The sequence below is a fragment of the Chelonoidis abingdonii genome, chromosome 6, assembly GCF_003597395.2.
Source record: "Chelonoidis abingdonii isolate Lonesome George chromosome 6, CheloAbing_2.0, whole genome shotgun sequence".
NCBI classification, from domain to species: domain Eukaryota; kingdom Metazoa; phylum Chordata; order Testudines; family Testudinidae; genus Chelonoidis; species Chelonoidis abingdonii.
The window spans coordinates 59,870,678-60,014,856 of NC_133774.1; the positions used below are offsets into that span (position 1 = coordinate 59,870,678).

Genomic DNA, 144,179 nt, shown 5'->3' on the forward strand with positions numbered 1-144,179 from the left:
CCTCTGTTCGTCAGAGGATGGAGATGAATGGTAGGAGAGAGATCACTTGATCATTGCCTGTTAGGTTCACTCCCTCTGAGGCACCTGGCATTGGCCATTGTCGGGAGACAGATACTGGGCTAGATGGCACTTTGGGTCTGACCAATACGGCCGTTCTTATGTCTTATGAAGTTGCCTCTATATGATTTTATAAATATATGCTAATGAGTGATAGAATGTAACTGGGTCTGGGTTTGCAGCAAGCTAGCAAGTTTCTCAAACCAGGCAGGGCACTGAAGCCCTAAGCTGACAGGGCAGGAGCAGGGGCAGAAGTAGCCTTAGCACATCAGGTGGCAGCTCCCAGGGAGGTTCTGTGACCCAACCCGTCACAATACCTTCTCTCATTCAGTCACACTAAAGCATTTTTCAATCTTTTCTCCATAGTCACGAGGGCTACTTACTGGTTTTTAAAGGAAAGCTGTGATTGTTATCACTTTTGACTCCAGGAGGCGAGCTTTTTAATAATAAAACAAACCAAATGCCGCAAAAAAGTTGTATGCTTTTACATGGTACAGTTGACTGACTGAACACCTTTTATACTGTTATAACTGGGCCAACATTAAGGGGATTGCACTAATTTAACCAGATCCATGTTTTTTTAGTGATTTAGTCAAATGTGGTACAAATCGTGGGTACACAAGCCTTTTAGGATAAACACCCCACCTTCCTCCACTTGTTTTCTATTCTAGCTGGCATGTCCTCATTATCCATATACATGTCTAATCCTTCTCTGAGGGTAACGTCTACACTGCACAATTAATTTCGAATTAGCTTAAACCGAATATTACAAAAAGATCTAATAAATCGGTTTAGCGCGTCCACAGTGGGATCCTGAAATCGATTGTTTGCGTCCATGGTCCAAAGCTACCATCGATTTCAGGAGCGGTGCACTGTGGGTAGCTGTTCCTCAGCTATCCATAGTTCCCACTTCCGTGTTGAGAGCACAGTGCTGACGGGCAGAAAACATTCCCCGGGTGGGTGCGGGTACAGCCTCACCCCTCCCTTTGTGAAGCGCAGACAACCCTTTGCGCTTTTTCGCAGAGTGCATTGAGCAAACGCCATTAGCACAGCAACTTTCCCTTTTTTTTCACGTGGTGGGGGTGGGAAAATAAACTGAGGAGCTGTTCCCTGAACCACGCCAGACACTGTGTTTGAACCTACAGACATTGGGAGCTCAGCCAAGAACGCAAATAATTTTCAGAGACTGCTGTGGACGTGCGATAGCTGGAGTCCTCAGTACCCCCTCCCTCCCTTACATGAGCGTCCATTTGAGTCTCTGGCTTCCCGTTACGCTTGTCACGCAGCGCTGTGTTCCTGGAGTTTTTTATTCAAACGCTTTGGCATTCGTGTTCTGTAACGGAGCTAGTTACAACAGATTTGTCTCCCCCATACAGCGATCAGACCTAGTATCTCCCGTACGGTCTTGCTGGAGCTCTTTTTCGATTTTCGGACTGACTACCAGCCGTGCTGATCAGAGCTCCAAACTGGGCAAGCAGGACAATGTAATTCAAAATTCGCGGGGCTTTTCCTGTTTACCTGCCTGCTGCATCCAAGTTCAGATTGTGTCCAGAGCGGTCCAGTGCTGCACTCTGGGATCGCCCCGCCCGAGGCCAATACGTCGATTTCCGTCCACACGAACCCTAATCCGAGTCTATCGCTATAAATTTAGCGCTACTCCTCTCGTTTGGGAGGAGTTCCGAAATCGATTTAAGGAGCCGTTTAACTCGATATTAATGACGACGTCATGTGAACGGATACAGCGTTAAATCGGTATATCGGCCATTAAACCGATTTAAAGTCGCAGTGTAGACCTGGCCTGATTCAGACTAAGCTCTTAGTCTCAATGGTATCTCAAATTCAAAAGGCGAATTGTGTATTATATAAACAGATAATTTCTTATGAGTTTTAAAGTTCTTTTTCACTATTGGGTATATCCACCCCTAAAATTCAAAATGAAGCTCATGGGATCACATTGAAACTGCTGATTTTTTTGCATAATTCTGGGACTAACATACCGTTTCTTGATCTCTGTTCTAAGTGTGTCCTTAGCTCAGTTCCATGAGCAATGTGTTAAAGCGTTAGAACAAGTAAAACCAAAAGGGAAGAAAACTCACCATACTTTCAATCCAGTTCTTCTGAAAGGAAAGCTGTTATCTCACTGCCTTTCAGTGCTGCATTTGGAAAAGATTAATTCAAAACTGTGAAATTAAAATGTGATGAGTGACAGTTCCCAGAAAAACAGCTGCTGCATTAGATTTTCATCATTGCAAGACTGATCAGCTCAACTTCTGGCCACTTTTTTCCACTGGCACTGAGCCTCAAGGATAAGAATTATTGTTTTTCTACTAGCTATTTCCAACCCACCTGCTGACTTCATGAGTTAAGAGATTTAATGGAGTACAAATGGGGGAATATTCTTAGGCCATTTTTAGTAAAATTCTGCTCTCAATAATACCTAGTCCATTGATGAGGGGCTATATGTGATGTAGTGAACCCAGGTAATAACAGCCATTCTAGAAACTACCCCTACTCTGCTGAAAACTTGTTCCACTGTGTTCTCAGTTTTTAAATAATGTTTCACTAATGTAACATGGAGCTCACAAAACCCTCTATGCAGACTAAAACTGTGACAATAATGTTTGTGGTGGCAGCATCTGCAGGTTGTTGAGCAGATATTTTTAGACCTTTGTTTTGTAATCAGTTGGGCATTAAATCAAACTTTTTTCATTATTGACTATGATAAGAAGCTGCTTAGAATTCATTCCATGCAGCTGGGCGACTCAGCAGGTTACCAGTAATATGCTAAGCAGATGACCACATAATGAATTATGGTGTACATGAGAAGTAGTAAGAGCTTGTACAAGGACTGGGAATTTAGTGGTCATGAAGGCAGGTGACAATAGTTAGTAAATAGGTGCTGTAAATACAGATTTTACCAGATAATTATGGGGCAGAAAATAAACCATGTAACACTGGACCAAATTCACGTACAATCCACTGGACACTACTTATATTCACTGAAAACGATTGATTTATACCTTATTTTTTATAGAGTACCACTTGTGTTGAGCACTGTACAAACCCAGGGACCGATCCTAAATGGCCCTTACACAAGCATCCCAACAGCAATGCATTCTGGCATGAGAGTTATCCTCAAGACTCGTGCTTGGAGATTACAAGCTAATGGCCCTATCCTGCAATCCCCACTCATGTGAGTCATCCCGTTGATTTGGGTGCTAAATTAGAAACAGATGATATAGTCTAAATATTAGACATTCCAAACTGGAAGGGCTACAGGCTTTTTGAAGCTATATTTAGGAAGTTGAAAATGATATATAAATGTGTATGCACTAGGCAGCCAAGGCAGCAGCACTGGAAGAACTGAATGTCTGTCTCTTGATGCTGGCACATGAAAGGCTCCTGACAATCCTGCCATCTCCATGTGCTTGATTAGCTCTTCAAGCACTGATACCTTGGCAGAGACACTAGACTTCATCATTCCAGGCCCTATGCACACTCTTATCCCTAGAACCTGGGGAATCCCTGTCAAGCTACTATTGGTCTTCTGCAAGCCCTCATGATCTCCTAAACCCCCACCCCTTTCTCTGTCCCCCAAGATCTCCCCTAGCTACTGAGAATCCCAATGAACTCTGTTTTATCCCACACCAAGTTCATAAGTGGTGAACAGAAAAGAGCTGATAAGGGAGGGAGGATGGCAGCATCAGAAAATAAAGGTAGCTGATGTGAGTGGGGCAGTCTGCTAATCCTCACGTAGCTCAAACAATTTATTCAGAATAAGGGAAATAACTTTGATGTGATTATTTCTTTTCCAAAAGTGGACTTTGGCCAAGATGCTTTTAAAGTTTGTCAGTTTGATATTTAGACTTTGTGGGCATAGTGGGGTTTCTAGCTAAAGGGAATCCCCCTGTCCCCCCAAATGTGCAGAAAACATGGCCATTATTTAAAGTAGTGTGACACTACAAAAATTGCACAGAAAATTCAATTGTCTGAAAAGTTATTGGGACAAATTTAGCAAATAAATACAGTGAGAAACAGGGAGATTTTAATCCTGTTTGGAGAAATGGATAGCAACTCTATAGTTAAGGTTATATTGAAATTTATGAGATAATTTGAGATCCATTGTTTTGACCTTTTTAATCTGTTCCAGACAACATAATGCATCTCAGTTTATTTAGCAGAAACCCAACTGCAAAATCCAAGGTGTAAATAATAATAATCATTAATCAGTATGTTACGTCTATTGTTGATCTGGCCAATACAGACTGTTGTTTTGTTTGTTCTTAAAGTTATGACACCGACATTGCAAAACCAAATCATTTGTTAAAAAAAAAAAAAGTTAAATTTCATTTTTCCTTTTTACCATTTTTTTTAAACAAAACAGCCATTTTTCTCCTAAAATTAAACCTAATGAAAAGGTTAAAATGGCAGTCTTTATAGTGCCAGTATACTCTCTAGGAGATAAGTCCTGAAATGAAGATGCTAACAGTGGTAATTTTACTTATTGCCAATCTAGGAATCCCCTCAGACTCTAAGTGTATGAATATGAGTCACCAGTCTGTTCTATATATAGATAACAGCAACAATCCCACACCATGAGAGATTGATTAATATTAGTTAGGCAGCAATTCCTTTGAAATAGTCCTATAACTTGGCTAGGGGAATGATTTTAGGAAGCCAAGAAAAGTGCAGTTTGTCTACGTTGTATCCAAAAGGTGATCAGTTTTAAGCTACATGTAACTCGGTATCTGAGTAGTGAATGGTATGGGAAAAAATTAAGTTATCCTCATATACGTGTTACAAGTGAATAATTACAACGTGCATTTTTGTACAAAATACTACATAATCCATCCATTAATGGAAAGTAGATCTAATGTAACACTTTAGTACCTTCCTTTAATTGTCTAATACCTCATATCTGGAGATGACAAGCTACCTAACAAATCCCTGTAACCTGCATTTACTCTCCCCTCAGAAGCTCTCATCCCTGTGGGCAAGCCAAACCGCTGCAATTTGACAGGATTGCCAAATGTGGTATTTCCAGATGTCATTATTTAACATTTATATTGTGGTGGTACCTAGAGGCCAGCCATGTCAGATGTCATTATGCCAGTCAGAGTGCAAACATATTGCAGTCCCTGCCCCAAAGAGCTAACTATCTTAAACTGATGCTTTTTTGAAAACTCATGTGAGGTAACTAGTTGCAATGAAGTTTACAAATGATCATTCTGGAGCAGGGAGGAATTAAGGCTAATCGTAGCATAAATTATTTAAAAACAAAGGGTCCCCAGATGACTTTTCAGGAAGAGTTGGTTGCTTCTGAAAACGGAAGAAATTAGTAAAATGAGCTGTGGGTAGGGGAGGGAAATGTGGAGCACAGAGGTGTGGCAATGCTGTTGGAAAGCAGTAGGGGAATGGAAGTAAGGAAAACAATCAATGTGATAGAGGTGCTGCTATGCAAAAATTGAAGGATTTAATATGTGTCAGTCCATCTGCTCACGCTTAAATTACATTTGATGGCAAAACTTTCATAAATGGAAACAACTCAAATGTGGCAGCCATTACTGTGGATACACAGAAGCATTTGTAGAAGAATAGATGCTCTAGCTGTGTGACTTCGAGCACTCTGTAATTGATGGTCTATAACTAAGTATATCCGTGTTTATTTTCCTCATGACAGAATGATGAATAAAATAGGACAGGAACAACACAATAAGAAGTGATACGCAATGGGGACTGGATAGCTTGGAGTGTGTAATGGGTTAGAGAAACATTCTGCTGTAAGGTCATCAACTCAAATCCAAGTCAGTAGTACCCAGAAGTGTTGCTACCATTAAATTGCTGTTCAGTGAATCAGACTGATTAGCCTTAGTCAAGTAGACAGTTGGTTAGTACACCAGCCCTATGCCAGGATAACTCCTTTGCCATGCCTCAGCTGTTTGGCTGGGGCAGCCTCTGGGTTTTGTGAATAAGGGGCTGCAGAAAACTAATAGAGCCCTATTACATTTCAATGTGGAGAAAGATATTTCTCTCTCCCACCCCAAACTGTCCAGTACTGATCCCCTCCCACTGTGTGAAACCGATTGTAATGATGAAGCAGTAGGGAAGCAGGCCTTGAAACTCCAATTCAGAGCACTTTGGTGGGGCAGCATTAGAAAGCTTGTACTGGTTCTGTAGATCAATAGGATTCAGTCTGGCACCTTTTATGAACAATCACCTTTTATTTTTTTTTTTAATTGCTGTTCTGTTGAGAGGGTCATTTGAGTCCAAAGTGCAACAACAAAGCACACAGTTTCCCAGTTTTGATGCCTTCTGGCAATTTGAGTTTCAAATGTCTAATCTGGAACAAAGGCGGTGCAGAAAAACAGGGTGACTCAGTGTCTGAGGCAGCATACGAGACAGCTAGTAAACAATAGCCAGCCAGCCTTATCTGGATTTTAGGAACCTGCACAATGATTTCACTGAGCATAGATTTCTTCTCCATGTGTGAACTTGCTGAAAATTGGAATCATTTAGTAATAATGGAAAATCTTTGTAATTTAATACTTTTTATTTCAGTTTTCAAAACTTTAGGCCCCAGATCACTGACAAATAATTTACATTAGTTCTAATTGGATCATGATCTACTACTATAACTTAATTTCATGAGAAGTATGTTCAATTTATTATTGAAAAATTATTGGTTTAGACCAAGGGTTCTCAAACTGGGGGTCTGGACCCCTCGGGGAGTCACGAGGTTATTATAGGGGGGGTTCACAAGTTGTCAGCTTCCACCCCAAATCCTGCTTTGCCTCCACCATTAATAGTGGTGTTATAAATTAAAAATACTTTTTTATGTATTTAAAGGCGTCACACTCAGACTTGCTATGGGAAAGGGGTCATCAGTACAAAAGTTTGAGAACCACTGGTTTAGACATAGCAGTCTCATATAAATGGCTTTTAGCTGTGAGGCATATACATCACCTAAATAGTCTCCACATTTCTATTGTCCTTATTGCTCTGCATTTATCATACAGCAGGTCTCAGTATTTAAGCTAGTGAGGTATATAACAGAGAATTAGAAAATGTCAAAGTGAATTGAATCTGACAAGAGAGAGGTTTTGATCTAGACAAGAAAATCCTACAGGTGTGTTAGAACTGAGACCATCACTAACATCAGTTAATTAGATGGATAGGTGGGGAATAGATGCATCTTATACATTAATACAAAATGTTCTTTGCTGTTTTACTTTGCCACTCAGCACCAGTGCACTGTGCCAAGTGCAGTTCTGATTTGCGTCACTACTAATGGAGACTAGTGCCAAAACTAATTAACAGAGGGATAGCAAAGATAACCTTATAATGCTGAGGCTTGTAACAAGGTGAGAGTTTATTGTAGTAGTATAATGTTCATTTTTCCTAGGCACAGTTTGGATACAAAGGTAATGACTGAAGTGATTTTTTATTGATTTGAAGTCTCTTCACTGAAGAAATTCAGCCAGCTGAATAACTTTAGCTTGTTCCTGAAAACAAGATGTCTTTTAAGAAAGCTAATCAATTCAGTGCTTAGATTACAAAACTGACTAGCTGTGAAAGTCATGCTGCCCTGCACATAGACACGGGCAGGGAAACTGGATAGAAGGAGATTTAGACTACACTTGAGGAGTGTTTTTTCAAGGCTGTGCTGATAGGCTGATGAAGAACAGCTGACAGACTGGGAAATCCATTGGCAGGGAATTCAGTGAGTCAGTGCTGAGTCACCTTCTGCCCTACGTGACAGGAAAAAGAGCACAGCAACAGTTGCTGGACTAGCGTGCAGTCTAAAGAAGTGATCAGAAACTTCCCCCTTTCAGAAAGGGCAGCCTTGTCTGGCAGTTGAATAATTGGACACGTGACACTGAAAACCTTGCGAAATTGGGAGTTTAACACTAGAAATGGCTAAATTTCACACAGTCACTTGGATAGTCTAAATTCATGAGCTGTCATCTTCCACAAGAACTTCATTTATTCTCACTCTTTTTATGGCTGCAGGCATTACTCTGACCTCTTTATTGTTTTCATTTATAAAAAGAATTACTGGAAGAATGGATTAATAAAACAAGCTAGAATTGAATAGTATGTACCAGAACTTCAGACTTTAATAGATGTGGCGTGTGTTAACAAACCCACCTCCCCAACATTCTAAAAGCCCTGTTAAAATCCCATCTTTTGATTTGCTTTGACGTCTATGGTACAGCAGTGTGGAAGACTTGCAGCCCAAAACTCTAAGCTATGCAACTCCCCTGGTTTGGGGTTTTGGTCTAAACCAAAATTCAAATCAGTTTGAGGAGTTAGTTGAACTTAACCTGGGGCAGTCTTTTGACTTCTGCATCAAAATCTTACAAAAATCACTACTTTTGTGTGTAAAATAAAATGTGGTTTGTCAAGCCCATCTGGATATCACTTATTTGTATGTGAACTGATTAAAATGTTTATGTAAACTGCTGGGGAGTGAAACTGCTGAGTTGAATATAACTCTGTTTGGAGGCATTATGTAAACTTCAGCTCCATGCCTTGTAGTAAACGTTTGAGAAAAGCCAGTTAACATAGTATTATTATTATTTGTATTAACACAGTGCCTACGAGCACCTGTCATGGACCAGGAACCAATTGTGCTAGTATGGTACAATATTTCAAAGCTCCCATCGTAAGGTCAAATTCTCCTCTCAGATACGCAGCACTCTCCAATTTTGTAAATAATTTATATCACTGAGAGGCTGAAATCAGCTACTTCTCAATATATGACAGTCCGTCTGATTGCACCTGGCTTCCAAAATTAATACATCTTCAGATCTTCCTGTTGTCCATAGTTGTTCTAAGTAACCTCTAAAGAGGCAGTTGTTAAGCATACTCGTTTATTTTATTTATGCTACTATCTTTACCAATCAGGCTTGGATATTTTTAGACAAGGTTAAGATTTTCAAAAAATGACTTGGGTTTAATATCTTTTTGAGGTGCCCAACTTGACACCATGTAAAATGAGAAGCTGATTTTTTCAGAAGCAGGTGCTCAACACTTCCTGAAAATAGGCTGTCTCAAGTTGAGCACCCAAAATATGAGCTACCTAAAATTACAGGTCACTTTTGACAATCGTGGCTGTATGTTACATATGAGTGAAGTGCTTCATAACTAATCTCTTTCTGAACTGAAACAAACATTCTTTAATGTGCAGAATCAGCAACTCCTCAGCCCCTTTCTTCTTTTGAATTCAATTCTCTGTGAAATTCCACATACCCACCAGCAGACTATCCTTCCACCATGCTTCCAGCTTCCCTCTGACCTGTCTGACCCCTCCCTCCTCTAGCCTTTTCTCCACTGGCCCATACAACCATTAAAGGATTTTTCTAATCATATATTACTTGGATTGTGTTGCCCAACTGTATCTTTCTCTGCCATGTTGAAACCTTTCTTGAGCTGTAGGACTAGATACATCTCAGATTTTACTGCACACCGGAAAAAGTAAAAATTGGAATGCCTCAGCAGAGAGACAGCTAAATGCACAATGTATTTTTAAAGACGTATATTATAGTGACCTGTATGACAGTGTATGGGAGAAATATCACAGAGGGCTGGATGTGAAGAGACAGAAGGGACAAAGGGCCTGCCTAGAGTGTGCAATGATAGGTCACAAAAGGCTGGACTAAGGAAGGGGGATGGAAAAAAAAGGTCTTCCTGACCTGATGAAGGAACGAGGAGAGAAGAGTTGCAGGTACTTGGATGTAAAGAAAAGGGAAATAGAGGTCTAACTAGGAGTGAGGAAAAAATGGGCACATGACCTAAACATTGTACTTTTGCAGATTTGCTAAAGCATTAGGTTCAAATAAAATAGCCCAGGAGTTCTCAGACTCTTTGATACTGTGGGCCACTTCTTAATAGAAATTGTCTTGCGGACAAGCTCCATCCCCAGTCACAGCCACACGGATTGCCTCACCTCACGTAACATGACATCCGTGAGGTAATTATAGAAATTGCTTACACAGAAAAGTACTACTAGTAAAGCATGTAATGAATTTTTGCTGTATTTAGTTTGCTTTATCAGCTGGATATAAGGAAAGCCAGCAGCCTGTCACCTGTTGTCTTCATGGACCAGCAAGTATTCCAAGACCAATAGCGATCCACTGGCCACAATCTATGAGCCTCTGAAAGAGTCAGTAACAACATAAACCCCACTCATTCCAAAATTAGATAAAGAGCAAGATTTTAATAGTATTTGCAATACCTAACTGATTTAGGAACCTACATCTTATTTTCAAATGAGTTTTAGGCACCTAGGAAACTAAATCCTATTGGCTTCCAAGTTGGGATTTTGGCTCTTAAGTGCCTAAATCCCTTTTGAAAATGAGACTTAGGCTCCTAAATCAGAAAGACATTGCAATGCTGAGTGCAGAAATGCCTAAATACCATTAAAATTCTAGGCCAAAGTGTTGACTTCTGCATTTATCAGTGCTAGCTAGGATCAGAAATGGCAATTTTTCCAGCATGGTGAAAACATTGACTGTCTCACTAACTGTGCACAGCATTAGCTGAATAATGACTAATAATTGACTGAAAATGCCACAATGTTAACCATCAATCCTATAGAACATTATTTTAGAGGGAACAATAAACAAGATTTTCCTGGTATTTTTTCTTCCTCCCTTTGCTGTAGTGTCCAGGATTTTCTGTTAGGATTAGGATTAACTGTTGGCACCACGTAGTTTCATCTGAACATTTGTTAATTGTTGGACAATGCTGTTTAGATGGCTATTCTGGAAATACAGAATGAGTTTCCTAGTTACGGTATTTCTTTGGTGAAAGGCAGGCTCTAGGAACAAAAGTGTTTAAAATGCAATTATGCTCTGAAAAGTGATTATGTAAAAATAGCTGCAAGGGGTCTTCTGTATATTACCTATCTACGATTTTCAGATTAAAATTGCCTGTTTGCAAGTAAAAATATGTTTCTAACTACCAGCCCTGCAAGTCAACCTGGGACCTGATATTCAAGCAAGGTTCTTTTCTTCTTGTGCATCACCAGCAATAATTGAGTTCCAGTTGCAGAATTCTTATATATTCTGTTGAGATATGTGTGAACCAGAACAGAGACTGCCTTATTCTTCTACTAAGAGAGGTGAAAACAGAGGTCTCAGGTCTGCTGGGTAAGAAGGTTCTGTTTTTATATAAGTGCATCAACACATTTTTTAAAAAGAAACTTCTAAGGGTATAAGTACGGAGAAAATAAATGACCTTATTGTTCTGGACTGAAATTCAAACATTGCATAAGATGACATATACATATACATCATACCTGCACCAGTGAGCAATATATATAGTTTGTATAAGATACTTGGACTGGTTTCTAGTTGAACAGGCATAACAAAGCTTCTATTGGCTTGGCTGGAAGAAGATTGTTTCTGACTCACCCTCATAAAAGTTGTTTCCTATGGTTTCAAGGCTCAGCTCCTATAAATATGGGATTAGCATAAAAGGGCCAAAAACTCTGACCTAAATTCAGCTTTCAGTTATATTCATGTACCCAAGGATTTCACTGAAGCCACAGGGGTCACTCCAGATACACACCAATTCGTCACTGAGTGGAATCTGGGCCACTAACTGACTTAAATTTAATTATACCAAGTAGCAAGTTTGGCCCAGTAAATTCAGCCATCAAACCAGGAGCCCTTCTAATTATTCCATTCAGTGTACTATTTTCCTCTAGCTTGTAGCCCAGTCAGTTTGTTACCGTTTCAAGACTGAGACTTAGGGCCATATCGCTTTCAAACCTGCTAATCCTACTCAGATTCTTTGCAGGGCCGCCTCCCAGGTTTTCAGAAGCCAGATCAGGTAAGGCTAGTTCTCTTTTTGTCATTGGCTGTTCAAATTATAGGGCTATGGAACTAGTGTTAAAGTGTAAGGGCCAAATTCTACTCTCACTTATTTGTTGAGAGTTATCAGGATGAGGTTGGCACAGGCAAGGAAAGACTTAACTGTTCTCTTACCCAGAAAGGGAGCCACTTGAGTATAAGGCTGGAAGCCCATTGCTGGAACTGTGAGATGCTGCACTGCTTTGTTGTGGTTCAACTTATCCTGTATCGGATAAGGACTGTCAGCCCAGCCTCTTCCACCAGTACTAAACTGGCTTAAAAATCAGTTGTAAATATATATGAATGTTCAACTGAAGTAAAATTAATCTGAAGTATAACCTTTTTAATCATGTGGAAGGTTTGGATTTGATTGGTGGATCAGCAGTTGATGTCAGCATCCTTCATAAAACAAATCTCACTTGTAAACAGTTGGGTGACTCAAACTCATTTCCTTGGCTAACAGGAATAAGATTTCATAAATGTATAGCAATCCCATTTTACATTAGCAACCAACTGTATGATATGATCATCAACTGATGTGGCATGGAGCCAGGATGGAGGGAGCTGCTCCTCACTCCCCTTTCTGGGAAGGGAGTGGATAAACGCAGTTGTTTTTGGAAAATCTAGCAAGCTTTGTTAGCATGTGGCCCCCTGGAACTGTGTATAATTTTTTAATATTGCTGTCTTTATATAATCTTGGCTTTGATGGACTGGCATATTTCCTTTACTATTCTATATGTGATCTCTTGGTGAATCTACGTGCTTTCCCTTTATAAGTTAATTCAACATGTTTAAATATGAGGTGCAAAAATAAAATGGTGAGAGATTCATTCAACAACTCAGAAGCTAAGTTAGAGACCATTCCTGCACCTGTACTATGCATCTATAGTGGGGTGGTGAGCGCCCTCAAATACTGCTTATTTCAGTGGAAACTTGAGGAAGCTCAGTTCTTGTAGGGGTCCTCAGCACCTCACTGGAGTGGGGCTTTATGTAGATAGACAAGTGCAGCAGACAGAGAGTTCTTCACTATACCATCACTGGGGCCCTATATATTCACAGTCCATTTTGGTCAATTTCGTGGTTATAGGATTTTAAAAATAGTAAATTTCATGATTTCAGCTATTAATCTGAAATTTCATAGTGTTGTAATTGTGTGGGGCCTGATCCAAAAAGGAGTTGTGGGGGTTGTAAAATTATTGTGTGTGGGGGGTGCGGTACTGCTACTCTTATTTCTGCACTGCTGCAGCTGGAGAGTGGTGGCTGCATAGCTCCACTGAAGTCAATGAAGATACTCTGATACACCAGCTGAGAATCTGGTTCTGTGTGTATCCTGTTGTTGTACTTTACATTTAAATCTTGAGCCTGAATGGAAACTCAGAATGTGGAAACAAACAATAGCATCCAGGAAAATTAATTAGGACAAAACCATTTCCCCATATGAATGAATAATACAAATCATAGTGTAATTCTCCATAACTGTTGTTATGCTTTGGAATTATAGTTGTAATTATTACTTATTATGCTAGACAGATTGTTAAACCTTCTGATTTTAATACGTCAGGGTCAGCCTGTGGTTTAAAGGCTGCCTGAACCAGGGGGAAGGAGGAGAGCTACAAAGTTAACCTGCAGCAAGGTCAGCCAGTCACACTTACACATAGGGGCTGGAACTATAAGTACTGGGGGTGCTGTCACATCCCCTGGCTTGAAGTGGTTTCCAGCATATACAGTTTGGTTTAATGGCTCTCAGTGTCCCTACTATAAAAATTGTTCCAGCATCCCTGCACTTACAATAGGGGCTGCACTGTCACATCGGAGAGTGTCACACTCCCCCCCTGCACTTTCATAGGGTACAGTGTGGGTTACCCTCCGAGCCAAATGAATATTGCTACTGGTAGTGGACTGGGAGCAAAACTATGGCTCATCCTTTATCTCATTCCCCCCATCTCCCTTCCTCCCCCATTTCCCTGTGACTAATCCCTAAATATGAGTGGAGCAAAAGGGGGAGAAGGCTCCTTGTGCCTTCTCCCACCCTCCTCTACTCCCACTGTTTGTGTGCCCATTCAGGGCTGTCACTATTTAGTCAACCTATGGCATTAGAAGTCTTGGTATCAGCAGAATACTCTGCAAGCTCATTGAGTGACTGCAACAGAGACCAGACAGTCAAGTACATTTTCCCAGCACACAGTAAGGGTATGATAATGTGTTGCATTACTATAACATCTGCCATCAGAGAATTCCAAGACATTTTACAAGGGTTAATTCAATAAACTCTAGAGCACTCCAGTGAGGTATAGAACATGATAAAGCCATGTTTTCTTTTTTCCTCTGCTTAGTTCTGATGACCTTACATTGGGATTTTTAAAGGGAGAGGGGGAGTTAAAATTAAAGTTGTGAGTAATTCAAAACCACTGAGTTTTTCAGTTTCATAATGTTAGCATTGTACTTTATTATTTATATTGAAGAAGTAATGCCTGTCAATTTCAACCGGGTCAAATCGCCATTGAGCTAAGCATTGTACATATACTAAATTATAATTCCTATACCAAAGACCAGATCTTTACTTTGGTTTCTTTCTGTGTAGACTTGCATATCTTGTGAGTCTGGGATTTGGATGAAATTGCTGTGTTTAACCTGGTTTCACACTGAAATTCTAAATTAGTACAGATGTGCTCAAAAGTAAACCCAGTTCACTTGAAACAATGGTGGTTTAGCAAGCCTCAGCGACAGTTTTTACAAATCTGGGCTGTTTCATATTTGTAACAATATCTGAAACCAGTTGTTTTACATGGATTCAAATTTCATAGCAAACATTTCACACTGCTTGTTAATATCCCAAGCTATAGTAGTTACATGGCTTCAAAATTTCTCTTCATTGCTCTCACAATATGTCTTTATTATGCAATGGGGTTGGGCAAACTCTTATTGAAGCTGGTGGTTGTAACTGCTGCCCTTTATACAGGATAAATGTAAGAAACAATCAAGCTCTTTCATGGAATCATGTAGTTGAAAAAAATAGGAGCCACCACCCAAAACATAGCCACATGGTAATGCTTGACTAAAAGCTGAACCATGTGGCCTAAGCAGTCTCCCTGGAGACTGACATAGCAAGAGCAGGAGCAGACACACTGAGGCCACGTCTAGACTACGCGCCGTATCAGCGCGTTAAAATCGATTGCTCGGGGATCGATATATCGCGTCTAATCTAGACGGGATATATCGATCCCTGAGCGCGCTTATATCGATTCTGGAACTCCACCAACCTCAATGGAGTTCCGGAATCGACATGGCGAGCCGCGGACATCGATCCCGCGCGATGAGGACGGGTGAGTAAATCGATTTTAGATATTCGACTTCAGCTACGTTATTGACGTAGCTGAAATTGCGTATCTAAAATCGATTTTACCCCGTAGTGTAGACCAGCCCTGATTGGTGGATCTGTGTATATGAGAGAAATAGGAGAAACACACAGAAGGACATGAAGAAGCAAAGAAACCTCAGACCCTGAGGAAAAAAAGCAAAGAAAGCTTTTGGCACAAGTGCCCCAGGAACTCACAGCCCCGCTGCCCAGAGCATTGCGCCGGTCGCAGAGCGAGCTGAGGCTGTGGGGGGAGGGGGAGCAACAGGGGAGGGGCCGGGGGCTAGCCTCCCCGGCCAGGAGCTCAGGAGCCTGGTAGAAGGGTCCCACAGGCTAGATGTGGCCCACAGGCTGTAGTGTTCCCACCTCTGTGCTACAGCGATAGGTGTATCAGAGAGAAGGAGAGAGAGATCAACAAGAGGTTTTGTGGCTGTGGCCCAATCCCATTGAAGTTAATGGAGGTATTGCCATTTGCTGCACCGTGGCTTTTAATTTGCAGAAGTAGCTGTGAAAGGCAAGAGTTTCAGTTCATGAGAGGAAAGGAAGCCAGGAGCTACCCCATTCTTATGACTGTACTTACAGTAGTTCAGTGAAGAGCTTCTATTCTGATGGGGTGTTTACAGGGTATCTGAGGTGGCTTCTTCTAAAGTGAGCCTTCTGAGTTCAGATAGAGGTTCATAGGAGCCCTTTCTAATTTCTTCATGGACCATAGTTTTTGGACTTGGTGAGGGTAAATGGTACAGTTACAAAAAAATATGAATCTGTTCAGACCAGACCTCTTTAATGCGGTGTAATTACATTCTTACACCACAGGTTCAAATTTACTAGACGTGAATATTGTTGAATCTTTGTACCTTGACTGCAAAAGATTCTCTGCTTTCAGAGCCCATTCCCAGTACAGAGAGCAAGAATATGGCTTGACTCATGAGCAGCCAGGCAAAGAGCCTGGCTCTTTGGAAGCCCATCTATAGAATATGGGGGAACGGCTTCCCATGAAAACACACCTTTCCTGAAGCACACATCCCCAGCTCATCCCTCGAGCCAGAGCATCTATTGGCCTGGCATAAGAATGTGCCAGTGCATCATGCCAGGGTTAAGTTTCAGTGAATTTTATAGGTAAACCTTGTAACTGTGGGCTAAAAATTGGTACCTAAAACTGTGACCCTTATTTATTTTAGTGGGAGGTTCTGGGTGTTCAGCATGTTGGGAATCTTTCATTATTTTAGTGCCTAAATATGAATTTAGGAGTCTTACTTGAGATGTCTCTTTTTGAAAATCTTAGTCTATGATGACAGCAGCCACTGGAGTCAGTAGATTCTTACTGTTATGGGGCCCCCCATAAGGCTTTATGGAATGTGCTTATGAATGTATATATGACATAACTGGAATATGTTTTAGACTACATATGCCGTGTAACATATCTGCGTAAAGGTTATGATCTACTGAATATATTCATCCTATTTTTATGCATGTATCATTTTCGTATTCAAAGTTATGAATATTGGCTGTGTGCTGGCTTGATTTTAAGTAGCCTAGTAGAGCATTTGGTCAGCTTCTTGAGAAAAGTGCAAATTAAGTGCCCAGTCAAAAACCCCTTAAGCCAACAATGAACTTGAAGATGCCAATCCACATCTGAGCCTTCCCAGGAATAAGGCTTGGCTGGTAAAAACTGAGTCATGTATGAATATGTGACTTGCCCATGTGATTCCAAAACTCCATCTTGGAGCTGGACTTTGTGTAGGAGTAAGGAGGGGGTTTCCACCCACAAGAGAAAATCTACTTAAACCTCTGGAACACCCCTCCATTTTGTCTTCAGCTGGCTAAAGAGAGAGCCTCTCCACCCCCAAGGATACCTGAAAGAAACTGGAACAAAGGACAGTTTGTCCTTTGATTGCTGGACCCAGACTAGCAGAAAACTAGTCTGTAAAAGGAAGCTTACTGGAACTGGGGAGGTTTTATTTGTATTCAGTTTCTTAGACGTAAACTTGTGTGATCTATTTTATTTTACTTGGTAATTTACTTTGTTCTGTCTGTCACTATTTGGAACCACTTAAATCCTACTTTCTGTATTTAATAAAATCACTTTTTACTTATTAGTTAACTCAGACTATGTGTTAGTACCTGGGAGGCAAACAGCTATGGATATCTTTCTATCAGTGTTATAGAGGGAGAAAAAATTATGAGTTTACCCTGTATAAGCTTTATACATGGTAAAACGGATTTATTTGGGGTTTGGACCCTATTGGATGTTGGACATATGGGTGTTAAAGACAGGAAAACTTCTGTAAGTTGCTTTCAGTTAAGCCTAAGCTGTTAGGGGATGTGGTTCAGATTCTGGGTCTGGGTTTGCAGCCGGCTAATGGGTCTGGCTCAGCCCCGGCAGGGCACTGAAGTCCTAAGCTGTCAGGGCAGGAAAGCAGAGGCAGAAGTAGTCTTGGCACATCAGTTGGCAGCCCCAGTGGGGTTTCTGTGATCCAACCCGTCACACTTACCCCATCATATGATAGATGTATGTTTTTTTTGTAAGTCTAGCCCAGGTTATGTGTGTAGGGTGCCACCATGCCTCTGGCCAATCTCTGCAGCTGTTTTACTAAATGTAAGTGTGGGATGCAATTGTTCACACTCTGGCATTCCTTTTGCCATGCTGCCCAGTTATTCCACAGCTCATTTTCCACTGTAGTTTTTGGCTAACTATACATTTTTCTCATTTCTCTTAAATTTTTCATCTTTGTTTTTTAAAATGCTCTGTACATAGCATTACACCCTAGACCTGAGGCAAGTAGAAGAAACAACCGTGGTGGTTTCTGGTCCAGACTCTGTGGTGATGGAAACACAGAACAGCGGTGTAGGTTATAATGACTAGAAAATGGTTGATACTAAATAGTGTTATGGGTGTAACTTTTAATATAATAGTAGCTACTACAGTCAGTGGACAATGACCCTTATCACAGTAATCCCAGTCCAGGCAGCTAATGAGGGCCAAGAAATCTAGCTATCTATTCAGGTATCTGATCACCTAAAGTTCAGGCTATTACTTAGCCCTATTCTAATGGTAAAGTGGTGCATCTTCCATCTATTTGATAGCTGCGTAAAAGAAATTTAATAACATGCTAATGGAGGATATGACAGGGAAGGCAACTTACAAGAAGAGTGTGAGATAAAGTAGGAGAGGTCTGCTGAGAAAAGAAGAAGCAGGGAGTAATGATGATTATAGTCCTTAAAGTTCTAGTTCCCTTTTTTGATAGTTAGAGTCCCATGTTAGGTGTATATGCGTGTAAAATTTGGATTGGTGAAGGCAATGGCCGCTTTGTCACATAGTAGTCTTAACTTAAGTGACCTCTTGTCAGTTTTGTTTCTGTTATATTTGGGTTCCTCAAAAAGAGGGGAAGGAGGGGGCAGAGGGAAAGCAGTCAGTAGATTAAGGAAGCCTCATTGACTCTGTTATTAAGAATGACATCTCTGGCTTGTTCAAAAATGGATAATTCTCTGTTAGGTGGTGTTTGCTCTTTGTATGTTAGTTTATAGCTAGTATCTCTGCCAAAGACAAATTGACAGTTGTCCGAAGAAAATGGAGAGCAACTGGCAGCTAATCAACAAACTCCTCCACCTCATCCCAGCAGAGGATATTTTGTTAGGCATTGTAACTTGGTTCTCAGTACTTTAAGCTCCATTTAATACATGTTGAAATATGTAGTATGTTATTTGAAGTCAAAGAAAACATTGAAAAACAAATTGTGAAATTTCACTTGGCAAAGGAAAGTTGCGTCATTGGCTTCCTTCTCTGCCTCAGGAGGTTTCCTAACATCTGAAAACATCATCATCTATGTGAAAAAGCTGACATTCAAGAGACTGAGAATGGGAAAGCTGAATTAACCCTTAAATGACAAGGATATTAAACAACCTGAGCAGTGCTAGAAAGATAAGATGCGAGCTGTGCTTTAAAAGAACAATTGTTGATGAAACGATGAAAATGTGCCATGTAAAATCCTCATGATTCAATTTGGACAGTGTGAAGATGCTGCCATGCTTCAAGGCACAGTCTGGTTTCTGGTTGCTAATAAGGGTTTGGGGAAAAATCCCAGCACCCTGGAGGAAGATGAAGTTCTTAGCAACATTTCTTTCATAGGCCATTGCCTGTAGCTGGTCTGAACACATAATTGATTAGCCTTATATAGTAAATTCTATACAGTGTAATTTGGGACAAGTATTTCTAGAGGTGTATTTTCCCCAGCTAATATCTCTTTAACTTTGTATAATTTAAAAAGACACACATCATTATTTTGCTCACTAATGATTTGATTTGTTCCCATTGAAATCAAAAGCCCTATTAACTTCAGTGGGAGCAGGAATAAGTCTCATATATAGCCATAAAAATGGATTCCAGTTACCATTGATTACTTAAAAATAAGGGATGATTGGAACTGAATTTGCATATGGAAACCTGTATCTCTAGGTCACCAATACAGCCATGTGAAATTTGGTTATATGGGTGCACTTGAGTTTGTCTGAACCTGTGTTTAGATTTGCTCCATATGCTACACTTGAGTTTTGATTGGAAGCCATACAAAGCTCTTCTAATTTAAGCAATGCAAAGGAAGCCTGTACTTTGAGGGTTCAGCACCTAGAACAATGAGGTGCTGGCCCATGTCTGGTGTTCCTAGGCATTACAGCAATACAAATAATAAAAATAACTATAGGTGGGGCTGGTAGCACCACTTATTATTAAGGTTGCCTGACACTTCCCATTATAAGACCCTGTTTTCAGTTTGGAGCTGTTTTGAGAAAGCAGGCTCTGATGCGTGACACTCTCTAGGGTGGTGTGTAGAAGGGAAGGTATTCCTAGGTTACCATCAGGGGATGATAAGACTTTAGGTAAGATAGATGTGTGAAGACTATTCCTTGTTTTAAAATCCTTTTTCTCAAATGCTGTGTTCCTACTGTTAAAATTCAATAATACTTTGGTTTTAAGAATGTTGTCTGGTCAATAGATACACCATTGTTGTCAGGCTCCCGAAAGGAAAAACCGCATGTCCCCAAACTGCTGGGTAAGAACCTGGTCTGAGAGTGGGATAATCTTGTGATTTCACCCCCAGAGAGGTAAAGGCAAGAGGCCTAACTCCTCAGAGGGTTCACTCAGAGACCACAAAGGGGACAGAGGTATAGCTAGCCCTGCAACTGTGACAGTCATTAATACAAGAGCATCTCAATGTGCATTGAAGAAAGAGGTAAAACAATGAGAAAGTATGTTGTATAATGCAGAGGCTTCATTCATAAATGACCTAATCCTACTAGTACTGAAGATGATAAAAAAAAAAAAAACGCTTGATTTCAGTGGGTGCAGGTTTGGAGCTGAAATAGGTTTTCCAGCTGTATTTTGGGTTTGGTTTTGTTTTCTATGAAAAAAATGTGTTGAAGTTAGAAAACAATTTGACAGGCTCAGACCTTTGTTACCCTTGAACTGTTAGAAGTCATTTTCCATCACCCAGATGAAAAGATGAAAGGTTCTTGTGTTAAGGACAGCTCTCCTGCATTATGTGCTATGGTGATCCTGGCACACTATTATAATGCTCAGGATTTCAGCAAAGTTCCAACTTCACAGAATTTTCCAATTTTATAGACATACTTGTTTTATAACAACAGACGTCTAGCTATGGTTTAGGGCTGTACACCAAATATGCTTGCTTGGAAATATGAGATGTAAATATCCTCGAGATACTACGAATATGAGCAATTGATTCATTTGCAAAACAAAAATACACATTTGCTTTAGTATTCCTAAAGAATGCCTCTTACTAAACTCTTTGGGAGGGATAGCTCAGTGGTTTGAGCACAGGCCTGCTAAACCCAGGGTTGTGAGCTCAATCCTTGAGGGGGCCACTTAGGCATCTGGGGTAAAATCAGTACTTGGTCCTGCTAGAGAAGGCAGGGGGTTAGACTCAATGACCTTTTAGGGTCCCTTCCAGATCTATGAGATAGGTATAGATTAATATTTTATTTTTTCTTAATTTGCAAAGATTTAAAGATGTGTAACTTCATACACATGAGTAATCCATTTGACTGCAATGTGACTGTTCATGGCTGTAAGGTTACATGTGAGCTTAAACTTTTGCAGAACTGGGTCCTAAGAAGATATATTGTATAATATATATATACTGTATAATATATTGTATTATACCATGCATTCACTCATTCTCCCATAGTAGTATCTACTTCCATCTCCCAGGCTTAAATAAATACAATAAATAAATAAATAAGGCCAAGACTAGTTGCTTCTTGTATGGGAGAAAAACCAAGGTTCAACATGGCGGCCGGAGGAAGATGACGAAGGGAACATCATCATTCGGTAAGCGCCGTAACACTTTGTGCCGGCTCTGAGGATCCAAGGCATACCATCTCCAGAAGTCCACCTGTGAGAAATGTGGGTACCCTGCTAAGCACAAGAGAAAGTATAACTGGAGTGCCAAGGCTAAAAGACGCAAGACCACTGGTACTGGTCGTATGAGGCACCTGAAAAATGTCTACCATCGATTCAGGAATGGATTCCGTGAACACCTAAGCCCAAGAAAGCTGCTGCTTCAGCATCCAGCTCATCTTAAGGACTCATCTGTTTGTTAAAATAAATGGTCTAATCCAGAAAAAAAACAAAACGCGGAGGTAATGTGATGACTCACTAGATACTGTATCCTTCTTCCTTCAGAGTAACAACTGAATCATTATAGATGTGAAAGATGGAAAAGACCGGTTGCTATTATGTATCAGAGGGGTAGCCGTGTTAGTCTGGATCTGTAAAAGCAGCAAAGAGTCCTGTGGCACCTTATAGACCAGGCCTGCACAACTCGTAAAGCGGCGAGGGCTACATTACTCCAAAGAAAACAGCTGAGGGCCAAACCCTCCCTGTCCCACGGAAACATCCCCCCCAGCACCTCCCAGTCCCCCGGAAACACCCCACCCCAGTGCCGCCCGGCCCTGCAGAAACAAACTCTCCTTCCCCAGCACCGCCCTACCAAAACAGCTGTGGGTCAAAAAGGAAGGTTGGGGGAGGGGAGGTGATACTTGATTTTAAATCAACCAGGGGCTTCCAGCTGAAGAGGTGGCTGGGAGCCCTCAGGGGCAAATTAAAGGGCCCAGGGCTCCGGTGGCTGGGGGAACCTGGAGCTTTTCAGGGCTGGGGCAGGGATTTAAAGGTCCCAGAGCTCCTGCCGCTGAGGGGAGCCCAAGCCCTTTAAATCCCAGCCCCAGCCCATCCGCTGGAGCCGTGGCCAGGATTCAAAGGGCTCTGGGCTGTCCGCAGCCACGGGGAGCCCTGAGCCCTTTAAATCCCAGCCGGGGCCGGGATTCAAAGGGCTCTGGGCTGCCCGTGGCCAGGGAGCCCTGAGCCCTTTAAATCTCAACCGCGCCGGGATTCAAAGGGCTCTGGGCTGTCCGCCTCTATGGGGAGCCTTGAGCCCTTTAAATCTCAGCCCCTGCCAGGATTCAAATGGCTCTGGGCTGCCTGCAGCCATGGGGAGCCCAGAGCCCTTTAAACCTCAGCCGTGGCCGGGATTCAAAGGGCTCTGGGCTGCCCGCAGAGTGCCGTGTGTGCGGGATTTAGAATCCCCCCGTGGACCACACAGTGAGCCTCCGTGGGCCATATGCGGCTTGTGGGCCCTATGTTGTGCAGGCCTGTTATAGACTAACAGACGTATTGGAGCATGAGCTTCCGTGGATGAATACCCACTTTGTTGGATATAGTTGCTATTAAAAATTCTTAGATACTTTTAAGCTGACTTAGAGGCAACTGCCCAGTGTCATGGCCAAATTTCTCTACAGGTAATGACACTTTGCCTACCCAAATCCCTGCTCCATAATTGGGTTAGGTATTCTTCATTTCCTGCCCCTAAACAGTTTTATAGTACTATGGGAAGAATTATAATATTTATTGTGCTACATGCTACATAGAATCCTAGAAATGCGAGGCTATAGGGGACCTTGAGAAGTCATCTAGTTCAGTGGTTCTCAAACTTCATTGCATTGCAACCCCCTTCTGGCAACAAAAATTACTACATGACCCCAGGAAGGGGAGGACTGAAACTTGAGCCTACCTGAGCCCTATCGCTCCGGGTGGGGGTCCAAAGCCTGAGGGTGAGGAGGCCAAAGCCTAAGGGCTTCAGCCCCAGGCAGGAGACCTGAAACCTGAGCCCCATTGCCCAGCCCTCAGTCTTCGGCTTCAGCTCTGGGCAGTGGGGCTTGGGCTTTGGCCCCAGGCCCCCAGCAAGTCTAAGCCAGCCTTGGGGACCTCATTAAAATGTGGGTCCCAAACCACTGATCAAGTTCATTGCCCTGCACTGAGGCAGGACCAAATATATGTAATTAAGATTAAACTAGCTAAAATGAGCTTGTTTTTCTTAAACTCCCCATATACATTACTGAAAAAGAGACCAATTGCATTCATATTACACACGTCACATCCCATTGCAGAATAGAAATCCTTTGGGAAGCCTGGAAAACATAAGAAAGAGTTTTCTAGTGGTGGGGTTTAAAATATTTCTCTCTCATTGACTTTTTGTCAAAGTAGTGTTGGCAACCTTCTAGCAGAGTATTTGATTTATGTATGTGTTCCATGAACATAACAAGAACACACCTTTTCTGCGGTGTAGCCATACCCTAAGTCAAGTGGCAGCAATGGTGAGTTTTGAAGGATTACCTGGCAGCCTGGGGACTGCTGGATCCCATCACTCTTCATTTAAATATATGTTTATGCTAGAGGTTTTTTAAAGGTGTAGGGGTTGTTTGTTTTTTTCTGGGGAGTATGGAGGACTCTGAGCTGGAATCTATTGAAACACTTTCAGCCTATGTATGCTTATTTTAGTGTTCCTCTTGCTCTATTACTACGTCTTTTGAGGATGTAAATTCATACTATTGCTGACTTTTAAGCCCCTAAAGATGTATCATCACCTCACTATCATTGGGAATTGACTGTTGTGTATTCCCCAGTCTTTTAGCTACATTCATCTCATCATGACCTGCTGCTTATTTGAACATTTTAAAATGCCATACTTTTCAACACCCTGCTTCCTTTTGCTGTCACTCTCTCCCCAGAGAGACTGAGTTAGCCAGCTCTCTGGCTATTTTTAAGTCTAAACTGAAACCTCTTCTTTCCCTGAGCACTTTAATTTATGTCTGTGGTTTGTACATTCTAACTTTAAGCACCACGATTCTATGTGCTGTATCAGTTTTAAAAATGCTACTGCTACTAGCATTGCTTGGTGAACTCCCATTATGGACTTTTCCAAATAGCTATGTTCATTTTAGTATTTTTTAGGTATTTGAAGCTTTTTACTAAACTATAATCCACAAATAACAACATAACTTATTTTACCAAGTTGAAGTAGTAGTCATTTACTTTCTTATGCAGTTTTCCCTCTATTGTTTGTAATATCCTATTTCCCCACCAAATTGTTCCTTTTTCCATTTGGCAAAAATACTTATTTCCTGTTTTCTGAATAGGGGTGAAACAAACTTGGCTGTGTTTGTTTACTTTCTTGTTCATGTATCAGAATAATATAATTAATTGCATTGTTGGAAACTGTGCTTGGTAGTTAATTGAAAACTAATGAAACATTTACTCAAATGACTAGGAACTGGGGCCTCAAAAACACTAAATGTTGTGAGACTGGTGATAAAATCACAAGAGTGCCATTATCTGGTGGGACAAGTTAGAGCGGCCCTGATGATCCTCTAATTTGTACTAGGGTTTGATTTGAGGTGGAAAGGGATACAAAGCCACCCAGGTGCGCAGAGCACTGCTTTGGTGTATCTGGGGATCTAAAACAATGTCTTCTAAAAGTGAAAATATGCTCATTTTCTTGGAATGTTACGAAGATGACTGTGGCACAGCTTGAGAGCAAAATGGCTGCCATCTCTGCAACTAAGTAGAGTTTTTAGAAATGCAAAGCTGTGGTATGCAGAAAATACAGTCATCATTGTTTCATAGCTACATTTACCACATCTTCAAAGGCAGCACTGCTAGAGAGCAATGCCACCAAGCAGGTTTTACTTGAAGGAAAGAGAAACCACCTACATACCCCCACACAACAGATGTAAGGTGAAACAAAAAATCTTGTTACTGAAAGCTAAGCTTCTTACATAGGGAAGAAACCGCAAATTTATGTCAAGGATTGTTTGGACTACACCTGACATCATCTCAAAGAGACAGCTGGTGCTTCAATTCCAGACAAATAAAGTGGCATTACTCCCAGGATTATAAAGCATCATGCACACCATTGAATGCTGCTAAAGCCCCACCAAGCTGTCACCATTTTGAAAAAAAGGCTTAGCAGAATTTCATATTGATTAAAACTCTCATGATGTTAAGCAGATCCTACATGAGGCTGCCGGCTGAGTTCCCAGTGTATGACTTTCGATGGCAGAATGCCTGTTATTAGTTTATATGTTGCTGTCTTAAATGAACTTTACTGTTGGGGTTTTTATTATTATTATTTATTTCTGTTCTTAGTCCTCACTGAACTCCTCTTGCTAGTTAAAAGATTTGTTTTATTGGGAGGACAGGTTTATTTCTATTTGTGAGGAATTTACATGCCTTCCTTCTATTAACATTTATTGTCTATGATGAGAATATGCTCCTAAGATTGTAGACAAAATAAAATAATCAGTACTGCCAACCTGAAGCATTCAAAAATTCATGAGCTAAAAAAATCAAAAGACTGTCTTAAAAATAATGATTTTTTTTTTTTTAAAACTGGGGTTTGTTTGTCTTCAGGTTTTGGGGTGTTTAGGGTACACTCTGTGGTCATTTTCAAACTTTTCTCCATGGTGTACTAGAAAATTTCTAAATGAAAGTGGAGATTCTCGTGGAATCACCTGACTCCAAGGGCTAGGGCTTTAAGAACACCAAATATCATGAGACTTGTAATAAAATCATGAGAGCTGGCAGCACTGTTTAACTGAAATTCCAAAGCAAAAGTCAAAACCTTTAATTAGAACCAGAATCTAAATAACAACATAATATTTTTAAAGTATACTATATTTTGTAGAGGCTTTCTTTCCTTTCAGGTTTTAATGTATCTACATATATGTGCATATGCCTCAGTTCATTTTGTCTAATGCAGGAAAAGTCCTTTGACTTCCAGCTTTGGAGAAACTGTTTCTTCTGCTGTTTCATTAAACACTAAGTAACACAGCCCAGCCTGTAGCTGGATCTATCTGTTCACTCAGCAATAAGCATCCAGTGTGTAACCAAAACATCTGCAAGTATGTGCCTGAAAGAAAGCAAAATTTGCTAGAAGTCGGCAATTCAGAATACTAATCCTAGCTCTGGCATAGATTTACTTTGGGCAAGTCACTTATTCTCCCTGCCTCAGTTTCCTCACCTGTAAAGTGGTATCATATTTACAATTCATAGGCCATAGAGCTGTGGGGATGGGGGGACCTTGGCCAAACCTGAGCAGCACTGTGACCCCAAGGACCAGGTCACAATGCTACTCACTCAGATTTGGAAAGGGTGGATGTAGGCTTATGAGCCAGGGTGGTTAGGCTGCTGGGGGCCTGAGAGGGGAAGAGGAGGGTCAGGAAGCAACTCCACATAAATGGAACTCTGTGGCCCCATCAAATGCCTCGCTCTCATCAGGGGCGGCTCTAGGTATTTTGCTGCCCCAAGCACGGCAGGCAGGCTGCCTTCGGCGGCTTGCCTGCGGGAGGTCCAATGAAGCTGTGGGACCAGCTCTCAGGGCTGTTGAAAGGAGTAACTAATGTCTGTGAAGCGTTTTGTAACTGTTATCACATAGGTATATTTACTAACAGCACAGCTTGTATGCAATCACTTCTACCCAATCACTTCTGTCACTTAACCAAAATGATGTAATCTGCATAAGACAAGTGCTAGCTTAAGGAAAAATGTAGAGTACAACACTACCAAGGTTTCTGAAATGGAGCTTTTCCCCCTAGTATTACTAAGAATTTGCAAGAAGCCCAGTCTTGCGTGCTATCAAGCAGATTGCTATAAACAGCTGCTCTCAATGATCCTGGTGCTGGAGGGACATGTCAGGGCTATGATGACGCAGAGAGAAAAAAAGAGGAACAGAAACCAGTTCACATAGACATGACTCAGCTTCTGTTAAATAAGCCCTGGGTTTAACTGCATCTTGTCAAATAATTACACAGCACATTTAACTGGGCATTTTACACTTCTCTCCTTGCTTGTCCATTTTGATTTTCTGTTTGTACTACATGGAATAGCTCCACTTACTAGTGCAAAAACTGGCAGAAATACCATGTAAACATAAATCTTAAAGACCAAATGGCAGTTTTGCAAGGGTAAATTGAACTATTACTGTATAAGTTTTGGATGAGATTCTCAAAGACACCTAATGAAAAATGTTAAAAAAAATCATGAACTGTTACCTCACTTTGCACAGACCCCCTTTGTATCTCCCTAAAGCTTATAACTATACTTTATGATTTCAAAAAAGAAGCTTTTATTGTGATGCACACAATAGTAAAGAAGGAATATAACTATGATATGTTTAAAACTTCCTTTTAATTGGCTTTAGCAATAAACCATTGGACTCAATCCAGTCTGGATTTGTGTGTTTTTGTAATTATGGGCTGGCTACCTCCCCTCTCTCCATTCAAGATATGGCTACACTAGAGAGCTTATAGTGGCGCAGCTGCATCAGTTCTAGTGCAGACCTCTAAACCAACAGGAACATGGTCCGTCGACTTAATTAATCCACCTCCTATGAGAGTCAATAGCTGTGTTATCTGGAGAGCTTCTCCCACCAACACAGTGCTGAACATACTGGTACTTAGGTCGGTGTAACTAATGTCACCCAGGGGAACGGCTTATTCACACCCTGGAGCAATATAAATTATATCGACCTAAACTGTAGCCATAGCCTTAGGCTTTGTCTACACTTACAGTTTTGCAGTGCTGGCAGTTACAGCTGTGGTCGTACAGCTGTGTACGGCCAGCGCTGCAGTGTGTCCACACTGACAGTGACCAGCGCTGCAGTGTGTCCACACTTGCACCAGTTGCAGCGCTGTTGTGAGTGGTGCATTGTGGGCAGCTATCCCACAGAGCACCTCGTCCATATTTGCTGCTGGGGGTTGTGGGAAGGGGACGAAAGGGTGCGGGTCATTCCGCTTCCTGTTCCAACGACCCGTGGTGCATCGCTTCCCTTTTCAGCCGTTTGGTGCCATTGTGATTCTGCCGTGTGATTTCAGTAAGAAATGGAGCCCGAGCTGCTTAGGATGTTGCTGATGAATGTTGCCAGCACATCCCGTCTGGCAGTTGATCTATTCCTTATGCTCCAAAGTGACAGTGAGAGCTCAGAAATGATGAAATAGATGTGCGACAGCGGCTGACACTAATTGCCTTGCGGCAGTAACGGACTTGTGCCTCTGCAGTCGTCTGGGAGATACGCCGCCCTTTGGGCTTCGTGAAACAAGTACTGAGCCGCATGGGATCACATTGTCCTGCAAGTCTGGGAATGGACGAGCAAAGTGGCTGCAGAACTTTAGGATGCGAAAAGCCCTTTTTCATGGGACTGTGTGCTGACTCGCCCCAAACCCTCAGCGCAAAGGACACGAAAGGACTGAGAGCTGCCCTGTCAGCTGGAGAAAGCGGGTTGGCCCGATTCTCGCAAGTCTTTGGAAGCTGGCAACTCCAGACAGCTACCAATCGGGTGGCCAGCAACTCAGTTGTTCGAAAGTGGGAAAGTCACCGTGGATGATAGGGTGATGCAAGTTTGCAGGCCATTAATCGCATCCTGTTCAAGACGAACCGTGACTCTGGGGGAATGTGCGGACAATTGTGGTATGGCGGCCCAAATGGGTTTCCCCTAACTGTGGAGGGGGCAATAGATGGGGCCAATATTCCGAGATTATGGCACACAAATGCCGGGTCTACCGCGGCATTCCCGAGGTAATTAAGCGAAGGGTATTTTCAATGGTTTCTCAGGCAACTTGTGGGATCACACGGGTGGGCCGGTTGTGCACTGACATTTACACAAGCGATGGTTCCAGGAAGGTGCACGCAAATCCTTTCGGAAACAGTGGCCCCTGTTCAGGAACGCCAGCAGGGACTTTTTTCCCCAGACCGTAAGACACAGTGGGGGACGTCGAAAGCCCATATGTGATGCGCGTTTATGGCACACCCCTACATAACAATTTTTAACGCAAAGTTTGAGCGTTTGGCCTCTATAATGACAACTGTACACGTGAAAGCTTGACAGAACAAGGACCATGTTCAACTACGAGCGTCTGACCACAAGTGCAGAATGACCCGTCATGGAGTGTGCTTTGACGTTTGAGTAAGGAGGAGTATGGAGAAGTCCTCACGGGAGAGAGCTTAACACGGGTGGAAAGCAGCACCCAGCAATTTAATAGCCCTGTGTCTGTTACCCCCTGGCATTTTTCTTATGAATTCAGTTCTCAAACTAGTGTCTGCAATGGTTTTTGATTTAATCAGATTAAGAATCCTTGTAACTGCAGCTGAAGTGAGTAATAACCGATATAACAGTATGCCAAGTATTTTGAGTTTAGATTGTGCACTGATCCATAACTTTGACTACCAATAAAATTTCAGGTGAAGGAAAAGCGGTGAAACCTTCCCGTGATAGAATGGGCCTACCGAGGTTTCAACGCCGGACGGCTGAATTGCAACAGCCAAGAGAGGCAGGGCGACTATAGAGGCCAGCACGTGCTTCAAGGATATAAGGGATGCACCCTTAAAGGAGCACTCTGAGGCTGAAAGCCAAAACAGTAAGTTGGGTGCATTAACACTGCAAGTTAGTGCATTGCTCACAGACAGTTACCTGCAGTTGGTTGCATGATTTGCAGTTCCTATTTTTCACTTGTTGGTACAGTATGTTACACTTTCTGTAATAAAAAATGAATGAAAAAGACAAGAAATCCTTTATTAAAAATACAGTACATAAAACAGGAGGGGGGGTAACGGTGAGAGCATTACACTCAACAGTTTTGAACATGTTCCTTCCCTTGAGGGCTGTGCACTGCCTGCGCAACTTGAAGGATAAAATGCCTGCAATGGTGATGGGGGTTTGAGCTGCATGGGTAAGGGTCGCAGTTATCAGGTGCTGTGAGGTGAAAACGATTGGTGTTGGGGGGCACGTTGGGGTGGTGGGTAAGCACCAGGATGCTGGAAATGGGTGTTTGAGAAACAGTGGGGCACAATGTGTTGAGTTTCTGGATGGGCTTGGGCATCCCACGGTAAGTGGTCTGCCTGCATGTCCTACCATTGCAACTGCATGAGGTCTGTGTGGCGTTCCATGAGGCTTAGCGCAAGCCGAATTCTGTTGTTCTTCGTTTGCTGCCTGATCCTTCTTAATGCCTACGTATTTCCCCAGCCAAGGCCTGTAAACTGTTATAATGTTCTGCGGAAATAGATATTCATGATTAAGTGCTTTCACAAGCTTTCTCGATTCCCTAGGCTATTTTTCTTAGAGTTCTTAGCCTATTAGAAGTGTCGTTTGCGCCAGATAGAGACTGCAAGACACTTAAAAAAACAGAGAAAAATGTGAATATAGAGGAAGCTTTGTTTTTAAAGAAGATTGAGCATCATCACAGACAGTGGTGAAATACATACACACCTCTGGACACTGGAGCCAAGTCGAGATACACATGAGTGAGATTTAAAAGCCATTATGGGATCACTGGGGGAAAAGAGTAGGTCGTGATTGGTCTACCTAACAAGGGAAATAACACATGCAGACACAACCTGGGAAAGGAAGGTTGGGGAATGATTTGACATGGAAAGTCACATAGGGTTTTTCTGTGAAAGGCACAGATCAAGGTGCTGGAAATACCTTATAGCCACATGGGGTTTATGCAAAGATACAGGTTACAGGGAATCAGAGAAAGGCATCTTGCACACGCAGGACTCCACAGGGAGCAGGAGTGGGGGTTTCAGGCTGCCTTTCATTTCCTCCTGTTAGCGCAATGGGTTTTGCAAAGATCAGGTGCAGGGAAATGCCTACACAGTAATCCCTGCCTTTTAACAGAATTGTAACCGAAGATATCTCCGCTGCTACAGTAGGTCACCTGCGAGGAGCGGGAGAACCTTCAAACAGCTTGTAGGGATTCCGCGCCCTGGTCCTATACGCAGCTTCAACTCTGTGTGAAGTCCATGATCCCCACGCACCCCCACGAGCACCTAATGATGCGCGGACGCGTTAGCCTGGCTGGGACAGAGGAAACAAGTCGGCTCTACCCAGAAACTTGTTTGAAAAGTGGCCGCTAATTGAGCAACACGCTTGGCCTGAAAACTTATTGAAAGAGTTACAGAGGGAAGATTACCACGACCGTGATATGATCAAATCAAAGTGGCATTCCAGCATCTAGGATAAGCCCCCCTGCTTCCAAAACAATTTGCAGTCACCTTTGTAATAAAAGCTTCTTACCTGGAACAAAGACTCCCTCTGACCTTCCCCTCCATAGTATAAGACACCCCGACTGGCTTGCTTCTCCTGGTATAGAAAACAGCCCTCCTGGGCGCAGTTGCAAAGAAAATCACCTCTGTGTCCCCCTAACACCCTGGTCCCAGGTTTGGAAAACTGTCCTACGATATGATCTCTAGAGTTGGCGTGGGGTTACATCCCAGTATCGCATCCCAGCTTCTTGTAAAACCGAGGAAAGTAGTGGAGGAGCAGCACCAGAGCGATGGTTTCCACATCACGGGCTTGCTGTAGGACCACTCACGCGCACTCCTTCACCTTTAACCCTCACACTGAATGGCGTCTCAGTCTAAGCCCCATGCTTAGCATTAGACTGTGTTAAGTATCTTGGCATATTAGATATCAGTAATATTCTGAAACGGGCTAGGATCGCAAACTGTGGACGACGAAACTGATCTCTTCTCCCACTACACTAAAACAATAGAGATTAGATCCTGCAGCAGGATGCTCCATGCTGGGAGAAAAACTGTGAGGCTGAGTGCGGGGGGCATTGATATTGCAGATTGATGAGAATCTTTTGGATTCACTCCCACGCATCGCTGAGGACAGAGACAGCAGGAAGAGATGTTTAAAATTCCCTACGGGGCAATTTAAAGGAACGATCACCTTGGAGCCCAGGGCATGGGAAGTGCTAACGACGTGAACCAAACGACGGGCAGTGAAAAAGGAATGCGTGGGAATAAAAGTCCCAATATCAACGACGAGGGCCAAATGAATAAAAAACGCTGGTGAGTGTCCACACCTGATGACCAGCGCTGCATCACCAGCGCTGGTCTCGCTACACCGGAAGCAGACCCAGGTGTACAGCCAGCGCTGCAAACAGGGAGTTGCAGCGCTGGCTGAGCTTTTAAGTGTAGACACCTGCTAAGTTACAGCGCTGTAACCCCCTCACCAGCGCTGCAACTTGCAAGTGTAGCCAAGCCCTTAGATTGCATTCCAAATCCATATGTTTCATGAGACAGAACTAAGCATATGTCACTCAACTTGTTTTTCCGATGTACTTATTTCTGTTTGTAGACTATGGAGGGCCTTTTGTAACCTTGATTTATGTGTTCCCAATGAATAATTTAAAGATCAGGCATAGAACCAAACTGAACTCTTTAAGGTTTGAGCCTCTGGAACAGCTACAGATAATTCAATATAGTAGAGGACTGTGAATGATACAATCAGTGATAGAATTAAAAAAATTATTTAAAATAAAATACTTAAGCAAACAGACATTACTATATAACCACACACTGCACTGATACTCACATTCCAAGATGACCAGTCCCTGGATGAGAAGAATGGGTATAATCCTTTCTCTAGTGGTACCTTAATGGTGAATGAGCACACTAATCTAAAGTTAGCATACTACTCATTTTAGAATCAATTATAACAACACCTCTTAATTAATTAAGCCTACCTTTTGCGATAGCTATATTTCCACTAGCACATTTAATATTTCAAATATCATTTACCAGCTATTAATATTGATATCATTCTAATTATCATTTGCATCGGTTCAAATGCTGCAGTTGCCACTCTTGTAAAACATTCAAAAATTCCCCTACACCAGTAATATATTTACTATTTGCATCACTTCTATTAATACCTCTTCTTTGTTCATGCTAACAAACTTAACTTTAGCCAATATGAAGCCAAAACTTTAAGCCTAAAGTCCTGCTCCCAACTTGCATTTCAGCACATTTTCAATTAGCATAAGCAAACATTACCCTGCAGGCTACACTTTGTGTTTGTTTAGTGCACCTACTCTCTTCAAAAGTCCTTTGTACCTTTATGACAATACATTTATTGTTGACTCTGGAGAAAGATGCAGTGTTACAGCTATGATTTCAAAATAGTTTTAACATGGATTGAAATGTTCTGAAGAAAACAAAAGTGATTGCTGTCACCTGATACATTTTGTGTGCTGCATGGATGGACACGTTTTTTGAAATTTATGGTCTGAAGTTTATCAAATGCATGCCCTGCTGAAGCAAAGCAGATAATAAAATAAAAGTACATTTGAATCTAACAGTATTACTTTTAAATCATATTTCACATGTTCTGTGCATGCCAGAGTGTTGTGTGTCTGACAAAACGCAGAATTTGAAGTTGGGAGTGGCGGGCGCCTACAGCACTCATGAGCCCCCCTACAGTAATAAGTTGGTATGCAGGCTAAGCTCTCAAAAAGGTCTGCCAAAACTGTACAAAAAAACCCAAAAAACAGTTGCATGCAATATCTGAAGTTAAGCACTAGGAAACTGCACATGCATCCAATTTGTGCATTCATCTGAATGTTTTGCAGGAATGTCAGTACAAATTTTAAAATTTAGTATCTTTGTGTGCAATAGTTGAGGGGTGGGGAGAACTTTGGTAAGAAAATCACAGTTAGTTTCAAACATCCAAAGGATTATTATTATATGCATCAGTGAGCATTTTTTATTTTTAAGAAGTTTTAAAAATAGGAAAAATTTACACAACCCTGTTTGGAAAAAAAAGTCTTGGTTGATGAAATCTTAAAGAAACTTCTGATGTGTTTATGTTAAATTATTTTGTCATAGTTTAGAATTGCTGAAATGTGTTGCTGATTACAATTGCCCAGCCTTCCTTACTTAAGAGGAAGCATATGAATTGAAAAACCATAAAGAAGGAAACCATTTGAGTAGTTCTCCTGGTAAAGGATGCCTCCCCCTTCTCTTTACAGAAACTACTGCTTGTGTGTTTTATGATTCAATCACATAAACATCATTTAGCTCAAAACCTATCTGAGGTTCCACTTAACACTTTATGGTCATACTGTAAGGATGTGGTGGATGGAAACTATGTCAAATATACTGCTGTTTAAAGTTCCTAAGCCTACACAGCTTTAAAAATCAAAAGGCTCTACTGAAATCATAATGGAAAAGTATTTTAAGGTGGGAAACTAATCTCCAAAAAAACTAATATATTATTTTAAAGAATGTAAAATGAACTCCCTAAGATGGTTTTCAAACACTAGGTTCCCTTGAATATAAACTGCAGGCACTTGTATGGCATGCAGAACTTACTCTGCATTCATAAAGCATCAAAGGCCAGATGCTTCACTTTGAATGGAAAAATGCTCAAGGCCAAAGTTTTGGTACAACTCCATGCCCCGTAAGGACAGCAGAACTTGTCTTAGATGATATCCTTTGATTTCTGCAAATCTGGCTGTAAAAGAGGTTTATAGAGCTGCTTTTCAGAGACACTAGGTCAGTGTCCTCTGCCAAGCCCATACTGGGACTTAACAGTGAAGTCTGTGTTTTCTCCATTCCAGGTATCTCATTCTGAGTCCAGAATATATGACTAATAATTCCTTCCTACACTGCACACCTTCACTCCTAGGAATACGGTTTTCTGAAATACACATATGTTTGTGGCGAGGAAGCAAGGTCCCAATGGATAGTTCAGATGATCAATGCCATGTCACTTTTGAGAAAGAAATTAGTCTATGAAATCCTAATATTAGGTCATCAACATAATAATTTTGTCTACAACTGCAAGAGACTTGTACAGATTTTTGGCTTAACACAGTCAAGTTCCCCTTTCTTAGTTTTAAACATTAGAAAATTAGAACATTTTTAGACCTTGAATTTTATTGCACAATGTGAACATGTGTCCAGTATGCTTTTGGTAGTACATACCGTTGGAGGAGCCCCTTGCTAGGCAACAGCAATGGGAGTACTGTTCTTACACCAGGCACAGAGATATAGCAGAAAACATGCTGCTAGGCAATGGGCTCCCCAGTATGGCAAAGACAATGGTAGCATGAGTGCTGTTGTAGCTTCCTAACAGACTATCTTCACTAGTACCCATGGCACAATGGCGTGAACAATATGTCTCCCCTGAACAACACAAATTTCCAGCAGTGGCTGTTGTTAGTACTGTCCTTTCCAAGCAATATAATTTTCAGCATAAGCAACTTGTTAGTAAGAAAACCAACAGCTTTAGCTGCACATGAAAACAGGAATGTATTCAAGGGTGCAATGCAGGTACTACAAAATATAGCAGTAATTGCTGTCAGTGAAGCTGCTGGCTTTTGGAGCTGTGTGACATTTAAAGCAGGAATAAAGTCTCTTGTTCTTAACTATATGGCCTTGACCTATTTCGCTATTAAAAACATGCCTCACTAAATAATTAGCAAATACAGTTAAACTTCATTGCAACTAAAACTCAAAATAATTATAATTTATTTTATGTAGGCAAACGATATCATAGAATCCAACTGCAACATTCTGCAGTCTAGGATTCTGGGCATGCATCAAGCGATCATGAAGTGAGGGACATAATACGCACAATATTTGATTTTAGTAATCCACCTAGATTGAGTTAGCTAGTCTTGGCATCAGGCCATAGCCCAAAAGTACAGGTATAGCATGTCTCTGACATCACTGATATGCATGCCCCATGTCACAAAATGCTGAATTCTTTACTGTTTTGGAGAAACAGTTTAAATTCCATTGTCTTCAGTCACACGTAGCCTCCCTAAACAGTTTAAACTGTAGCTGTTCTTAACATCCCATAAGGGTGACATTTTGAAAGGTGATGCCAAGTTAATGATCACATACTGTTCTCCATGACTAGAAAGAGGGAAAGAGATTTTTCTCTGCATCTTTCTTTTTATAAAATGATTTTGAAAGTTTGATTTACTGATCTGAAGGAAACATGAGGGAGTTTTCCTTTTAATAACATGCATAGATAACATTGTTACCAGATAATATTGGTCACAGATGAAAAACTGATATTTATGCTTCAATCTTTGGTATAGTTGACAGATGTACAAACTCCAATATAGCCAGGCAGCTCGCCAGACCATGTCTCAGTGTATACCTGGGAACACAAAATATTGCTACTTGATCAGCATTTCTGATTATGATTTCCCACCCCCTCAACCGACCGATCTTACTTTTACTGATGTTACATGTCTTGTTTCATGCTGATTCCACCCAGTTTTGGTTAAACTATTCCCATTTGTTGGTGATCTTCCAACAGAAGATCCAAGGAGCTGAAAATCCACCCTTTTGGCCAGATTAGCAAACTAGCAGGTCATCAATCAGATGTGGAGGCTGCTGTCAGCCGCTTAAATGTATCACTAAAGCTAAATTTTAGAGATGCAATGCAAATCTGATGGAATCCTAAGTGTGACTGTGAAAAGGCATCTAACTTCTAACAATTACATTTAAGTGAATAAGGTGCTAAGAAAAAATAAATTCAGTGGTCTAATCCAAGAATATTATATAGCTGCATAATGTACACCCCTAAAAGTTTAAGTTTACGGCACTGCCTTTGTTACAATCCACATGAGCAAGCAAAAGTATTTATTATTTCTTCTTCTTCATTTGTTTACAAGTTGCATACAAGCTACTTATTTAAATAATTGCAACTATGTTGTTTCCCCAACCTTGCTCTTTCCTTTTGGAGTGAACAGATCCTAGAAATAACTAGTGTCAGCTGTGAATATGAGAGGACAGTTCAAGAATATGAAACAAATGCAAGTGCAAACAGATTTGACTCTTGCTGGGGGCACAGAGAGACATTTTCCCTACCCCATCCACACTATGTGAATGTCATCAAATCCTTTTATATAAATCATATGAGCAGGCACGTGCCTGATTTTCTTTGCAGCTGCTTCCAAGAATCAGACAGCTTTGCCTCTGACAAGGATGTACTTTAACTTCAACTGGCCTGTGATTGAATACTGTTTACAAAGCATACATTAGTGCCACATTCCTACTTTTGAACACTGATATATTCTAAGTTATGCTACAGCGTACAATGTTACTGCACCAAACTGGTGCATAGAAAAGCTTTGACAATCCAGATATTGGATATCATACCTGAACAGGTGAGATTTACATTAACATGCACTTGCAGATATTAAGCCTTGCCTGAATCCTCTATTGTCCTTGCAAACTGTTCAGCATTACTGATTGACATTGGGTCTAGACTGAAAGCAGACAACTGACTCTGGTACTCTGGAATAAGTGGGATGCCAACGTGGTAAACAGTTATTCATTAAGCAGTATCATTTACTAGCATTGCACAGAAGGTTTCACCTACTGAATCCAGTTGCTTTAATTTTCCTAGCAAGTAGTATAACATTATTAGTTTCCTCTTACCATGGTCCCATTGCTACAACACTAGCCAGCCTTCTGAATATAAATTTATGCACTTGAAAATTATTGCAAAATGTTTGCTCCTGGTGTCAACAAATTACATTATGCCAAAACTGGCAAAAAACAGTTTACTTCAGTCCCTGGTAAAATTCAGAACCTCCTAGAATAATCTCATAATAATGTTTTGAAACTCTTATTAGAAATGTCACCATATTTAGAAAGATCTATGAGTAAGGGAAACAAAACATCTGCTTATAAGGTTAAAAAATACAACAGCATGTTCCAGTCCAGAATGTCCTCGTCTGAACTTTCAAGAACTCTGTTTTGTGTAACCAGTAAACAGACTTGTCACTTACATAGAATGAAGCTTCCTGCTAATCCAAAGCCTACAAGTGTGAAGAGCTTTTCCCTTACAAAGACTATTACTATAAATTAAGAGCCACTTTACCTGGCTAACGATCTCTACCTCTTCACAAGCGTTGGAAGGCCTTTCTTCCCTTGCTGCAGTTGCTTGGGACACTGGAGGCCCTGGGTAGCTGGGCTTGTAGAAGCAGCTGCTGTAAAAATTGGGGTTAGGGATGTCTCAATATTCCTTCCCATATGTAACATTGGCAACTTCTCATCTCCTTCCCCTTTCTCCTCTGCTCATATGGAGATAATCCCCTGGGAATTTTGCATTTCATAACTATCTGTCAGGAGATTGAGGAGTCATGCAATGGAATCTGCCTATAGAGGAGTGAGGCTTCACTATAAAAGGAGAGAAAGTCCACTAAAACATAGTCAGGGGGCTTTCCCTCAACTTTAACATAAGAGGAATTTCACTGTCAGGGAGTGTTGGCTATAAGTAGGTTTCCCTGTACATGGTATTAAGGTAACTAATGCCAGACACATTAGTTACAGTCAGAGCCCCATTGTACTCGGTAAGAAAGACACAAAATCATGGAAAGATACAGAACCTAGCCCCAAAAAGGTACTATGTAATTTAAGATGACTTTAACAGTTGATGTTGCAGACAAAAGGAGGCAACAGAGGAGGCAGGACAAGGGCAACATTTATAGGAACAGTGGGTCCACAGGGAGACTGATTCCATGCATTAGTTATACACACATGATGCTTACAAGTTATTTAATAGCTGTTTTTTGAGGGGGGAAGTGTGTTTATTAGTACATAAAATAGATAATAGCCATTCCCACAAATCCTCTACCTGGCAATTATCAGTTGGCAATTTCCTGAAGGCATCAAAGTAGACATGGTTTTGAGAAGGGATCTGAAGGGAGACAGGATCATGGCTGTACCAGTTAGTTCTGGGATAAGGGGTGAAATGAAAGACATTTGTGTAGAAAAATGAGCCAATAGGCAGTTTGACCATGTTGGTGGAGTGGCAACCAATAAAACTAGATAAAATGTGAGGCACTCAGTGGTTAAGAGCCTAAAAGGTGAGGGCCAGAAAGTTGCCATTTGACGTGGCAGACAAGGAAGACTCAGTGTGGAGATTCAATTCAGGTGATATAATTAGGAGAAGGGGTAAGAAAGAACATTTGAGTAATTTTGTTCTAAATAGTGAAAAGGGGAAAAGGCCAATGAGAAGGTTCCAGTTGTCAAAACAGGAGAAAGTGAGGGTAATTCTGGATGCTAGCTTTAACTGTGTGTAGTGACAGAGAAGGCCAGATCTTGCAAATTTACATGTAGCTAAAATTCTATTTTTACCTCTAAATTGGCTAGATGTTACTTACCAATCATTTCCCTTTAGGAGTAAGCTTAATAAAGTGAGTAGAGCATACCTGTATAAATATATTCAGAGTATCTGTCAACAAAAAATAAGGACCATCTGTACCATTCCCTAGTTGTCCTACTTAACATTACGCTATTAAACAAGCATCAATAAGAATATATCCTGTAACATATTGGAAAGCTTCCAAACACAATGAGCCAAACTGCACTCTGTTTACACCAATGTAAACAAAGGTTAGAATTTGGCCCTGTCTTCTTACCACAGGTGCTTGAATACATTCTTAAATTTTAGCATTCAAGTAAAGAATCATTGCTTGTCTGAAAATCTGGCAAGATATACATTTTTATTTAAAACTATTTCATTTTGAAGAGCCATCATGAACCTGAATCCAATATATAGAAAAGTCTTAATCTACATTGCTTTTAATAAATGGTGTTAAAAGTGAAATAATTTTTAAGAGTCCAGTTTAGATTCCAATATTTTATGATGATTTCTTCTCTGAAATCCAGTAATTTTGGCCAAAAATAGACTGGCCAACGTTACTGGATTTGCTTCAATGGCCTTTAGCTCAGGCCCAGAAAAGGGTGAGAAGAATAAATAATTCTATATAAATTATTCATCAATTAACCCCCCCTTAGACATAATTAACTGATTAGTAGTATTTCATAATCTGTAGAGCTGGTTGAATCTTGGACACATTTATTTATGACTAATTTTTTCTCAGTTTGTTGGGGGAAAAAGCTGGCAAATAATTATCCAGGAATATTAAAGGGACCATCTCTCTTACTCATTTTGCCTGCCTTGTAGTGATGTTGCCTTTTTCATCTAATTTACAATGAACTTCTGTGAACCACTGAATGCCATCAATTACTTACCCACATTCACATTGGAATTTTACTTCTAATATCCATAATCACAGAACCACTGGCTTCATTATGACCACACACCTTACCGTAGGGCCTGGCTTGAGTAGCCAGGTCAGATGCTGGGCTGATGTAGGGGAGGAAACAGGGAGACGTTTTTTCAACAAAGCCTATGGAGGCTTTAGTTTAGTTTAGCCATGTCCTGCCCGGCTGTCCTTAATGGACTCCAATTCAGGGAGTGAGTTCTGTGATATTCCTGGGGTACCCCCCTCCACATCCTGCCCCTTTTCTTGGGCCAGGGATTTGTGCTTGTTTGAGGGGTACAGTGTGCATGCACTTGTTGCTGAATGCGTACTGATTTAGAAGTAGAAATGTTGGGGTAATTTTTATTGTATTTGTCTATGCTGTGCAATTTTTCTCTTTCTTCACTCACATCACCTCTCCTGAGCTGCCTGATCACACCTGATTATTCCTTTCATTATTTCTTTTCTGTTTCTTTACTCCTTCACTACTCTGGCTCATTGTCTTGCTCCTGAGCCTAAGGAGGGCTGTGTTCCAGGGTGCTCAAAAAAAAAAAAAAAAAACGTGTTCTATAGCAAATTACTGCACCACAAGAATCTTCTCTGTTCATGAAATGCGGTCAGGTGAAAGACCGACGTAGCTCACTCGCAGATTTTCTCTGAGCACGTGCTTTGTATGTAGGCTCTCCATTCTGTCCTAATGCCACTAGTTCACAAGAGAGAGGATCGGTAGCTCTAAAACCTCGCCAAGGTTATACGCTGGCAGAGAGAGTTTAAAAAAAAAACACGATGATATTTGTGACAAATAGGGTTTTACTATTGTCATGAATTCCAGCGGTTAGCAGGACAAAAATTGCTCTTTAGCCAAGGTCATTGCATTGGAGCCAGTGGTACACATCTGCTTGATAAGTAATTTTCACTAGAAGATCTCCGAAACTGAGGATATTTAAAGCTCTCCAGTTCCTTCATTCAGGTAGGCACTGGCACCTTTTAAAATTGTGGTGCGCTCTGAAGTGTTGTCAGATTTGCTGAAATAACAAGTCTTTAACTGGATTTGGTGTGGGTTCGAAATTTCTGATTGGGAATTATGATTTGTTATTGTCTTCTTCAGCCAGAGTGTGTATTTCCCAAGGGTAGCTAGCCCTCTTAAGTCCAGTGTCCTGGGTAAATCCATTGATTTGGCTTGATTCTGGCAACAAGCCTAGCATAGCCATATCCTGCAATAACATCGTGTCCCATTAAATTTAATGGGCGTCCATATGGGGCTGGAGTTTGCCCAATGGCGAGCTCATTATTGGACAGGTCCCCAGCTTACTTAGAGCCCCCTTCCAGGTTAAAAAAGATGCAGTCTTCAGTCAACTTCCGGACCTAAAAACTTTGCACCAGTATGGAGGATAGCTCAGTGGTTTGAGCATTGGTCTGTAACTCAGAGTGGTGAGTTTAATCCTTGAGGGGCCACTTAGGGATCAGGGCAAAAAATTGGTCCTGCTAGTGAAGGCAGGGGGCTGGACCCAATGACCTTTCAAGGTCCCTTCCAGTTCTAGGAGATTGGTATATCTCCAATTATTATTTTATTATAGCTCTGCACTGCTAAACAAAGGTGGCTGCAATTCAACAGTGGGTGTTTGTAGTGGTTAACTTTGTAAAACATATGGAGGTATAGAACATTATATACATGTGTGCTAGCCAGGCTATCTCCAATAAGATGATCAACTTATAACATTGCCAGATCTCATCTGGAAACAATGGATTCTGAAGGCATTATAATTTGTCACCTTGCACGACTGGACTGATAACTACACATAAACATAGTCAAAGATGTTAGAAGTAAACAGTTGTTGGGTACAGACTATTGATTGTATCTGTGTGCAGCACAGACTTGTACAATGTACAGAAGCAATGATATTTTTATATTTAGAAATGTGAGTGCATTTTATGTTCTTTATAGAATATATTCAGAGGTCAAAACTTTGATAATTCCCAACTTGACAGATAATGCTGGCAATGAACTTGCTCTTAAAAGGAACAAGTCATTCTAGCCTCAAAAATGTAGATTTTGCAAGAAAAGGTTTTACAAAGTTATTAGAATATTGATTTTTTTAAATATCAGTGAACAGTAATTTAAGTGCTAATAGTCTCAGTGTTGCAACCCAATAACAAAAGGCTTGCACTAGTGCAAACAAAAACCAGAATATCCAATCTGAGTGAAATTCAAAAAGTAAACAAAGCAAATTGGGATTTAAAAATTGTTTTAATAAAGTATTACCACTAATGAAGATAAGGGATTTCTAAGCATATGTCTCTGCATGCACAGGAATCACCTGAGTGCTTAAGTTTGCAATTTTTACCATTTTTAATGGTGAGATCGTGTCTCCTGCCAAACATAGCTACCATGGCTGGTTGGGGGTGGTTTAATTATGTTGATGGGAGAGCTCTCCCTTGTCACCATAGAGCAGTTACAGGAGAGATCTTAGCACAGTGCAGTAGCATCGGTATAGCTGTGTCACTGTAAGGTCTCTAGCATAACTGTAGCTACTGTCTCCTAAAGGTGGTTTCCATTCCCAGCTTATGTAACTGGTCTTTGGCTTCTAGCCCTTAAGCCAGATGATATTTTGATACAGGAGGTGGGTAATACATTTTGCCAGAGGTTCAGCTGTTTGTGGTATGCTGCAGGACTCCCTTGGTGTGTTCTTTGTTGGAACACTGAGGGACATTACTAGTCAGTATCTAGCAAGCTCTACTTAATAATTCCCCTTTCCCATCTGTGTTCTGCTAATAGCTTATGAACTACCCAAATGAATGAGGGCAGCAAAAGGCACCTTCCTGATCCCAACATTATCATCATCTGCTGCTCTTCCAAGTTCCAGATGCAAATCATGGAAGCACTAGTGCATCCCCCCGCCCCCGCAAACAAACAAGCAAGCAAAAAAGCTACTATAAAATTTAGGTGCTGGGAAAAATTAGGGAACCTGAATAGGCCACTATGGCTTCCCCTATAACTATATATAAACTTAGTGTCTTTTACAGATGTCCTATAAATAATTAGTGCTTTCTTACCTTGGAAACTAGGGTACAATACCCACTCATCCTGATAGGTCACTGGGATAGCTGCATAGCAGCAGCTGGTGGGCCTGAAGCTTAGTGCTTGTGTTGCTGAAATGGTTGATCTTACAAAACATTGGTCACAAGCAGTTCAAACTGAAGACAATCTCATGATTGAGCCCTATGATAAATTTCCAAACTTGTCATGTAAAGAGTAAAGTGTTAAGTCACACCTTCTCACAAACAGTTTCATAGCAAAAGTTTTGTAGCTGTTTACATAAAGCACCTCAAGACAAAAAAGGGTTTTTTTGTTAAAAAAAAAGTTTATTTTTCACAAGGAAGAGCAATAGGAAATTGTTTTCCACTTTTTCTGAAATCAGTCTACAAGGACATATTCAGCACCAAACTGGGGGGAGGAAGAAAAAAATACAAACAGCCATAGAATATAAACCATAAAGCAAACATTTAATATTGCACTTAGTTTCTCTTAACATTTTGGATTTTACTCATTTTTTTCCTAATTCAAAAAAAAATCAGGAATCTAGCTTGAATACTGGGCTAACAACTGTGATGCTCACGTTTTATAACATCAGGAATTGACCAATATTTATATAACAAGAAAAAATAATGCCTCTAAAGAACTGTGTAAAATACTTTAATGGAAATGACTATTTGTCAACATTTTCAGAACTCTGAATCTGATCACACTTTGTGATGCAGTGCCAATTATGATGATATTGGTCAATCCTGCTTCATATGTCATTTCTCATTATATTGTGATAAGTATTTAATGCTATGCATATCCAACAATTGTTCCCTAGTCTGTTTCAAACAAACAAAAAAAGGAAAAAAAATTTAAAAAAAGGAAAAAACCACCAAATGCCCTTTTATGCCAACAAATCCATCAGTTTTTTTTTTTCCTTTTTGTGGGGGAGGGACATTCAAAAAAATGGTCTAGTAAAATTAAAAAAAAAAAAAAAAATTCACCCAGCTTCCTTATTATCCAGCATATTAGTTTGCTTGCTGAAGCCCAAACCCTTTAACTGAATCACTTAAAACGCGACTCGTATTTACACTGGGTTTTTTTCACCCTGTCACTTTTAAACATGAAGTGTCTTCCATGTTTTCATAAAGGCCACTTATGGAAAAGCCTATTTTGTTTTTTATGAAGCCTTAAAAGCAAGACAGCATTCCGGCATTCCACCATGCCAGAGACAACTTTTATTTTCAACCACTTTGTAACACATGGCATTAAATGACAGAATACACATGAATGTTAAATAGCCAACCCAAGAAACACTATTTTTGTTAAAAATCGTGCTTGAATTCTTTCGGAAAAAAGTTTATACATGAACAGCTTCTGCAAATGAACCTATAGAATTCCTAATGCCTACATCCTGATACTTGTGCTAATGGATCCAATAGTTCCCTGCCCCCTTGCACCTGTCCCAAATACTCTGACAGTTTACCCCTTCCACAATGTGCAGGGTGGCAGCCCCCAGTCTTCAAGTACTTGAAGTTTTCTACATATGTGGCAGTAGAGTTACAATTTTTTTGCTTGGATACATGCTTTCAGTTCAAGGGCACGAAAGGGAATCAATCATCAAGAGAAATCTCTGCTAGCTAATATTCTAATAGGGCTGGTAATTTTGCTATTCTGGCCCAGTTTCATTTTTGTGAGAATCTTTTATTGTTTTACAATTTTGTAAATGCTGAAGATCAACAAAGTACACAAACAAGCCATCTCACCAACCCTATACTCTTCTTGCACTTTAAAATATACTTTTAGACTAGAAACTCACTATGTATGTATAGATCTGGTGATTAAGTAACTATGTATAAAAATAAATTCAATTTCCCTTTCCACGTCACTATGAATCATGAACAGTACATTACTATTTCTTGTTTAAAACCTTTGGCTGGTGTCTGCTGGGGCTGCCTTCTTTTAAGCTTCAAAACTTGACCGATCTCTTCTGAAGTTGCAAAAAGATAAAAAGGGAACGAGGGTGCATTTGTTACTTATGGGTATGTCCCTTTTCTAAATCCCCCTTTCAAATAAAAACCAAAAGGGAAAAAAAAAAAAAACAACCAAAGAAAAAGTAACAGTGCAACATAACAAAACACACATAGCTTTCCAACGGTTTGGCAAGTGATGAGTTCACCTGAGATTAAGTGATTTTTAGGCAGTCTGTAACAAAATGCTTCTTTGCGGTAATAGTAGAAAGGCAACAAATTCTTAAAAGAAATCAAGAAGGTATACAATCTTGCAGAAGTCTATTATTCTCCTGTTAATTTTTTTCCATATAACTGTTGCGTATCTACTACAGTAGGCTGCAAAACATACAGCAAGAAGGATTGGCTTGAAGGCATTTGATGTTTGTAAATAAATCCACAGCTGAAGAGGTGATACATGATCAGTCTACTAGGACAATTCTGAGCATGTGCATACATAGGTAAAGTCCAGGCTACATTAAATTAAAAGAAAAAAAAAGTCAGTGCATTTGTCATCTTAAAGTTACTGTTTTTTCAAAGCTTTCTTTTTGCTCCTTGTTGTGCGGACCACAAACAAGTTAGAAGGGGTAACAGTCCAGCATAAATGAGAAAAAGCTGTAGTGACAATGAACCGCACAACATAAGCAATGCGCATGTGCAAATTTTCAAATCAGAAGAGGATGTCCTCATCCCTCTTTTACAACATGGTGAGTGTTTTGACACATATTAACATAGGCTAATAAGGCTGCTCCTAGTATGTGCCAGTATTTAAGAGAAAAAAGTTCAGGTCTTCAAGCATGTGGAGCAGTCCTATGATGTTGTAGGCTTCAAAAGCATGATCACAGGTTGTTTTCACTTATTCATCGTTTTACAGGCAGGAGCAATACCACTTCCTTTGAAAGTATATCTCTGATATGATGCCTTGATCCTCAACACGGCAGATACGACTAAAAATCCAAATCAAGTCAGCTAGTGAATGATTCCTTCAACGAGAGGGACAAGATGGTCTGTCATCTGTGGGCTGATCTGGATTTGGATCAATCTGAATGGAAGGAAAAAAAATAGAAATTTAGTTTACAACTCTTTTTTTTTTTAAAAAAAATTAAGAATAAAATTCACAAGTTACATATATTGTGATAAACAAACAAAAAACAAACAAACAATACTGTGTCCAATCCAAAGGTCACTGAAGTCAAAAGAAAGTGACTAGTTGACTATAATGGACTTTGGATCAGGTGACCAATTATCCATATTGGCTTGTATCCAATACATCCATGTTTAGTTTTGTGTATTTTAAACACAGTGAAAGGCTATAGCTATGACCTGATAGTACCATGAGTTTAGGCATAAAGAGCTAATCATGTAAACAATGAAAATTAATGGATAAAAAAAATTTAAAAAAAATGACATTTCTAATTATTTGTAAGGCACAAACAATTTTCAGTTATTTGAAATGTGCTGAATAGTTTGCTTAAATGATATTTTATATGAAACACTTTTTGCTAATGATATTGAATATATTACTCATGAACTTATACTGATGTACTCCTAATTTATCAAATGCTGAAATTTTTCTTGAAAAAAGTAGAAAAATCAGTAAAACAGTCATTTTAGTTTTGGTCAAGAACTATTTTAGAACAATTTGACAGTTAACCAGTTTCTGCTATTGAGGTGTTTCAAAGTCATGTAGCTTTACTCTCCCTGCTTCTCATTTGTTGTAATATACTATCTCGAAAAGAAAACTATATTAGCTATCTTACGTATACATCTTAGGGGGCAATATTGTACACTGTCGTACTGTCTACAAAATCAATAGGAGTTAGAAACTTATGGCCTTTTGAAAATCTCACTAGGTGCCTTTCTGCATATATAGGCAATGTATATGAATACCTATGAAAATTTGGCTTTGAGCTGTTTTTCATGAAAAACAGCAACAATACTCAAATCAATAGTGGACTGAATTCCTTGGTTTGGAGTCTTCAGCATTACAAATCAAAACACAGCTGGTTTGTTAGTGTTCCAGGTGTGGAGTATTACCATTCTACAATCTAACTAATAATGTTACTTTCTTAACATGTAGAATTGACAAAAGTACAGCTAAACAAAGGATAAAAAGTGTTGTTCTTTTATTCTGCACAAATAGTTTTTCTTCTTGCAATTACAAAGATATCACTCAACAGGCACTGATACTGCCTGCTCATCCGCAGGTGTTTTATAAAAAGCTTCAGACCCATCCCAAGAGGCATTGAAGAATCTTATATTTAAGACAGATTTTAAATCAGCATGATCCAAGCATGTCACTTCTCAGCTGGAAGCCTATTCTACACAAGTGGATTCTGATTATGAAAGCCCCGCCTCAGAAGGACGTCAGAGAATAGAAAGGTTTCAGAGTAACAGCTGTGTTAGTCTGTATCCACAAAAAGACAGGAGTACTTGTACTAAGTCTCTAAGGTGCCACAAGTACTCCTGTTCTTTTTTTTTTAGAGAATAGAAAGAGACAAGCCAAATAGCCAGCACTGGCTGACCTGAAATGGCAGGCAGAGAAAATAATTTGAAGGAGGTATGAGATATTCTGGACCTAAACAATGTTAAATGCTCTCTAGATCAACAAGAAACCAAAAAAGTCAACTCAGTACTTGAATACTAACCAAAAGAATTAAAACTGGAATCACAGCCCTAGTGATGTAGCTACATTTACGAAGTGCTATGTCTGATTAGGCCTAGTTGGCCAAACTGGAATCACACTTTAGTAATCCAATAAATGAAAAAAATGAGAGATATTGACTAATATAGTGCCCCCCATTCCTATCAAACTATAGTTTTATACGTACTATTGAAGTACCTACTGATAGTCAAAGGACATATTGCAAATGTAATTGTACTGTAAAAGGTAATTAAGAGAGAGAGAGAGAGAGAACTTGATTCCACTATAAAATCAATATTCTGGATAATTTGCAAAAAATTGATGGAATTAGCACAAGGGTCCACCAAAGGGCTTCTAGTCTCTTAGGAGTTAACACTCAAGAGATCTGAAGCATACATAACTATCAATCCTGAATATATCACCTTTCAAGCATGGTGAAAACTGAGGGTAGCATACATTAAGGGATATAAGATGAAGATGGATGATATAAAATATTATTTTTGTTCTTGTTTACTATTAATAGACTTAAAGTTAATGGCCCAATAGAAACAAGAGTAATAAAGAAGTAAGAAAATTATCAAAGAATTATCAGCTCACTCCAGTGAGAAATTTGAGACTATAAGGAATACCTCTTACTCCTACTTATATTAGAGTAAGATGTGGGTGGCTTGGGAGCTCTGAAAAATCAGGCTCCACAACAGAAGTCACCTATCCATAAGACTAGAGCCAAAATTTTCATAGACAGGGGTCTTAAATTAACCTCTAAATCCATACGTAGGCACCTTGAAATAAAAGTGGCCTGATTTAATTTTATTAGAGATAATGAGCACTTGCAGCTGCCATTTATAGGCCAGGTCATGCTGTCAGCTACATTGGTGTACATCTTCACTAGTCAATGAAGTAAATGAAATACTTCAGAATTATACTGGTGTAAGTGAAAGAAAATCTTGCTCCATGTTTTGCTTTAGTGATTTATATAAATGTTAGGGGGTGGAACACAAGTTCTCATTTTCTGCTTATTGAACTTTTGCTACTAGAATGGAGAATGCAAAAAAAATGCAAAATAGACTGTTATGGCTAACTGCATTTTTGTTTGCTTACCTCTGAATAGAGAGGTGGAGGCAGAAAACGAAACTCCTGGATATATGCAAATAATGGTCCTTGAAGTGCCCTCTCAAAATCATCACAAGCAGCTATGGGTACAAGGCTGGACTGCCTTTGCTCCTCTGTGACCACTTCTGCATAGCTAGGAGGTGCTGTAGGGAAAAGGTACACGCAGTTCGAACAACAGTTCTTATGCATGTCAAAATAGATAGCATGACAAATATTAAACTTTATAATTTGCACTAGGTAGGTAAAAGTGCTCAGTGACAAGTGTTATAGATTGTCTTTTATGTTAAATAGCATGGACTGGTATTACACACATCTAAGAAAATAAGTTTACACTAAGACACCTGGAGAATTTTCATCTACTTTGGTTTGATTATCTCCCTGAAATCCAAACAGGAATCCCCACATTTTCTGTAGGGGGAGCAGAGCAACCTCACATTCCTCTGGATCCCATACAGGATCTCTCCCTGGGCTGGGCTGAAGACTAGGTACCCCAAAAAGAGGGAATGGGGATGCACATCATTTCCACCCCTCCAGTCATGTGGAGAATTCCCATAAAAAGGTAATACAGACTGTTACCTTTCCACAAAGCATCTGCTACCAAGGATCCTGGGGTCGCAGTGACACCTTGGTAGCATAGCTGCAGTGGGCTGTGCTGCCTGAGATACAGCTGGTGTGGAGGCACTCAAATTCCACAGATGGCCCTGTCCTTCTGTGCATCCTGCGCACTGATTCCACTGAACCTGCCAGTTGTTGTGGCAGATTACCTTTCCGGGGTTAGGGGAGGCAAAAAGGAACTCTAACCTCATGGTGGAATGATGTGGAGGAGATCTCAACAAGGTGGCAACCCTGAGGAGATTTCCTCCTGCTCTGTGTCTTTTATTGCAGGAGGGGATAATCTAGGTCTTAAAGTATCAGTGAAGTGTTAGGGGAAAAAAAAATAAAAAAAAATAGTGAATTGTTTGGGAGTTGTATTGTCAAATTACCTTCAGGTCTTTCAGGCAGTGGCAGACCAAGCCAGTTCATATTCATGCTACACTGACTGCTTACACTTGACGTTCTGCTGCCAAATGGATGTAGAGGAATAGTACCAATGACAAGTGGTAAATTAAGGAATAAATCCATTGCTCCAGGAATATCAACATACACCTAAAAGTAAGTGACAAAAAGGCCATGATTAAATGTTAAAACAGATGGTCTTTGTGGTTTTGCATGAGCCCTTTGGTTTAGTGATGCTTTAATATCCACATGGGTCTCGCTTCTCTTCCTCCTTTAGGCTCAATCCTGAAGAGTGCTGAGCTCCCTGAAGTCCAACCAAAATAAATGGAAGCTGAGGATTCTCATCATCTCTCAGCATCAAAGCCCAGCTGCACAAATTTTTCACTTACATTATATATCTGCTTAGCTGACAGGCAAATATTTTAAGATCTGCCATGGTTTTAACCAATCACCCTTAGTAAATTTCCTGTTGAATAGCTTAAGTTCCAAATGAATATCACATTATAATGCAGCCAGGATTACTGCTGAAGATATGTTGGTTTCACAGCCAACTAGCCAAAAATATCTAAGTTTGTTTCAAACTTGTATGGATGTCTCCATGAAAATTATTCATATCATATACGTCAGGGGTCTCAAACTCAAATGACCATGAGGGCCACAAGGACTAGTATATTGGCCCAAGGGCCACATCAATGACACCTCCCTCCACCCCCGCCAACACGCTGCCCCAGCCCTGCCCCCACTCCACCTCTTCCATGAGGCCCTGCCCCTACCCTGCTTCTTTCCACCCCTTCTCCAAATCCCTGCCCCTGCCCCGCTTACTCCCCTGAGCATACAGCTCCCTGCTTCTCCCCCTTCCCTCCTGGAAAGCATTAAGTGCCGCCAAACAGTATTTGGCAGTGGGAAGCGCCTGGCGGTAGGCAGAAGAGAGGGGATGTGGCATATGTGTGTGTGTGGGGGGGGGAGCTTGGTGGACAGGAAATACTTGGGGGTGAGGGGAACACCATGGGCCATGTGTGTGAGACCTTAATACATGCTTTGAGGAAGTCTGAGCATTTTACTTACCATTAGTGAGTATTCTACACGGATTATACTACAGTCAAGGATAGAGGGGGAAACAGGTGGAATTTTCAACTGTTTCCCATTCCAGGTTTCTGTTTTCCCAGATGACAGGGATTCCCCACGCAAGTTGGCAACAAGCTGTTTTACTTCCTTCATTTTTCCTTTGGCATAGAATGCCTGGGTTTGATAAATGGCTGCCTTTGGCACCACCATACGGGAAGAGCAGTTTTCAATCTCAGCAAAGATCTGAATTGATTCACCTGGAACAAAACAGAATTTCATATTGTTCTTGCGTTGCTATGTAATATAACAAGAACATTTTCAGCAATCTAAACATGGTTACAATGGGCCAGATGCTGCTCTTACTGAATTTACTGGCAAAACACCCACTGATTTCAGCAGAAACAGAATCATGTACGACATAAGCAAATATAACAAAATGTGCAGTTTATGTACTATAACAACTTGAAGACAGTTACCACTTGGTCTGTTTTGATTAACAGCATACTCACAAGTACTTATTATTTACATATGGCTACACATGTAAAAAGGTACTTTTTAAAAAAACAAGTTTTTTTTTCTGTAATTACCCTGCTACGTACCTGGTGTGTAGCCCTTCCTTTCAATTTTGGCACTTAAGGATATTGGGCCTGAGGTACAAAACCAACAACAGAGAGTCTTTTCTTTTGTGCCTGCTTGGGGTGACTGCAAAAGAACAATAGATACCCGTGACTAAATTTGGGTTCAGTGCAGAATAGAAGTACCTCTACATATCTTTTAATCAACACAGAGGAATAACCATTAGAGTTTAAAGGCCAACTCCTGCTGCTTGTTTTACTCATGAGAATAGTCCTGTTCACTTCAACAGCATTACGTAAGTAAAACAAGCAAGTTTTGTCCTAAAAAGTCATCCCAGCACTAGCGGTGGTAATTAACCCAAGAGCTACCCATGTCATGCTCATCCTCAACTCTGACTTAATTTAAATTAGAAAATACTGTATATGTGACAGTTAGTGGCTTTTTAGCCCATATTTCTGCAACATACTGTCAGTATAACTTTCCATATAATAATCTGTAATTAAAAATATCTTTCCACATTCCATTTTACTTTTGAAAAATAAAAATAAAATTAAAAAATCCCGATCCCTGGCTACTTGAATACTGATCCTGCTGCCATTCCCATCTAAAGTCAATGTATTTCTGTTGTTGCCTTACATGAGATCAGGGTTAAGACCCTGATCCAAAGCCCACTGAATTGTCCAGGAAAATCCAACTTTTTTCATCCACACACAAAAGAAACCTATTTCAATGGACTGTATTTTATTTATTTTTTTGCCTACATTACCATTTGAGCAAAAAAGAAAAAGGGATTTCAGGCCAGATTGAAATGAGTGTGCCTCACGGAAAACATCTTAATGCAACATCCAAATAGTTTAGTAAAATAAAATTTGAGAAAAATATTCTACAGAATTGTGATAATTTCTCCCCATTGGCAGACAATATCCATATTGAAGTTATGAATAATGCACTGTAGTACAATTTTACTTTGCATTTTTAAGTTAGCAGTCTATTGTTGAAAGATTCATAGGAGTAACACTGCTTCTCAAAAAACTAAATTACTCTTTATTAAAATCAACAAAGAACAGTTAATACAATTTTCTCTTGAAAGAGAGATTTCATAGTTTATCATGTATGCAGTTCACAGCTGAAGTTAAATGTAGATTTAAAAATAAGCAACTCCAAGTACTTGAAGTTTATTTTAAAATTGTCAGCTATTAGGAGTTGCTCAAATGCAATATTTAAAGCACAGTTGCAGTTTGATGAGCATATTAGTAAAAATTGAAGATTTTGATGTTGTTTCAGTTATACTGTTTTTGAATGCCAAAAACCAAAACAATTAGTAATTCTGTCAAGTCTTACCAGTAATGAAGGAGTGTTGATATCTATATGTTCAAAGACTGTAAATTCCTTCTTTAATTTTACTGGTAAAAGCCAAGGCCTGTGCAATTCGGCTTTCACCCAATAGCGCACACTGCCATGTCTGCCTTCGAATGAGGTAGCAAGTGGTCTGTGCAGGACACAAAGGTCAAAATTGAGTAAGTCTTTATCCTCTCTTTTTAATAGTGATACAACTGATCAGAATAAGAATCAATAAGTTGTACAGTATTGTTTATGCTGCATAATATTTAAGCATAACTTATTTGCAAAGTTTCCATATTTCAAAAGGGATTAAGTTTGGGAGAAAAAATCTCTGTAGTTGAATTTTAATTCATTTTACAGTAGGTATGTTGAAATTTTCACTATTATAGGAATTCTGCCAGAACATGCCACAAGGATACACATTTCCTTTAAACTTACAAGAAGCTACTTTTAAATCTGGAATATACAAAGTTCTAGGACGAAGTAATGCTAACAACAGTTTTAAAATTAGTATGAATTGCTCCAATTGCTATCTGTGGTAGTCTATTTTATAGATTAACTATTCTGAGTACAGTTTAATTGTGCCTACATTCCTATTGTATCTGATTCTCCCTTAGCTAGTTTAACCTTTTGCTCTTGTAGTTGACTTTAGACAACCTAGTTCAGACATTACAAAGAGCTGCCTGACCAACCCCTATGTTTCTCTAACATTGTAAAATAATTAAGAGCCTCAATCTGCAGTATTCTGATTTCCTGAATTGTACTTCTGTATTTCTATATCCTAGAATTTCACACAGAAGACAGGAATTAAACACAGCTTCACTGTCTTTATGCAGTGCTAGAGTAATTTCTTTCAACCTATAGTTTGACACCTCTATCTGTACATCAGAGAAATGTGCTTACTTTTTCTCAGTGCTATTAAAATCCAAGTTGAAGGCTTTTATCATCACCCTATTTTTCAGCACTTAACCAGTGAGTTTATACCATCTTTATACTTTAAGTAATTTTCTAAGAGGGACATCCCATTTCTTTATACCCTCCACTTCGCTATACTAAATTACTCTTCAGGCTTTTATCATCAGTTCTCTCTTTCTAAAGTTCTTCATCATGAGCTAATTTCATCCTCGCTTTTAAGTCATTAACAGTAAAAAAAGACTGTTTTGACCAGTCCTTGTAATAATTAACTTTTCTTCCATCTCAAACTTCTACATCTCCTAAGTCCAGTACCATTAGTTTTGAAGTCCAAACCTACTACTCAGGTTGTTCACCCATATGTTTACTTCCTGATTACTTTCCTAAAGTCTAGTCCCAATTACAGAATGGAAAACCATTTTTTTTTCAAAATGAGAACAGAATTTTGTGAACACACAAGCAGAGTCTGTATAACAGAGTTTGAGTCAAAAGAGCATTCTGAATACTGGTAAATGATGTTCTCATCTGAGTGCCCAGCTGGCTTCTAGAATTCCACAGAGGGGTCTTTTTTAATGTGTTTCTAGTCATACTATAGCATTTCCAGCAGTATCACATTAGTTCGAGCCTAAGAAGTGCTGAGCATCTGCAAGTTCCATCGAAGCCATGGGAAATGCAGGTGCTCAGCATCTCTAATAATAAGGTACTTTATTGGTTTTAATGTGGAAGTTAGGAGATCCCAACTTGCATGGTATTTATCCAAGGTTTTCTATCTCAATTACTTCTGTTTTATATTGAAAGTCTCCTCTCTCTCATTACTTAGTATTCACTGATATTTGAGTTAAGCCCATGACATTGATATCTCCTGTGTATAAATAATTTCAGATCTCTCATTTTTGCATTTATGTACATTTTAGCCATTTTCTCAGAGGGACATCCCATTTCTGTGTGTCTAGATTACATTTGATTAAAGTATTAACATTGCCTGACCTAATATTGTTCCTTGCTATCTAAATATATGTCCCTTTTCCCCCATTTACTAGTCTAAACTCTCAAAGTTACCCCTGTTCAGATGTAGTTCATTTTATCACATCTGGTCCAAGTAAACCCAAATGGATTAGTATTAAATTCTCTTCTTATTACTAACTCTGCTTATCTACAGGGCTGCGGTAGAATCTTGATTCATCAGGAAGTGATCTCAGCAACTTTGCAGGGTCCAGTGGTCAAACTGGTTCCTCTACCCTCTGTATAGTGAGTAAAACATTGCATGGTATGACCAAGTGGCACACATTACACTTGCAACAGGTCACAGAAGGAAATGATTGCTGCCCTTCAATCAATAGCCCTAATTTTCAGAATGTTTCCACTTAGAATAAAAGTAACCTCTTTAATAGTTTAATAGGATTATGTCCTTGTAGCATGTTTTAGTGGAATTCCTACCACCATTGAAAAGGGTTTTATTTTTTCCCCCCACAGCTAGAATTTTCCATACAGTGCTTGCTTTCATAAGTATGTATTTCAACATTATTTCATACAGCATTGGTATTATATGTGGTACTTACGTCTGTGGAAGCTCAAAGCTGAATGCATATTCATGCCTTCCTGAATGAATAGTGTTGAGGCCTTCTTCAGAATTGTCATCATCTAGGAGGAAAAAACCCAAAAAGCTATTTCACCTGTGAACATTTTACATATTACAATATATTACATAGGTTTCTTGTTTGTATTGTAAGGGATTAACATCTGAACTCTTAAAAAAACAGTGATATTTCTTACTAAGATACAATCTATTTGGATTCAATAAAACAAAAAATTGCTAAATATAGGCAACACGTTTAACATGCTTTTATGTAAAAAGATTCTAGCCACAATTTTAATAGAGAATATTCTTAATTTGAACAGAGGCTTGGATGTGATTATTACAATTCCAGTGTTTACTTAAACATATTACAAAATTATAATGGGAATAACTTTTCAATACAATTTCTAGGTGTCTTAAATGAAATAGCTTAATGATATTCAAAAAGCAATCCCATGTTATACTGACTATGGAGTCTGCAGCAGAAGATTAAATTTAGCAATTCATCTTCCTTTTATTTCCTACCTAGCAACAGATGTCAGAAATTAGATAAAATAAATTCTGTTCTGTAAAAAGATGTGCGAAGTACTTGCAAAATCAAAGGGTGTGGAAGGGTGGCTAGCTACTACAAAACAATCAGCCTTGTTTAAAGCTAATCCATCTCAAGCGTTTTCCACTTTAGACAGGTATTCAGGGAGGATCAGTTTTTCAAGTTCCAGAAAAGTTGACCTTCCTTGTTCTTATCTGTGATTTCTTGATGTTACGCTGGAATCCTAGCAAACTGTATTTTACTGTGAACTATAAAACTTGAGAAAGTGTCAAAATTTCCATTTTGAGGGAAGTCTATGTTAAATAATAAATACCTGAATGCAAATTTAGTGGGTTGATGAGTATATCTGTATTCACCACAGCCTGATTGAGAGCCCCCATCCCCCAAAAAGGGGCAGAAAAAGGGAGTTTTGTTCTTGTCCTTCACACCCCTGCTCCCCAAAAGTGTGCTGCACTCTTGACTTCTTTACCACAAGTTATATGAAAGAGGCATAATATCTACAAAAGGACAGAGTCCTGTAGCACCTTACAAACTAACATAAGTATTGGAATATGAGCTTTTGTAGGTGAATACCCCCTTGGTCTGATGAAGGACTCTTTGTTGCTTTTTAGATCCAGACTAACAGGGCTACCCCTCTGATACATAATATCTACAGGATCAGATAATTTACACCTCCTAAGGGAGATTTATGCACATCTCCAGCATGCAATGTCACGGAAACTGCATCCTAGGTTTTCACAAGGGCATTTTAGTCTTTAGCCTTTTCTATTTTTCAATCATTTCCTGGCACTGAAGTTTCTCTCCTTCTCTTCCTTTCTGCCAGCTCAGCACTCCCACTGAGTCTCAGCAGCAGCAAAGCTGTGGTAAACAAGTGCTGAGCTGTCAATCACAGACCAGACTAGAGCAGGAGAGGACCGGCCTAAACCGGCGCGAGCAGCTCCCCACCAGCCAGCCGCTCATATACATACCGTATACATTACACTAGCGCGTTTGCTCAGCACCTCCCCCAAGCGCCACCCAGCTTGGCAGCCCGGGGGAGCCGCCCCTTTGCCTCGGCTCCCGCTCCCCACGCCGCTTGGCAGTGCCGCGCCGTACGGCTCCTTGCCTGCGGGGCGCCCAGTGCCGCTTCCCACCATGGGCCGGGAGGGGCTCAAATCCCAGCCCGAGCCACAGGGGCCGGTTGCTAAGGGGCAGCCCGGCTGGGCCCAGGCACCGCACTAACGCCACTCTACGGGCCAGGCTCCCGCCGTGCGCCCCGCGGCTCTCAGAGCCGGGCGCCGGCTCGCCACGGCAAAGCGTGGGCAGGGGACGCCCGGGAGGATTTGCTTCTCCTCGCTACCCCCCCGCCCCCGTGTGGCCTGGATCACTGGGCGCCCCCAACTCCGGACCCGCCAGCCCGGTGCTAAGCCACGCGGGTCACTGGTCAGGGCAGAGCCGCTCCAGCCTCGGCCTCACGACTCCCCGCGGTCGAAGCCGGCGAAGCCCGGCGCTGCTAGCAGCGCGGAGCGAGTCTAGCCCGAGGGGCCGCGACCAGAGCCGGAGGACGGAGACCGGTTGTGTGAACAGTGAGACTGCGGGGGGAGGGCCCGATCCTGCTCCCACCGTGGAGCCGCTCAGCTCACCGGGGCAGGATCAGGCCCTAACCGCTCACGGCTCAGCGCTGGGCGAGGGGGCTGGGCCCCCAGAGGATTCCGGGCCCAGCAGCGGCAGCTAGCGGTCACCCCCGCCGTCAGCGCCCCCTCCGCCCCGCAAGCTACGACCCCGGCAATAACTGGAGCCTACGAGCCACCTCCCCCATCCGCCTTCCCCTCCTCCAATTAGCGGCTGGCATCGCCTTAGCAACAGGCTAACAAACCCCACTGGGCCAATGACTGAGTGAGCACTGGGCGTGGTCTCTTACCAGGCTAGGCTGAGAGGTGCTGCCGGAGCTCAGTCATTAAAACTCGCTTTCCGCTCAGCGCATAGTTGCAGCAGTCGCTGGCTGTGCTGCACAGCGAGCGGATGCCTGAGCTGCTCCAAGCTCACAGTTTAAGTGAATGCACAAATCACCGGCGTTTACGCACCACACACTGCGCTCATCTACAAGTGCTTCTCATTTGCAAGCTTCAGACCTACTCCATCTTCCGTCTCCTGCTTCCCATCCAAATAGAGGTACGTGACTAGGACTGGTGGAGAGACACCTGAGATATATACTCACACTGCAAAGTCATTCTTTCTTTTAAAACAGCAATTGGGAACCTCTGTGGACATATTTGTGATCCTACACCCTGCTCTGAAGCATGCATACATTTTTGCACCTCTCTGTGATGGAGGTAGGGAATTCAGGGATTGCAAATAGGGGAGAAGGCAAATGCACTTTGCACGGATGAAATGTTTGCACAGTAGGAAAATAAAGAGCCTTTTAACTCTGCTTCTACCAATTATATTTACCTACTTCCACCCTGGTAACTGAAACCCTTTCGCTGACTGTGTAACATACACTATGTAACTTCTTTACAGATATTCATTTCTTAGGGAGGGAAGGGGGAAAATACCCTACTCATGCACCTATCTCTGCAGCAAATATACTGCATATAGATGTAAAAAGAGAGAACGGCAGAAAATTACATAAACACTTTTAACATCATTTTCTTGTGCTAGGAATTAAGTCATCGCCATCACCTGACGCGTGTAAACCAATCTGCTAAAAGGAGAATAAGCACCCCCTCCCACTCCCCAGTACTGGTCCCAAACAGGATTGAACCGCTTCTAACAAAGGGTGGAAACTTCAGAAAAACAAGCTTAGTCTCCTATACTTCCACAATGTAACCATTCAAACAATAGATGAACAGTCTGAAGACCCACTCCCTTCTTGAAAATGCTTTATTCCCTTTTCCTAGCCTAAATTAGATCATTTTCCACAGTACTTTTCATTTCCATTGGGGCTGGCACAGTAGGTTTCATTGAATGCAGGTTCCAGAACACCCTAACTTAGAAATGATGGTCTAATTACACAATAATGGACTATAAATGGCCTTTCAGACGGACTTCTTTACAGCTGTCTCACTGACATATAGTGTATTAAAAAATTCAGATATTTTACTAACTTGTTTAAAGCAAAGGAAAAAACCACACGTGGGGAGCTGACTGCATATGTCAAAATAAACCACATGGAATCCTTTCTCTGCCAACAATTATCCATCCTTGAAGGATTATCACATATATAATTTGAAAATTGGAATTGTTTCCATAAATGTCAAAAGCAGAATTCTATGTATTAATTATATCTCAGTATGTATGACGAGATTACCCCCCCCCCCCAAAAAAAAAACTAAACCATTTACATCTGATTTCTGCTCCAGTTTTTCTTAATCCCGTAGAGAGGCAAAAGCCTACTAATGTCTATCAGATCCATAGGACAAAAGAGTTTTTACATTAAACAAATGGAATCCCCATGCATTGGAAGTGCGTATGAAAGGCTCTGTTTAAGGGCAGGTAGTTGGGAAAAGTCTTCTTTGTAGGCACTTTGCAGATGCACCTCAATGCAATTTTAACAGTAAATTCCATATCATCAAAATCTAAATCCCACAAAGAGGCATTGCACTTTTACTTTCGTATTTGTTCTGGCTTTTTATACCTGTACATTAAAAACAGGTTGTAATAACTAAAAAGATGCACGATACAATGCCGTACCCTCTTCCATCCAAAACGATTGTATATAATTTTAACTGATGTAATAAAATGACTTACCTCTTTCGTGCCCAATTAAGATGTCTTTATGGTTGAAATATTCTACTTCTTCAGTGTAATTCTGTGTATAGGCAGTGTTGGATCCAGCATTTCTAGATTCTGTCCAGCGTACTTTTGCATGTCCTCTTGCATGAATTTTAAGAGATTTTACTCTAATTTCCCCAGTAACTTCTAAATTGACCCTTCCTGAGACTGTGTCCCCACTAGAATAGACGGGGACATTGCTGTCATTGAGACAGTCAAAGCTTATTGTCAAACTCTTCACCTTCCCCAGCACCATGTTTTATAACAAAGTCTATAAAAATATATTGTAAGAAAAAAACAACAAAAGTCAGGATCTCATATGAAATGTGATCTTCACTTTACACTGATCAATATCTCTGCCGTGCAAAAAGTTTGCAGGCAGGATCAGTGTATTCTCTACAAACCCTTCATTGGGATTGCTAAAAAGTAACAGCACTAGATGCTGTTCACAGCTACTACCCAGCTCTGTGGTCTCTGTACAAAGACGGGCTGGTTGGAGCCTGCCAGCTCACTTAAGACTAGCTTTGTGAAAAACAACCGGAGTGCGCATGAGCGGGCCGCTGCTGCTTCCCTTATAGGTGTAGCAGAGAAGACGAGCCTGCTGTGGAACAGAAGCTAGTGTCCTCTCCATTGTGTCTCCCCTGATGTGTGCTCGCTACCCTAAACTCTTTAAACAAGCCCTGCAAATTAGTACCAAATAACCTCTAATAGCAGGCTTTCAGCATTATATTATAGCAGTAAGGATAGGGGGAAGAGTGGGCTGAGAGCCAGCGCTTCAGACAGCTGATTAAGGACACAGCCACAAGTCCAAACCTCCCACATCATTTGCTTCTGGGTAATGCTGTGCTGGAATGGGGGTAAGGGAGTTTTGAGGAAAATAAAACACATATTGGGGGTCTGGGACATTCTTCATTCCAAAGAAGAGTTTTTGGCTAGTTCATTTAATTCACTGCATCTGGTTCATTTGCCCTCCAGTTCAGAGTATTTCAATGAGCCAGGAATAAAAGTCAATCTTGGCAGTAATGGTTTAGCACCAGCTAGAGAGTAGGATGAACTCCACCAGGATCAGCAAAATCCCTTTTCCATCCCTCCCATTCAGTTCAATCTGGTGCTGGAGACGAAGAAGAATCCCACAAAATTTCCACCTATTCCACTGGCGATTTCTCCGACCGCCTGCAATTTTTTTTAAAAAAGTTGATTTTTAACAGGAAAAGGGAAAAATATCTTTAAGCCTCCATGCTTCCCTCTTATACACAATTAGGTCTATTACAGACACCACCTACAATTTTTGTTCAGATTATTTCCACTTCTGTGTCCTGTGGCACCTGTAGGAATACAGCGGATTTAAAATCCTCCAAAAAGGTTTGGCATGAGTTTATGTATCAGACAGATTTTTTTAAAATAAAGATTCTATGAGAATTGGTGCAACTTGATATATAGATGAAAAACAGAAAGTTTAAAACACTGACTTCTGAAATTAAGCAAAGCCTTCCATATATCTTGCATGGATTCAAAAAATATAGCACATTTGTGTGCTAAAAGACTTTTTAAAAAAACAACCAGAAACATAAGCATCAGACATACCTTAATTAGTGCATCTAGAAGCATTGTGCAAAACAACTTTTTAAACATCAAGCAAGGTGAAGTTTTTATTGTCACTTATTAACATGTAATTGTTATATAGTAACATTTGATTTGGGGAGGAGAAATGGGGGAATATTGTCATTGCTTGACCAAATTATCTAGATTAAATTCAAGGCTGCAATTCTTTTTCTAGTCCCTTGTTTATTGAAATAAGCATGTCAGCATGATATATAATTTAAATGATTAATGTTAAACAGATTAATATGTGTTAACAGTTATATTGCTCTGATTCTGTGAATTATGTATCTAAAATAAAGTTCAGAGAAACAGCTTTGCTTTGTAACATTGTGCCTATATTATTTTCTTAAATCTTTCACATTTTCCTTTGGTCGACAGCTGGTGAAAATTCTCATGCTGTTTAGTTTGGGGGACTTTGTGCTATTTCCTTCCAATCTCTTAATACGTTTTATGTTTCTGCACCATCTTGTGGTAAATAGGGGGAACTTACACAGACACTTGGCAATGGTATTTCATCCCTTTCCTGGTGGTTTTGTTTCCCTACTCCCATATATGTGTGCAGAGAGTCTCTTCTATGTGCAGATCTTCCCTCTCCCATGTGGAAGGGAGATGGTCATCTGCTTCAACGGGTATATTCCCCACCTTGAGTCCTCAGAGTCTGCTCTGGGACAGTAGCTGAAAACTGTTTGAGCCGTGTATACTCTCATCTTGATGTCCCCTCCCACAGGCAGAAAAGTTAATACAACCGGGGCTGTGTTGTCTTTTCTGTAGTGTCTCTCCAGGGATTCTGGGGGCAACCATGGCCAGGAGTAGTCCAAGTAGCCGTGTCCCATGGCACTAATCTTCTGCGGATCCTCTGGGATCTGCCAGGTTTGAGAGCAGGCCCTGTGACTCGTACATAGGGAAAACTCCTGCTAGTCCAATGGAATGACATTTATGGAGATTTCCCCCTACAGAAGTTCTTCTCGTGTTTTTTTTCTTACATGGGAAGGGAATGATCCAGCCCACAGTATATTTTTGACTACATAACACTTGCTGCACAATTATTTCATTTTTGAATGTATTTTCCTTCACTATTGATGTGTTTTGTATTTATATTAGGGCTCCCTGCTTGGGTCATTTGAGCAGGATCAAATGTCCTGCTAGATGCTATAGTGACACCAAGTACCACCAACTTCAAGTGCAGCCCTAAACTGCTCCCTCCCTTCTCCCCCCTGTCACCCGCTGCATGCTGGGGCATGCTGGGGGCAGGAGAGCTAAGTGCTATGGCTATTTTGGGCTGGGGAGGAACCTGTAGCTAGCCAAAGAGAGAATTCAGGTCTTCCAGGCTGCTCCTGCTCTGTTGAATCTCTTGGGAGATGCAGCCCGAGACTGAGCCCATTGAAGTTAGTGGACCATCCAAAGGAACCAAGGAATTCAAGATCAGGCCCATAGTCTCTGAACCTTTCAGATTTGCATGCACTACACTGTTGGTGTTTTGGGTTTCAACACTGCAGGGTAAATTTAACAAAAAATGTCCTCTTTCAATTTTTAAAAAGAGTTGTAGGGCCTAGCTGAAGTGGGCCAGTTTTGAGGGCCAGTCCCAAATTCCTGTGCTGGCTTGCACAAACAAGGCTTATTTCCAGTTTCAGCTGAGCCATGGAACATATGGTATGTCTCCACTGCAATCTGAGGTGTGACTGAAGGTTTACCCATGCTAGCATGGTTAAAAATAGCAATGTAGGTGTGTCAGTGTGGGCTTCAGCGCATGCTAGCAATATGAGTAGGTACCCAGGGTCCCCGGTATGCTTACACAGACCATGCTGAAGTCTGCACTGGTACATCTACACTGCTATTTTTAGCTGTACTAGTGCAGGTATGTCTGCCCAAACTACAGTCACACCATGGATTGCAGTAGAGATACAGCCGTATACTCCAGTTCTTCTTTGAGTGCTTGCTCATATCCATTCCAGTTAGGTGTGCGCGCGCTGCGTGCACATTCGTCAGAGAAACTTTTACCCTACCAACACTCGGTGGACCGGCAGGTCGCCCCCTGGAGTGGCACCACTATGGTGCCTGATATATACCCCTGCCGACCCAACCGCTCTTCAGTTCCTTCTTACCGCCCGTGTCGGTTGTTGGAACAGTGGAGCGCAGCTTAGCTGACCTCCGCTTCCCTAGCTACTCATAGTTCTTGTGTATTTAGATATATAGTTATAATCCTTTTATATAGATATTTATCTATACTTATGTGTTTTTTCTTTGCTAGCATAGTTAGTTTAACCATAGTTAACGGGGTTTGGGGAGTAGCCCCTCCCCGCAACCGGTGCTGGAGCCCATGCCCAGCTCACTGGTTCTTAGTCCGTGCTTGGCCGGCCTCTGGCCGTTGCTGACAGGAGATCCACACGATTCCTGTTTATGGTGCCTTGGGGGATCGTATTTCACAGCTAAGTGCCCCATTTGCAAGGCGTTTAAGCCGAGAACAAAATTGAGCGGCACTTTCTTTTCCCTCCACCTTCTGGACCGAGCGCTGGCTACTCGGCGGACAGAAGCGCCTCCTCGGCACTGGACCTCGCCGGCACTGGCCGTTACCGGCACCAACGTCGACTCGGCACCACTCCCTCTCTCTGGGGTTGAGAAAGCCACGACTCCTCCTGCCAGTGCCCGACAGCTCCCGGCACGCGCTGTGGTTGAGCTCCTGCTCCTGCTGCTTCTGTGCCAACTGCACCGCAGCCAGAGAGCTCGTTTACGTCGGATCGCCAGGCACCAACACCTGCAGAGGCACTGAGGACGCCGGCACCATTGATTCCGGTCCGCGCGGGCCGTCGAATCAGTGCCTGCTGCTCCCCGCATGGGCCATGGTTGAGCCTCCTGCTCCTGCTGCTTCCATGCCAACTGCACGCAGCCAGATAGCTTGCCTAAGTCGGATCGCCCGCCGAACCTGCTGCGGCACCGACAATGTCGGGCACCGTCGATCCTGGGTCCCACAGGCTGTTGAAATCCAGTGCCTGACCACTCCCGCATGTGCCGTGGTTGAGCTTCCTGCTCCTGCTGCTCCCATGCTAACGGCACCGCAGCCAGAGCTCATCTAAGACGCATCGCCTGGCACCGACACTGCCGTGGCACCGACAACGTCGGCACTGTCCAATCCCAGTCCACAAGGGCCGTCGAATCCAGTGCCTGACTGCTCCCTGGCGCACGCCATGGTTGAGCTTCTTGCTCCTACTGCTCCCGTGCAAACTGCACCGCAGACAGAGGCATGTCTAAGCCGGATCGCTGGCACCGACACCTGCTGAGGCACCGGTGACGTCAGCACGTCGATCCGGTCCCACAAGGGGCCGTCGAATCCGGTGCCTGACAGCTCCCCGGTATACACTGTGGTCGAGCTTACTGTTCCCTTCACGCCGGAGACTTTTCAACGACGAGGGATCTCGTTGCCATGACAGAGTGGATGCTGCCTGAACCCCCGGCCTGCCGGTGCGGCTACTACAGTCTCTTGCAAGCCTCCTTGATACGACATCTCTGTCGGTGCAGCAGAGCGGCACCGTTCATGATCACGGTCCCGCAGACGGTCCAAGTTCCGTCAGCAATCCTGCTTCCGACGCCACTTGCAGTCCCGACGCTGCTCTCCTCGGCACCGGTCGCACTCGCCGCACAGGTCAGTGTCCTGTTTCACCGACCCGATATCCCGGCACCGTTCCGGCGTCCCAGCACCGCTGCAGGCACTGCTGACTCCTATAGCCGCTCCAACCTCGAGATCCGGTCGGACCTCCACAGCACCGCTCTGGTCGCAGGTCCGGATCTCGTTCCAGGTACCAGTGCGGCTAGCGGCCGGTCCCAGGTGCCAAGTTGGGCAAGGTCTGGTAGAGTCAGACTCTCTGCTCATGATCTTTCAGCACCTCCTTGGCCATCCAGACATGCATCCAGTGTCTTCCCACGCGGATAGCTCTTATTGCTCAGGACGCGATTCTGGTGTGCCCACCAACAACCTGAGGGCCCATCAGGCTCTCCTATGGAGGGTAGCACTCAATGCGGACTCCCAGCTGCAGGAGGTCCCGGAGGTAGGGGAGCCGGTAGTGGAATTCTATACCGGTTGCGCCGTAGAGGCCCTACCTGTTTATTCGGACCATCCAGCAAATGCCGATACTCTATGGAGGGTACGACTACTGTCTGTCCGCCTCCTCCCTGCGCACTAGTCATTCAGTTGGTCAAGAAAAGGGAACGGCTAAGCATCAAATCGAAGGGGCTAGGCGAATGACCCTACTCAGCCGCAAGGTGTATTCTGCAAGGCTCTTATAGCCCTGCGTGCAAATCAATAAGCCCTGCTTAGCCCCTAAATCATACACCTGCATCAACACCTGGATAACGAGGGGTATAATATCATGGAGGCTATCTCCATTCAAGGACTTCAGGCCAAGACTTCACTTGCCCTTCTTGGCAGATAGGGAGAGAGGCAGCTAGTAAAGCCTCTTCTTCAGCCTCGATTGACTATGATGGACTGGCAGCTCATTGGCTTCCAGTTTCCAAACCTCCTGGCCTTTCACAACTTACTATTGTTGTGGGAATAGGGCCTTCTTTGCGTGAATAGGGGATCAACCCCACGGCGACAAAGCCTGGTTACGGCACAACGGTCTAGAGGGAGACCGCTCTCTCGGTCATGCATTCCAACGCCGACAGAGTCCTAACGCACGGCGCCTGTCGAGTCCCCATAACGACAACCGCCGTCGGTGCAGCCTGCCACCGACACTCAATGCATACCACAAGTAGATGCGGCGTTCCGCATTCGGCATGAGCTGAGGTGCGTCACAGATCCATCGCATCAAGGACCTCCTTATGAGGCCAGAAAGATCGCAGCCCGCTCTACAATCACGATCGATGGGCACTAAAGACAGTAACTTTCAAAAGTGCGTGCCCTGATGGCAGCGTACCAGTTACAAGCGGCTTAACCACTCTCTACTTGCCCTCTTGAGTGGTCCCAGTTATACTTCAAATTCGCGTTCCGCCTGCCACATGGTGGAGATTGGGGTGCCACCTCCAATTTTGTCCAACCCTGTCCCTTTCAGGGACTCCTCTCGGGGTGTAATTCCTCTTACAAGAGGCGCAGACAACCGTATCAGGACGAAGGGGGGCAACTATTCCCTAATCCCTAACCATACGGAGTCTCAGACTATCTCCATACACCTACGAGTGACTCAACCAGTTTCTGTTAAGGTTTGAAGTTCCGCATGGCATCCCTGGGAACCATTATCCTGTCCTTAGATCGCTGGAGGCTGATATGCCGCCTCAATATGAAGGCCGACGTACTTTCACATGCCTATCTTCCCTGCCGCACAGGATTATACCTGCTTCGCTTTTTAGCCAACCGTTGTGTACTTCCATGGGTTGTACGGTCCTTGCTTTTGGCCTGCACAGCCCCACAGGCATTAACCAGGATGGTTGTGGCCGTAGTCGCCACCCACCTCCGCGCGATGAGTTCGTGATAGTGAGTTTCGATATATGGTGCAGCGTTTTTGTCATCATCTGAAGAGTAATCATAACGGGACACAAGGTCATTCAGCATGTGCATCTAGTCAAGGACCGTTATTCACATGGGTGTAGGCTCTGAATTGGTTCACTACTCTCTCGGAAACAAGTAGTCCTTCCAGTTTGGGTTGCCCGACTTGTCTCCTATGTCTCCTCGCGGTGATCAGCAGTTGCTTTCTTGCTGGGTTGTGGAAACAAACACGCTAGGTCTTTCTGCTCCTCTGTCAATCTCGTCAAGTTTTGGCTCAATCGGGCATACATGTATTGGCTGAAGATGAGAGGTGGCAATTCTCGCTTCACTGTCACCTTCGATCACACAGGATATCTGTCACTGTATGTTCATCCTAGGCTCCTTGTGAAGTTGGGGCTTCAACTCTGCCTCCCTGGTACCTACCTTGTGTGCCGGCAAGGGATGCCGCTCTTGCATACTATCGACTCCCTCAGGCCTCCTGACTGCTCCTGACGATGTGAGCGTCAATCTCTTCCAGCTCAGTTGCTCACTCTCTCGAGTTAACCTTCGAGCTTTTTGCGCTTGTGCTCTTCTCAGGGGCTGGCGTTGTCACAGCATCAACTTAGTTACAATGATTGTGAGTATGGCTAGGTCGTGGCGCCGTGGCGTGCTGAGGGAGTGTCCAGGCAGCAGCTGCGAGGCGGAGCGTCTCAGTTTTACAGCCAGCGACAACCCGAGAGTTGACTACGGTAAGTAACAATCCGGGAGCGCGTACGTTTGGGTATCCTTACCTCTCGCTTTTGTTTTAGGTGAGTTATGTCAGCCAGCTCTGGGACTTTCTGCATAGCCCACGTCGATAAATCTGGTTTAGGCTTCCTTTCTCCTTTGGCTCAGAATATCGAACTCAGCAGGGTTTTCCTGTCTCATGGGCGCGGACTCGCCCTGCCTGAGGTGATGCATTTTGTGTACGGCCGGAGAAGGGGGTTTTTTCCCCCCACAGCGAGCTGGACCCTTGTGTCGCTTTACCGCGAGAACGGAGGAAATGGTGTCTGCGAGGTCCTGCTCCTTCTAAGGTCCTTACTCCCGGGGACCGATCTCGCGATCGCTTGTCCTCGATGACCGTGGAAGGGCCAACACCTTTTATGCCTTCCCGCCGTTCCCCCGGCTCAGTGGGTCCTGCCTCAAAATGTCGCAGGAGCGAGAGCGCATCATCGATGATCACCTCCAGCGTGTTCCAGGCAGCGAACTAATACGCCACGTTGAGCTGCCGTCGTCAATAGCGAGCTGCCAATTACGCCTGCTCACTCCACCGACGTCGGACCTCAGGACCACGCAGACTTCGCCGGGGCCTGGACCTGCAGTTTCTTACCTCACGGTGTGGGGCTCCTACGTAGACGTATCAGGGTGGCAGGATGCCGTCCACCTGGTCAACGTACCTGGCCAGTGGAAGCGTCTCTCCTACAGGTGGCGAAACGCTTAAATCTTACTGCCTCTGGGTCTCGATCCACCTCTATTTTGGACTACCCCTCCGGGTTCTGCAACAGCAGGGGCCTAGCGTGGTTTCGGTGTTCCGAAGGTACAGCGTTGGCAGCCATCTCTACCTTCCATCCAGCTAATGTGTCGTTCTGTGTTCTCACACTCTATAGGTTTCGGCGTTCCTCAAGGGCTTGGAGGCGCATTACAGACCCTTAGGTTACGCCTGGCCCAGCCCAACCTGGGACCTCAACCTGGTGTTTTAACCAGACTTATGTCTCCTCCATTCGACCCGTTAGCGACCTTGCTCGCTGCTATAGGTCCTGTCTTGGCAAACAGCTTTCCTCGTAGCCATTACATCGGCCAGACGGAGTCTTTGAGGCTCAGGATTGCTCTTATGTTGTGGTTCCCACCTGGCCATACTTAATGTTTACAAAGACAAGGGGCAGTTCCGTCCACACACACGTTTCCTCCGCCTAAAGTGGTTTTCGGGTGCTTCCTGTTGTCAGGTTTACCGGCCTGACTCAGAACGAATGGGACAGCGGACAATGGCGAATTGTCACGGCCCTGTGTGGAGCATAATCTTTTAGAGGTGCTCGCTTTTATGGTTGAGCGGACAAAACCATTTTGTAAACACGCCCCAACTCTCGGTCGCAGTAGCAGTTCGAAGAGGCCTACCTGTTCCTCTCAGTGATCTCATCCTTGGGTGATAACGTGCCCCGCACTTGTATGATTTGCTCACATTTCCCCAAGCCACATCACCATGCGTTCTACCGGGCTCAGGTTCATCTGCCGCCTTGCTAATCTGTACCTACCACGAGATCTATCGTGCAGCTCCATGGTCCTCGGTTCCATCCCTTGCTTGCGCATTTATGCTCTGGTCACAGTCAGAGATACTGCAGCCTTTGGCTCCGCAGTTTACATTCTGCCATTTTTCACTCCGACCCCACCGCCGTACATAAGGCTGGAAATCACCTAACTGGAATGGATATGAGCAAGCACTCGAAGAAGAAAAGACGGTTACTCACTGTGTAACTGTTGTCTTCGAGATGTGTTGCTCATATCCATTCACACCCGCCTCCTTCCCCCACTGTCGGATAGCGGCAAAAGGGAACTGAGGAGTCGGTCGGTCGGCGGGTATATATCAGGCACCAATAGTGGCGCACTCCGGGGCGATCCTGCCGGCCCACGAGTGTTGCTAGGGTAAAAGTTTCTCCGACGAACGTGCACGCAGCGCGCGCACACCTAACTGGAATGGATATGAGCAACACATCTCGAAGAACAACAGTTACAAAGGTGAGTAACCGTCTTTTACTTCTGGTCTGGAATGAGCCACAAGAGGCCTGGTTCATGCAACATTCCATCCCTGAAACTCCATTAGCCCCTGTCACCTACATCTCAGCACTACAGAAAGTGGCTCTGTTCCTTGCCTGACGCACAGCAGTCATCTTAGACTTCCAAGCCTGGACCAGTGAGGTCCTCCCTCATCTTCTCCACCCAGCAACTTTTCCACCTGTTTCTCCCCCATTCTCTCTGCTCTCAGTACCCTGACTCCACTCTCTGCCTCTTCCAGGCTCTCACACCAGCTCCCTGAAGATTATAAAGTGTGGCTTAAGAGTGGCGACATCTGCTCCCACAGGTGATGGCAGGCACAATTGCAAGTCTGCTAATTTTATTGCCAGCAGTGCCAGATTAAAAGCATTTTGGGGCCCTGTGCACTAAGGATTTTGGGCTCTCTCTTATCTTCACTCAGATTTGACCCACTAGGCCATTCGTCATGACAGAAAGGTGGCTGATCCAAATCTGAGTGGCCCTGCGACCCTGCTCTAGTTCTGCTCCAGCTTCTGCTAGCCCTGTGCGACATGAACAGGGGTGGCTTAGCAAAGCACTGCTGCCCCATACATACCCCACCTCACACATAGATACCTAAATGTCCCTATCACTTCACATATACCCCAACAACCCTGCATCAGCCCCCACTTATCCTGACAGCTCCTCCACATGTCCCAGCAGCCCCCAACAAATCAGCTCCTCTAGTCAGTCTCCAAGATCTCCAACTCCCCCAGCAACACCCTCCCAATCTCCCAGCAGCCTCTATAACTCACTCCCCACTCAACCCATAGCTCCGCCCTCCAATACCTTGCCCCCAGTCCCTCACCCACCACTCCCGGAATCTTTCTGGCTTTTCACTGATGTCCCCCTGGCTCAGTGCTCCACTCCTGTCCTGGATTAGGAATGCTCCTCCCTATCCTGGCAGATCAGCAGCTCCACTTACTCCCATCACCTGCCCTGCACTCAGACATTGATCAAATTTGAATGAGTGGCATTGCCAGGTTGCAACACCACTCCATTCACTCAAATTTGGCAGGCTACTCCTCCATTGTGATAGGCAAGGAGTGGCCAGGTCAACCCTGAGTGGCGCTTCAACCCCATGCACCAGGTCATGAGAATCCTTCAGGTTTAGCCTGTCACAATAGCACCCATCCATATCTGATGGTCAGGCTCCCCTGCCTGCTTCCCCCCACCGCCCCATGTCCTGAGATGGGCCCTTTGCAAGCAGATATTGATTACTATAGGCCTGATTCTGAGTCCCAGGATATGAGATATTTGTCTTAAAGATCCAGGTATTGGATTCGTGTGATTAGGTAAGAATCTCATCTTTCATTGTTGAAAGGTACTTTTCTGGCCCTCAGGGTAGTGGAGGAAAGCTTGAAAATGTGATCCAAGTGCACCCTGAAGACTCAAAAATCTGAAGACAAAATGAGCTCAATGTGTATTATTTAAGAAAACTCTCATCATTCTTTGAGGCCTACCCCTATGATTTGTGAATGCTTGGGACTGGCAATACTGTAATAAATATGTTTTTAATTTATGGGTGGGGCGGTCACAGTCAGAGGCTTGCTATGTGAAAGGGGTCACCAATACAAATATTTGAGAACTACTGACCTCGCACCTTCTCTAGTTCTCTATTGACTCTCATCCAGTCCTGCTTGCCACCAAGGATACCATACACCCAGTTTGCCACTCACCCATTCAGTTCCCTTCCCAGGCTTCCACCTGTTCATTCTGCTTGCCAGCTATTTAGCCTTTCCTCAACTCACTAGCTACCCATCCCCTCTTCTTCCCATTCTGCTTCATCCACACTCACGCCCTTCTGGACTGTTTTGCCACTCATTAAGCCGTTCAACCTGTTTCTCAAACAAGATGCCACTCACCTTCCCACCCTTCCATTCACCCTCCCTACTAGCTTCTATACAGACTTGTATCCACCCGCATCTATTACCTTACCATTGTGAATACTATATATAATTTAAATATGTAACACTAAACAGGCTAATGAATGCTGAAAGTCATTACTGTATCTGATTCATTTCAGGACATATATATGAAATAAAGTTCAGACCAACAGTTTCGCTTACTGTGTGTGAGTGTGCCTATACATATAAATAAATCAATAAGTCATTAATATTTGGTCTTCATGTAAATTCTAATCTGTTTTGTCCTTGAGATGTTATGCTAATTTCTTCTGAGCTGCTGAAAATTTTTATGTTCTGTGCCATCTTGTGGTGAATATGGTGCACTGCCTGCCTTAGTATCAGGGGTGGCTCCAGGCACCAGCACAGCAAGTGTGGGCCTGGGGCGGCAAGACGCGGGGGGCGGCCTGCCGGTCACTGAGAGGGCAGCAGTCAGGCAGCCTTCAGTGGCATTCCTGTGGGAGGTCCGCCAGTCCCACTGCTTCAGCGGTAATTCGGTGGCAGGCACTCCGAAGGCGCGGGACCGGCAGACCACCCGCAGAAATGCCGCCGAATCCGTGTTAGCAGCGGACTGCCCACAGGCGTGCCGCCACAGGCTGCCTGCCTGCCTGCCTGCCGTGCTTGGGGCTGCAAAAAACATAAAGCCACCCCTGCTTAGTATCCGCCAGTCTTCTTCCTATACACTTGTCCTCCAAACCTGCCACAATCATTCCCTCACGTCCTTTGCTCTTTCTTCACATAACTCCCACTACAATACTCCCCCATTCACCTATTTGTTTCATGTCATCTCTCTCCACAATGCCCATTCCTTGGCCACCTGACAGATGTTTCTGTTTTTAATATTTTTAACACCTATTCAGTCACCATGAAAACATTTATATTAAGATAGAATGGGATCCACCTCACCCATCGTTTAAAAACCCCACTTAATTTGGATTTAAGCAACTTGACAGTGGGTACAGTTTTCTGAAATGCCTATGATTTAGGAGGCTAAGTCCCATTGAGTTTCTAAAACCTGTTATATACTTAAAATGTTTTACCAGCATAGTTATATTGGTTGGACTTGTGAAAAAAATCACACTCCTAACTGACATAGCCATGCCAGCAAAAGTCCTAGTGCAGACACAATTATATCAGGAAAAAAAGTATTTTTGTCAATATCGCATATTTTCTTTGAGGAACTGCTGTAAGGTATATTGGCAAAATAACTTTTTTGCCAGTATAAGCTTTACCTACACTAGGAGGGTTTTCCAGTATAGCTATGCCAGTACAGTTGTATCAGCAACCCTTTCTAGTGTCGATAAGGTCTGAGGTAGGCAGGGCCCACATCATGTAGGGCCCAGAATGCTACTGATCTAAATTGCATTCAAAATCTGACTGATTATAGCATAATGTGTTTTTGATATTTCTATCATGACTGTGCAAAAGGCAAAAAAAAAAAAATTTCTTCCTTTCTACCACAGGAGTCTTAAAATTGTGATCAGTAGAACAGTTTTGGAACCTAGCAACCTGGGGGGAGGAGAGCTCAGTGGTTTGAGCATTGGTTTGCTAAACCTAGGGTTGTGAGTTCAATCCTTGAGGGGGCTGCTTAGGGATCTGGGGCAAAAATCAGTGGTTGGTCCTACTAGTAAAGGCAGGGGGGCTAGACTCAATGACCTTTCAAGATCTCTTCCAGTTCTAGGAGATTGGTATATCTCCAATTATTATTAATGTGGCTTATTTGTATTGTGTAACAGGGACAAGTATTTTTCACTGTAGGAAATTTTCAAATGTTGTATATATGAAAGCTTGAATTCAGACCAAGATGATTGTCTTTGTAGTTGAGTTTCCTCTGCTTGAGTTTCAGTTAGTTGTTGCTCACTGAGTTGTGGAGGTACTGTGGGAAGTGTGGACTATGATATGTGCATTAGATATATGCCCTTCTTTGTTGACACAAGCCAGAAAGGAAGCACTGTGGTCATTACTGGAGTCAACATTTCACTGCAGAATGGTAAGGTTCTATAAAGAAGCAGTCATTATCAACCCTTGCTCATTAAACCACATCCTGAAGTGCCACCTCCCTTTCTTTAATTTCCTCTTTTTTGGGAAGATTGTTTAGAATAGGGGTCAGCAACCTTTGAGAAGTAGTGTGCCAAGTTGTCATTAATTTAAGGTTTCGCGTGCCAGTAATACATTTTACATTTACAGAGGCCCGTGGACGGAACCCCAGACTGGCAGCGGGCTGAGTAGGGCTGGCGGCTGGGACCCCAGCTGGCAGGGGCTTGTGGACGGAACCCCAGACTTGCAGCATACTGAGAGGCTCAGCTTGCTGCCGGTCTGGGGTTCCATCTGCCGCCCACTGTGCAGTCTGGGGTTCTGTCTGCTGGCCTCTGCCTGCCGGGGTCCGGGTCACCAGCTCTGCTCAGCCCACTGCTGGCCTCAGGTTCTGTTCAGGCAGGCAGCGGGCTGAGTGGGGCCACTGGCCAGGACCCTGGCTGGCAGCAAAGTGCCATTAAAAATCAGCTCCCGTGCTGCCTTTGGCATGTGTGCCGGAGGTTGCCGACCCCTAGTTTAGAATGTTACAGGTAGAGCAGGGGTAGGCAACCTATGGCACGGGTTCCGAAGGCGACACGCGAGCTGATTTTCAGTGGCACTCACACTGTCCAGGTCTTGGCCACCAGTCCGGGGGGCTCTGCATTTTAATTCAATTTTAAATGAAGCTTCTTAAACATTCTGAAACCTTATTTACTTTACATACAACAATTGTTTAGTTATATATTATAGACTTATAGAAAGAGAGCTTCTAAAAAGGTTTAAAATGTATTTTGGAACGCGAAACCTTAAATTAAAGTGAATAAATGAAGTCTTGGCACACCACTTCTGAAGGGTTGCTGACCCCTGAGGTACAGCATTCCAGGAGTGTCTTGAGACCATAGGTCTCTTTGACCCTGTTCAGATTGATTTTAGAATGGAGACTGCACTGACTATGTTGACTGATTATCACCTTTGGAGATGGCTGAAGATCTGCTGTCAGTCTTTATGAGCATTGACCACAATATGGTTTTGACACCAGTAATTCATAAGTTGCTATTGAGCAGTCCCATTACTTCTTTTCTGAGAGGTCTCTGAGAAGGACAGTCCAATGGTAAGGATGTTAGCCTAGGATTTAGGAGACCTGGGTCCAGGTCCATGTTCTGCCATGTTCTACTGTGACCATAAGTGAGTCACTCATGCCCAAATCAATGCAAATTAGATGCCTAAATACCTGTGAGGATCTGGGCTTCAGTTTCTCTGTTTCCCAACTGTAAAATGGGGATAATAGCACTTCCCTACTTCATACAGCTGTTGTGAGGATAAATCCATTAATGATTATAAGGCACTCAGATAAAATTGCAATATGGTCTATATAACTATGATATAGCTCTGTATATAGTAGCATTGGGAAATTGCTCACATGTTCTCACTGTAGAGTTCTACGGGGTTTCATTCTGGAACAATTTGGACCATAATGTTTGCTCAAGTTCTAATAGTATTCTGGTAGAAAGAAGAGAAAAGTATTATGAGAGAGAGAGAGATTTTGGGATTGGGTTGGATAACATAAACAGGTTTCATCAGTAGCATAAAGAATCAAGGAGTTCTAAAAAATGGCTGCTAAATCCTCAATGGACTGAAAAAGCCAGAAGTTCCTCAAAGTACTGCATCTCTCAGCAGCTATGTATTCCTGGAAAATGTTATTTGTTAATGAGACAACACATGCAAAAAATATATTATTGTGTTTGTGTTTAGAAGATTACTAGACCTGAGTAAATAATTCATAACAAATAATTTATTTGATGAATTAAACCTTTTTTTCCTGTTTTCAAATTATCTGCAAGCAAATTTGGATATTTTCCTATATATTTCTTATCCTAAAATATTTGGGGCTAGACCGACACCTACCTTTTGGCATCCTTTCACCTACTGGAATCCAGCACCCTGAGCTAGGCAACCAGATTTCCTATACAATGCACAGGGAGATTTAAGTACCTAAGGATAGGATTAACAAAGGCCAGCACGCTGAATTAAGAGCAGCCTAAATTAGCCAATAGGAAATGCTGAGGAGACTAACCTCAAAGGCAGGTAGGCCTCTCGTGGGAAACACCTCTTTCTCTGTGGGATGTATGACTGTGAACTCTTGCTTGGAATTAGATGCCTAAACCAGATCAGTACTTCTCACAAAAAAACGAGGAGGAACAAGGACTTGAGTCTCCCACATCCCAAGTGAGTGCCCTAATCACTAGGCTGCAGTCATTCTCAGTCTCTCTGTAGCCTATGTCTATTAAGTATATCATACAAAGCAGAAGAGCTTCTATGGGATAAACTGAAAGAGTCCTGCCCCAGAATATCCAGTGGTTGGGACATTTATTGGGAAATGGGAGAACCGAGTTCAAATTTGTGCAGCACAGCAGATGGAGCATGGATTTGTGCCTAAGTCTCCTACATTCTGGGCGAGTTGTCTGAGCACCAGGATACAAGTTATTGGTGGAGGGAATTGCCTCCTCCAGCTGTGTTTTTTGTGAGGGCTGGTCCTGTAGGCTTTCTTAGAGTGTGCCTACCAGATTGGGTTCTGCAGGTGAGATAGATGAGGGAACACCTACTGTATATACTTGTTCATAAGCCAAATTTTTTTAGTAAAAAAGGGAAGCACCAGAGAAGGGGGTCAGCTTATGAATGGGTATAGAGAGGGAGAAGTGAGACACAGTCCCTCCACCCCAACAGAGAGGCAAGGAGAGGCAGCAGAGACAGAGGGGAAGAGGTGGGGCCAGAGTCTCTCTGCTTCTGGCCATGCTGCTCTCTCCCCAGCCTCCGAAGCAGCTGCAGCTCCGGGGCTGGCAGTCTGTAGCCGGGTCACTCGGCCCTGCCCCCCAGAGCAGGCTGTGGCTGTGCCACCTGGTCTGCCAAAGCAGCTGCAGCCAGACCAGAGACATCCTCCCCTGGCCCGCCCCAGCTAAGGTGGGAAGGGATGGGATGGGGAGAGTGTGGGGGCCCCAGGCTAGGGTGGGGTCATGTATGGAGGGGTCACAGGGGTTACTCCCCTGACCCCCAGCTTCTCCCCCCGCCCCCCCAATTTCCTCACCAGTTGCTGTCCCGGCCCGTCAGGGTAAGCCTCTGGCGGGCTGGGACACTTTGTTTACTTAGGTTTACCACCTTCCGTGCCTGAAATGCTCGAGGTAAACAAACTGTCTTGGCCCGTCAGCGGCTTATCCTGATGGGCCAGGCACCAGTTTGGCGACCCCTGAATTATAGGGTCAGCTTATAAATGGGTCATAAAAGAATTCCATTTTTACTTATCCATCTTGAGGGGGGTCGGCTTATAAATGAACTGGCTTATTATCAAGTATATATGGTAGTTTGTGAATCCTGCCAGAGTTTAGGAGTGAGCTAAACTCCAGGCATCAGAATTTAGGTGGTTTTGCATGTGCCAAATTGGCTGAAATTTAGGTTCCTGGGGACTATACCAGCCTCTGGACTTTAGGTACCTACAGAGATAGGTGGCAGCTTAGAGGAGGCTTTGAGGATCTAAATTTTGAACTTAGATGCCAAAAATGGCAGTTAGGTGCCTAAATCCCTTTGTGATTAGTCCTTGCTGAATAATTACTTAGAATAATTCTCATGTGAAACTCATTCCTATTAAGTCTTAAAAAAATAAAATGCAAGCTGTGTGATTATTTCCATTCCCTGATTTGATAAAATAACTCTTAGAGACCCTCAGTTTAGAAAAGCAGCTTAACACAAATTTACAGTTATCCTTACTAAGCAAAGCACTTAAGCACATGCTTAAAGTTATGGTTTATGTGACCTTAAACTTTAAAATACATGGTTTGATGGATAATGATAGACTGCAGAGTCAGGGCCACAGTCAAGCTTCTGGTACTATGTCCATAGAAAATTAATTTAAAATTTGCTTTCCATGAACATCCCCCAATATTTGTTTAAAATTTGCAGTTTCAGTCAAGATTCCTGCTAATAAACTAATTTCCCAAATATTCATAGCAAGGACACACAAGCTGCACACGCTCCACAACCCTTGTTTTGATTTGTACCCTGTGTTAGTTTTGATTTGGGGGAAACTACAATGTGTAACTAAAGGCCAAAAGGCATTTAGAAAGGAATTCACAATCAACTAAAAGGAGGCAAGAATGAATATGTGTCCAGGTGACATGAGAGCCTTGAGGGTTCAGTACAGAGGGGTAAAACTTCATTTGCCCGCAGTGGACATTGGGAGTAGCTGACGAGGGAGGGTACCTCAAAAGAACCATTTGTATCTTCTTGATCCGGGGGCTGGTTTTGTATCTCCCCTATCCTCAGCATAGTTTTAGCCCCCAAATTGCTATTACAACAGTGATATACTTGTTACACTTCTTTAGATGGAAATTCCCATGCATGTGATAGCCTCTTGGGGACCATTGCAAGCCAGTACATAGGCCGTGGAGCTGCTGGGGTGGGGGGGTACCCATGCCATGGCATGGCCACTTTTTGGCTGGGCCAAACCTGAGTGGCAATGCAATCCTACATTCCAGGTCGCCACACCATTCACTCAAATTTGGAGGGGGTAGGTGTAGGGGCTTATGGACTGGCAGTGTGGGGGGAGGTCAGGCTGCTAGGGTGGAGGGGAGACTGCGAGGGGAAGAGGAGGGTCAGGTGGCAAAGAAGGGAAGCAAATCTATCCCTTCCACACTTGGTGCTCCACAGCCACTGAGCCCGCATAGTTTAGAGCCTCTGACATTAGTTGAAGGGGCAGAATCCCTGCCCCAGGGTCTGTGGAATGAGTAAGAAGAAAACAAAAAATTCCCATGGAGAAAATTGGACAATTGCTTTTCCTTTTCAGCACCTATGTTTCTTTGAAGATTTGCTAGAACACTTTACATAAGGACAGGAAGAAAGGCTGAATTATAAAATCTGGATGATCTCAGAGAGTGACTAAGCTGCAAAAACTGTACTGAAGGCATTTCAGAGCCAGAATATATTGTGCAACGTCACTGAGAAAGCCAGTTTCTGTGCTTTTCCTGGTAGGCAGAACTTAGCTCCAGGGTCGTTTCTCCTTCTCTCTGCCTATAGGAGCTGACTCCTTCATCCCCTCTCACTGCTGCTGCTTTCCCCTTTTCAACTGTCAGCTCTTGTCTCTTCTCTTGTCTCTTTCAATATTTGGCCCCCTTTTCCACTCAGTCTGCTGGCAGGAATCTTTCTGTGTTTCCTAGGCTGCATGTGGATGTGTGTGTGCGTGTAGTTGCTGGTCTTTCTGCCACTCACTCTATGCCTTTTCCTAACAAGTAGTGAAGGAAGACTGGATTTATTATCAGAACTCAGCTGGAAAGATATTCAGATATCAGAAGATCTGTTGCAAAATAGTTTTAAATGGTGTTGTGGAATGTATTTTTCTCTCCCTTCCTTTGATCTGATTCATCAGAAAGCACTCATATCATTCTTCCTATTTCTCTGCACCAAGACATACAGAAAAGGGGAAGATTTATAATGCTTCATATGCTGGTAAAGCCAGATAGGATTTCCACCCCGTAAATAGCATATCCTAGGAAGGCAGCATTTTTAGGAAGAAAGTAGGTTTATATAAGGTTGGTGGTCACTTTTTTAAAGGTAATTGCCACAGGCATCCTAATGCAACCTAAATGAGCACTAGATAACAGTTTACTTCAGCTTGTTGGATTCAGCTAATAACACAATTCATCTTGACTTTTATTAGTGAGGAAAGGGTTTAAGATACACCTCTACCCAGATATAATACGACCCGATATAACACAAATTCGGATATAACGCGGTAAAGCGGTGCTCCGGGGGCGGAGGGGGGGTGCACTCAGTAGATCAAAGCAAGTTCAACATAACGCGGTTTCACCTATAACACAGTAAGATTTTTTGGCTCCCAAGAACAGCGTTATATCAAAGTAGAGGTGTATGTATTAGCTATGTTTCAATAACTGAGAGTCTTAATAAAAAAAACAGTGGACTGTTGCCTTTGCTACTGATTTCTGATTCCCTAAAAAGGAGGATTTAACAAAATTGATATAGAACTCAATCCTGCTCCTGAGTGCTTCTGAAACAAATATGGAGAGCTAAAGCCCTGGCACTCAGCACTCACTGTTTGCTCAGCAGAGAGACTTCAACCTAGCATGCAGAAATATAGAGTGCTCAGCAGTGTAAGCAAACCTTTCCACCCACACTGAAACCAAAATGGTTCAGGAGGAACAGAAGTGGGTGTGATAGGATTAACTGACCTTGTACTGGAACCTGGTGCTGAGACAAGGGGGAAGACACAAAACAGTTCAGGGTCATAGTTGTATAGGGCAATCTGGTGATTGCAAATGGTGGGGGTAGCAGCTATTTTTAGGATTTTCAGTTACTCCTACTGCCAATGTGTTTAAGAGCTAGACGAAAGTAAAGAGGAGGGGCAGCTACAAGACACATTGACAGAAATGCTAGAGATTGCTATGTGATGGATCTGCAAAGCAGGGGATTACAGTTCCTTCAGCTCCCTCTCTACTGTACATCCCCTTCCTCCTGACTATGCAAGGACTACATTTCCCATCCACCTCTGCCCACTGCGCTTCTTCTTCCCCTTTCCCTGAATGGGTAAGGGAAAGGGGAAAGGTCTGACTTCTGAAGAGGCCAGACTCTGGTCTGGCAGTGGTGGAGCTACATGGCAGCAGAGAGCTGGAGAAAGAAGCCCCAGGAACAGTAAACAGAGCCACATGTGGAACAGGCAGTGACATCCTAGATGGGTGCAGCTTTGTGGGTTTGTGGGGGATCAGCAGTGGTTGGACAGGGAACCGGTGGTAAGGGTCCCCAGTGGAAGACACTGACTGAGCCTGGTTTGGAAACCAACAAATGTTTATTTGCTTGAATAGAGACTGGACTGGAGAGGTGCCCAGGCACTGAAGAGCCCCGACTATCAGCTGGACTGTCAGGGACCCAAATAAGAGCTATTGCTGCTCGCTTTGAACTATTTAAGTCTATGCACCTAGGGTATTTGCAACCTTTACTGCTAGCCCTAGTAAAAACTTTTCCCTTAGTCATGTGTCTGTGTGTTTATTGGGACTACCAGGCCTAGCTACACCTACAATGCTTGCCTCTGAGACTGAGATGAAGTACATTGGGCATGCTGCTGGCACTCTAGGGGTTTGGCATACAGAGTAACCTCAATAATTACACCAAGAAATCTTCTGTCTCACAGTCAGCTACTCAGTACTCATGCCATGTTTTGAGCACAATGGCTGTGATCCACTAAAGTACTTAAGCTCCTAAACCACAGACGTAGATGCCTAAGTCCCAGTTTCATACACCAAAGTCTCAGTTTGGACTCCAGTGTGATTCACAAAATTCTCATTGTATGCTGTAAGTGCCTAAACTCACTCAGCACCTAACTTTTTCAGGGTAAAAGTTTCCTACGTGCCTATGTTTCTGCTTCCCTCCGGCCATTTGGACACTATCTTCTGCATAAACCCAGGGCAATCCATGAGCCAGGAGAAGACAGGCATCTGGCTGCCTAAGTCACATATGGGGCCTAATCTGGTAGGCATGCTCAAAGGGCGCCTACAGGATCATGTCTCACTCAAACCAAGGTGTGGGGGCAAGAAGAGGAGGAAGTGGTGGCACCCACCTTAGAATTTTTAGCTTAGTGGTTAGAGCACATCTCCTAAGATGTGGGAGACAGGTTCGACTCCCCCCCTCTATGCCAAAGGGGGAGAAAGAATTTGAACAGGAGGGTCTCCCACCTCTCAGGAGAGCTCTTAAACCACTAAGCTATGGGATAATCTGCGGTGGGGCTCCCTCAGTCTCTTCTGTTGAAGCTGTTACAGTTTTAATAAATAATGAAAGAGTGATTAGAGTGGGGGACTGCACCTTGCCTCCCAGGTAGGTACACTGGACTCTGCTATGTTCAGTCACTCTCTAATGACTCATGTTTTTCCATAATCTTGTAGGATAAAGCTTATTGTGAATAATTAATCTGAAGTCAAAAAGATAACTTTTCGGTCAGATAAATAGTCTAATTGAATAAGTGTAGGGATGGTGAATGTCCAAAATGATATGGGCAACAGTGACTCATGTTAAGCCATGTACTGATCCTACATGATATTTAGAGGTCATTGTGCTTTAATTTTTTTTTGCCTCTGAAACCATGAAATAAACTCTAGTGAACAGAGGGGAAGCTTTGGGATAGATCTTGATACTCTTGATACCCTGACTCACCCTACTCCAGCATCCTACTCCAGTTAGTCCTGTTGACTTCAGTGAGACCATCAGTATAGAATGGAACAAGTCAATGTGTGAGAGACTATCAGAACCTAGTGCTTTGTGAGTATTACATGCCATAACTTTATTAATGAGTGACATTTGTAAATTCCATCCGGTGCAACAGTCTAATACCTTAAGAGCAGTTTCTGCTGAGGTAAAATGTCTCCTAAAACCAGAGTTAAAAAGAATAACTTACTCTGACAGGTGATTAATAAATGGGCAGGACTGCCTGACACCAATTAACCTTGCACACTCTGGAGATCTGAACAAGAAGAACGTTTTCCAACAGGATGGCAAAAATGCTATTCAGAAAGGATTTAGCTGAGCAGGTTTGCAAATGGTGCTCTGCTGAGACTGATAATTGTAGTTTCTGTTGGCTCACTGGGGACTCTTAAAAATCATTTTCACACCGAAGACAAGAACTAACATACTTCCTAACTGAAATGGCTTGTTTAAAAGAACCATCGTGGCTAATGTAGTATTAAATACTATATTTTGACTCCTGTGTGACTAAATCTGAAATAAAATCTTGTCCACATATTGCCTTAGTCCAGTGGTTCCCAAACTTTAACAACCTGTGAACCCCTTTCACTAAAATGTCATGTCTTGAGAACCCCCTCCTAAAATGAATATTTCCAGGGATTTTCTCTTTTACCTAAGTATAAATTATAAAAGCAGTGATCTTGAAAATATAACAATTGTTTTTATGACATGCTTATTACACACTATTTATTACTAAGTGTCCCTGGTCTCTGTTTGCCAGAAGCTGGTAATGAGCGATGGGGATGGATCACTTGATTACCTGTTCTGTTCATTCCCTCTGGGACACCTGGCACTGGCCACTGTTGGAAGACAGGATACTGGGCTAGATGGACCCTTGGTCTGACGCAGTAGGGCCATTCTGATGTTCTTATTTATCATTACAGTATTTTTATTACATTATGAAAATGGCAACACTTTTCCAAGATCTCACTTTCATAGCTTGTATCACTTTGAATAAGCCTGTTATAAGACAAGGCGCCTATATTTCATCAAAGAGTATCAGATGTGAAATGGCATGAAGGTATTTAAGAAGCCAACTCAAAGAGTTCCTCCTACACAAGCATTCAGGTTTTGATCAGTCCAGACAAACAACACATGTTACAACAAAGCTTAAACTTGTTTGTCATAATAATTTTAAAAACAATATTGGCTGCCTATTTAATTTAAAAGAACAGCAAAAAATATCCACCTCCCTTTCCATTTCTTATAAGGAGTCTTGAAGTTTAAATCTCCTCAGTGTGATAGATATGCTTGCTTTGATCCTCTTAGCTCTTGGAAGTCCAAGGTCTCTGGACTGCTGGCCCCAAGTTCCCCGGGATCCCTAGGGACAGCTCTGTCTGCCATTGGGGAATTTTTTTCTGAGAACCTCCTGTAACATTTTGTGAACCCCAGGGGTTCTCGAACCCCAGTTTGGGAACCACTGCCTTAGTCCAATTATAAATTGTGGCTAAATATACCCACTGATGGAATGGGGCATATGATTTGATATAATTACATTGTCTGAACCTTGGATCAGTAATCATATTTGTTACTAAGCCTTTCAAGATATGCTCAAAAGGAAAAATCCTCAGTATTCTGGTGAAAGGATATATAGTGTTTTACACAGAGACTGTTCTTGAATACCTCAGAACTGGCACACAGAGTGAGCCAAATAGCTACACTTGCAGTTCTCTGCTGTTGTGGGTGTTGATTCATCCTTCAACTATAGATTGGAATTATTACAATTTCTGTGCCTAAATTAATCAGTGAGGGGAAAACATGGCCTGCTACAGTATAACATATGGAGTTGTTACTAGTTCCTGATCATTGAAATTGCTATTGATGATTTTGGAAAAAGATCCACACCAATGCATTTTAATAATAAAACCTAACATTCAAAGATTATAAAATATGCAAATATAAAAAATGCTGAGAGGCTGATTTATGGAAAGATCAGCCACCAAACTGCTTATATTCTTTCATTTATTAAGGATAAAATTCTTCGGCAGAGAGAATCTGAACTCTGATATATGACTGTCCTGATATGTAGTAGTCTCTCAGGTGCATCACAGAGAATTCTGTGGGTATAGGAAAAAACAGATTATCAGAGACAATTTCCATTATATGCAAAAGGAGAATTCTGCCTCAAATGATAATGTAGATCATGCTGATGAGCTGCTGTGCTGGTGGTCTGTTGTAATAATCTAAACTACAAATTTATCCAAATTCTAACATCTGCTGGAAAAAGTAAGTGAAAGTTCATAAATTGTCACAACGACCTGCTATATAAAATTATTTAAGAAAAGATGTAAGAAAGAGACCGAAAGACTGAATTAATTTAAACAGAAAGGGTTTTATTGGACTGAACTGGACCATTCAAGCACTGTGTTAAGATTATGGTCAGTAAACAGAAGCAGTAGAGAACATGAAATCAATAAACCAAAACTGGTGTGTCAGAAGTTAGACCTATTGGTGGATAATAAAAAGATGATGGACTCTTCTGCCAACTCTCCCTTTTGGAGTTCTTAAAAATAAACTTTTGGAAAAAATTAGTAGAAGAAGCAGCTGTCTGCCAACAATCACAATGCTGGTTGACTGAAAGATGAGAGAAGGGGAAGAGAGAACTTCACGATTATGGCCGCCACCTCCACCATCCCCTGAAACCCTTCATCTAAGTTCCGAAAGATGTCCTGACCAGACCGGGCCAGAGAGAGGGAGACAGATGACATCACCACCTCCACTGGCTTTGGTTAAATCCTGATTACCACTTGGGATTTGAGACTTTGTTATACCCCCTCCCTTTGTATGTTCTTTCCTTCCCTACCTTCTTTCTTGTCTTTCCTATCCCTCTCCTTTTTTTCACCTGTCTAATAAGAGTCTGGATTAGTCAGCCAAGACTATAAGCATGTGACAGAATGAGGCAGCTAAATGTAATGCCCTAAACAGCTCAGTGCTGATAAAACTTTGCCAGATCTCAAAGTGGCTGATAAGATCATATGCCGTGCCTGTGTTTTCCAGCACTGAGGTTGTGAGAGTCAACATCAGAAACAGAAGCTGCATTTTCTATCATTGCTGTTCTTCCCTTTCATGTGTGCTCCTCTTGTTTTGTCATCTAGGAAATGGGATTGGTCTTTAACAGTAATAACAACAATTGTTCCAGCCCATCTTAACTAACTTTGTCTATTTTCCCCAAAAAGAGACTGTCAAACATGGGTTTTTTTTTTCTTTCTAAAGACTTTAAAGCTGGAGAGAAAGGGAACAAGGAATATTAAAATGAAAACTTTATTTATAATTTAATATTTTACATTTGAAATGTTTTAATTGTTTCCCCCTCCTTATCTGTATCATTAATCAAAGGCTAAAAGGATTTTTAACGGTGTGTTTGCCATGATACTAAGCAGGCTGAGGTCTCTGTATACCAACCCCCAAACCTTTCTTAAACTGTTTAATGTCAGTCAGTGACTGGATTATGTTAACACCTGTGATTTTTTGGGCCTATATTCCATCTAAATTAATATGACTGGTCCTTCTAATGGATTCTGTTATTGCAGGGGATAGGGTTTCTATGAATTATTTTTCATTTTTATAAGGAAGAACGTCCCACTGTAATTTAGGGAGAAGATCTAAATACAAATAGGTGACCAAATGGTCAGACCAAATGGTCTGACCAAATGTTCTAAACGAACTTAGCCGTAGAAAAAGGAAAAGATCCCAATTAGTGTGATAAACATTTTAGCAGCTCAGCATATTGTCCATCCCAGCATCACACAGGAAATATGATTTGGACTGAGACAGTGACTTCATTAACAAACCAATCTTGAGTGCTAAAATACCTATGAAATGCTTACAGTAAAGGTTGCTGAAGAACAAAAAGTTCTAATGGAAAATCTTCAGCTGGTAAAATTGTCATTGCTCCATTGGACAATTTACACTGCCTTTTTATTTGAGTGAATCACTTGTGACTGTTCCATTTGCACCCAGGGAACAGTGCACTCCTTTCTAGGAATAAAGCTTTGTAGGTATCTTTTGTTTATGATCTATTGGGTGTGAGGAACTTCTATATATTTTCTAATTTACTAGAATAGCTTTCTGAACTCAATTAAGTTTCAGATACACAGTGTGCTGTGTTCTTTGAGCTTTTAAGTCTTCATGTGCATACATGAGTAAAATCATTACATATCTGAGAAGGGGAAGGGCATGAAATAGTGAAGTCTCTGTTGACACCAGGGAAAAAAATAATTATGTCTATGACAAACTAGCAGTACTTACAGTTCATTGACCAGTAGATATTAATAACAGTGAAGTGATAGTGTGAAGGAGATAAAATTAGTGATCAGGCATAGTGTGAGATCCTGACTTCATGCACTTACTTTATTATTTTGAAAGCATCTAAAGTGGTACTTTTATTGTTAGTGCAAATGGAAAGATATGGTTCTTCCCCTGAAATCCTGATAATCTCACTATGATGTGCAAGATATGATGGTAATTAAAATCTAAGGAGGGACTGGAATCGTGAAATACAATGGTTACTGCAGTAAGGTCATGTGGTTATTAAGGTAGGTATGTGCAGATTCAATATTTATTTATTTTATTAGTATATAATATTGTTGACTTATGAGTCTCTATTATTACAATACAGGTTCTTATACTGTGCCCATCCCTGTAGTTTATGACTGCAATCCACTAGTGCTTTCTGCAATGTGATGAACATCTGAAGTTTGACACACAGATGAGCTTAATTTCTTGTGGAATAGTCAACATGGTTTTTGTAAAGGGAAATCATGCCTCACCAATCTACTAGAATTCTCTGAGGAGGTCAACAAGCATGTGGACAAGGGGGATCCAGTGGATATAGTGTATTTAGATTTTCAGAAGGCCTTTGACAAGATCCCTCACCAAAGGCTATTAAGCCAAGTAAGCAGTCATGGGATAATAGGGAAGGTTCTCTCATGGATTGGTAACTGATTAAAAGATAGAAAACAAAGGATAGGAATAAATGTCAGTTTTCAGAAAGGAGAGAGGTAAATAGTGGTGTCCCCTAGGGGTCTGTACTGGGCCCAGTCCTATTTAACATATTCATAAATGATCTGGAAAAAGGGGTAAGCACTGAGGTGGTAAAATTTGCAGATGATACAAAACTACTCAAGGTAGTTAAGTCCCAGGCAGAATGCGAAGAGCTACAAAAGAATCTCTCAAAACTGGGTGACTGGCCAACAAAATGGCAGATGAAATTCAATGTTGATAAATGCAAAGGAATGCACACTGGAAAACATAATCCCAACTAGACATACAAAATGATGGGATCTAAATTAGCTGTTACCACTCAAGAAAGAGATCTTGGAGTTATTGTGGATAGTTTTCTGAAACATCCACTCAATGTGCAGTGACAGTCAAAAAAGTGAAAAGAATGTTGGGAATCATTAAGAAAGGGATAAATAATAAGACAAAAAATATCATATTGCCCCTGTATAAATCCATGGTATGCCCACATCTTGAATATTGCATGCAGATGTGGTCACCCCCATCTCAAAAAAGATATATTGGACTTGGAAAAGGTTCAGAAAAGGGCAAAAAAATGATTATGGGTATGGAATGGCTGCCGCATGAGGAGAGATTAAAAAGAGTGGGATTTTTCAGCTTGGAAAAGGTAGTAAGGGGGAATATGATAGAGGTCTATAAAATCATGACTGGTGTGGAGAAAGTAAATAAGAAAGTGTTATTTACTCTTTCTTATAACACAAGAACTAGGGGCAGGAGCGGTGCCAGAGTTTTTGGCGCACTAGGCGCAGGGCCGGCTCGCCGATCCTGCGGCTCCGGTGGACCTCCCGCAGGTGTTCCTGCGGACGGTCCGCTGGTCCTGTGGCTCCGGTGGACCTGCCACAGGCGTGCCTGTGGATGCTCCACCGGAGCCGCAAGACCAGCGGACCGCCCGAAGGAACACCTGTGGGAAGTCCACCGGAGCCGCGGGACCAGTGGACCGTCTGCAGCCACGCCTGCGGGAGGTCCATCAGAGCAGTCTGCCGCCCTCCCAAATCCTGGCGCCCTAGGCGACTGCCTAAGTTGCCTAAATGGAAGTGTCGGCCCTGACTAGGGGCCACCAAATGAAATTAATAGCCAGCAGGTTTAAAAAGAACAAAAAGAAGTATTTTTTTCATACAATGCACAGTCAACCTGTGGAACTCCTTGCCAGAGGATGTTGTGAAGGTCAAGACTATAACAAGATTCAAAAAAGAACTAGATAAATTCATGGAGGCTATGTCCATCAATGGCTGTTAGCCAAGATGGGCAGGGATGGTGTCCCTAGCCTCTGTTTGCCAGAAGTTGGGAATGGATTGATGATTACTTGTTCTGTTCATTCCCTCTGGGGCACCTGGCATTGGCCACTGTCAGAAGACAGGATACTGGGCTAGATGGACCTTTTCATGGACATATATTTTCCATGGGAAAGAAAATATTGTATTTATTCAAAACTAATATTGCTTATAGTGAGCTATGCCAGAACTTGTCATGTAGCTTGTCAGCTGGTATTTTGTGCCATCTGGTGGCGGATTCAATGTACTTCAGACACAAAATATTCTTAATTTTCCACATTGTCCATTTTGTTTTATTGTGTAAACTAGCAAATCAATATATACAATAATCAAGGAAGTGAGATCGTCTGAGCTGAAAAGGTATTCAATATAGGCTTGATCCTCAAAAGTACTGAGAGTGCTCAAGGCCTGTTGACTTCACTGGGTTGAGGTGCTCTGTGCAATGAATGATTGGGCCCTGTGCCCTTAAAATATTTTTTCATTTTGGTGCCTCTTACATAGGTGCCTTACATAGGACTGAGTGAATTATTTCTTCAGAAATGCTTTATTAGTACTAAAGGACCATTTCACAGGCCATAGATTGTAAGGCCAGAAGGGACCATTGTGACCGAATCTGACCTCCTGCATAGCACAGGCCTTGGGACTTCCCTAAATTAACCTGTTTGAATAAGAGCATAGCTTTAAAAATCATTCAGCCTTGATTTAAACACATCCAGTCATAGAGAATTCACTGCAACCCTTGGTAAATTGTTCCAGTGGTTAATTAGCGTTCCTTTGTCAAAAGGGGAAAACTTGTTTGGACGAGCATACTTTTATTAACTACTTTCATTCTACTCTTTAACATTTCAAGAAGTAATTTGTGGCAGATTATTTCTGAATATCCACAAGTGTAAATTTGACTATTGGTATACAGAAATATATGTTAGTTTAGAAAATAGTTTGTAAAGGTGTAGTTCTGATAGGGTCAACTGAAAGCTGTGACAATGCTTAGATATTATTGTTTGAAAGAATGATCTTTACCCTATTTGATAGTTTTCATCTTATTTTGTTTCCTGTGTTCCCTATCCTTCACAAATCCTAAGGAACTCTCTCTGAATCTGTGTGTACGCATCCTCCTGCCATATTTCACCCCCTGAAGTTTGGTCAGCGTACTTTGCAAGATTAGTTTCCAAGCAAATCTGTTGTCTTAACTGTCTTAATTTATTGTATATCATTCAGAGGAAGGCACAACATTTTAACTTAGGTTTCATGCAGTTGTCCTGACATCGGACCAAAACTTACATATATACATTAGGGGTAATGTTTAATATTGGGGTAACTTTGCTGCCTTCTGTGCAGTTACGTGAGGAAAGACTCTGGCTCTTGGTGTTCAGGCAACAGTCTAGTGATTGTTCAAAAAAAAATACACAAAATGAGCCAAGGTGCTATTTTCCATAGCACCAGTTAATTCAAAACTAAGAGTAGATTTGTAACCTGTATCATCTACCAGATTTATACTTTGTATAGGATTTGCTTCTTTCTTCCTAGCAGCAATTTCCTCATTGCTGTTCCTTGTTATATCATAGCTTTACTGTTGTAACTACTCTTTCTCTGGGGTACAGCAAAGCAATTCTAGGTTTCAGAATAGCAGCCATGTTAGTCTGTATCCGCAAAAAGAACAAGAGTACTCGTGGCACTTTAGAGACTAACAAATTTGTTAGTCTCTAAGGTGCCACAAGTACTCCTGTTCTCAAAGCAATTCTGTCACTTGCAGCAAGTGCACTATGTGGCAGCATATTTTCTTGTTGAAATGAGCATGTGTTAACTTATGGGGCTAGATGCTGGGTTGTGGCTGAGAGGCAGTGGGTGCATTTGAGGAGATAGTGGAGGCAGCTGTGAATGTGGTTTAATGTCTCTACATTCTCTTGTTTCTGGGGTTGTTCAAGCATCTTCAGGCTGTTCTAATTTACACTGGCTGTCAACAGCCTCAGTGGCTGGTTTCACGTTGGTGTGCAGGGGAACCACAACCACACTCACTTTTTCCTTGCAACAACCCCTGTGGTGGCCTGAGGAAGAGCAGGGTAGCAGAGGAGCTGCTTCTCCATCATTTGATAATCCCCCGTAACCTGGGGAAATCCTGCTATACCAGCTAAAACAACTGTAAGGCTTTGCATATCTCTGTTAAGGTAAAGCAGCCCAAATGCCTTGGAGAATCAGAATTGTTATATTCATCATGCTTTCTTGGCGCTGACTGCCAACGGAGCAATAGGTGGATTATAACCTTGCATGACGTATAGAACCCATGCACATCCCTCATTTTACTATCCGCAAATAACTCCCTTAATGTTCACAATATTTATATCGATTTTTACTTTAAAAAATTATTTCAAATACATAATTATTTATTGAATGCTGTCGGTGCTTGGCATTATGGAAATACAAAGGAAGAAATTTAGAGGACCTGATATTCCGCGTTAATTCTAATTGTTTGCTGATGTAACACCAAACTTTAGACTGCAAGGCCTGAATCCACAAAGGGACTTATTGTTACAACCCTGAGCTGCAGACTTTGAGCTTTGCCCAAAATCAGTGGGATCCACAAAACTTGGGGTAGGCATCTAATCTCCCAAAGGAATGCATGGGGAGAAACTGGTGCCTAAGACTGGGATCCACAAAAGCCAGCATGCTAGGCAGGGAGCTGCCTAAGGTAGCTAATGGAAGATGCCAACAAGAGGAGTGTGTCCTAAATCCCACCTATTTCCGGAAGTTTGATGGCTTAGGTGCCTCAGCTGTTCTTGCAAGAAATGGCAGAGAAGGAGGTGATGTCTCCCTAGCATCTGTTAGCCCAGTGGTTAGAGCACTCACTCAGGATGTGGGAGGCCTCTGCCTGAGGGGGAGAAAGGATTTAAACAGGTGTCTCATAACTCTCAGAAGAGTGCTCTAACCATTGAGCTACAGGATATTTTGACATCCTCAGTCTCTCCTGCTGAAATGTTTTACTGTTGATAAATACTTAGGAGTCGTTGGGCCAAAGAGAGTGTGAGAATGACTCTGTATCCTTGTGGTTAGAGCACCCACATGGGAGACCCAGAGTCAGTCCCTCCTCCTGGTTTCTGAATGGAACCTAATCCAGCAGGCTTGTTCTGTGCAAGCCTACTGGAGTGGGTGAGATAAGAGTTCACCCACCTACTTTTGCACTTCGTTTGAAGATTTTGCTGGGGCTTAAGCACCTGGACACCTGGAGTGAGGCAGCAGTGCATGTGCCCAGAGGCAGAAATGTAGACAGGAAATTTTACAGCCAAAATGTAGGTATCAAATGAATTTTGGCACCTACAGAGTTAGGTGGCAGCCAAGGTGATTTTTATGGATCACAGTGGCACCTACATCAGTATCTTTTGTGGATCTGGGCCTAAGGTCTTTGGGTTAGGGACCACCTTGTACTCTTTGTTAGCACAGTGGGCTCTAATCTTGACTGGGCCTCTTAGTGCTACCAGAATACTAATCAAATAATTTATGCTAATGGAGTTTCTCCTCATTCAAGTAAATCAGTGGAAAATCAGGTACTTTACAACTGAAGATCCAATTTCTGCCTTGTCTTTATAGAGATGTATAAAGGGTATGGAAGGTGGGGAGGACCAGAGTGAAGGTGCAGCAGTGGGTTGGCTTGTAAAGGGATATAGCAGCAGGGATGAACTGTGTACACTGGGATTATTTGCAAGGTAGAATGCATCCCAGAATGTTCCCTGTGGCATAAGGAAGCTCACATCCCTCGGCTGTCCTACCCACAAACCTCGAGTTGGCTGTGCGACCTGCAGCCGATTCGCTTTTGGACTGCACTATGAGCACACCTGTATATACTCAAGCTCCATAGTCTCCATTTCTTCACCCTCATGTCCCACCCTGATACTAAGTGGCGGGACCTATTGCTACCTGTTGAGGGTGAGGAACCCTGGTGGGTCAGCCTATATTTTATCTTGGTCCTAATGCCGGCCAGATGTATTGGTTGGCAGCTCCTTCATGGAGCTGTGAGCACGGGCGTGTACCTGGGGTGGTTCATCCAGAACCAGAGCTGTGTCCTTAAGCTCAAGAACTAAAAGCTCAGGCTTTTAGATCCAGAGGTCACAGCTTCTACAACTTGTGGTTCTGTTTAGCTCTTTCCCTTGCTTTTTGCTCCTGCTTTTCTAGTGGCTCTTTTCCCCCACACCAGAAGGCTAAAGGTTGCTGGGACTGTGGGGCTAGATGTTGTCTCCTCTCACAGCTGAACTCAATGCTACTGGAGCAAAGAAAATAAATGGGCTGGCCTGCTCCTGAAATTATACCATGGCTAGCTGCATTAGACATATCCTGGGATGTAGGGAAGGCAGGTGGGCAACTTTCAAGGAACCACCAACTACAATCTCTACAGCCACAGAAACACAGGTGGATCTGGAGTCAGATAGCGTTCACAACTCAATTGCTGTTCTTCTCTATCCTGTGCCTCTTCCCAGGGAATTGCCATGTGTCTCACAAGTTTTGAAATATTGCTCTAAAATGAGATTTATGTTGGCACTGGAGGAGAATTTGACAGGACTGAGACCAGTTCTACCCTCACTTTATTGTATAGAATAACTCAGAGAAATATCCCTAGGGTGATTTAGATTATTGTATTTTTCAGCAGCTTCCTATGAACTTAATTACTAAAAATAAATAAGATTTAATATTTCACTGAGTTCCTCTAAACAACAGGATAATTTGGTCAACATTGCTATCTAAATAGGCTTGGAGGAAAATCAAATCATGTGCAGTAACTGTAGTGGTTAGGAGGGAATTAACAAGAAGATCAAGTGGTTTGTACTTCCATTCCAGACCAAAATCATAGATCTGAGGAAAACCAGATTTGTTTACCCAGAATGTGCACATTTATCTGACACTGGTGTGGATATCTTTCATGCAAATTTACTGAAGACCTGAGGCTCAAACTGCTTGCAGTTTTACTTATTGTGGAGGCAAACTAATCAGGCAGGTGCTTGTGTGCCTTAAATCAGTGGTTCTTAACCAGGGGTCTGGGGTCCTGTGGGGTGCCACAAGCAGGTTTCAGGGGGTCTGCCAAGCCAAACAGGGCCAGTGTTAGACTCGTTGGGGCCCAGGGCAGAAAGCCAAAGTCCCACTGCATGGGGGTGAAGCGTGGGGCCCTGAGACCCACCAGCTGGGTTTGAAGCAGATGCCTGAGCAACTTAGCTTCACAGTGGCCCCCTGGGGTCCTGGGCAACTGCTCTGCTTGCTACCCCTTAATGCTGACCATGATTTTTAGATGCAGAAAACCTGTTATTGTAGCACAGGTGTGCCATGTAGTTTTTATAGCATTTGGGCAGGTGGAGGGGGCTCAGAAAGAAAAGGGTTGATAACCTCTGCCTTAAATCAATTACTGATTTCAGATTTAGCATTTACTCTCTGACTGCTGTCATATCCTATGTGCCTGCTGTGCTGGCATATGTTGTCCAGTAATATATGACAGCAGTCAAATAGTTAATACTAAATCTGATGCTGTCCCTTTTACCATAACTATGATGACAGTTGCATTCTTCTGCAACAAAGCTACAACAGACCAGCTTCTCAGACAAGGGGAGATATCACTAGTTGTGTCATCAGGATATTTATCTGGAGTGAAGGCATGTGGTTCTGCATCACTTGGTGCAAAAGAAAAGAATTAAAGGGTGGCTAGCTCATCCCACTGTGAATCTCATCTCCTCAGTTCCATGACTGTTGTCAACTCCACTATCCTCCTTGTTCCCCAGGTCTAGATTGAAGTGGGTTTTTTGGGGAGCTCCTCTCTCATCTTCTGCCCCACACTGATGCTGTAATTGGAATCTGCCATTTTTTCCTCTTTCCTTTTCCACTACAAACACCCCTCTAGCACCTTGCTATTTTCTCACCTGAGCTATTGCAACCTCTTCCTTTATAGCCCCCAGGCTCTCACCTCATGCTGCTTCAATATCTCCAGAACACTTCAGGAAAAATGACCTACCAGGCCTGCCACTCTGGGTACTCAGTCCTTTTAAATCCATCCACTGGCCTCCCCACAAAAGGTCAACATGAGCATTTAATGCCACACCTGCAAAATAATCTTAAACCAATCCCCTGTTCCTGGTGTAAAAAAAAAAAATGCTCTCTCCGCTCCTGAAGTCCCAAAATAAAATGTAAGCTCTTCTCCCCATGAATGCCATCTGTCACTCTGCAGCCTCCATTTTTAATCAATAAAGAGGGGAACAATGTTTTCCTGAACACTGTGAACATCCCTATTTTCAGTCTGTCCCTTTGTCCCTGTCAATTTTACAAAAAACTCAGTGCTTTGCAAACCCCGGCAGACTGATTGCCTGCAGTGATCTCCACCCACCTAAGCAGGTGAAATTGGCAGTTGGTTGGATGAGCACATATATAACTTGGGAACCACTGCCTGGTTTGTTCCACCTATTTCTTCATCCCTACATGGAGCATCTTAGCATACTTGCTTGGAGCCAAACCTGTCCCAAACATAGAATTAGTTCTATATGGGATCTGAGGACCCCCTGTTGGGTTGTTTCAGGCATATCAGAAGCCAGAGCAGTGCTCTGTTTCTTCTCCCTTTCATAGCATATAGTATCTGTGTTAGAGATTGAGGATTTTATGCTGTAGTAATCCTAGCAGCTAGAGGTCGTGCTGGTTGCTCAGCTTGTGAAGATGGGGGCTGGGTGGGAGGGAGGGGTATGCCTCAAAGCATTTATCTCTGGAGCCAAAAACTGTTTAGCAGTTAAATAATACTCAAAGTGGAGCTGACTGAAAATTTTCTGACGGCACAGTTTTCTGTTGGAAAATGCTGATTTGATGAAATTGAAAAGTTTCATGGGAACATATCGATTTTTGTCATATGTTGATGAAATGTTATTGAAGTGCTTCATTTCAACTTGATTATTTTGAATTTCATTAAATTCAAAGTGGTAGTTCATTAGTTAGGCCCAGATAGAGGTTCCTTATGAGGGTTCAGTCAGGAAGCCCTGGAACAGAGGAAGCTCCTGGGAGAGACCCTATTGGAGACCTGGATTGAAAGGTACTCCAGTGATGTCTTCTGGAGCGCAAAGGCTCACAGAGGGAGGAAACTTTGTCTGTTCTTTGAATAGTTAATTACACACCCTACATCTACCAATATATGTGGTATTTCAGCTGCATAGATCCAGCTTTCTGAAAAAGTTTATTTTTGCTAATAGGTTACGTAGTTGGGTCCATTTTGTTCTATTTCAGGCCCTTTGATGCAGAATATTGCCATACACACACTCCCTCCCCTCAATTTATTTTACTGTAGTAATTCAGTACTAAGTAGTTGATATTTGATTCCATTTAATAGTTGGATTAACTGGAACACTCTTGAAGGGCTTTCTTTCTGTATATTTCACATATCAAGCCCTTGATATATCATTTAATATGTATATACTCTAACTGCTTTTCGGTGAGCTCCTGGGTTTAAAAGTAAATTACAGTAAATCACAAATAATTGGTATTTACTCAAATAGCAATTTCACACAGTGGCTTATCCCAGTGACACTTCCCAAAGGGTTTTGAGTACCTCAGAATATTTATCACATCAAGTTCATGCAAACTATTTAAAATGACTCAATTTGTAGCTGTTAAGTATTGTGACAAGCTATGATTTTTCTCTGCAATTTTTTTTATTTTTAATATTTCCCAAGAGAACAAAGCAGACTGAAATGCCTTTGAGTTTAAGGAAAGGTGGATTTTTATGAACTGACCAGAGAATAGTTTCTGAAGATGGACTTCTTGGACTCGAGTGATGTTAATAGGTTTCAACAACACCTCCACAGTGGCTTTAAACAAGTTGGTATGAATGGGTCTTCCAGGACTGTACATGGCTGTTTTTAAAGTTCATATGAAAACATTTTTCCATGTTATTTTAGTCTCATACATTTTTTAGTACTGTACTGTTTTTCCATACTCCATCATTCACATTGGTAAAATAATTGCCCAAGCCTAGCTTCTATTGAAAAGCTTCTGTGGAAGCAATTAAAAATGATGGCCCTTGAAAAAAAAAATACACACACACAAAGCAGGGCAGCCCACGGGGGAGGCAAGTGGGGCAATTGGCCCCAGGCCCCGGGCCCCACAGGGGCCCCCACAAGAGTTTTTCGGGGGCCCTGGAATGAGATCCTTCCCTTGCTCCAGGTCTTCAGTGGCAATTCAGCAGCGGGGGGTCCTTCCACTCTGGGACCTGCCGCCGAAGTGCCAGGTCTTCTGCGGCAATAAGACCCCAGGCCCCCTGAATTCTCTGGGTGGCCCTAACACAAAGGGTGTAGAAATAGAGGTATATGAACCACCCCGATTTTGGTTTAAATTGGCTTCATAAACCTTAAAACAGTAGATTTTTGTTTTTAGGGTTCACAGTCTTTAGGTTTGCTTAGGGTGTTGGTTAATACAAACCTGAAATACCAGTTTGAGTCCACGCAAAACTAATTGGTTTCATATAAAGGTGAAGTTGAGGAGGGCCCATCCTCCTTTTCTCTGCCCTACTCCACAAAAGGCCCATGATCCTTACATTTTATGAAGTCTTCTGGGTGTGGTCCTATTCTTATCCATGTCTTTAGAGGACAGTTGGCTGGACCACTTCATACCCTGTGATCTTCAGAGGGCATCAGATGATGGCTCTTCCCAATACTCTGTCTTTTTGCAGAGAAGTTGCCTGGCATAGCTCTGCATACATGCAGCAATTTGCTGTGGGTGCTCTAAATTCCACTACTTGCTTATTTTCTCTTCAATTTATATCACCACTGAATTTGGCCAGAGTCAACTGAACAGGTTATTTTACTTGTTTCATATTTTTCTGTTCCTACTACCCAAGTCAAATAATAACAACTGCTCTTTCATTTAGCTGAGTAGGCTAACAAAGATATATTTTGCCACCTCCATTTATATTGTACAGGGATATATTTTGCTGGCTTTGGCTATAGGGGTTATTTGCATGGGATTAGTATCACAGAGTACTGTATTAAGTGGATATAAAAATGTCCTGGTATTTCTCTTGCCAATATTCCAGCCTCTTATAAGTTATCATTGCTTTTAATAAACAAAGGATGGTTCGCTGTTATAAACACTCTCTGTGAATGGTCTTGTGTTCTGACACATTTGAAAATTGAAAGGTCCTTCCTAGCACTTACTGTAGCTGTGCTTGATAGAAATCTGGGACTCTTTTCCTTTACCACTCAGTGGGAGTGTGACTGTGTAACTTGTCTCCAGTCTATATCACCAGGGAGTTCTGGCATCTTTCCAGCATCTTCAACGTTTGTATAATGTTCCGCTGCAGGAGTTCTTCTTTTATCTACAGCTCAGGCACTTTTTTCTTGCAACGCTACAAGATTATCTCCTACCAGTGGTGACAGACCTTGAATCCCTTTTCCTCAGATTAAAGTCTGTAAAAGGATTTTTAAAAAAAAAACAAAAAACAACATTCCTGCCGATTTCATTGTAATGAGTATCCCATCTTTGGAAGTTTTAAAAAAATCACTAGGAACTAAATTCCAAAGTAGGTTTTCTGTTGTTAGAAACACAAATATATCATTTTGCAGCAGAATCTTGGAATCCCAAATCTTATTGATAGTTTAATGGAAAATTTTGTTCATATTTTCTTTGCCCCGACCCTTGCTAGCACTATATCAAAATTGCATTTACAAAGGATGTTCCTTGTGCCCAGTGATCTGGGAATATCCTGGAACTTCAACTTTGTGAGAGTGTCTTCACAGTTGCACTACAGAGGTATACCAATGGATATGACAAAACTTCTATCCCTTTCATTCCATCTTTAAAGGATTCTTTCCCAATACTGTTTAATGGATTAATCCAGGAGCTGAATTTTCCATTTTTAGCTTTCAGTTTTGTGTAATTTAGCAAATGTTACTGATGGGCTACATAGACACTATTTAGGCTAAATTCTGTAGTACTTATTCAGGTAAAATATCCCTTCCTCCCTCCTGCAAATTCACACCCAACAGGAGGCTTTATTTCCATGGATTTATAGGCAGGAGTTTTAACTGAGTAAGGACTGTATAATTTCACCATTTGCTGTCTATTTTCTCAAGTACAGTTCTATTGCTGAAACGTCTAAATCCCTGCTTTTAATCATTGTTTCTCTTGTGCCTTTGGGTTGTGTGTTTTGTGAAGACCATACACTCTTAAAAAAAACCACGATAGAACTCTTAAAGGCATGTAGAAAGGGGCACTGGATTACTTATATTCGTTCATTTAATGTTCATGGTTGTATATAGATTTTGTGTTTTAGAAAACCAAATGAATACTAATTGTAGTTCAGTGATTTAAATTAATAAATTGACAGTGGTGTAATTACATAGTTTTAATAGAATACTTAGTTATTTAGCAGAAACCACAGTCATGAATTTCGCTAGCTACAGTGCCATGGAATCTAACTGACCTAGATTCTGGGTGGAGGGTTCAGAGGTGGAAAGTCCAGCAGAGTGAAGGTTGCAGTGGAGGGAAATAGTCCAACCTCCCCTTCACTGATTGATATGTCCACAGAAGGCTGTGATTCTTAGGAAATAACAAGATGATGACTTATTTACTTCTTGCTAACAAGACAGGTCTATGGGAAAAATAGCTTCCAAACTCTTCAGTACTGCCAAGGAGATTTCTCAATGCTACTTTATGAGATAGGCAAATTTGGGCCCCAGTTTGTGAAGGTACTTAAGTATGTATCTAACTCTAAGCATGGGAGCAATCTTTACTTCAGTGGGGACTACTCATGGTCAAAGTTAAGCACATCCTTAAGTTTCTTCCTGAATTGGGTCCTGGGTAAGCCCAGTAATGTTCACAGACAGCTGAAATGTAGCTATTTCCACTTTCTCCAACTCTTTTTAAGTTTGCAAGTAAGAGGAAAAACCTATTTTAGCCCTTCTAAGTTTGACTAATTCATTAAGATGAGTAATGTGAGTTTCCATTAGTGTTAAGTACCTGCTTGAGGTAATCTAGGTAATTGTTTTAGCCTGTAATGGTCCAGCCCTTATATCTCAAAGTATATTTCACATTTTACAACAGTTTTGGTTTTCAGTAAACTAGGTAAAAGACTGAAGAACAGGTTTCATCCTGATAGAAGTGGCAAATGCCATGATCATGTGTTTGTTTTAGCTGGTGATACTTTAACATTTGCATGGAATGATTTTGAGCTGAGACAAGCTTTTGCACAACTTCTGCTGACTCAGTCTGATGGACTGACTGTGTGACTCATCATGTAGATTTTCTGCCTCACTACTATAAAGGTTTTGGTTTGAAGCTGTATTACATAGGGTGCACGTGTGCATGAATGCAGACATGTGGTTACACATGAACGCAGGGTACGTTCAGACACTATTGGAGAAGTCCATTCTGGTATATGGACACCATCTGAGAGACACAACAGAGAGCTCACTGATTGGCATTATAAAGGTTTATTTTTCAGTAATATCTCCTTTTCATAGTCCCTTGGAGATCTGTAGAGTTCATTATCTTCCCTGGACTTGTAATTCATAACAAGCTGTCATAAAATCAGATCTACGAGGAAGCTTTTAGTTCCTACTCAGGTTTGATTATATTACAGTTTGAGATCAATGATGGGGTCCTGCTTTGAACTCTTGCAGTAAATAGACCTGAAAGAATCTCACTAATTAGTTTTTTTTTTCTTATAACATTAGCTAGTGGATTAGGGGTTCAATCCTTCAAATTACTGAGCATTCCTACAAATTGCTAAGCACTCTCTACTCCCGCAGACTTCAGTGGGAGTTGAGGGTGCTTAATCTCACATCTTGTTGAACTGAGCCCTATAAGAGTAATAGGCTCTAGTTATAAACTAGCCTTTCCTCTGGACTACAGTTAACTCTCTTGCTGTCACTTACCAAACAGGATTCTTCCTTTTTTTAATCTGAAATTACCACTGACTTTCAAATGCATTTTGAAGTTAATGGCATACATTAGACACACTGATATGCTGACAATTTTTTAAATAAGGGACACACACAAACTGGCCCCTTACTCTGTGATTAAACCCTGGGTACCAGACCTGCAGCTTCTTGAAGACAAAAGAGTGAAGTAATCAGAGAATCTCATAACCAAAGGAAAAGACATCACCACTTGGCCAACAAACTTATGTCCAGAGTGGGTGGGGAAATATTTGTTTCTGAAAAAATTTTCAAAGATAAAGAAAAGTTTGTGTTTTTTTGGCAGTGTGTTTGATTGCTCATTGGGAGATCAAAAAACAAACGTTCTTTGTTTTGGGGAAAATTTGTTTTGTCAAAAAGCCACTTTTTTGTCAAGTTTTGAAGAGAAAATTTCAACCCAGCTCTATTAATATTATCCTGCACTTGGTAGAAATGTTTATACTTTGTGCCAGAAGACTGTAATGAGGATATTGACAGCATAGGACAGTGTTTAACTTGTTTAGTTTAAGTATCAGAGGGGTAGCAATGTAAATCTGGATCTGTAAAAGCAGCAAAGAATCCTGTGGCACCTTATAGACTAACAGACGTTTTGGAGCATGAGCTTTCATGGGTGAATACCCACTTCGTCAGATGCATGTAGTGGAAATTTCCAGGGGTAGGTATATATATGCAAGCAAGCTAGAGATAACGAGGTTAGTTCAATCAGGTGAGGATGAGGCCTGTTCTAGCAGTTGAGGTGTGAAACCAAGGAGGGAGAAACTGTTTTGTAGTTGGCAAGCCAGTCACAGTCTTTGTTTAATCCTGAGCTGATGGTATCAAATTTATAGATGAACTGAAGCTTGGCAGTTTCTCTTTGGAGTCTGGTCTGAAGCTTTTTGCTGCAGGAGGCCACCTTAAGTCTGCTATAGTGTGGCCAGGGAGGTTGAAGTGTTCTCCTACAGGTTTTTGTAATTGCCGTTCTAATATCTGATTTGTGTCCGTTTATCCTTTTCATAGAGACTGTCCAGTTTGGCTGATGTACATAGCAGAGGGCATTGTCGTGTCATAATAGATAGCAAAGGTTAATGTTTTTTTTACCTGTAAAGGGTTAACAAAGGGAACCAAACACCTGACCAGAGGACCAATCAGGAAACTGGATTTTCAAAGTCAGGGAGGGAATTTTTTGGGGTCTGAGTCTCTTTTGTCTGTCTCTCAGCTATGAGAAGTTCTTTCTATCTTCTAATCTTCTTGTTTCCAATTGTAGTACAGTAGAAATAATATAGGCTTTAGTTGTTTTGGTTGTATTTACATGTGTGTTGTTTTGTGGAATGTTTCAAATTGGATATCTTTTATAATCAGACTGTTTATTCATATTTTTTTATAAGCATAGCCTGTATTGCACTTGATACAGAGATTATGTTCATGTCTTTTTTCTTTCTTTTTTATATAATGTTTTCTTTTTAAGACTTGTTTGAGTTTTTTCTCTCTGGGTAGGCTAAGACGAAGGGAAGGGGAATTCTCTTTTGTGTTAGATCTAGGAGGTGAAGCTCTGCAGCACCAGGAATTGGTGGGAGGGGAAGAGAGATAAAATCATTTCTGTTTCCTTGTATTAGGGTTTGTCTCTTTGTGGAAGAGAGGAGACATGCTTCTGCATTGTGATGTAAAGAGATTGCATCAGTAACCTCAGGTTAGCCCAGAGGAAAATCTGGGGGGGAGAGAGAGGGGAAGGGAATGGGTTATTCCTTGCCGTAAGACTCAGAGCTCTGGGTCTTGGGGTCCTCCAGGAAAGTTTGGGGACCAGAGCGGGCAGGCGCTGTAATTCTGTCTGTGCAGCGAGATAAGATCCAAGCTGGTAATTAAGCTGGAGGTTCATGCTAGGCACCACATTTGGACACTAAGGTCCAGATTTGGAAAGATACTTATGAGAGCTGCATAAGATGGCATATATTAATTGGTGGACGTGCAGGTGAATGAACCGGTGATGGTGTGGCTGATCTGGTTAGGTCCGTGATGGTGTTGCTAGTGTAGTATGTGGGCAGAGTTGGCATTGAGGTTTGTTGCATGGATTGGTTCCTGAGCTAGAGTTACTATGGTGCAGTGTGCAGTTACTGGTGAGAATATGTTTCAGGTTGGCAGGTTGTCTGGTGGTGAGGACTGCCTGCATCCAAGGGCTGGAAAGTGTGGGATCAATGTCCAGGATGGGTTGTAGATCCCTGATGATGCATTGGAGGGTTTTAGCTGGGGACCGTACGTGATGGCAGTGGAGTCCTGTTGGTTTCTTTCTTGGGTTTGTCTTGCAGTAGGAGGCTTCTGGGTACATGTCTGTCTCTGTTGATCTTTTCCTTGTTTCTCGTTTCCTCGTGCGGGTATTGTAGTTTTGAGAATGCTGGTGAGATTTTGTAGGTGTTGGTCTCTGTCTGAGGGTTTAGAGCAAATGCGGTTGTACCTCAGAGCTTGGCTGTACACAATGGATCGTGTGGTGTGCCTGGGATGGAAGCTGGAGACATGAAGGTAGGCAGAGCGGTCGGTAGGTTTTCGGTATAGGGTGGTGTTAATGTGACCATCACTTATTTACACCGTGGTGTCTAGGAAGTGGACCTCCCGTGTAGATTGGTCCAGGCTGAGGTTGATGGTGGGGTGGAAGCTGTTGAAATCGTGGTTGAATTTTTCCAGAGTCTCCTTCTCATGGGTCCAGATGATGAAGATGTCATCAATGTAGCGTAGGTAGAGAAGGGGCATGAGTGGACAAGAGCTGAGGAAGTGTTTTTCCAGGTTGGCCTTAAAAATATTGGCATATTGTGGGGCCATGCGGGTGCCCATAGCGCTAACACCATTTGACACCATCAGCTCAGGATTAAACAAAGACTGTGAATGGCTTGCCAACTACAAAACCAGTTTCTCCTCCCTTGGTTTTCACCCCTCAACTGCTAGAATAGGGCCTCATCCTCCCTGATTGAACTAACCTCGTAATCTCTAGCCTGCTTCTTGCTTGCATATATATATATATACCTACCCCTGGAAATTTCCACTACATGCATCTGACGAAGTGGGTATTCACCCACGAAAGCTCATGCTCCCAAAACATCTGTTAGTCTATAAGGTGCCACAGGATTCTTTGCTGCGTTGTTTAGTTTAAATCGTGAATGGAGCTAACCGTTTTTTAAAGGGATGTTGCGTTATCTTCCTGAAAGAAAAATACTGAATATAATGGCTTGTCTGTTCCATATGGTCCATGCTATAGTTAAAAATATCTCTCCTGAAGTATTATTAGCCCCAAAGCTAAGTAATCTCCTATATAGAATTATTAGTAGTGTCTGGAGGGGATGAACTACAGTAGAGAAGAAATTGTACCAAATTTCCCTTTCATTTGGTAGCAGAATTTTAACAGGGGGCTTCCAGAAGCCCTTCTGCCCATCACTGATAAAAAAATTTTTTCATCTTTCTAATTAAATGTACTGGGCCAGGTGCTCAGTGGGTGTAAATTGGCATAACTCCATTTAAGTTGATAGAGTTACATTGATTTATATCTGTTGAGGATTTGGCCTGCTTTTGTAATAAGACTTGAGTAAATAATGCAAAAAAAAAATCTAGAAATTTTAATTTTAAATTGATTTAAGTTTCACTTGTTTTGTGTTTCAATTATAAGAACATTCTCATGACTGAGTCTTGTTGGCAAAAAGCAGATGAAAGTAAAATCAGTCGCTTATATGAGTATTCATAGAAACTGGATATTAAGAACATAAGAACAGCCATACTGGGTCAAACCAAAGGTCTGTCTAGCCCAGTATCCTGTCTTCCGACAGTGGCCAATGCCAGGTGCCCCAGAGGGAATGAACAGAACAGGTAATCATCAAGTGATCCATCCCCTGTTGCCCATTCCCAGCTTCTGGCAAACAGAGGCTAGGGACACCATCCCTTCCCATCCTGACTAATAGATATTGATGGACTTATCTTCCATGAACTTATCTTGTAATTTTTTGAATCCTGTTATATTGTTTGTGCATGTGCACATTTATTTTGAAAGTGCATGCATCCCTGTTAAGTTATCAAGAGAAACCATATCATGTCCTTTGTCTGAGAAATTGGAGTTCAGCAGTACAGCTTGAATTTTTAATATCTCTGATCAATCCATAGAGAAAATAAATTTAAGAAGATATTAATCAAATGAATGTGAATAAATTTGAGGAAATTTGTGATCAGCTTATTAATATTTCATGAACAGAAAGATGCTAAATATTGATTAAATTTATTCACTCAACTCCATTTGTAAAATAACGTATGGCAGGAGTAGAGAGTTGTTTATAGAATATTATAATTTAGAGACAATCCCTCATAAGGGACAGCATTATGAACGTAGGAATTCTAAGATGTGCCCTGGAGGTGGGAGTTGGGAACACTGCATGGCTGTGTGCCATAGCTCACTAGATTGTTTTTAATTTTTTTTATTCCTTTCTCATTCATTTGGTATGTTATTTAATGAAGAAAACATCATTACAGCAGGAAAGTTTGTTTCACATAGAGGCCCTGATACAATGGAAAGATCTAGGGAAAGATTCCCATTGCCTTCAAGGGACACTGAATCAGGCCCATAGTCAGTTTTCAACAGGATAATATGTACGGTATAAAAATGTAATGATGAATATGAAGGCATAGAGCAAAACCATTGCATTTTTAAACAAGTGACTGGGTTTAACTAGGTAATGCAGAGTGATAAATTTAGTCAGTATTCAATATTTAGACTTTAGTCAATTTTCAAACATAAAGTCTTAAATGGAAAACAGACAGACTTCCAAAGCCAGAGGCAAGGAGTTCCTCTGCTACACTGGGTCACTTCCATGATGGTTCCAAACCCTCAGATTTGTCAATTTGGGAAGTTGCTCATCTATCAGTTTGTGTGTGCAAATATCTACCTATACAAACAGTTGCAGGATGTTTATCCCTTTTAACTTGCATCTTAAAAATTTACCTTTAGTTTTCTCAATGACTGAAGACACTAACTTTAGCCAATTATAAAAAGGCTTCTCCTTTGAGTTTTTTTTAAAGCTCGTCATGTCTATCTAATTAAATTTATCAGATGACTTCTGAGCATAGAGGTTTTTTAAGAGCTAATTGAAAAAAAAATCTGTGGACATAGATTTGGCAAAGAAATCATTGTTTCCATCTGTGGAATGATTTGAAGACTGATAGAGTACTTGTGACACTTGAAGGTTACCCCTGCATTCATTGTTTTTTGCACTGACACACAGTAAGTTAATATTCCCACTGACAGTGCATATATCAATTTATAGATGCACTTTTCAGCAGAACTAATAATCTTATTAGCTTTCCACAAGATAATCAGTATCACAGCAAGTAATGCATGAATTTTATGACATTGCTGGATTTCTATGTGTCTTGGGAGCTACAGGCTGTATGCATGTGGTAATGCATGCATCACCACATAATGACTAATGAGGCGAGGTAAAGAAATAGAAAATCTTTTCATTCCCTCAACATGCAGCTGGTGTATGATGCCAGATGTAAAATCATTGATGTACTTGCCAAGTTCCCAGGATCATGTCATGATTTATTCAAACTCAGACAACAAGGATTAGGTCAATCTTTTGAAGATGGTCAAATTCAAGGAGACTGGCTAATAGATAAGTAGGAGCATTTCTTGTAAATAAAACATTGAATATGTATTAAATATGAGAGTATTATATACATCTTGCCTTTTTTTTAGGTCACAGTGGTTCTTCTCTAAAGAAATGGCTAATGACTGCAGTTCTTAATCCCCAAACTACAGCAGAATCACTTTATAATGAGGCACATAAATTTACCAGACCTATAATCGGAAGAACCTTTGGTCTTCTAAGAAATAATACAGATGCCTAGCTAAATACAGTAGTATAGATTATATAAAATCATCCCTTGAATGTTTGTGAAGGCTTTTCCCTGGGTGTTGCATATAACAAAATGACACTGTCTGATGTATAGTTTCTCAAGGAGAGAATGAGATCAGTGTATCAAACCACAAATATATGGTCAAATAATCGAATGGAGTCCATTTGTAGTATGAATTTTCTGTTAATTTGTGAATGGCAAGGAAAATAAGATGCCTGGTGGATCAGGCTCTTTTGCTGTTAGGGCATAATACTTGATGTATACATTTTTCATCTTCCAAAATAATTATGTATTTTATAATTAAATGTTTTCCCAGCTGTGGCAATTTGTACACTTTTTATGAGTGTTCGTCTTCGGACTTATTTGCTCAGGTAATGTCATCTCTGAAGCCTAAAGCCAAGCGCTTTATAAAACCAATGCACTTGCATTTGGCTTGCTGAAATTTGAAGAAAATATCTTTTTTGAATGAGAGAGATGTCTTGAGAAATCATATGGCAGATCACTAGCTAGGAGACACAATTATTTCATCTCTAGTCATTAAAGTGCACAGAGGATTTTTCAGAGAGACAAAGATATTTGGTTTCTTCAATCTCCTCCTCCTTCTGTGGAGTGGGAATATACTGGGCTTCCCCTGAGGTGGATGTCATGAGATTCTTACAGAGCAGCATAAGGGCTGCAGTGCTTGTAAGCATGGCTCTGTAACAGCACTCTCACTTTGTATGATCCAAAATGCTAGTGAAGAAGTGGATGTGAGGAAGGTTGGGCACTGACCATTATGGTTAGTAAGATTCCATGGTAATATTTGTAAGATTAGGGGTTAGTGCCATGGTCTTTGCCACAGTCCAGCTCAGGTAATTACTGTGCCTTTTAAAATTTCTCCCATGGCTATTGTGTGTATTGCACTAACTTTTAGAGATCCCAGTGGAAAGTGAGGAATCATGATATGTGGTGTAAACACTTGGTAAGAATTAATCCCTATCCTGAAGAATTGTCTGTGTAACTAGGCAAGACAAATGGTAGGAGAAAGATCCTCTTCTGAAGAAATGGGTATAATTTCCTGAGTCTGACACCTTAAGTGACTTATTCAGAGTAAGCCTTTGGCAGAGGCTTTTCCCACCCTCAATCATGTTCATATCATTCATTTATTTTATTTTTGCTTTTTCTCCATAAACATACCCGTATTCATAGTAGAACAAGGCTAGAGGTGCACAAAGTGAATTTCTTATTCATCATTTTTTATTCACCATTTGTTATTTTTTGCTCATTAATGCCCGGATTTAAGTTTCAGATGTCCAGCCATCTGAAGTGGAAGCACCAGCTGACTTTGCTGGCCAGTCATTCACCATGAATAATAAATAGCAAACAAGCAAAGAGAAGCTTGTGAACACCTTGTAGGCTTGCATAATTATTGAATACTTATGAATAAGAAATGCATTAGCAAAAAATCAAGAATGGTTTGTGAACAATCTATAAACAGAAAAAAAAGACTAGTGCTCTAATTTTATTTGCAGTGAATCCAGTATTACCTGAACTCAGCCTCATTCTGTGAACCCAAGATATAGTTGGAGAGGTTTGCAAAATTTCAGTCAGCCTCACTTATCTGTGATAAAAAACAATCTTTTACACTGGCCTGGAATTTTCCTCAGTTAGGTGTGATTGCATGGAATATTTTATAGTGTGAAATGTAGTCATGTACAGCTTGGTATAAACTAGGGAAGCACTCTGTTTGAACTCTGTTGCTGTTATAAAAATGTTTAATTAACCTTTTCAGTTAATGTCAATATGTTTTTATTACATTCTTCAGCTTCCCCTGGTGACTAGTGAAAATTCTTGATTTCCTTTACCAAAGAGACTTTGTGTTGCATGATGAATATGGTAGCTGACTTTTAGGGTTGCCGCCTGCCTGGTTGTAGACAAGAATTTTTGATTTCTTTAGCAATATGGCAGGCTACAATGGTTCTGTTTTTAAACAGAGGCTGACCTGATACATAGCTAGGAATAATATTTCCCACAGTGCTTGGCCTGTTGCCTGGCTTGCTCCACTCACTAAACACAGATTAGCAGACTACTAATCCAAACAGAACCACCTTTTACAAGGCCTGATCTGAAGTCCATTGAAGTCAATGGAAAGACTCTTACTGACATCTGGGGGTTTTGAATTGAGGCAACAGTGAAGTGGTTTGTAGTAGCTTCTGTTTCTCTCTCCCCCCTCCCCAGTGCACACAAAAGAAATCACAGGAGCTAGATTCTGCCTCCTTTAACTCAGATGTATTCATGGGAATGTATTGTACACTACTAGGGCAGCTTCATCTTCATCTCTTTAGTTTTAGGGAGGAAAGAGCAGTTTTCTGGTTACTAATGGGATTTGATTTATTTGTAGAAGCTTTGGATTTTTGCAAAATGTTTTGGGATTGATTTGCAGTTGTGGGGTTATCTGCTGCTCTGTCATGTTCACCTTTGCCCTAGTGCTGTTAACACGCTAAGTGTTTCTTCATCTTTGGCTAGACTACTGTGGCCTTGATGTCTACATGTAATTGAAAAGAGATCACATTGCTACCTACTAGCCAAGTGGCAGAAGACCTAGGAGCCTGTAACAGAATTGCAGAACTCATAATTTTTTTCTGAATAGAATCTTAAGGGATCAACTTTGATTTCTTATGAGAACAGTATTAAATGCTTTAGGGCTTAAATTTGACATATTTTAATCTATACGCTCCAGAAGGAAATTTGTTCAACAATTTATTCCAGCATACTGTAATGTGTTTGTTTGGTTTAAACTAAGCCTTCTGGAGCTGAATAATTAAAAACAAATGATGGGAGGGACTTGAGGATGCAGTGGACTATTGTGACGATATGGATTATTTCACTTTTAGGTCACTATTTCAAATCAGCCAAGGCTGATAGTGGCCAAACATCATTGCCATTTTATGGCTGTTTAAAATCAAGGTCCAATGATGCAAAACCCACATCTTAGATCTCTCCATTTTATCTTCGATTCCTGCTCCATTTCTCTGGACAGGATTTCTAACAAGGAAACTATAAACAAGGACTGATGACCCCCGATATGTTTGGGTAACTCCAGAAAAACTTTTGCATGACAGCAGTTTACTCCACTGCTGCTCTAATCCTGATCTATGAACACTGAAAAATCACCTATATGTATATGTGATGTATTAACAATTTATAATTCTTTCCCTTTATTATTAAACCTTTAGTTTTTAGTTACTAAAGGATTGGCATCAGTGTGATTATTAGGTAAAATGTGAGTTGTAGATTGACTTGGCTAAGTGGCTAATCCAGGGATCGGCAACCTTTCAGAAGTGGTGTGCCAAATCTTCATTTATTCACTCTAATTTAAGGTTTCACGTGCCAGTAATACATTTTAACATTTTTAGAAGGTCTCTTTGTGTAAGTCTATAATATATAACTAAACGATTGTTGTATTGTTTTTAAAATGTTTAAGAAGCTTCATTTAAAATTAAATTAAAATGCAGAGCCCCCCAGTCCGGTGGCCAGGACCCGAGCAGTGTGAATGGCAGTGAAAGTCAGCTTGCATGCTGCCTTCGGCACCCGTGCCATAGGTTGCCTACTCCTGGGCTAATCCCTTAGGATTAGAAGGACCTTATATTTGACTAAATTGATTTTCAATAATCACTCCTCATATAGTCCAGTGTCTGGGTGGTGAGCCAAGGGCTGGAATGCCTAAGGAGACTCAATTTTTGGCTTCTTATTAACCGGTGTGGTGAGACAGAAATTCACTTTTTGTTACTGATTTGGTATAATCTAATGACAAAATAACCACCAGTTTGGGATGAGTCTGCCCTGTTTCTCAGTGGTCTGTACTGAATTTGGTATTCTCAGCTGTGACCCACTGAGGCACAGTGACAATCATATTACGTATTACTTTTGAGGTTCTCTAACAAGCATTGTGAAAATAGTATTCAAATTTAGGATCCTGCTAGACTCCAGGTTCCTAGAGGCTCAACCAACAGCCATAGCTAGAAATATATTTTTTCCATCTTCATGCTGGTTGTCTGTAAAAGTCATGTGAAAAGATCAGTTGAATCTACCCCCAACAGCTTGTCTTCTAAGTGGGATCACACTAGTGCTGCATGCTCTGCATTGACTTATCGTTCTGTACATGTTTCGATCCTAGTCTTTAATACTTTCAGTGCATAAGAGCACAGAGTTTGATGCTTATATGCTCTGCCCTAACCGTACTGCATGATAAATGGGGACATTTTGACTGATGCTCATGTATATTTTAGAAATTAGAGATGGAAAATCCATCTTCCCAGATCCTCAAATAATCTCAGAGGCCAAGGCCAGGGTATTCTCCAAAAGGAATACAGGCAGAAGTGATCATATTCACCTATGTAATTCCAGAATAATCCTATGATGTCAAGGATGTTACACCAAATTTACACCAGTCTATCATCAGTTTGGACTAAAATGTGCTGAGTTAGAATACATTATACAATTTGGACAGGTATCATGCAGATTAAGGATATAACTGTCTGAAGTTGATACATCATTTAACTACATATGCTAAGTCAAAACACTGTTTAAAACATTTTTAATAATTGGGAATAACTATATAGTAACCTCACTTCTGTTTCTCATCACTTGCAAACTTTGTGCCTACAGATATAATTAATGGCATTGGACAATAATTCTGCATTGCATATTCCATGCAAATATGAATTTTACCCCAAGGAAAACTAAGCAGATGCAATATTTAACAGGAGACATGAAAAAACAACATTGCTTTCTCATAGTGAGTTGAGTGGGCAAAAAATACAGATTTTGTAGCAACTGTAAAAATCTAAAAAAGCCTGCATAGATAACTTATTCAGTTTTATCTACTTGTTTCTAGAAATGCCTTGCACTTGGCTTCAATATGTTCTTTTAAATTAAAATAACATTGTTAGTGTACATTGCTAGGTCCTGAAATGTATCCTACCTTTAAAGTTGTACTTGCCTGTTTGAATGTTCTCTTTACTCTAGAGTATTGGGGCAAAGATTATATTTACCCTTGTTTTGCTTTAAAAATATTTGGCGTTACAAACAGGGCTTTCTCTAAATTCTATATGTATGAAAACATTTGTACATGAATTTCTGATTGTGGATAATGCTTGTCAAATTTTGCTTTTGTGTAGATTCCTCCTCCCACCCCTTCCTCCTTTTAGTGATTTCAGTGCTCATGAAAGATGCCCTGGAGAGTGAATGTCTGTATTAATCCAAATAAGAGATGCAAACACAGGCTGAAGCACAAGCTTCCCATCCAAACTACAGTACACCTCAAATATGACCTTAAAGAATCCCATCTAGGGCTGAGAGAGGAGGCCATTCACTGTTCCATCCTTAGGCTCTCTGCTGAAATTCTCAGGAAGATTGCTAATTGTGGTTTTTGTGGCATTGGACCTTGATTTTAAACTGTCATCAAATGGCAATGACGTTTGGCCACTACCAGCCTTAGCTGATTTGAAATAGTGACCTAGAAGTGAAGCAATCCATATCGTTATAATAGTCAACTGCATCCTCAGGTCCCTCGCATCATTTGTTTTTAATTATTCAGCCCCGGAAGGCTTGGTTTAAAACCAACCAAACACATTACAGTATGCTGAAATAAATGGAATAAATTTCCTTCTGGAGTGTACAGATTAAAATATGTTAAATTCAAGACCTAAAGCATTTAATAGTGGACCATAGTGAACCACATCAGAATCTCATATGCAAATACCTACTACACAAATGGAAAATGAAGGAGAGTCTGTGTGAATATGGAGAACATACGCAGCGATTCCTCCGGGTCGAGAAGAATGTTTTCCACAGGTTTTATTTTTTATAGGTCCTTTGGAGAAAATACACAGACCATGCATCACCTAGTGAACTTCTGTCCTTTAAGATCCTTCTCTGGAGGGACACCCTTGATTCATTCTATGTCACTGGAAGCCATAGAAGGGATGACAAACTTGTCAACCTTTAATGTTGTTTTTTAACCTGCCATACAAAAGAACTACCTTTGCATCCTAACCTGGCTAACAAGAAAATGGACAGGAATACAAAATAGAAAAAAAAAATAACTGGACTATTTTGAACCTTAAAAATAGTCATTTGGAGTTTGATATGAGCATTGTGCGAGGATTTAGGCAGATTCTTATTCTAACCAAACTAATCACAAAGGTATTGTTAAGTAAATTGAATGATTTTACAACTACCGTAGTAAAGTATATTGCTGGCCGTATCCAGAGAAAGTCACCATTCTACACGATTTAAATCAATGAAGTGAAAATGTGCTCACTGACAAAAGTTACAGCTTTCCCTATCACTCTACAGTATCGGTGACACTATAATCTTCAACTGCTTAGACACTGCCTAAAGCAACATTGGCTCTACATTGTATTCACAGAGACCAAAATAAGCACCCAGTTAAATACCTTCATCATTGTGGTGATGTATGATTGAATATGACCATTTATATCGTTGATATAACTGTACCACTATTGTGCAATTGAACACATCTTGTAGAAAGTATGCCATGCAATGTGTCAATGGAAAAGTTACAATCATATATGATAATCCTGGTTAAATTCATGTATCATCTTTGCATGTACAATGACGGACATTGACTGTGAAGTTATATCTTATACAGGTGTTGTATTCCTGGGTAACATCCATCATATAGAATTTACAATGGCCACCTCCTATGAGTCATCAAAGCATGTAAGGACATGTGATATGCTCATGTAACTGTGGACCCATCTTGGGTCAGTAACTTTCCACAAACAGAGGATGTGGGCTTTGTTTGAGACAGTAATATTCCATGCACATGGCAGAGAATATTACATAAGACATCTCTTCTCTACCTCTGTCTGTACATAGATTAAAAATACTCAAGGTGTCTATTTCTTGAATGACTTATTATAATTGCATGACAGAGTTACATTAGGTACATCACAAATATTGGAGATACAGAGTACACACAGGAGTGTAAAATGCAGTCCTTCGATTTGCCTTGTAAGAGAATAATTTACATGAAGTTTAGAAATAATCTGTTTTCTTCCATCATGCCATTTGCAAGTTCTAGAGCTCATTGAGGCTTTATTTAATGGCCTGTTTTTTTATTGCCTTTTGTAATGTGCCAGTGAGACAGAAATCAGAATATATCATGCATAATTTAATCAAGAACTGATTACTTAATGCATTTAATAACAGAAATCTGCACTGTTTTACAAACACATCTTTAAATATTCAATATTTAAATGACTTATTAGTTCTGTTTTTGAAATGGCTGACTTTTTGTTTTGTATTATAATGAATGCTATGTTTGGCATTTTGGACCCATGCTTTTAATCAATATCTTTAATATTTACAAGTACCAGTAAAGAGAAAAGTACGATCAACATTGCTGTAGGGCACATTTAAAATGTCTAAATAGTAATCAATACTGAGAAATTAGGTATTGACTAAAATAGTTTTACAATAAGTAATTATTGGTTTGCTCTTTTAGAAATTATACATTTTCACTTTGGGAATAAAGAGTAAATATACTGTCATGAATTTAAAGTGTTTGTGACCTTTTGATACAACTTTCCTCTTTCTATGAAATTATTAAGTTTAAATATGATTGCACAGCTGTATTATGCTCTAAGCATCAATTTTAATTATTATAAGGTCAATGTTAGAACAAATGTGATTAATACAATACTTCAGTACACTTCTGTTTTTTATTTAGGAACCTTCAGCTATTTCAGGTTACCCCTCAGCACACTGGACCTTATCATAACACTTTAGGGAAGGATTTTCAAAAGTACACAATATTTGTCTCATTCTGTAGCCATTGAGGTCAATAGTAAAACTCCTATTGACTTCAGTGGGAACAGAGGAGGGCCAGCAATGAGTGCTCTTGAAAATCGTACCATTACCACTTAGTAGTATACTGTCCGGTGCTTGCATTCATAACGTATCATCAGATAACTAGGTGACAGCAGCTTGACCTTCAAGTTGGTGTAACAGTATGGATGTTTGCAGTACACATGCTCTCTCTCTCCATGAATTTTATGTTACTACATTATTTACTTCTGCTATCTTAATCAAAGAGAGAAGGGCTTGTGATCAGTATGGTGACTGAAGGTGAGGGATCTGTATGTCAGTGTCTCTGTATATCTGTGTTCTCTTTGAAGTAAATTAACTACCGTATTTTATATAACAGATTCCCACAGAGTTTTAAAGTTTTGTCTGAGTAGCCTCTTACAAAAATGCAATAAATAAAATAATAAATAAAATTCACCATTACACAATTTCTCCCATGTACCCCGAGAGATGTCTCGTGTCATACAGTTTGGGAACTTCTGATCTGCTGGTAACAGTTCCTGAATGAGCTCTATTATGGATAAAACCAGGGTACAGTTATTTTTGTATTAAATAGAGATATGTCTTTGCAAAACATAGGTGTCAGGTGTGCCTTGAAGAGTCCTGCACAGGGGCATGTGGGGCTCACCACTCCAAGGAAACAGGAAACCCCAGCATAGTTGGCCAGGTCATAGGGCTTGTGGGGCCTCTGGTTTTACCCCTTTTTGTGAATCTTGCAGCCAAAGAACACATAGAAGAATAAGTTCATGCTCCCAGGATTTTACAAAGTCTGTGATTGTGCCCTGCTGTGGCTCACCCTCTCCACTTGCAGACCCATGGAGCAGCAGGGCACTATCTGGACCATCATGAGTATAGCTTGATATTTTAAAACAGCAAATACAGAAAAAGCCGCTACTCTGTAAAGGAGTTGATATAAAGGTCACAAATGTATATGTGACCGGATTCCAGGCAAATGAAAATACTGCTTTTCAATAGTAGACTTGTTGTCTTTCAGTCAGGACCTTATCTTTTTCAATAAGTTTTCTGAACCAAGGAATATCCAGGGCCGGCTTTAGCAAGTGCGGGTCCGATTTGAACAGTTTCAATGGGGCCCCAGCAGAGATGACTAAAAAAAAAAAAAAAACACGTAAAAAAAACACGTGGGGCTTGTACTTACCGGGTGGCACTCCTAATCTTTGGCGGCGGGTCCTTCACTCACTCCGGGTCTTCGACGGCACTAAAGGACCCACTGCCAAAGTGCTGCCGAAGACCCGGAGCGCCACCGGGTGAGTAAAAATTAAAAAGTAGCCTCTAGCCAGGGAAGGGATTCTCGGCCACTTGCCCCCTCGGCAACCCTGCCACTGGGTGCGGGGCCCTCTTAGGCGCGGGACCCGATTCGGCGGAATTGGTGGAATAGGCCTAAAGCCGGCCCTGGGAATATCCATCACATTATGTTGCTGAGTGGTGATCTACTCTTGTAATGTTTTCCTATTCTGGTCCATTATTACTATTTGTAAAGAAATTCACACGTTTGCCCGCAACATAATAGAACCAATGCTACAAGGATAATAGGTATTTTATTTAGAATGAAGAGATAGTGGATAAATCCTGTAGTTTTATATTAATACATTTATTTGTTCAGCATGTGCAGTGTACTTGGCTTTGTGAAAAGCATTACACCATTTTGTATTAGGATTTATTAGTCCAAATTCTATACGGAGTATACACTGCTTGTGGTCCTATTGACTTCAATGAAGTTTCAAAATAGGCGAGGCAACCCAGAATGTGGTTCATTTTCTCTGGGATCAATCCATCTTTATCAACTGATAAAGATATCAGTTTGAAAAAAGAGACCACGTTCTCTGATTGCATGCACATAACTTAGGTATTCTAGACCATGTCTTGGATTAAATTGTATAGGCATAAAATATTCTGTTCACAGGGATAAAACATTTTATACTTTTTCATTGAGCAAAATTGTATATGATTTTATCTGCCTACTATTCACATTAAAATAATCTAGAAAAGGCTGTGTGTTGGATAGACATTTTTGTAGAGCAAACCAGAAAAGCCTTTGTTCCAAGATGGACAACAGATGGTAGGAAATAGCTGATCTTCTTCTCATTCTCATGTCCCAGAGATGGGAGCTACAGGAGCACAGGGCAACTTTTGAGCGGCCATTTTCTGTAGGACTGGTTCTTTAATGTCATCTGATGGTGAGCTGCTAGATCACAGGGAACAGCTTTGCGATAACATGACCATTGATGACTTCACAATACTTGAGCCCAGGGCTGGTTTTCAGTAATTTTGTGCTCAGTCCTTACAACAATACAGAGGGTAACAGAGCCAACTAAGATTAGAAGTTGTTAAAGAGTCAAAGGCACATCTCTGTAAAGACTTCTTTTGAGTCAGCTGAAAAATGTAATCAAAGTATAACCAAATTTATAACATATCAGAGGTGTAGCCATGTTAGTCTGGATCTGTAAAAGCAGCAAAGAGTCCTGTGGCACCATATAAACTAACAGACGTATTGGAGCATGAGGTTTCGTGGGTGAATACCCACTTAGTCGGATGCATGTAGTGGGAAATGTCAGAGGAGGTATAAATATGCAAGCAGAATCGTCGTAGGAGAGATACGATGGTTAGTTCAATCAGTTCTTCTAAGTTTTTGTTATATCTGCCATTCCTAATATTTGAGTTTGTTCCATTTATCCTTTACGGAGGGATCGTCCGTTGGCCGATGTACATATGAGGGCTTGCTGGCCATATGATGAGTTACATTACATTGGTGGACGTGCATTTGAATGAGCAGTGATGTGTGGCTATTGTTAGGTCCTGTAATGGTTATGCTTGGTGTTGTGATCGAGACTGGCGGCTCGCAGCCGAAGGCTTGAAACGTGAGAGATCATTGTCAGTGGGTTGTAGATCCCTTGATATGCGTTGAGAGCATTTTGCTTAGACAACCTATCAATCTGAAGCATATCTTACAGTAACTACACACGAACCATATAACTCAACTCCAGGAACCCATCCCATCGCAACACCTCAATGCCAACTCTGCCACATATCTACACCATCAAAAACCTGTAGGGAAACACTTCAACCTCCCTGGCACACGTATAGCAACCTGAAGGTGCCATCCTGCAGCAAAAACTTCAGGACCAGACTTCAAAGAGAAACTGCTGAGCTTCAGTTCATCTGCAAATTTGACACCATCAGCTCAGGATTAAACAAAGACTGTGAATGGCTTGCCAACTACAGAACCAGTTTCTCCTCCCTTGGTGTTCACACCTCAGCTGCTAGAAGAGGGCCTCATCCTCCCTGATTGAACTAACCTTGTTATCTCCGAAAGGTTGTAACCACATATGACTGAGGGCCATTTTATTTTATTTTGTTTCTTGAATATATCCATAGCTGACACAGTCTAATTTGATGACTCAGAGCCAAAGCTGTTCTTTCGATCCAGGCCTGAAGACTTTCTACTGAAATGGGGGGTAGAGGGTGGGATAGAGATCAAACTTTGTATTTTCATAAAAGGTGACATGCTGGCTGCTATAAAGGAGTCAGGTAGAAAGAAATATGACCTTAGCAACTAGTCTGGATGTTTGTAATCCACTATAAGGCAAACTGTTTTCTATACCATCTCCAGCAGTCCAATGTTATCAGGGAACGATGCATTGAAAACCAATATCAATCTGTCATGGTTATCAATCTGATCTTGACTAAGTAGATGAAACCCTCTTTGTGCCTCTTGATTTGTGTGAGCTCAAATGCTTTACATGGAGAACCTTTTTCTGTTAGTGGTAATTTTGGCTTGCAGAGTTGCTGAGCCCTACACATTAGTGACCGAGCAATCTCACTCTGTTACTGAAGAAAGTAGTGTTGCATATTCATCTAAATTTTCCAGGTTAATTTTGAAGTTACATATCAATCAGCTGTGCTGCAGTGGGTTGTACAGTGATTAGAGCCGGGGAATTTGAAATAAGAAATTCTAGGTTTCAGTCCTGGCTTTGTCATTGATTCATTGTATGACCTTCATCTAGCTACCATACTTCAGTTTACCCATCTGTAAAATTGATACATTCTCCAACCTCATAAAAGTGTAAAAGATTAAGGCTTATAGTGTCTTGAAGTTCTTGGACATAAATGCAATGTTTGTTGGTGTTCCCTCACCCCCCACAACACTTGCTTCACCCTAGTAAGACCCTATGGTCTTGATTGTTCCCTCCCCTTTATTCACTTTTGGAAGGGATCTTCTCCTCCCTCATGGAGACAAGGTCCTGTCATGCAACACTGTTCCCCTTGAGCCTGCAAAGTGTTTTCTGTGGGCAGATAGATCCATGAAGGGGGGAAGGCAAACCGAAAGGAGTTTCTTCAAGTTTCAGTGGTTCTTACTTGTGGGTTCAATTTGTATGGAAAAGGGAACCTGAATTTCAGGTTTGGGAGGAAGACAAAATTTGAATAAACCATGCACTCAAACAAATTTTGTTACAGTAACAACTAAACACTACCATATCACCCTCCATACAACTCTGCAACTGACTGGGCTTCTCCCACTCTCATATACTCATCTAGTGTTGACTTTTGAGAAAGACCAACTTGTCATTTTCCCACATGTCCCTGTGCCATTCCATATTCTTCACAGGGTAGCAGACTGTTCCACTTTCCTCAACCTCCATGTCCAAGAGGAGGGCAGCAACACAGGATTTGTCCCCTCCCTAATTGCAAGCAAGGATCTTTGAGGACAAAGCCTCACACTGGCCCTTGTGTTTGTAGCCACAGAACTTTTGGTTTGGTTTCTGCTGCTACTTCTAACACTAGGGATGGTGTCCCTAATCTCTGTTTGCCAGAAGCTGGGAACAGAAGACATGGGATGGATCACTTGATTACCTGTTCTGTTTATTCCCTCTGGGTCACTTGCCATTGGTCACTGTTGGAAGACAAGATACTGGGCTAAATGGACCTTTGATCTGACCCAGTATGGCTGTTCTTATGTTCTTAATTCAATTAGGCTTGGAAACTCCCCAGACTGCACCACCCTAATAGGGAATCCCCATACAAGAGTTTGTGCCATCCAGTGGCACAGAAAATACCTACTGTTGACTAATGTTAATAGTTTTACTACTTAATTTTTAAAAATATTTTTATTATGGACCAAGTTTGAAAAAAACCTTGCACACTAAAGATTATTTCAGGAACAAGGTGATGAAATTAAATTTAATTGAGCTCTCCATAAGGGCAAGGAGCCAGAGATTTATTGAAAATGGAATTTAAATCATCACTTTCTATTTTTTTCTGATATAATAAAACTTGTTTCCACTTACTGATGAAAGCATCTGCTTCATACTCTCCCCAGTGCATATCTTTTGTTTCATGGGATTATGACTGAACAAGGGTCAGCCAGGTGGCTATAAATGATGCCAAGCTCATTATCCAAAGCAAATATTTTTAAAAACAAAGTACAATAATATTTAAAAAGAGATCCCTACACAGTATAACAATGAAGACAATAAAAGCAGGGGGAAACGGTAGGTTACCATAGCATATTTCAAACATCGAGCCAGACCATGAAGGAAATTAACAGAAATTTGCATGCAACATAATATCCTTCTCTCTCTTATACAGTAGAAGGTGCTTTAAAGATTGTTTGCAGTCTACAGTATGCCCCATAAGATTCAGGCTACATATAATTTATTTAACTGTATTGTAGATGAGATACCATAAGGATAGAGGAGTTGTTTAATGTTTTAGAAGTCGCAGTAGGTCCCTTTAAAAAACAAAAGCTAAGTCATGCGGGTAGCATATTTGCCTGTTGGCAGTGGGATTAACTGCATCCATTCCAGTTTTAATTCATTTTTCTTGAACATAGGTGACCAGAATTGTGCACAGTATCCCAACTGAAGGCTTGCCAGTGCCTTGTGCAATGGCATTAATACATTTGTCTCTACTGGAAATACCTCATCTGATGCAATCCTAGGATGTATTTGCCTTTTTTCACATTGTTGGTTCACCTCATCCTGGTTGCTCATAGTCATCCACATACCAATGTCTCTCTACTCCTCTGTTGCTTTCAAATGATGAGCCTCCATCTTGTAGCAGACCTTCTTATTATTACACCCTAAGTGCATGTCCTTGCATCTGTACTACTGAATTTCACCCCATTTCTGGCTCTCGTCTTCAAGGTCATCCAGATCTTCCTATATAATTTTCTGATCCTCTGTATTAATGATGCCTCTAACTTTGTATCATCAGCAGATTTCATTAGCAAACTCTTACATTTTGTGTGAAGGTCTTTAGTAAAAATATTGAATAAGATTGGTCCCAAGACTATTCCTTGAGGAAACTCCACTAATACTTTTCCTCCAGTCTGATAATTCGCCTTTCTGCACAACTCATTGCCTTCTCCTTTTAGCCATTTCTTTATCCACCTTAAAATTCTTGTACTCATCCCCATCTTCCCTAATTTAACTAACAATTTCCCATGTGGTCCTGTGTCAAATGCTTTACTGAAATCCAAGTACATTAAAACTACTGCACTTCTCTTAACTGTTTTTTATTTTTTAGATATTTTCTCCAAGAAGAATATCAAGTTAGTCTGGTATAATTTATCTTTAGCAAACCCATGTTGTATTACCTGTTTACTGTTTTAAATTCATGAATTTAATTACACATGCCTTCACAATTTGTTCTAAAACCCTGCATACTACAAAGATCAGACTAACAGGTCTGTAATTTTTTTTACTTTTTTGCCTTTTTTAAAATATATGTACAATGTTAGCTATTCTTTAGTCATATGGTACTATCCTCGAATAGATAGATTTATTAAAAAATCTTGCTACCAGGCTAGCAATTTCATGTGCCAGTTCTTTCAGTGTTCTGGGATGGAAATTTTCCAGTCCCCTCAATTTGAGAGTATTAAGCTCTTTCATTTTTTCTTCCATCTCAGATGTAATTTCCATATCTAGACACTAATTTACATCAGCCCTACTGCCTTCATGCTCATGTTCCAATTTATCACTCTTACTGAAAAGTGAGGCAAGGTATTCATTTAGTTTTGGGGCCATACTAGATTATCTGTAAGCTTCTTCCCATCCACGCTGCTTAGTAGCCCAACTTCATACTTCTTTATTCTCTTTTTAATTTATATAACTAAAAACCCTCTTGTTATTAATTTTTCATTACCTTGGCAAGAGCTAATTCAGCTTGACTTTTAGCAATTCTCACTTTATTCCTGCATTTTCTGACCTCTTTGGTTTTCTTTGTGGACCAATCCCTTTTCTCATTCACTGTAGTCTTTCTGTTTCTTCCTGATAACCTTTTTGAGGTGGTTATTCATCCTGCTGGGTCTGAAGCCTTTCTCTGCAATTTCCCCCGACCCCCTCGCCCTGCTTGGGATTCAAATTTCAGATAAATTTTTGTATAGTTGATCTGAAGAAATTCTAAGCCTCCTCCACACTCAAGTCTTTGAGTTCTTCAGTCCATTTGACTTTTTAACTAACTCCCTTTGTTTCCCAAAATCTGTCCTTTTGAAATAAAAAATCAAAGCTGATGACCTGGTTTTGATTATCCTTCCATTTAATTTAAGTTGAATCAACTCGTGATCACTCAATCCAAAGTTATTTCCTATGACCATCTCTTCTATGAAGTCCTCACTGCTCACCAAAATCAAATCTAAAATTACATCACTTCTTGTCGGATCGGTAACAGTTTGGTGATAATAATTGTCCTCTGTCACATCCAGAAATAACTGCATCCTACCAATATTACCTACTAGCATTTTTTCTCCAATCAATATCTGGGAGATTAAAGTGTCCCATTATTTCACAATTCCCAATAACATTTATCTCACTAATAATAGTTAGAGATTGCTATCTGTATCCAAATCTGACTCTAGGGTCTATCGCAACCCCCTAACATTATCAATCCTTCCCCAAAGTGATTTTGACACAAACATATTCTGTTTTATTTATGTTATCACTTCTTACTGCTTTTATAGTTTACTGCTTTGTTGATGTTTAGTGCTGCTCCACCACATTTCCCTTTATTTCTAAAAAGCACATACCCTTCAATACCTGTATTCCAGATCATGAGTGCTATTCCACTATGTTCCTGTAATCCCTACAAAATCTTGTTTGACATCCTGCACCGGTAGCTCTAGTTCCTCCATTTTTATTGCCCAGACTGATTTTATTCATATATAAGCATATCCATTATTTCCCTCGGACCTCACTCCAGTTTTCTAGCCTGATTAGATATCGTTCTGCTGCTAACTGAGTTGAACTGCTAAACTCTTGGACTTCCTGAGTTCTGCAGGTTAGTTACAGGTTGTATAGTTTAATCATATGGGAACTGAACCCATCCATTTTCTCTGGAAGGGAAGGCCACTGTAAAATGAAACACCAGACTTTCTCCTGTACCAGGACAGTGCAGGACGTTGAGTGAGAAGGTTGTGGTCAGGTATCCAGTTACAGTTCCTTGATTTGGAGGGTCAGTCCCAGTCCTGACTCCACTTAGAACTGCAACCAGGCAGCTCTAAATTACACCACTGATGTAGGGTCCCCTGTAACAGTGGAGGATTGGCAGATCATAGTGGTTCTCAGTGTGCCCTCCCTATCCCTGAGACCCCCCCTTTCTTGCTCAGCAGAGGCTCTGACTCAAATCTGGCACAGTTATGGCCAGCAGAGTTCCCTCACTCCAGGAGAACTTTCCTTGGGGGGGAATTTATAGCCAGATTGTGGCCCCTTTTCACAGTCAGTGTGGTGCAAAGGATCCAGATCCCCATAAAGAATTTAGGGTTCTGTAAGGGAATAAATAAAGGGGGAACTATGAAGGGATCCTGGGGTCTCCATTGTCAAAATAAATTGAATTTGTACATTATAAATAAGAACAGCTGGGATTTTCCTTTTGCTTGGCAGCTTCCACTATTTCATTTTATTTTTTGCACTCTCCTGAGTAGAGTAACTTAAATCATATGTTTGGAAGAAAGAGCAGTTAATGAAACAAGGAAAAGGGCTTTATCATGGGGAAAACATTTTACATGCTTTTCTACTGTGAAAAATGAGCTCTGTGGGAAAATATTCCTAATAATATCTTATCCCTTCCATGGACCCCTTCTGCACTCAGCTACACTTAGACTCCTTTACAAAGCTGGATTACTTGGCTGTTGTTAAGAGAATGATGAATTTCATCCTCAGACTTCGTTGCTCCTCATTAGGAGAAATCAGTGGCTGGTAGTTTGATAGAGGATGAAGTAATTTTTTGTGTTAAACCTACAGCTAGTTAACATTTTGAAAAAAACCCCCAACATTTTAATTTTTTAAAATCTTTTTTCCCCCAACCTCCCTTTTTGGATTAGACCATTTTTTCATGCATTGGATGTGGAGTGATAACATGAGATACCTCCATTCTAATTAAACTAAATTGGCTCTATATTAAAGAACAATTGAAGGAGCTGATGTAACTACAGTTTAGCATTGAAGTCATGTGAATGCAGACTTCCAGGTGCCTCTTCCAAATTCTTTCCTTCTGCAACCCATGCTCCTACCTCCACACATCTGCAGATAGGCTGTCCACATAGCTGGACCATGGTTGCTACTCCATATTGAACAGTAGAATGGCTGTGGCCAACTATACATTCCTATGTCAGGATTTGTCCCAGTGGATCTGCATTGTAAACAAACCCATTGGCTGTTCCCCTACCACAACAGTAGTGTGACTACTGTGTTCCCTCCAAATTCTGACAGAAGCCCACCACAGAATTCTGCTCTGCGGCAGAAACGGGTGTAAAGTAATCTTGTGTGGGCTTTCCATGGGCTGGCAACCTACACAATAAAAATGTGATATTTCGACTGCAGTAGAGGTCCTGTATGTTTGCAAAGGGAGTGTTGCATGATTTAGATTTTACATGCCTAGGACTTGATTCTGCAATCCACTGAGTGGCATTTATTCGTGTGAGTAAAGCATTTATTTCAATATAACTAGCTGCTCATGTGAGTGCTACTTAACTTGAGTACAGGTTGCAATATTGTGCTCGGTACAATCAAGGAAAGGATTTTATTATTTCTCGCCTCCTATTTGGCTTACAACAAACTAATATTATTTGGTTTATCTTGTCCTTTAAAAGATAACAAATTATTTGATAAGGCAGCATTTTATAACAGTAACCTGCACTGATTGTGGAAACATGTAAAGAAATGTTTCAGAGGGGTAGCAGTGTTAGTCTGTAGACTCCTCGTTATGTAAAGAAATGTTTGCCATTGAAATTCCACTTTTCCCCATTATTTGCTTATGTAAGCATGTATATTTTCCATTTTGGGTATGTAGCCTTTCTAGCATTTTGCAAGAGAATCTGAAAAAATGTTTCTGTGAAAATTGTTGGCTGGAATGTTCTCTGAAGTCTTCTAGTATTTGTATTTTGCCATGCCATCTTGTGAAGATATTTTACTTTAGGCTAGCTATTCCAAGCAGATAGAGTTTGAGCTTTACAAACATCCACTGGTTCTCTTACAATTGTCTAAGAAATAAATGTACTGCTTTTCTCAGAATAATCAATACAAAGTATACATGGAAATATAATGAAAAGAAGCTGCTTTGTGTGAGAAGAACCTGCCGCTCTGTTCAGTTGTTTTAAAAAGCAAATCATGGACCAGGGCCGTCTGTGAATACTGAAAGTAAAAAAAAAATGCTACAGGTTACACTGGAATGTATTTTCTGAGTCATTTTCCTCCAGTTACTTTAATTTACTATACATTATCCCTCCTTCCCCTGCCCCGCTAAATTCACCTTATTAGCAGTAAAAGTGTTTTTGTAATCTTTCAATCGCCTTGTACAATAATTAGCCTTTTTAGTACCTCAAATGATCCTTGTTTGCTAATTCCAAAGACGTCCGAAGGAGGCAAGAATGGCCTTCAGAGCTGTTAGACTTTGGAATGAAATAGTAAATCAACTGCTGATAAGACATATATATCATATTAAACACAGGGAATCCACCACAAAATCATTACACTAAAAAGCGACAATTTTGATTGATTAAAATGGTATGGGCTGGATAGTGTTAAATCACAGTGAGTGATGTGACATTACAATTTTACATATCATATTTCTGTCAAGACAATGAAGGTAAAAGGCATTGTCATGATACGATAACGGACAATAAGAGGAATACTGATGTTAGATTTATTACTTGGTTTAGATTTAGAAAGAAGTAATTCTTGTCTTGTGCCACTTATCAAATGACTGTAAATTCAATGATGATGTAAAATGCTAAGGCAGAGCCACTTAGAGTTTTGACAAAGTGCCAGCTATAAAGTATTTACTGTTCTCAATGATTCTGCCTTGCACACTTAAATATTTATCGGAAACGTGAACCCTTCTGATAAATGTTTCTGATCTTTGTTGGTGTTTTTTTACGCTTATATTTTTCATTAGAAGCTGGGTTCCCTATTTTCATCATCATAATAATAATTAATAATCCTCTGCTGTTCTTAAAATAAGTTAAGGCAAAAATACAGGATTCTTGGTAATATACATTATTTCATTATATTTATTTCATTCAATATGAAGTACGTAACATTTTCATAGTTTATGTTCTTTACCATTTTCATTTTAGAATATGGAAGATTACCCACATCATGGACACTGATAGTCATGATTCATGGTGCATAGTGACTCAGCATTAATAGAGCCTAATTGTTAGGGCCCTACCAAATTCAGGGTCCATATTGGTCAATTTCAGGGTCATAGGATTTTAACAATTGTAAATGTAATGATTTCAGCTATTTAAACGTGAAATTTCACAGGGTTGTAATTGTAGGGGTCCTGACCCAACAAGGAATTTTTTGGGGGGGAGGTGCAAGATAATTGAAGGGGGGTTGCAGTACTGCTACCCTTATTTCTGTGCTGCTCTTGTCAGTGACGCTGCCTTCAGAGGTGGGCAGTTGGAGAGTGATGGTTACTGGCTGGGAGCCCAGCTCTGAAGGCAGAACCATTGCCAGCAGTAGTGCAGAAGTAAGGATGGCATGGTATGGTATTACCATCCTTACTTCTGTGCTGCTGCTGCTGCCAGAATACTGCCTTTAGAGCTGGGCACCCAGTTAACAGTTGCTGCTCTCCGCCCACTGCACTCTGAAGGCAGCGCAGAAGTAAATATAGCAATACTGTGACACCCCCTAAAATAACCTTGTGACCCCGCACAACAACTCCCTTTTCGGCAGGACCCCCAATTTGATAAACACTGGTCTCCCCCATGAAATCTGTATAGTATAGGGTAAAAGCATGTAAAAGACCAGATTTCATGGAGACCAGATTTCATAGTCTGTGATGCATTTTTCATGGCTGTGAATTTCAGGGCCCTACTAATTGTCAGTCACACCTTACTATTTGATTCCTCATGTATGTATAGTGTTTTCTACGGCCATACTTATTATTATGTAACATTTACGTCAGGATAGCACCTAGAGGCCGCAGGGGACTACGTTGTGCTAGGCCCTGTACAAATGCACAGTAAATGACAGTCTTTGCCCCAAACTGTCTAAAAGACAAAATATAACAGGTTTATGGGATACATGAGCAGGGGGAGGGAGGAAGGATGATATAACAAAAGGGATACAATATTTAAGCACCAGTTATGTGCATTCTTCTTAACCAGACAATAGCTGTTATCAGAGAGCATCTTGATGTATGCATTACAGCAAGGATGAGTTTTTAAGGAGAGACTTGAAAGAGAATAGGTGGTGATTTATAGATTTTGAATAAGAGTTTTGCTTAAGGGGCAGCTTGAGAGAAAGCACAAAGATTCTTGTGAGAGAAACAGACAGGGAGACAATCAAGGCTGGCATTGTTGGTGGAACCGGCATGTGCACTTCCTAATAGGACAGACAGGTAGGCTGGGACAAGGAGTTTGTGTGGTTGAAGAGAGGGAGCCAATATATTTTTAATGTAGTTGTGATACTAGCAGGTGGACTTCACTGAACTAGCTCATGAAGTCTATTAATGTCATTGCAGTAGATGAGGGATAAGTGAAGCTAACTTGGAAACAAGCCACTTTTCAAATTCGACAGTGTACCACAGAGCACTACTCAATAGCAGAAAAAAAAATTGGTGGTTGCACATGTTGGCCTGGGACATAAAAAGATTTGAAGGGGCAAGTTAAATAGATTTTATGCCAATGCATCTGTTGGGATTTAGAGAGAGACAAGGTGGGTGAGGTAATATCTTTTATTGGACCCGCTTCTGTTGGTGAAAGAGACAAGTGTTTGAGCTACACAGAACTCTTCTCCGGGTCTTTTAGGATTTGTCATTGCACCTGTCTGATCAAGATCTTGTTTAAGTGTCCATCACTGCAGTATCTGGAATAATTCCACTGGTTCACGGACGTTACATTGGATTTACATTGGTATAAGTGAGAGCAGAATTTGGTTCTTTGGTCTTTTTCCTTCAAGTTTTCCATCCTGTTTCAGCCTTGGGTACAAACATAGACTGATAGCTTTATGCTGAATGACTATAAAAAAGCATAAAAAAACTATTAAAATAGTCTCCAAGGATTATTTTTCCTCATTCGTGATTCAGACTGACAGTCACAGTCGGAGAATGTGAGACTAATGTACATTAAATTTCCCATGCCATTTGGCTCTCTGAGGCCTATACATTGAAAACAAAAAAGTTTCCATGGCCTGGATGAATTTCTGATGAATAGATAAGGCTGGGTGCAGAGCCGCGTTCTGTGACCCTCTGTAGCTTGCACTTAGTCCCTCCACAGTTTCTGTGACATGAAAGGTTCAAGATTGTTTTGAATGAGCATAGCCTTTTCAAACCACATCTGTGAAACACAGGAGAGCTGAGTAGCAGTCATCTTAAAAATAGGAGAGTTTGCAAAACTGGGGCAGATTATTAAAGCACTTTTGAAATATCTCAGCAGTCTCAGTGCCAAAATAAATCCCTTGAAATTGCATTAGGAACTCTGCATTTTCTGTTACAGATTTTTTCCCCTTTTAGATATCTAAGTGGAAACAAACAAATGAAGCCTCCACTAGAAGTGGTAAAACTAAGGGCGTTCATAATTACAACTGCCACTGTGCCAGAGTCTTGGAGCAGTATGTGATCTTATAAACCATACAATGCCAGAAAGACATGATGTAATTCCCCAGGGGAGCCACAAAACTAAGTCCACCACAATTTTAAAGCGAAACCCGCTATATCTTAACATTACATTTATTTTAGTATGAGCTTTAATGGTCTGTTATTTGGTGGGGAGAAGGGGAGAGGAAAAGCAGGAAGGGGAAGAGGCAAGACAGGTAAGAGGGTTGAATGTATCTTCTAGAATTTTCCTGCTCTCTCTTACCATCACTCTTCATGGCTCATTATGAAAGTCTTTCTTGTCTTGAGAGGGTTGGATGCCGTCCCTGATTTTGGCTAGAAAGCAGTTTAAGGATTCCCTCAAATCTGAGTATGCTGTGCATCCCACAGTCCTAGCTACCTTGGCAGCTCACAGCCAAGCACTCTGGTTTTGGGTCATAATCAAATTAATACCAGAACCATTGTAATGAGCTTGCAAAAATGTGGCTGCATTGATTCCTTCCATATAAAGGAGTTGCTACTAAATCTTCCTCTCTTATCTCTTAACAGTCTCAGGCAGAATCACACTAAAAACAACATCCTTTGTTTACATCATCTGGTTACTGCTGGCCCTTTTGGCCCAATCCTAATCTCACTAAAGCAAATGCTAAATCTCCCCTAGGGGGATCAAGCCCTTTGGCTTTAAATTTTAATCGGGTTAAATTCTATTTCTCATTTTTGATTAAACAAGTTTCATTTGTTCAATTTTTCATTGTTATTGTTTGGGTTACATTGGTCCAAAATCTGCTTCATTCATAATTTTTTTTTTCATAATGTAAAACCTGAACCTGAGACCTTGCTCTCCCACACTCCAGGGGAGTCAGCACTTTGTGGAAGTAAGCTGATAATATCTAACTACTTTGTTGCATAATTGAAATGCAGGATACTAAAAAGTATTTTTTCTGTATTTAGATGCATGCTTTTTTTGACACTAGATGTCACTGTAGGACTGAGAGAAAGCTTAACTAAGAAGGTGAAACATGACTTCATCTTTCTCATGTAGCCTGTTAGCATCTGCTTCATAGTCTAAAGGAGCCAGCATGGAATTGGTGCTTACACAGTTTGCTGGCAACTCTAGAGCAATATTTATGTAGGCTAGGATATCCCAAACACCAGTAATTGGGTATGAGGGTTGCTTCTCTTTTAAAATATAGGGTATTCTTGTGTTTTAGAACATAATGCAGTTGTCTCAAAGATTCCTGTTATAAATGTCATGAAAATAGTTTGTCTATAAACAAGGGTCTTTTGAAATTGTTAGGCCTTGTAACTCCCACTGTCTTTCACAGGATTTGTACAGCTAAAACCTAACACACAGTTTATGTATATGTACTCCAAACTATTAACACAAGATTCAAGTAATTTACCAATGATAAAGTGATCAAATCTCTTTGGTCACAGCCTTTGTTTGAGTTCAATTTGATTTTATTCCAATTTGTCATCTTTATTTTTGATTTTTGTTTTCTTTGCATCGTTTACTTTTCATTTCCTGTGTCTTTATTGCATCTTTCTCACTCATATCTTAAAGCATATTTTCTCATTGTTCTTCTATATTTTTGAATTTCTCACTTTCCTTTTTGATGTACATTGTAGTGCTTTCATCTCATTGCTCTCTTCTTCGCTAGTTTTTTTTCTAACTCGGCTATTTTTCTGTCTCTTCATCCTGATGTTTTTTTCTCTCATGTGGTAGGTGCAGAGACTGAAGATGTCTTTGTTCCCGGTTCACCCAAATCTGCCATAGTCTTTCCTCGTCCTCCCTGAATCTATCACTCCTTCACTGTCCCTTTCCTCTGTCTCACTCTCTGCTTCTTTTGCCACCTGAATCCACTTTTTCCCATTTTCCCCCTCCAAGTCCATTGTTTTATGCCCTCCTCTTTCTTCTCTCTTGTTTAGTATATGTTCTTTTCTGACCTCCCTTGTTTTCCCACCTACAGAGTTTCCCTTCCATCTTTTCCCCATCTTCTGCCGTTTGATCTCTATCTATCCTTGGTTCTCACTTCCCTGCTACCTATTCCCACCCTCTTAAATAGTATATGAATATCGTTGGGCTTTTTGCCTGTCTCAGCAGTGTAGGCAACTGGGAGAAAAGGATCTGTAGCAACAAAGTGCTGCATATGCAGCTCCCCCACCAGGGGCGGCTCCAGGCCCCAGCCCACCAAGCGAGTGCCTGGGATGGCAAGCCATAGGGGGCGCTCTGTCGGTCGCCGCTAGGGCAGCAGGCAGGTTGCCTTTCGCGACTTGCCTGGGGAGGGTCTGCTGGTCCCACGGCTTTGAAGGATGCCTGTGGGAGGTATGCCAAAGCCGCGGGACCAGCTGACCCTCCGTAGGCAAGCCGCCGAAGGCAGCCTGCCTGCCGTGCTTGGGGCAGCAAAATGCCTAGAGCTGCCCCTGTCCCCCACCATAACTCCTGGCAGCACACAGGGCTTGGACCTGGTTAAAGATGTTGTAACCAGAACTAGGAACAGACTCAGAATTGTGTGACCCATTTCTCTTTGCATTGTTTAAGGAGCAATGGGCCAAAGATTTACTCTCATTACAGCATTAAGCAAAGGTCCGCTCACATCTAACCTGCTACTACTAGCTATACATGCATGTGTTAGGTGTTCCTCAGTCTTTTGGCTATGGCTGCCCATAGAGCTGCTAGAATTATTTCTTACCAACTGGATGCACTATGAATTTAGTCTTTTTTTCCCCTGAGGGACTCATTGAAAATTGATCCTGGTTTTCTGCCAATATCTTCATTATTTGTAAGTTCTCACTATACAATTTTGATGAATTCTTTTCAGAATACAGTTACATGATAGAGAGTTCACTTTAGCTGTTTGCTGTTAACTATGATGATCTTCTAAGTCTGATGGTATTGTTTCTGCTTACTGATTGGACGACAAACTTTGTAAACAGGAGATAAACCCAAATAATTCAAATGGGCATTCATTTTTCAAACTAATAATAATTATGTTTCACTAACATTCACTAACATTTCCATAGTACCAGGAGATTTTCTGAATATCTGAAAAAACCTGCTATGGTGACGTTATGACTTCCAACAAACTGAAATTTCCACTGTTATTCATGTACATTTTTGCAAATTAGTGGAAGTTTTTTACTAGAAAAATAGGAATTGCTATACTGAATCAGATCATTAGTTTATCTAGTCTAGAACCCTGTCTGTGAGAGTGACTAGTATGAAGTGCTTTTTGAGGAAGAACCTTGCAATCTGTAGCTGTGGGATAGCTTGCCCCATAGAAAGTTTCCTCATTACCTCCAAAAGTTAGTGGTTTGATTATGCCCCGAAACTTGAGGGTTTATATCCTTTCCAGAACTCTTTTTAAAAATGTTTACTATTATAAATCTGGATATTCTTTGATACCATGTAGATGTTTAATCCTTTATTTTTATTCTGTCTAAGCTCTGGACCTCCATTATTCAACCAGCTCTAGTTACTAGGCTTGCTGTCTCTGAAGTCCAGCAACAACACTACTGTTTATATTCTACTTTGCTGGAATGAGCTGCATTCTGGGCCATTGTAGTAACTGCCTGAAGTGAAAAAACAGATTGACAGAGCCAGAAGAGTACCCAGAAGTCACCTACTACAAGATAGGCCCAACAAAGAAAATAACAGAACGCCACTAGCCGTCACCTTCAGCCTCCAACTAAAACCTCTCCAGCGCATTATCAGAGATCTACAACTTATCCTGAAAGATGATCCCTCACTCTCGGTTTGGGAGAGACTCAGTCTCTTTTCAGGCAGTCCACCTGAAGCCTTCTCCCGCCGGCTTACATACACTTAAGACTACCAGGGACCTTCTGCACCAAAGCCTGCGACTCTTGTCATATTTCTATTTCAAGTGACACCCATGACCTACACATCAGCCATGCCATCAGGGGCTTGTTCACCTGCACATCTACTAGCGTGATCTGTGCTGTGCCAGCAATGCCCCTCTGCCATGTACATTGGCCAAACCAGACGTCTCTACGCAAAGAATAATGGACACAAATCTGCATCAGGATCATAACATTCAAAAACCAGTGGAGACATCAACCTTCTAACCACTCAGTGACAGACTGAAGATGGCATTTTCAACAACAAAAAAAACTTCAAAAACAGACTCCAAAGAGAGACTGCTGAACTTGAATTAATATGCAAATTAGATACAATTAACTTAGGTTTGAACAGAGACTGGGAATGGTTGGGCCATTGCACTAATTGAATCTATTTCCCCATGTTAAGTATCCTCACACCTTCTATGGGTCATCTCAATTATCACTTCAAAAGTTTTTTTTTCTTCTGCTGATGATAGCTCATCTCAACCACCTTTTCATGTTCTCTGTATGTATAAATATCTTCTTGCAGTATGTTCCAGTCTATGCATCCGATGAAATGGGCTGTAGCCCATGAAAGCTTTTGCTCAAATGAATTTGTTAGTCTCTAAGGTGCCACAAGTACTCCTGTTCTTTTTGTTCACAGTGTAATAATATTCAACTGAAGGGATGATGACATTAAACTGTTTACATGTTTCTGATTAGTTAAGTGACGTAGGCCAGAGCCTGCAAGGCAGAACTGCCACTGAAGTGAAAAGCACCATAATAAATGTATTACAAATATACAAATTGTACATTTGGAGTAGAATAAAAACATAGCTTTCCATATGCAGGGGTCATAAAACACTAATGGGAGAGTAAGCATGTTTTACAATCACAGCTCTTTTTTTTTGCTCAGCAGGCAGCTAGTCACCAGTAATTATGGGGGTGGAGGGGTGGGGGAATGTACTTCACCTGCATTGTTTAAGATTTTTTGTTTTTGCTGAAATAATATGGTATGACTCAGTCAGATGAGTGAGAGAAAGATGACATCTGGCAATTCAGCTGCTTACCCTTGATGTAACACTTTGATTTATAGCACATTATAATTTTCTTTCAGTGTAAGTAACAACTAAAATCTGAAAACTAGTTAAAAGAACATGCAATGGAACCTCTATATTTTTAATTGACTAGTGACTCCTGTGTATCCTTTAGCTGTGAAACAGCCCTTCTCTTTCCTTCTCTCTTGCTCTCTCTTTTTCCCCCTGCAGCTGGTAACAGTTTATGGAGCATGTTGCTGTGTTAATACCTTGTTAAGGCTGTTTCAGCTGCTGGGTCTTTGAGAGGTCAGTGTCAGGACTATTTTAGTGTGAACCCTTGATGTGCAGGGTAAAGCCGGGGACAGGTAGAACTTTCACCCTCTCACACTGCAGGGAGCCTTACTGCTCCCGGCATCCCCCCTAATGCAGTGTTGCTGGCAGTATAAGCAATAAAAAATAATATGTTTCTGGTCACAAGTAATTAGGGAAGCTTTAAGAAACATTTATGTTAATGGACTAGACATAACATCACTGGCATTACTTGATATTTCTAAATTCAGTTTGGTAAAGCTGCAGGTGTTAAAGGGCTGTTGAATGTAGTTGTCTACACATTTTTGACAGGTAGCAAAAAAATCATTCTCCAGCTTATAAAGTACAAGTAAAAATAAAAGCATAAGTTTAAAAATATAAAATGTTCATATTGTCATACTTGTGGTATTACATCACTGGTGACTGTATTTGTCAGGTTTCTGAACTATAGTTCATGGCATTTGGGATAAGCCAAACATCAGATATGAAAGGGGAATATTAACATCTAATTTTTCAGTTCAAGGTAATATTTTATATTTTCTAATAGAAGTTCATCCAAAAAACATACATTACTTAGAGTCCCAATTGTGAAATGGAAAAACATATTTTAGGAGCCTAATAGAAATAAAATCCAATTTGCATGCCTGCTGTTTCCAACATAAAGCTTTAAAAAAAAAAAAAAAGTGACCAGAAACACAGTATTTTCCCTTCCTTCTGTTTCTGGTTAATTTCAACATACAGGTTGAGCGGTCAATTTTTGCACTCAGTTGGTTGTGAGGTTAATCATAGGCCAGGAACATTTGTTTCTATAAAACTTGTTTAACTCACTGACTGCTGCTACATTAGTTTTAAAGGTGTGTTTCTTTTATACTACATAATTTAAGAAAAAATATCAGTGGAAGTTTTTTCTCTGTTAATGAGAAATTCATATAATGAGAACCAAATGCAATATTTATGTCATGTACAATATATGTCTGCATATCCTAAAAGGTAGGAACGCAACCATTATTCAAAACTGAGTAAAATCTTTGAAATAATTATTAACAGATGTGTTGTGAATTAAGATTTCAGTGTAAGAACAATTTGTTGCAAATGGTAAAATGTGAATGCTTTATGTATTTTTTTAGATTGTTGTATAATTTCTTTTTAAAGAATTGCTTGGATATTTAGTTGTCCACCACCTGGGTTTTCTCATTTAATCTTTCAAGCAAATGTAAGAACCTATTAATAGTTTGCATTTCTTTACCACCTTCCATCTAAAGCTCTCAAAGCACTTTAGAAATATTAATGAATTAAATAGCCCAGAGGTGGATATTTTCTCTCTTTTTCAAATGAGGAAATGGAGGATCACTGAGGTTAAGTAACGGGACCAATCTCAGAGGCAGAGCCAGGAATAGAACCTAGATAGCCTTATCCTTTACAAGATCATGTTTCTCTTTAATTTTCCTTAGCTGCATGGTTATTAATTGAATTTATTTTATTTAATAATGCAATGTTGCCATTGATGGCATCTAGGTGCAAGACAAAAAGCAGATAACATTGTCCACAATGGGAAACTATAGGAATTCTCTGCTTTAGTAATCAGACTCTAGCTCACATACAGGGCCGGTGCAACCATTTAGGCGACCTAGGCGGTCGCCTAGGGCACTGGGATTTGGGGGGAACCATCTTCTTCAGCAGCAACCATGGTGGCTGGATCTTCAGCCGCCCCGGTTGCCGCCAACATTTAGGCAGAGGGAGCTGTGGCAGGGGAGTGCGGGGAGAGCCGCCTGCAGCAAGTAAAGGGGACACGCAGGGGAACTCCCCGCCCCAGCTCACCCCTGCCCCGCCTCCTCCCTGAGCATGCTGTGGCCGCTTCACTTCTCCCGCCTCCCAGGCTTGCGGCGCCAATCAGCTTAGGCACCGCAAGCCTGGGAGGCAGGAGAAGTGAAGCAGCGATGGCGTGCTAGGGTGCTCGTGCACAGAGCAGGGGTGAGCTGGGGTGGAGGGGATGCCTCAGGGTGGAGGGTGGGGGTGGGGAACTGCCGCAAGGAGGGTGCCTCAGGGTGGAGGGGGGAGCTGTCGCGGGGAGGAGGGGTGCCTCATGGCGGGGGCACGGGTGGTGGGGACGCAAGGTGGAAGTTTCACCTAGGGCACGAAACATCCTTGCATAGGCCCTGCTCACATACCAGGAAAAATAAGGTAATTAAGACAAGAAAGTACTTCTGTAGTTTAGACCCTTTCAGACAAAGTCATGAGTAAAAACAAGCATGGCAGAATCCTCTCAGTACTAGCAGACTTGGGCTCAGTGTTGTGGAATCAAAACTTATACTCCATCTAGGGATGGGCAAATAAAATGCTGAGCACCATGGATATCGGCCATGTTAGTGAATGTCAATCAAAAGGCATTCAGCTACTGGACATCTAAAAGTGCATATGCCAAAACAGTGGAGATTTCCAGGTCTCATGAATCTTGGAGGAGACCAAGAGGAAAAAAATCTCATTGCTCTTGTTTCAAACTTATAAGAATTCCCATAAATTAAAGTTCCCCTTTAAAAATGCTAAATCATAGCTAGAAAGGGCGAACCAGAGAGAGCGAGCCTGCCAGACTTCGTTTGTGTTGCTGGTTTCATTGCTAGCACAGGAAGGCAAGAGAAATGTGAGCAAGGGGCAAGCATACAAATATGCCTAAGTAATGTGTGTATATATAAAATGGGCTGTGACACCATGTGCTGCTGTAAATATTGATGCGTCTGTTCTTTTCTGAGAGCTAGCTCAAGTTGTGATCTTGCAATTTTTAGCTGTTGAGCTTAGTTTTCTCTAAATTTCAGACAGTTGTTACCAACTGATTTTAAAAAAAAGGTTTGAGACCACTGTGAAAAACCATAGGTGAGCATCAGCAATTGCGGCCACTACAACAAGCAAATCAAGTAAATGCATGTGCAAATCAGCATTTAGAGGCCTGTCTGGCCATTTGCCCATGCACATAGCTGATTCATATGTGCCATGTAGGCACATAATTGTACAGATTGATTGTTTTTTTAAATCCCTTTGCCTATTTTTAAGTGGTTTTTGAAGTGCAGTCAGGGACTCTGTGCTGCTATTTCCCTTTGGTTTGAAGAGCAGGAATTTCTGATCTTCCATTTTAAGAAGAACACACCTAGAGTACAGTAGCACAGTGACAGAGGGGTTAGAATGTGTCATCACTAAACTCAAAAGGAGCAGAAGCAGTAGCACCTCCCTAATTAGTAGCCTTAGTACTGCTTCTGGCAATTTTCTCCTGTCTGTTGTCACAGCTATGAACACCACCTCTTCCATTGTTTGGGCTTGACTTCAGTGAAGTTATGCCAGTGAAGAATTTGGCCTCTTGTCTATTATGTCTAGCACATTGATAATATTGTATCTGATAAGTGGGAGGACACTAGTGAGGAGATAAGGAAGAGTTAAAAATGCAATTGTCAGATTCTAATGTATTTTCTCAATCAGAGACACTTGAAGTCCAAGCTGAAGAAGAAAGACAGTAAGGAGGGCAGTGATAGCTACAGCATCTGAAGTCCCTTTCTGTTTTTCATTTTGGAGGAGGAAAAGAATATGCAAGCAATCAGAAACAGTACATGGTTACGGGGTGGGAAGAAAGAAAACTGATCAAGGACCCCTCTGCATGTAAAGCTACTACAATATTAATCACTTAATTCTTCAATTCCTTCATGCAATCACTGGTAAGAACAGGGCTGTGAACTACCATCAGCAGTAGCAGCTGCAGGTAGTTCTGGACATCAAGGATATATCTACAAAGCCTGCAGGAGTGAGACTCCTAGCCTGGGCCAACAGACATGGGCTAGTAGAGCTCGTGCTAACACTCTAAAAATAGCTGTGTAGATACTGCTTTGAATTTGCAGCTCAGGCTCTGAATCCCATCCCATTCCCTAGGCTTCAGACCTAAGCTCTAGTCACAGCCACAATTTGAAAGCACTGACTACACAGCTATGTTTAGCGCTCTAGCACAAACCCTGCTAGCCCAAGTCTGTTGACCTGGGATGGGAAGCTCGCCTTGTGCAGACTCCAAAATGCTATGTAGATGTATTCAAAGGCATATAGCCTGAAGCAGTTGGAAACACTAAAGAATTGAGTTCTACTGGTGATGTACCAACATATGGTAATGTGTAGGGCCCTACCAAATTCACAGCCATGAAAAATGCATCTCAGACTGTGAAATCTGGTCTTTTGTGTGCTTTTGCCTTATAGTGTGCTATACAGATTTCATGGGGGAGACTAGCGTTTCTCAAATTGGGGGCAGCCTTCAGAGCTGGGCGGCGAAAAGTGGCGCCTGCTGGCTGAGGGCCCAGCTCTGAAGGTAGCATCACAGAAGTAAAGGTGGCAATACCATACCACGCCATCCTTACTTCTGTGCTGCTGCTGGCGGCAGCTCTGCTTTCAGTGCTGGGCTCCCGGCCAGCAGCCACTGCTCTCCAGCTGCCCAGCTCTGAAGGCAGGACCATGGCCAGCAGCAGTACAGAAGTAAGGGTAGCAGTACAACAACCCCACCCTGCAATAACCATGCAACACCTCCCCCACAACTCCCTTTTGGGTCAGGATCCCTACAATCACAACACTGTGAAGTTTCATAGCTGAAATCATGAAAATTACAGCTTTAAAAATTCTATGACCATAAAATTCACCAAAATGGACTGTGATTTTGCTAGGGCCCCAGCAGTGTGGCAGCATTTTCAAGGGTTAATATTCTTAATGCAGTAAACTAATGTTTTCTTGAATGCCAAGTACAGTGGCTAAGATGCTAGATCTCCCAGTACAGGATTTCATACAGTGATTTACTTGTAAATGGTATGTGGGGTGGGGGAGGGAAGTGCAAGAAGTGAAGAGTCAAATATCCACCCATACCCTCTAATTAATCTGTTCCTTCCCTGACTCTAGCAATTACATAATATAATAATAGTACCTAGCTGTTCTAGCACTTTTCCTCCATAAATCTGTGATGGGGTGTTCACCCCACACTGGAATGGAGGGGGTTAAAAGCAGCCTCAAGATACTGCACACAGAAGCCAGTCAGGACCCAGCAGGCTCACATAAAAGGGCAGAAAAGGGTCAGTTGCTGCAAGGAGCCCAAAGAAAGAGGATTGTGTTCTTAGTGCAGGGATCCCCAATGCGGTGCCCGCGGGTGCTATGGCGCCCGCGGGGGCATCTAAATGCACCCGCATCCTGGCCAGCGGTGGAGCATCCACCGAAATGCCACCAAATTTCTTTGGCATTTCGGCGGCGACGCCTCTTGATGACGCTGCTTGCTGCTGACAAATGATGCCATCGAGAGGCGTCACAGACGAAATGCCGCCAAAATTCGGCGGCATTTCAGTGGATGCTCCACTGCAGCCACGGTCCTTCGTCTGGCGCCCGCCAGATGTAAAGGTTGTGGACCACTGTCTTAATGGGTTGCAGGAAGGTAGCACCTTGGACAGAGCAGTTGCTGGCAGGGACCGGGGGAGCAAGAAGTTGTTCCTGACTGACTGCTGGACCTTATGGGCTGGAGGCCCACTGGGAAGTGGCTGGATTGGACTGGGAGATACTTCCTCCCTCCCCCACCCCCCCAAATGGGGAAACCACAGATGGTGGCATGGACAGAGGGCGGAGTCACATGAAAAGGACATTGCAGTTCCTGGGCTGAGACACAGGTGGAGAAGGCAGTGGGAATGGCATCACCAGGAGAGGGTGCACTGGCTGAAAGAGCTAATCTCTGAGACAACCAGCAGGAGGCTCCACTCTGGTGAGTGGACTCCATCATATGATCTCAAAGCTCGTTATAAACAAGATCAGTATTATTATCGCTGTTTTACTGAGATGGGGAAAACTGAGGCACCTAATGAGGAAAGTATCAGAGAGGTAGCAGTGTTAGTCTGGATCTGTAAAAGGAGGAAAGTGAGGAAAGTCACTTGTCCAAGGTCACCCAGCAACTCACTGACAGAGCCAGCAAAAGAACTCAGGTCTCCTGTGTTTTAGTTCATGTCTCTATCCACTAGGCTACATTGCTTCCTTCCTAGCCAGCATATACATTTTCCTAATTTACACTCATATCTAATCAGCAGGTGACTGATAATTTGGGGCACTTAAATCTGGATAAGGATTGTAAATGAAACAAAGAATGAATTACATCTTCTAGTCTCATCCAGCAGAAAAAAAATTGCTAACTGCTCAGCTCCCCTGATCATCACATCAGTTCTACTGGACAAGTGCTGAGTCATTAATAAAATTTTGCCTAGGAACTGCAAAAGATTCTTACACTAAGCATGCTGTGAGTGATGCTGTTGGTTATGGCCCATCCTCTGGAAGAGAAAGGACCAGAAGCGGAGAGATTAATAGACCTCATGTCAGGAAGTGTATACAAGAAAGGCATGGGCTAGTGGTTAGTGCACAGGACTGGAAATCAGAAAACCTGGACTGCATTCCTGACTGCCACTTCCTTACTGTTTGTGATTTTTAAAAACCCCAAACCTTCCAGCCTCAGTTTCCCCATCTGTAAAATGAGAATAGTAATATATGATGACTATAGCTGGCTAGAAATCCTGTGGGAAATTCTGAAATTTAAAAAAAAATATTCTGAATTCCAAACTTTTTTGTTTTGAAAGGTCTGGACTATTTCAAAACATTTATGAGGCTCACTGAGCTGTCCAGAGTCCTGGCAGCCTGTCAGGTGGGGAACTGTTCATCATGGGAAGCACAGGAGCTGGGCCTTCCAGACTCACAAAAAGATGGAGGCCAGCTGGCAGGAAACTTGCTTGCTTTCCTTCAGAATTTCATCCAAGTTGACACATTCTGACAGAATGTTCAATGTCAATGTTAGAGAGACAAGGCTGGCAAGGTAATTTGTTTTTATTGGGTCAAATTGTGTTGGTGGGAGGGAGACAAGCAAAAGAAGTAGGTCCAATAAAATATATTACCTCACCCACCTTGTTCCTCTAATATCCTGGGACCAACATGGCTGCAACTGCAGTGCGTTTGTCAATGTTAATGTGACAGTGTGCTGGAAGCTAATAGGTGAGCCAGCACTCTGATCACTTAGGCACCAATCAGTTCCTCTGGAGAAGGCTGATTGGAGATATGCAGCTGATCAGGTTGAGAGGCCTGATGAACCAATTAGCCATCAGCTGAGGGCTATAAAAGAGAACCCAGGAAGAAAATGATAGTAGGAGGTGTCATAAACAGATAGCTAAGGGTTAATGCCTCTTTCACCTGTAAAGGGTTAACAAACAACACCTGACCAAAGGACCAATCAGGAAACTAGATACTTTCAAATCTCCGTGGAGGGAAGCCTTTGTTTGTGGTTTTTGGGCTTTGCTTTGTTCTCTTTGAGTCCTGGACGGGACTAGATGTGCAAAACAGTTGGTGTTCCAGCTAAGTACCGGGGGAAGCTCTAAGCTTAGCCCATGATCATCCAGTGGCCATGCTGGGGTGAACAGAACCAAGACAGGTTGGGGACGTCCTCCATGGGAGGGGATGGGCAAGGACATTGCCAAGTATGTGAGGTGTGCCAAAGAGTGGGAAAGCTCCAAGACCAGGTCAAGCCCATCTCAGCCACCACTCCCCATAATGGAGGTCCCATTTCAGCGAGTAGCTGTGGATATTGGGTCCTTTCCAAAAAAGACCCCCAGAGGAAAGCGGTACATACTGACTTTCATGACTTTGCTACCCGATTGGCGTAGCAGTAGCTCTAGGCAACACCAGGATTAAAGCTGTGTGCCAGGCCCTAACCGACATTTTGCCAGGGTAGGTTGGCCCTCCGACATCCTTACAGATCAGGACTAATTTCCTGGCAGAACCATTGAAAGAACTGTGGGAAACTCATGAGGTAATCACTTGGTTGCCACCCCCTTACCACCACAAACCAATGGCTGGTGGAAAGGTTTAATGGAACTTTGGGGCCATGATACGTAAATTCATCAATGAACACTCCATTGATTGGGACCTAGTGTTGCAACAGTTGCTTTTTGCCTACAGGGCTGTACCACATCCCAGTTTAGGGTTTTCACCATTTGAACTTGTGTATGGCCATGAGGTTAAGGGGCCATTACAGTTGGTGAAGCAGCAGTGGGAGGGTTTACGCCTTCTCCAGGACTAATATTCTGGACTTTGTAAGCAGCCTACAAAGCACCTGCGACACTCTTTAGCCTTGCTAAAGAGAACCTAAAGGATGCTCAAGCGAAGCAAAAGGCCTGGTATGATAAACATACCAGAGAGCGTTCCTTCAAGGTAGGAGACCAGGTTATGGTCTTGAAGGCGCAACAGGCCCATAAGATGGAAGCATCATGGGAAGGGCCATTCACGGTCCAAGAGCGCCTGGACAGGAGAACCAGAGCTAGTTGAGCTCAGTGTGTGATGAGATCTCAAGGAAAGGAGATCACTGTTTTGGACCTTTGGGAAAGGAAAAGAAACAGTGTAAATACTTTGCTGCATGAGGGAAATATAAATAAATTAATGTGAAGATTCCTCTTATTGAAAAGAATCAGAGAAGTTCCTGGGGCAACAGAGGATGGAGATGGAATAAACAAATCAGCATTTTCCAATGGAAGACTATTCTGTAGGAAAAGCTCTGACCAGCTCTTATGCTAACCTTTGTAAAGGGCCGTGAGATCCTAGAATAAGAATCTCTATACAAAGGGAAAGGATTCCTATTGCTTCTCATTATTTGAGTAAGTTAAACTTTGCAGTTAAATTATTTTATGATGACTAGAAATGTACTAGATATATTAAATTTCTTAGTAACTTTAAAACAGTCTCTAGTGTGAACTAGCTGGATTCACCTCTCTAGGGTTCTAATTATTTGGATGTTGCATTACCCTTTTTCTTATTTTGCCAGTTGTGGCAGACAGCATATTTGGGACTGATTCCAAGGGTTTAAAAGCTTCTCTTTCCATCTGTTTCCTTAAAATTGCACAGTCTGAACCAGTACTGCCATCTGGGAAAGAATTTGATCTTGTGATGGAGTAGAATCATTTGTATAAACTAAAACAAAAATGGTCATTTCTTTAGAGTGGAAAAATTAACAACTTTCCCCTCCCTTCCTAAAGTTCCTGCCAAATAATGGTAGAATGAGCTGCTTGAGGGAACTTAAGAGTAAAGTAAAAGTAATTCCAAGTCTTTGGATATGTCAGCACTGAAGCCAAAAGGTGTAAGTTACGCCTTGAGGAGATATTCCTGTGCTAGCCCTGATCCAGCTAGCATGCAAAAAATAGAGTGTGGCTGGGGTGGGGGCAGGGGGGGGGCCTAGCCAGCTTGAGTACCATCCCCTTCCAAGACCACAGATACGTACTTGGCATGGCTAGCTCCACCTCCTGCTTCAGCTGCTGTGGCTACATTTTATTTTACCATGCTAGCTCAATCAGAGCTAGTGAGGGTATGTGTCCTAGAGCTGGAATTTACACGTCCAGTTCCACTTGTGACAATCAGGATCTGGATACCTCCAGGTGGAGAATAGGGGGTCTGAGCCCCAAAGAATAGGCAATTGAATCAACTATAAAAGTGTAACGAGTTAGGTTTTATTATGAAAGTCAATGACACACTGCTGATTCATAACAATGTGAAATGTTTGTGTTAACGCTGTATGGAGAATCAAATGGAGATACTCACTGATTATATGCTTTAAAGTTTGTGACAAAACACGGGACGAGGGAGGGGGACAGGCTTTCACCAGACAAGAGGAAAGGCAACTATCTATCTCTCTGCAATGTAAATTAAGCATTATGGAATCAAAACAATGGAAGCCTCATTTGCATATGAATCAGCAAGGCAATGGGAAGTCAACAGGAAGGGATGATCAGCTGGAGGTTATCCTGACCCTGAGGACAAAATCATGCACTTTGGGGAAATATAAGCAGAAATAAAAAGCCACGTTGGTATCTATCACTTAAGGGACATAAGGGAAAGCATCCTGTGAGCCTGTGAAGGTTGGGTTCACTAGTCTGAAGGGCTAAGGATGCTGATATCTTGATTTTAAGTGAGAACTCCCAAGGCAAAGGTTGTAACTTTCTATTACTTTGTAGTGACTAGAAAGCCTGGTTTGTTTTGTTTCACTTGTAACTATACCTGCCTCTTTCATTCTTGCTTAGTATCACATAAATCTCTTGTTCTTTATTAATACAACATATGCTTGTTTCATTACAAAACCATCTCTGTGCTGTGTATTAAACTGGGGGGTGGGGAGATGAGTCGTTAGCTAGCCATACAGACTAGTGTGTACTCTGTCTCTTTGAGGAAGCAAACTTATCTTCTGTCAATGTCCAGTGAGAGGGACTGGATGCTGCAGAGAGACATCTCTGGAGAACTTGGGAGTTGGAGTTCACAGATTGTCCAACCTTGTCTTGAAAGTAACAGAGACCTATTTCCTGACAAAGCAAGCAAACACATGTGGCAGGGAGCTGACACATAGTTTAGCAGCTGCAAAACTCCTACTTCCTGAGGCTGAGAGGGGGTAACAGAGGAGCTCACAATTCTGGGTACCACAAGCAGGATGTCACAATACCCTTAGAGAAATAGAGTCAGATTCTGCAAAACTCAACCTTGGTGAGGATACCCTCTTCTCCACCTCCCTCTTCCATTATTGAGATAAAGAGCTGTAGAGGATGGGCCAAGCATTCAACTCCAACTGCAAAGAAGAAGTGGCTGAATAAAGATTACAATGGGTTGGACTCTATCCTTAAAAGGACAATTCACCTCAAAGAGAAATATAGCAGAGGAGAACCCATGAGCCAGAGTGGGCAAGAGAAGTCAAGAGGGCTGATGAAGGGCTAGCAAGAGCATCCCATCACTGGCAGAGCAACACCTGCCTTTCAACAGAGAACAAGAACTGTAAGCTGTGAAAATGAAGCTGACACCAGTATGATGCATGT

The 144,179-nt window shown here is 41.5% G+C and overlaps 1 protein-coding gene and 1 pseudogene across 2 annotated transcripts; one reads left to right on the top strand and one right to left on the bottom strand.

Annotated features, from left to right (window-relative positions):
- Nucleotides 1-21,580: 21,580 nt before the first annotated feature.
- LOC116815615 (large ribosomal subunit protein eL37 pseudogene) lies at nucleotides 21,581-21,917 on the top strand (annotated as a pseudogene).
- Nucleotides 21,918-43,821: 21,904 nt separating this feature from the next.
- Nucleotides 43,822-60,527, bottom strand: ARRDC3 (arrestin domain containing 3). 2 transcript variants are annotated; one of them, XM_032764105.2, is made up of 8 exons: nucleotides 60,013-60,527; nucleotides 55,717-55,798; nucleotides 53,246-53,393; nucleotides 51,928-52,030; nucleotides 51,329-51,585; nucleotides 50,251-50,413; nucleotides 49,256-49,410; nucleotides 43,822-46,552 (listed from the first exon to the last, which is right to left on the bottom strand). In XM_032764105.2, the coding sequence occupies exons 1-8, from the start codon at nucleotides 60,290-60,292 to the stop codon at nucleotides 46,496-46,498; spliced, it is 1,245 nt and encodes a 414-aa protein (XP_032619996.1). In that variant the 5' UTR covers nucleotides 60,293-60,527; the 3' UTR covers nucleotides 43,822-46,495. The 2 variants fall into 2 exon arrangements, with proteins under 2 accessions (XP_032619996.1, XP_074923182.1); XM_075067081.1 differs by lacking the exon at nucleotides 53,246-53,393 and having other exon boundaries at nucleotides 60,013-60,522.
- Nucleotides 60,528-144,179: the final 83,652 nt, after the last annotated feature.

What these genes read in the sequence shown, in the direction of transcription:
- ARRDC3 (XM_032764105.2), bottom strand. Translation starts at nt 60,292, where the DNA reads ATGGTGCTGGGGAAGGTGAAGAGTTTGACAATAAGCTTTGACTGTCTC. An exon ending in CTTAATTGGGCACGAAAGAG is followed by an intron (nt 55,799 to 60,012) that starts GTAAGTCATTTT and finishes TTTTCCTCCTAG; the next exon opens with ATGATGACAATTCTGAAGAA. An exon ending in AAGGAAGGGCTACACACCAG is followed by an intron (nt 51,586 to 51,927) that starts GTACGTAGCAGG and finishes GTTTTGTTCCAG; the next exon opens with GTGAATCAATTCAGATCTTT.